General features: G+C 43.3%; 1 protein-coding gene across 1 annotated transcript in view; it reads right to left on the bottom strand.

Moving 5' to 3' along the window:
- Window positions 1–141,696: 141,696 nt before the first annotated feature.
- LOC141132084 (uncharacterized) overlaps window positions 141,697–144,179 on the bottom strand; it is a 5,385-nt gene continuing 2,902 nt past the window's right edge. Inside the window, exon 2 of the mRNA XM_073620095.1 lies at window positions 141,697–144,179. This exon is cut by the window's right edge and continues 2,612 nt beyond it. Coding sequence (XP_073476196.1) covers window positions 141,721–144,179 — 2,459 coding nt within the window. The 3' untranslated portion in view covers window positions 141,697–141,720.

The following is a 144,179-nucleotide window of genomic DNA, read 5'->3' as shown; positions in this document are numbered from 1 at the left end:
AACGCGTTTCATCCATCAGGCCATGACTAAGCCTGACGGCTAAAATGCATTGGCTGTTTTACAGCTTTTATAAATGATTTTTTTTTAAAAAGGAAGACCGTTTGTTTCATGCCATTCCGAGTGCCGACTTTTCCTCTTGTGAATCATACTACAGTATAAAATATATAAATTACACTCTGTAATTTAAAGCAGAATGCCCATTTACTCACCATGTTCAGATGCAAGCGCAGGCCCCTGTCAGAACCAGGGTATGGGCTTCCACACCTGATAGCACTGCCTAATAGCACACAGCTTCTCTGGAAGGCTAAACTACTATGGGGAGCCCCTCCCCAATTGCCACCAGGGTTCTCCAGTTCCAGTGGGGTGGCATTTAGTCCTCAGGCTTTGGAACCCCTCCAGCTGTTTGCCTGTATTACCAGAGCTGCCCTGGACTTCATGGTGAGAGACACTGTTTATGAGGACAATTTCAAGTAGCTGTGTTCTGAACTGTTTTACTGAATTATTGATTCTCAGTTAGATTCTGTTATATTCTTATAGAGACTATGCTATGCAGCCACACGGTACCCTGATTGAGTCACAGAGACATTGCTGTGAAAAGCTTCCATAATTTAGCGCTTTTTTCTTTTGCCATCCTGAACCTGCTTTGCATTAGTGTTGCTAACATTGCACCTGTTATGTAAAAACCTGGTTACATTTACTCCCTGTTTGATCATTTGGCAAATCACCTTTCCTGGGCCACCTCACGTCAGCACATAACGGGTTAACACCTCCTTTGGAGCCCCACATGACCACATGTTCCAAGCTGAATAAAAGACAGCCCCTCCCCCAACTAAGATGTTCTTTTTTTGGTCAGCTCCAGGCCACATGTTGATTGCAATTGGTAAGTAATTTGTTTGCTGCATCCCCCCCGCCGAACCTACCCCTCCATGCTCAGCCTCTCATGGAGTTGGAAGACTCTGAATGCTAGAGGTGAATCCTTCTAAGAACTGGGTGCCTTTTTATGCCAAGGCCGCGGGCAAAATGATGCTTAAACAGCATTAACATTGTACAGGTGTGGTATTATAAGAGCTCTGCAATGTCATCATTGCCTCTCCCTTTGAGTTTTTTCCTGTCTTTTTATATGCAGTGCACCGCACTGCTCTCCTGGATTTATTGTCAGTCTGAGAGCGGCTGTGAATGGTGTCACAGAGTGCGGGGAGATAGGCAGCACAAGAACCCCGTGGCAAATTTTTTTTTAAAAATGGCTTGGGGTCCCCCCCAAAAATCCATATCAGACACTTATCCGAGCACGCAACCTGGCAGGCCGCAGAAAAAGAGGGGGGGACGAGAGAGCGCCCCCCTCCTGAACCGTACCAGGCCACATGCCCTCAACATTGGATGTGTGCTTTGAGATAGCCCCCAAAGCACCTTGTCCCCATGTTGATGGGGAGGAGGGCCTCATCCCCACAATCCTTGCCCGGTGGTTGTGGGGGTCTGCGGGCGGGGGGCTTATCAGAATCTGGAAGCCCCCTTTAACAAGGGGACCCCCAGATCCCAGCCCCCCCTGTGTGAAATGGTAACGGGGTACAAATGTACCCCTACCATTTCACAAAAAATGTGTGAAAATGGTAAAAAAACACAATACACGCCTTGGGACAAGTCCTTTATTAAAAAATGTAAAAAATAAAACTGTCCCACAGAGTCTTCTTCTTCTCGCACTCCAACAGACCGAAAAAAAAATAAGTCGCACGTCGCCTACAATCTGCCTCCATGGGAGGCACCCGCCGTAATGACCGGCTGCTCTCAGGTGACAGCTCTTTTATAACTGAGGGCGGGGCCACACGATGATGTCGTCCCATAACCCTGCCCCCTCTGATGCACGGGGACATTGCTATGGCTTTCCCGCCACGTCAGAGGGGGGCGGGACCACCCGGTCCACCCCCTCTGACGCACGGGGACATCCCTATGGCTTCCCCGTAGCGTCAGAGGGGGGCGGGGTCACTCAGTTACATAACTGGGTGGCCCCGCCCCCTCTGACACTACGGGGAAGCCATAGGGATGTCCCCGTGCGCCAGAGGGGGGCGGGGTCACCCGGGGACGTCATCGTGTCGCCCCACCCTCAGTTATAAAAGAGCTGTCATCTGAGAGCGGACAGTCATTACAGCGGGTGCCTCCCATGGAGGCAGATTGTAGGCAACGTGCGGCTTTTTTTTTTTTTTTTTCGGTCCGTCGGAGTGCGAGAAGAAGAAGAAGAAGACTCTATGGGACAGTTTTATTTTTTAATGTTTTTAATAAAGGACTTGTCCCAAGGCATGTATTGTGTTTTTTTTACCATTTTCATACATTTTTTGTGAAATGGTAGGGTTACATTTGTACCCCGTTACCATTTCACACAGGGGGGTGGGATCTGGGAGTCCCCTTGTTAAAGGGGGATTCCAGGTTCCGATAAGCCCCCCGCCCGCAGGCCCCCATAACCACCGGGCAAGGGTTGTGGGGATGAGGCCCTTCTCCCCATCAACATGGAGACAAAGTGCTTTGGGGACTACCCCAAAGCACCCTCCCAATGTTAAGGGCATGTGGCCTTGTACGGTTCAGGAGGGGGGGCGATCTCTCGCCCCCCTCTTTTCCTGCAGCCTGCCAGGTTGCGTGCTCAGATAAGGGTCTGGTATGGATTTTTGGGGGGACCCCACGCCCTTTTTTTTTTACATTTTGGCGCGGGGTTCCCCTTAAAATCCAAACCAGATCTGGAGGGTCTGGTATGGATTTTGAGGGGGACCCCCACGCAATTTTTAAAAAAATTTTGGCGCGGAGTTCCCTTTAATATCCACACCAGACCTGAAGGTTATGGAATTTTGGGGGCCCTCACGCATTTTTTTGGGACCGATAATTCATTATAGCCACAAGTACTTTTAAATGACTTTTTTTCCTTTAGAAATGTCATTTTGCTCTCGGACTGTTGTAAACACGGGAAACATGCGCCACTTTACAGGCATACTATAGACACCCCCAGGTACGAAATTTAAAGGAATATTACACTTTTATTGTTTCACTTTAAGCATTATTAAAATCACTGCTCCCAAAAAAAGTCCGTTTTTAAAACTTTTTTTTGCATTGATACATGTCCCCTGGGGCAGGACCTGGGTCCCCAAACAATTTTTAAGACAATACCATGCATATAAGTCTTTAAAATTAGCACTTTTGATTTTTCATGTTCGTGTCCCCTAGACTTTAATGGTGTTCGCGTGTTTGAACAAATTTTTTGCCTGTTCGCATGTTCTGGTGCTAACCGAACCGGGGGGGTGTTCGGCCCATCCCTACCTGCCAACAATCATTTTACCCTGACTAGGACGATGACACCTAACAGATTGTGACATTCATTAAGCATGTGGTCAATACACTCTAAAGGAATCGTTTCCACTTACCCTGTGAAAGGACAGGATCCAGGAAATTGGCACATGTGTTTATGCCAGCATGATAGAAAATACCTCACCAAGCTCAGGGTGCATTTTGGGCCTGAATGCAGTTTGCAGTGGCAGAAAAATGAAATTGCACAGGTTTCCTCATAAGGATGTGGTTTGTGCAAAATTCTAAGTTCTATTATCGTGGCTATAGCAGAAAGTATGCTGCAAATATCCATGCCACAAGCAACACCCATAATGATAGAGCGTAAATTGCTCATTGATGAAGGATGGCCTTTTCCCACAGCGAAAGAGCGTAAATCGCTAGTTGATGGAGGATGGTGTTTTCCCACAATGATAGATCGTAAAGCGCTCGTTGATGAAGGATGGTCTTTTCCCACAACGATGGAGCGTAAAGCGCTCGTTGATGGAGGATGGTCTTTTCTCACAACGATAGAGCGTAAAGCGCTCGTTGATGGAGGATGGTCTTTTCCCACAATGATAGAGCGTAAAGCGCTCGTTGATGGAGGATGGTCTTTTCCCACAACGATAGAGCGTAAAGCGCTCGTTGATGGAGGATGGTCTTTTCCCACAACTATGGAGCTTAAAGAGCTTGTTGATGGAGGATGGTCTTTTCCCACAACGATAGAGCGTAAAGCCCTGGTTGATGGAGGATAGTCTTTTCCCACAACGATAGAGCGTAAAGCGCTCGTTGATGGAGGATGGTCTTTTTCCACAACGATAGAGTGTAAAGCGCTCGTTGATGGAGGATGGTCTTTTCCCACAACGATAGAGCGTAAACCGCTCATTGATGGAGGATGGTCTTTTCCCACAACGATAGAGCGTAAAGCGCTTGTTGATGGAGGATGGTCTTTTCCCACAACGATAGAGCGTAAAGTGCTCGTTGATGGAGGATGGTCTTTTCCCCACAACGATAGAGTGTAAAGTGCTCATGGATGAAGGATGGTCTTTTCACACAACGATAGAGCGTAAAGTGCTCATGGGTGAAGGATGGTCTTTTCCCATATCTATAGAGCATAAATCACTCGTTGAAGGATGACAGAGACCTTGTCAGAAGACCAATTTACAGTAACAGGTTCTCTAAGCTTTATCCTCTATAAGATGGCTGATGTATGTTTATGCACTGCACTTCCAGGGGTGGATGCTGCCTTCTAGTGTCTGCTGCAGCAAGTGTCTTTGCCTCTTTATAACTCGATTGCCTTAAGAAATTCTATGGATGAGAAAGTGGACTTGTTCACACCAGATGCAGTCCAGTGCGTTCTTATTCTGCATCAAGAACGCATGGACAGTGTTTAACTTTGATTCCAATTACCTAGTTCACACCAGTATAGCACATTCTAGTGCAGTCAACAAAAGTAGAATGTTGCATTGTTCCTGTAGGGAACACATCTGTAAAGTGTCAAAACGCATAGAGAATGCATCAAAAACACTCATGCAGAAACACATCTGGAACACAGAAATTGTGGTGATCTGGCCATCAGGCTTGCACAGAATCTATACAGTGACAGATTTTGCCTGCCAACCAGCAATAGAGTTAAGTTCGCTATATAAACTTTAGAAATGGCATTACATTCAACATTGGAAACTGCAAGAACTGGCACAGTTTCTGGAAAGAGTGGAACCTGGTAACTGACTTTTGGTTGATGATTTTGATAGACCTAGTACAAGCGCTGATGCACTGTCACTGCTATGAAAGCATTGTGGTTACACCACTGGAGGTCAGGCGGAACTTCTACACAAGCCTTTGACATTTCCTATAATGGGAAGTTATTGTTTGGCCAAACGCTGACCAACACAATTAAGCAAATGACAGGAAGAAAAGTCTGGACTGTGGCTACAGACTAGTAAGAGGAAGCCGCCATCCTTCATTCAAACCCACTGAACTTCAGAGTGTGCAGGAGGCTGAATCTTATAGGACAGGCTGCAGATTTAATAGATCACAGTGGATGTGTCTCAAAGTTACTTTTGACATGAAATCAAGTCCAGAGCAAGCTGCTAAGATGGCTGGAAAGTCTCTTTTGAAGGTGCGTCCAACCAGTCTCTTCCAGTTGGGGCCAGGGGGCCTGACTGAGGTTGATGATTGTAGCCTCCTTCTAGAGGGTTTGGACGACAATCATCAAAGACCAGTGGGTCCAGAAGACAGGTAAGAGTACAATGCAGAATTCCAAAGCTGACCACTGAATCCATTTAATTTATGTCCAACAGATCTCAGAAGAGAAAATGTTTGCAAGGTTTTTATACTGCTACAAGGCCATCATGCCAGTGATGCCGAAAACATAGAATCATCTGGGAGCCTTTATCCCCAGTTTTTCTACTACCTAAGGCAGGAGCCTTCTGGCCTGTTTCAGTTTGAAGGAATCAAATGTGTTCACATACATCAAGAGGTTCAAGATGGAGTCCATACAGACAGTCACAGGGACAGTTCAGCAGGAGGACCAGTTGGTATCAATCGACCGGCCGACTCATATTTCCATGTATCGATCAATGCCAAGCACCAGAGGCATGTGAGTATTGCGGTGGACAGATGTCACTTCCGGTTCAGGTGTCTGCCTTTTACAGAATTGGCACAGCCCCAGAAATCTTTTTGAAGATCTTGTTGGCAGTGGTGGTACCTTGGGCCAAGTGGCACATGGGGGCGTTTCAGTTTGCCTTCTTCAGCCTATGAGCTGGACTGTCTATGAATCAGAAAATCTTTGTGCCTTTACAAATTCAACAAGAACTGGAATTTTGGACATCTTGAATGCAAGGACGCTTTTTTCTAGCATTGCAAGCCTTTCAGGATCTTCAAGGGGACCTGAGTAAGGTTGACAACAAGATAGTAGTAGCCTACATTGCCTGACAGGGGGACACCAAAAGTCTTTTCTTCTTACATCTTGCAAATAAACTTTTTGTGGGGCAGAGAACCACTTACAGTCAGTTAAGGTTGGTCCTCTTGCCAGGAAAGCAAATCCAATTATTGGTTCGGTTAGGCAGAATATTTTTTCAACAAGTGCCTCATACCAATATTGGCCCTATGGGGCGTTCCAGCAGTACATCTCAGGGAGACTTCTCTGAACATGCAGCTTCTGATATTTGCAACAGGATACCAATGCAAAGACTCCGTCATACAAGGTTCACAGTGCCATGGAATTTTCTGTTTGATCTTTGCCTCTGGTCAAGTTAAATCTTTTATGGCAAGGTCAGTAACAGCACCTTAATCCAATGAGACTACTTTTAATAGCCTGGCTATGGAATAGGCTACACTAGAGGTGCAGGGATTCTCATCTGTGGTTGTTCAGACCTTGGTGACCAGAAGATCATCCATGAACGCTACATAGGAGAGGATATGAAAGAAGTCTGTTTTGTCTGCTCAGCAAAAGCTTTCTCTTCTGTGTTCCCTGCTCTAGCCAATATCCTTGACATTTTACTGTCAGCGCTAGAGGTTGGTCTGGCATACAACTCCATTTAAGGTACAGATCTCTACTTTATCTTTTCACAGGCGTCAGATGGGTGCAAAAGCCAGTGACCAGATGCTTCTTCCAAATGACAATCCATATGACCTTGAGGGAAATCCTTGTTCCCTCTGTGGGACTTAGGCTTCGATCTGGGAGCACCCTTTGCTCCAATTGGTTTAATTTCCTTTGAAGTACCTCACGGTAAAACTAGTTATCCTGACAACAACTACTTCAGACAGAAGGATGTTGACGATTGCAACACTTCCCTGCAAGGGCCCTTTGGTGTCTTTTTTTTCTTTTCCTTTTTATCAGAGTTAGGGATACCACATCTATCTCCAAAGTTCAATTTTAAAGTGGTATCCAGTTTCCAGAAAAACTGGGAAGTAGTCCCTCTGAGTTTTCACACGAGAGGCACTGAGTGCACAACAGGAAGACTTCAGTTTTCTTACACACAGTCGAGTTACTAACTGTACACTTTCCTCCTTTGACCAAGTGCACTATCTTTTCATTTAGCCATCAGGCCCTCAAGAGTCATCCAATCTTGGGTTACCAGGATGATTAGATTGGCATGCAGGAAGTAGGCCTTTCTGCTCTGAAACAATTGCAAGCCTGTTTGACTAGAGGGGTGGCAGCCTTTGGGGCAGTTATGCCAGGATTGCTTGGCAGATATAGGTAAGGACTAGCTTAAAGGTCTGTGCAGCCTTCATTCAACCTTGCAAAATAAATATGCAACTAGCAAGTTTGGGACAAGAGAGATCAATTTTTTCTGGCTTTAGCAGCTTTTCTTTGATTGTCAGTGTCTCTTTTCATTTGTTCTCTCCGCCCTATATTAGCTTTGGTATATTCCGTTATGTGCTGATGTGAGGTGGGCCAAGAAAATGGAAAATTGTTATCACTTACTGTAATTTTCCTTTCCTGGCCCATCCTCACGTCAGCATAGGACTCCCTCCCTAGTGGATTCCAACAATTTTTGGGACAGCGTGACATTGTTTGTCGTATTTGCCTATATGAGGAGAATGGAGAGCAAGAAAAAGCAGATTGTGGCTAGGAGACGTCGATTTTGGACCCACCCCATGCTAATGAAGCGGCCTTCTGAAGGTTTTGTGGCTTTACACTACACTCATCTCCGACAGTATCCCACTAAGTTTTTCAACCTCACCAGGATAACCATAGCCACATTCGACTACTTACTGGACCAGCTGCACCCACGGCTGCAGCGGAGACATACCAACATGAGAAGATGCGTACCTGCAGATGAACGTCTCCTAGTGACCTTGAGGTAAGAAGTCATTAATTTATCAAGTGTCAGGTTGCCTACCCCTGGTCTACTGTGTGTGTGTATATACAGTATGTATAGATAATAAATATTGTATCCATTTATGTGCCAGTAGAATGTTGTATTACTTAAAAAGCTAAAGCTAAAAAGATGTTTCATTTTTTCTAGGTTTCTTGCAACTGGCCAGTCCTATACCTCTTTAAACCATTATTTTTTACTGGGCATTTCAACTGTTTCAGAGATGGTGCATGATACTTGCTTAGCCATATGGGAAGAGCTGTGTCCAGCAGTGATGCCATTACCAGATAGAAACATGTAGCGAAGAATAGCAGAAGGATTTTGGAATTGAGCAAACTTTCCAAATTGTATCGGAGCTCTCTATGGAAAGCATATCCGTATCCAAAAGCCTCCACATTCCCGGGTCTAGATTTCATAACTACAAGAAATATTTTTCATTGGTTCTCATGGCTATCTGTGATAGTAATTATAAATTTATCACTGTGGACATTGGGGCATATGGCAGCAGTTTTGATTCCACAGTGATCCGTGAGTCTGTAAAGGGTCGAAGACTGCGAGAAGGGCGATTCAATATATCATTTGATCAGCCTTGACCTGCCTTTCGTGCTTGTTGCAGATGAGGCCTTCACACTTTCACAATATCTTCTTGGGCCGTATGCCAGAAGTAATTTTGGACAGCAAGAAGAGGATCTTTAATTATCAGCAGAGCCGCGCAAGATGCCTCATTGAATGTACATTTGGCATATTGTCCAGTAAATGGCTTGTTTTCCAAACACCCTTGCAACTCAGTCTTGAGAATTCTGAGTTAGTAATTCAGGCCTGCTGCATTCTGCATAATATTGTCCGGGAGAAGGAGGGCATCCACGTTGAGGAAGAGGAAGAGTTCCACCTGCCCTCCGTACAGTACAGCAGAGTACGTGCAGGGAGATCCTGCCATGCGTAAACAATTTGCCGACTACTTTCTATCTCCATCAGGAGAAGTTCCATGGCAGTACCAATATATATAAATAATACATAGTTTGCATATAATAGTGCAAATTTAAATGTATTTATTAATTAATTTGGTTATTTCATTGTGTTTTGATAGCATAAAAAAACACAAAAGCACATGATATGTTCAAAACGGTTTTAGTTTTATTATTCTGCATAACCCGTTTAAAATAAATGTTTTTTCACTTAACTGTTTTTTTTATTTATCAAAGTATGAAAAAAGCATAAAGTATGCAAAATTTTAAAAAATCGTAGTTTAACATAAAAACCAGGTTACAAATCCTGATAAAAAGAGGTGGGGGATGGGGAATAGGAAGTAGAATTTTGGGAAGAAGAACCAGAGCTGGTTTGACTATTAGCTTGAGAAACATCAGCAGAATTTGAGCTAGTGTTTACACTCTGAGGATATGTTCCCTGTGAGGAATGAGCAGGAGAGAAAGCATAAGAAGGCCTCTGGGTATTGTGCATTGAGAAGTATGCACGCATAGGGGTCTGTAGATAGGGTGGTAGATATGGCTGGGCAGGAAGACATGGGGACTCATAGGAATATTGACGGTAGCCAGGGGGTTCATACTGGCTAATAGTGGGCAATGGTGTTCCTGACTCGGCAGCTCTAATACATCCCCCCACATAATTAAATATACCCATATGTATCTTCATCCGCCTCTCTGCTGATGCTTTTTGAAGTGTATGATAAATTGTCCTCAGGAAGGACGCATTTGAGTTATTTGGATCACAGAATGGATCTTTATTCTCCTGTCTTTTAAAGGAGGTCATATCATCCATGAAGGACTTCGTGGCTTTGTCCATCTCTGGATTTTCAGGCTTTTTGCCACCCTGCGAGGATCGTGATGTTGTTGGCCTGTCATGACTAACCTGTAGAGAATAATATACCGATTGAGAAATGCAATGATGCTTTGGTGTACATCAGATAAAGTATAGTAATCAATAGTATGCTTACATGTACGGATCTTTGTGAAGAGCTTGGACGTGCACTTGGACATGCTGTCTCATCCACAGACTGGGACTGGCCTTCTCCCTCTTGTGTGGCTTGCTCACCCTCCTGCACTGCTTCTGTCTCATTATTGTCAGTGTCCTCCTCACACTCTGAGATGTTTGATGATGTACTACATTAAAAAGGAGGAACATTTGGTCACCAAACCTTACTATATAGAGACCTACTTTTTTTGACTTTCTAGATGGAACATCCAAACATCACTTACGGTCTAACGTCCATGACTTTTCTTAGGAAGGACAACATTTCAAAGTAGACAGATTTTTTCTTTGTGGCATCCGGGAACCGCCTGCACACTCTGCCTCATCATGCAAATCTCTGCGAAAACGGTCTCTCAGAGAACGCCACCTTCTGTTAATTTCGAATCCTGTAAACACACATTGAGAAAGAATTTGAGTAAAGATTTTGACATTTAGATTATGGAAACATGTGAGTAATGTTTTATAATTATTTATTATTATACAGGATTTATATAGTGCCGACAGTTTACGCAGCGCTTTACAACATTAGGGTAGACAGTACAATTACAATACAATTCAATACAGGGGGGAATCAGAGAGCCCTGCTCGTTAGAGCTTACAATCTAGGAGGGAGGGTCAAGTTATACAAAAGGGTAATAGCTGTGGGGGATGAGCTAATGGAGAAAATAGTGCAGTTTTTAGATGAAGGCAGGATAGGCTTCTCTGAATAGGAAAGTTTTCAGGAATCGCCTAAAAGTGGATAAATTTGGAGACAGTCTGACAGATTGGGGTAGCGAATTCCAGAGGATGGGCGAGGCTCGGGAGAAGTCCTGGAGGTGGATATGGGAGGAGGTGATGAGGGAGCTAGAGAGCAGGAGGTCTTGGGAGGAACGAAGAGGGCGATTAGGTTGGTATTTTGAGACTAGGCTAGTGATGTAGCTGGGGGCAGAGTTGTGGATGGCTTTGTAACTTATTGTTAGTATTTTGAATTTAATTTGTTGGGCAAGTGGCAGCCAATGGAGGGATTGGCAGAGAGGGGTAGAAGACACTGTGCGGTTTGTAAGGTGGATGAGTCTGGCAGCAGCATTCATGATGGACTGAAGGGGGATAGTCTATTTAAAGGTAAGCCAATGAGGCTTACGTTTAATGTACTTTTAATGTACTGTTCAGTCTCTTGCTGCAGCAGAGCCAAACCATGTGGCACTCTGCTCTGTATGCATTGTTTTTTAACGTTTGTAGTAGGGATGAACCAATACCATTTTTGTTACGAGTATGAGTACCGATACTTTTTTTTTTAGTACTCGCTGATACCAATTACTGATACATACCGCAACTGTTTTGTTTGCACTTCAGCTGTCAGCAATGGTACAAAGCATTGAAAAGTCATTTAAAAATAAAATAAATTGATTTTGTTTTTTAAGTTTGCGCTTTTTTAATGTGAAATTTGTAAATATGTTAATATATATGTGTGAAAATATTCACTAACAAAGCAAACGAAAAAAAAGTTTTAATTGTTTATCGTTTATAAAATAGATGTGAACAAAAAAAAAAAGCAGGAAAATAATAATTAAATGGAGGAGGTATTTAAGGCTGATTAGAGTAAATTAAGGGTTAATAAGGGGTTAAACAGAGGAACATTTGTTCATCCCCACTGACAGCTCAAAGAACCGAGCCTGAAAGTATCAGTTCCAGGTATCAGTGTATTTGCACGAGTATCGATACTTGTGCAAATACTCGGTATCGGCTCCTGATACTAGTATCAAGTGCAACCCTAGTTTGCAGTAATGCATGTGAATCTTTGCATCAACCATGCCCTCTCTGCTGAACATTTCATTAAAAAAAATGTTTGTTAGAGTGTTTGCAACATTTTTATAATAGAGACATAGAGAATACTGAAATAAAGTTTGCTAAAATGCTAACAATAACCCTGATTTATTTACAACCAAACCATAATCTAATGATTACATAAAAACACTGACAAGAGAGCAAGCTGCAGTTGGGCAACACTTACCACGTTGATCACGCTGTTTGGGAGTCATGGAGGACCAATTTGGTGTTACAAGTTGAGAGATTTCATCCCATAGTTGCTGTGTTCTTACTCTGTCACTGTGGTCCAGACAGGTTGAGTCCCACAAGCGTGGCCTTTCGTGCACCAGGTTTATAAGCTCCTCATGGGAGACATCTCTTGTCATGTTTCTCCTTCGGCATGTACTGGGGATGTACTTCCTATGTCCAACTACTGCCTGGGTCATAAGTTGAGTTCACAGATAAACAAAAAAAAAAATTATTTCTTCAAAATGGATCTTAACTGATCGGACGTTGATGGACAATGTCCGTTAACGTCAGTTAATATCCGTTTTCACGGATCTGGATGTAGCCTTGTACGTTTAAAAAAAACGGATAAAGTCGGAAGCGGAGGTTAACGGATGTTAACGGATGGCCATCCATTTGCCCATAGGAATGCATTATCGTCCGTTGACGGATGGAAGAAAAATGGATAGACAGTCCGTCCGTGTGAAAGGGGCTTAAGGGTTTCAATTTTTTTTTTTTTTTTTTTTTTTTTAGAAAAATACAATATAGTAACATATCTACAATAATGCAACTACCACAAACAGGATTTTATATTTTTATTGAATAAGGCAGTGTGTCTTGAGCTATGGGTCATGACCCAGATTGGGTCGTAGATGAATTTGTGATGGGTTGTGACTTGACTGTATAGCCTAAGTTGTCCAAATGTGAAATGAATGGATCAGTGGATAGTGATATAGCAGAATGACTGTGATTGACAGCACAGACACATATGGGGAACTGGAGTGTGTGTGAGGTAAGGGCAGAGGGAATTACACAGACAAAATCTGATCTCTGCTGTACAGGGACTGCAAAAGGCTAAAACTAGGTCAAATTCAGGTATAATACTGCTTGCATTAAAAACAACCCTAGTGTTTTACACTTCAAAATTGCATTGATTTATTATTATTATTTACATGGAGATCTGCTTTAATAAGTTTTTGTATGTGAATCAGCATGTACATGAGAATGACACTCAGGAATCTGTTCTCTTTTGAATCATAATTATTGTTTTAATAATAACATGTTAACTTTTTACTTTTCTTCATTATAAATGGGGAAATAATAAGACCTATATTTCAACAGAAAGAAATGTGGGTTTTTTTTTGTTGTTTTTTTTTTTTTCCTTTCAAATATCATGTTACAATATTTTTATTGAAGATTTTGAAAGAATAAAGGTGTATACATACAGGAGGAAGGAGGCATACTGAAAAACAAGACAAAGTAAATACAGGGGTTCCCCGACTTACAAACGCCAGACTTACGAACGACTCCTACTTACGAACGGGCCTCAATGCCGGCTGCTTGTGCTCCCTCGATGGTCCTGGATACCTCCGAGCAGCTATCTTGCCTCATTCCACACATTCCACACTGCAGTACTTAATGTACTGCATGGCCAGAAGAGCCCCAGAAGCTCTCGGAACATGCCACATTCCTGCACAGGCGGAAGCCGGAACATCTCACATCCCTGCACAGGCGGAAGTTACACTTACAAGCAGTGTTCCGACTTGCGAACAGATTTCACTTACGAACAAACCTACAGTCCTTTTTGCGTTCATAAGTCGGGGACCCCCTGTACAAGTTGTCTTAACAATTTTGAAATTAATCTTATAATGTGATAAATGTTTATAAATATGTTACCAGATATTACTGTTTCAGAAATTGGAACTATGGAAGTGTGCATTTCTATGTATATGAAATTTAATGTATGTAAACATGTATCTATGTTCTATTGAATACTTTACTATCCACCATTCTATTCATTAATTTGTTACCATGAGTTTCATACAAAGTCCCACCCTTTTTGTTGCATTTTTGCTGCTTTCGCTGCTGCATTTTTGCTCCTTTTCCTCTTAATGATAGTGATGGAGGCACATGACCATACACGGCCATGGCTTCATTCAAAGTCCCAAATTCCCCAATTTCCCCCTTTTCTATGATTTATCAATTTAGGGATTGAAACTCATGGGAGCATCTAACTGGTTTAACCTTTTCAATAACTAGTCCTGCGCTTGGTAACAATGGCCCTATGATAGCTTTCCCCAGACAATCTGCTTGCCCTTTTAACTAAGTATTATCTCTAATTCTATTCTACTCTGGTGATCGATTTCTACATATTTACTAGGTATTATGCTATCATTGTGCATATGGCAACATGTGTGTTGAACTGTGGTGTTGCCCGGATTCCATTCAGTTCGGGAGCTACGATGCGCACTGCGAACGTTCCTCTCCCCACCCCTCCTTGACACTCGGGGGGCGGACGTGCCATCACTGCGCATTGACGTCACACCAACGCGCCGGACGTGCGGCGTCCTCGTGGCGCTGTCTCGCCGGCGGGTCTTTTTAATCTCCACGAGCACCTGGGTGAGGCTATGATGGCGCCAACTGCCAGGCGAGTCGCCGTCCAGGTGTCAGCACCCCTCCCCTTGCCATGCTCGTGTGTGTGACGTTGGGGGTTGGTCTGCAGTGGCGTGCATTTATAGGCAGCCGCCCTGGTAGGGTCTGGGTTGCTCTGAGCTCTCTTGCACATTGGCCTTCACGTTCTGCATTGGACTGGTTTCCCTCCTCCCCTCAAGTACCGGGTATTTATCAGACCCTCACGAGCCACCCCCTCCCCTTGTCCCCCCCACTTTCCCCTCCTCTGCAATTGGGTGTTTTGGTGGCAACTTTCTATTATGGTCTTCCACCTCCACTCCTGTTTAGTCACAATAATATTAGTTTTCATTTTTGCACAAAGTATCTTTACTATCCAGCGCACCCTCACTATTAATTATTAATTCACTCACATAGAGCCAATATTGGTTCACTTGATCGACTCACTCATCACTGATGCTTCCCATGTTTACACCAGGAGTGCTCAGTATGCCTGGATCCACCTGGGGCGTTGTCTGTGATGGGTGCCGCCGCGGAACATGCCCCCTCAGCTCCAGATACTGATGCCCTCGGGTGGCTCACGGTCCATGACATTGTGCCATTAAGGGCACATATACTTGTAAGTGATCTTGTTTAAAATAGAAGGGGGGTGTTTTCTATCTATCTTCCCCTATATTGATACAAGCTAGTTTACTTAGTTAATTTATTCTCCCTTTGCAGATGCATCACATGTCTGCTCCTGAAGAGTGGCTTAAAGCCGCAAAACGCGTCGAGCTACCAGATGTCATGTACTTCAATTACATGCCCATTAAGATATGTGCTCATATATACAATTTTAATTGTGACAGGGATCAGAAAGACCATAGACCGTGCAGGCGCTATCTTGCAATATGTGTATATCCAATTATGAATGTTGGTGGATTCCTTAATCTTATCATGTGATTAATGTTTATAAAAATGTTATTACCAGATATTACTGTTTCCGAAATTGGCACTATGGAAGTGTGCATTTCTATGTGTATGAAATTTAATGTATGTAAACATGTACTATGTTTCATTAAATACTTTACTATCCACCATTCTATTCATTTTGTTACCATGAGCTTCATACAAAGTCCCACCCTTTTTGTTTGCTTTTCCTGCTGCATTTTTACTCATTTTCCTCTTAATGATAGAGATGGAGGCATATGACCATACTCGGCCATGGCTTCATTCAAATTCCAAAACTCCCCAATTCCCCCCTTTTTATGATTGACAAGAAGGAAGGGAAAAAAAAGAAAGAGGGGTTGGGGGTCAGAGGGGGGGGGGATAGTACCTTAAAAAGTCACAAAGGGGCTAGGGAGCACTCTCAGGTACCCATTATAGTGGTTGTATATTTCACAGAGTTGTTGTAATTTATCCAGGATGCCCATGTAGTTCTAAAGTTTTCTTCAGAGTCAGAGAAATAATTTTAGGGCCATAATTTACAGTTAATTCTAAACTGATAATCTGTATAGGCTTTTAAAGTGTTGCCTGTGGCCAATTTTGGGCTTTATATTTTTTCACCATTTAACCACTTCCTTACCGGGCCATAATAAAAAGACACCGGCGGAACACTCTCTCCCTCCGGGAGGGCGTCATATGATGTCCGCCCCTTCTCGGCGCACAGCCTGGGATGAAGTGTGTCCCTTGCGTCCCTTGTGCAAAAAGGTCCTGTAGACGCTATAACTTTTGCGCAAACCAATCAATATACGCTTAATGGGATTTTTTTTTACCAAAAACATGTAGCAGAATACATATTCGTATAAACTGATGAAGAAATTAGTTTTTTTACATTTTTTTTTTATTGGGTATGTTTTATAACAGAAAGTAAAAAATATTGTAATTTTTTTTCAAAATTGTCAGTCTTTTTTTGTTTATGGCGCAAAAAATAAAAACCGCAGAGGTGATCAAATACCACCAAAAGAAAGCTCTATTTGTGAGAAGGATGTCAATTTTATTTGGGTACAGAGTCACACAACTGCGCAATTGGCAGTTAAAGCAACGCAGTGCCGTATCGCAAAAAAAATGGCCTGTTCAGGAAGGGGGTAAAACATTCTGGAGCTGATGTGGTTAAAGTATGTGTAAACCCTCACGTTGTAAAACAACCCATTCCGTTTCAAATAAAAATGAAAGGCAAAACATTTGTGTATTGATATAAAAAATAATTTTTCTTTTTTTTTTTTTTTTTTACAAGTGATCACATTCCCACTGTTCTCAGGTGCATAAGAGCTCAGAGTGTTGGGGAGGAGAAGCAGCGGTACACTGAGCTTTCCAGTGAAAGGCTATGCAAGGGGGTGTGTGTCAGGGCAAGTCTGCTCATTGGAGGGGAGCAGACTGAGTTCCCAGCACAGCTAGAGATCTGACCACAGTGTGTTCTCCTGCTTAGTGTGGTCAAGTTTTAATAGGAAAGCAGAGGGACTGGCAGGAACACCAGGGATTTTACACAAAGGAAGCAATACAAATAAGAAATATTGGGTAACATATTCTTTAAAGGGAGAAAGTTGATCAGATGGGGAGGAGAACACTAATATGGTCATATAAGTTGGTCAGATAAGGAGGTCCACTAATACGGCTACAATCGTATAGCCTAAGTTTAGTCCCAAAATATTTCTCCTATTCAGGCCCCCGTTGATTAGGCAACCCTCGTGAAGAATTGCAAAGTTTAGGTCCCACTATGCCACTAAAATGTGATACTTTATGAGCTGCACAAGGAAAGAAGCCGCAATATTTTGGAGATATAATGCATATGTCAAGATTGATAAAAAGACAGCTTCTTACTTCTTTTTGGCATCAGTAAAATATGTTTTTTAAATATTCCAAATGGTATCAAAGGTGACATGTCAAATGTTTTGAATTATGGAATGCTGGTACATAAGCATTACAATATTTACGGAAGGTTGAGATTGCTAATTTCTTCTGTGGGATTACCTGCAGATATTTTCAATTAGTTGTTCTCTCAATTATGTGACATAAACAGGCAATGATTTTACTAAGGTCAGAATTCTATTTAGGTCTGAGGCACCATAAGCTCGATAACCTAGAAATGCATTCAGCAGAAATATCCTTAAGGTAACTGAACTGACTCTATTGTTGGAGATGACTTTTGTATTTATAAATATGCCTTTTAACATTTTTTGGCATTTATATTTCAGTTTTTTCGAAACTGAGGCAAAATGAATGAAAAGACAATAATGCCTCCTAGCATTCTTTCCCAAAGAAGAAATCAACATTGCAGCATGAAATTGGAAAGAAATACAATATTTTTCCATTTTGTATCATTCATTGTTAGTGTACAAAGATTTCTGATGAAGCAAAGAAATTATATTAGCAGCTATTGACTTGCACAGAATGATTAATGATTCTTAATTGGTGCAATTACAATACCAAATATAATATGCAAATACTTAATTTGGGGGGAAAAATACTTCCAAACAATGTAAATTATTATAACCCAGTGAGCAGAGATAATTCTAAATTCTTCTTTCTCTAATTTTGCTCATTGTGCTCAAGTTGTTTGCAATGACACTTTTGTCAAAAATGGTAATTGTAATTATAAAAAAAGTTAGAATTATACTCACAGAAGTTGATTTGTAAAAATTAGAGAAAGGAAATAAGTGGTATTATCCATAGCAACCAATCAGAGATAACAGTTTATTTTTCCTCTGTAGGTGCAATAACATAAAGCTGGAATTTGGCTGCAGTGGCTAACAACGATAGTTTTGCTTCCATTTCTTTCAATGCATCAATAATGGACATGTTTTCATCAACCAAAGACATTAAGTTTTGTTGGCTATCTGATATATAATTGCTTCCCCAATATTAAAGGTTTTTCCATTTAAACCAAATGTGAACCACTGGTTTAAGCTTCTCTATGTACTGTCTTTGAGTCCCCCCCCCCCCCATTGCCATATCCCCCTACTTTTCATAAGGCCAGGGCCCACTATATTAGATTTCACCTACATAATTGACTACATTCCACTGTGACCAAGTTGCACTCAATTGCAGCGATATTTGTCCAGCAACAATTGTGGCAGAATCACACTACATTGTTAGGTGCCATTGAATAGCACCTGAACAAGCTGATGGGCTATTTGAAATTTTAACAGCACATTTTAAATTTGCGGGCAGAATGATGTGAATGGGGGCCTTTAAACAATACTGAAGAACTTTCCATTTAGCTGAATTTACATTTGCTTAAAGCTGAACTCTAGGCAGATATAAAAGACAAATTAAAGGAGAAGTCCAGCCAAAGCTCTTTCGGCTGTACTTCTCCTATGGATCACAGGAGTGCAACCAGTTTTGCAATCCTATGACCCGTTTTCAGCAGAGAGTGGGCTGAAGTCCACTCTCTGCTGACATCACCAATGTCAGTCCAGGCACCGCGTCATCCCGACCACAGAGTCTGGATCCGCCAGGTACCTGGACTGACACCAGCTCAGCCTCTCAGCAAGCCGCTGAGAGCCTGAGCTGGCCGCTCCGCCCCCTCCACAGCCCAGCGCTCCAATGAGCGAGAAGGGGAAGAGCAGAGAGCTGTGACTGACAGTGTGCATCTCTCTGCTCACGGAACTCTGAAAACCGAGTGATCAGCAGTGTATGGTCGCTCAGTTCGCAGTGTAGAGGCGCCAGGGGATATATGCAGCATCAGACCGATGCTGCATCCACCTAGGTGAGTATAAATAGGGGGAAAAAAAAACCTTTACTTCTCTTTTAATGAAGTTCTACAACAATAATACATCATTATATGTATTTTTTAAATGCAGGCTGGTATCAGCCTCTTGATAACAGAGTGTAAGAGGAAGAAGCAGTACAAGGAGCCAATCAGAAGCATGCTGATAGGAAAAGAAAGCAGAGTGGCAAAGGGATGAGCTCATCTCTGTGCTGTTTCTACTTTCACTGTCCAGTCACAGGTTGAGGTGTGTCCAGGACAAATGAGATTCAGACTAAGGACACCTAATGGCAGAAAAGGTACTGTGGAGGAAAATCTGTGGATTAAAGGTAAACAATGCTAAGCGATTCATTTTAATTTTGCTTTTTAGCTGGAATTCTTCTTTAAACATTTAATAAGTAGTATTTTTTAAGAGACCTACCAGTTTCTTATTAAAATGATTAGATCATCTCTCCAATGATGAAAGAGACCATTTGTATTCTTCCCTTACAAATCTTTCATTTCTAGCAAGGTCCAGGAAACTAGAAACAAAATTCTGCCCCGGTGGGACATAGTTCACATTCCCTTAAACAAAATCTACCCCTCTGTCTCTGTCTCACCTCTATCATTTCCTGTGCTGGAGATGTGACTGCTCTAGGAGAACCCAACGATACTCATTTCGCTGACCCCGAGTATGATTCTGATGTGTGACTTTGTCTCATTATAGAATATCAATATAGCAGTACTACCTCGTATGAAATGCCCCTGAAGAAAGGACTCTACACAGGTCCAGAAACGCGTCGGGCTTAACATTGAAAGATTTGCTTTTTTTATATTTGTGATGTGATTTGGTCTATATGCAATTTATTGTTGGTGTTTTATGCACCACTTATTTTATATTAAAAAAAATTCTATATTTTCTTTCTAATAATTTGCTTACTATTTGCCTAAGTCCCTAGTTTAATGTCCACAGCCCCCTATTGTAATGTCTACAGTTCCCCCACTGTAACGTCCACATCTCCCCAAAGTGATGTCCACAGCCTCCCCACTGTAATGTTCACAGCTCCCCCACTGTAATATCTGCAGCTCCCCCACTGTATTGTCCACAGCTCCCCACTGTAATGTCCGCAGCTCCCCACTGTAATGTCCAGAGCCCCCCCACTGTAATGTCCACATCTCCCCACTGTAATGTCCACATCTTCCCACTGTAATTCCCCCACTGTAATGTCCACATCTCCCCACTGTAATGTCCACATCTCCCCCATACATCACAGTCCACAGCCCACCACATCACAGCCCTCAACAACTACACTTCAATGTCCTCAGAGAGTCAACACACACTTTCCTCATTTTTTCAGCTTTTCATACTAGTGTCCTCATTGCCTGTAACTTCGCCCCCTCCCTCACTTACCTTGCACAGAGCAAAGATCGGAGGGAGGCACAGCATGTCTCGGATGGAGGGCGGGTGTTGCAAGATGGTGATCGGTTGCTAAGACGGACCTTCATCTTAGCAGCCAATCACCTGCTTGTTAACCTCCGGCAGCTCCGCCCTCCATCCAAAACTGTCCCACCTCCCACTGTCAGTTTTGTGAGGATTACAGAGACGGCAGGGGGAAGAAAAGGCTGCTAAATGGCGGTGCCGTGGCGGGCCGCATAGGAGAGTGAGGTGGTCCGCATTTGGCCTGCGGTCTGCCATTTAGTGATGCCAGCTTTATAGGCTTGTAGATTTCTGTACTTAATAAGATCTACCATATGGAAGTTCTTACTGCCTCAGGGGAAAACAAATTTCACTACATTCCAGTAGAATCATTTCTGATTTAAGCCAGAATATCGAGAACATGTAACAACCCAATCCAAGATTATTTTTGAAACTTTACCAGATGATCACAGGAATTCCTGTGAATTCTACACATTGACAGACTGGCCTTGGGGAATGGGGAAGAGCAGGAGGAGGCGCTCCCCTTTAGCGACTTTTTCTCTTTCTTGTTAGTTGTCACCTCTGGACAAGCCCTCTTTTATTTTTTGCTTACCATCCACTTCTTACTTACCACCTTTTCTATGTTCTGTTCAATAGCAAAATCCCATATACATTGACAATACTTAGGCCTCTTTCACACGGGTGGCTGTTCTGCCGCTGTTAAAAGCATGTTTTGTTATTTTGAAATTCCAAGACTCCAGGCACAACGATCACTTGCAGTTGTACATTGTGATTAGCTGCGTTTACATGTGGCTGCATTTAGCTGTGTTGGAACATTCTTGCCATTTCTGATGTGCTTTCTGTTGATTTTCTTTCCTTCTTGCTGCTGCTATCCACAGGAGAAATAGTACACTGTGATTATCTGCAGTTATGTGCAGATAGCTGCAATAAATCGGTCCTGGACGCAGTCAAATTTTTTTTTTAACCGCATAAAACCCCACGTAACAAAACTGTTGCTAAATGCAGTGTGTGAATGGGGTCATAGGAAAGCATTGTCTGAGTTTAGCTGCGGTAGATAACTTGATCTATCCGCAGCTAAAAGCTGAATTCTATCCGCCCGTGTGAAAGAGGTCTAAGAGGCCACATGGAAACCACTCTGTAAAAACTGTATGTTCTTGCTTTTTATTTCATGGAAAATATTTTATCTTGTTAAACGTGGAAAGTCTAAGTAATAGAATTGTAAAAAATACTAGATAATCTAGAGGGTTGTCTTAAAACAAAACTCACCAATATCCAGTATTTCCTATGGCCTTGCCAGGTGGTGCATAATGGTACTGTTTATTGAAGCAACCTAGGAGCTGTTCTGTATTTGTTAATGTTAAGCTGGCCATAGACAGTTCAAATCTCAGTGGGTTCAGCATGGACCGGCCAAGATTTGAACCATGTCTGGGCAGGCTGATTGTACCCAAATTAAAGGGTAACTCCACTTTCGGGGGGGAAAAAAATAGCAAATAAAGAAAAAATAATATAGCGCATATAATTGTGACACTAATCATATTGTAATTGAATGTTATTAAAAATTACCTTTCCTTTTCAATCTGAAGCTCTGTAATTTTCTGAGAATGCATTGCAATATGGCTATCTGGGGTTGTTCTGTACACAGAGTGTGTACTAACCACTCCCCAGAAACATCATTTCCTGCTTGTGTTATTGGCTCACCAATTTTCCCAGAAATCTGCACTAAGATGCAAGTCAGATTTCAGACATCCCCTGCAACAAAATCATTTTTGGAGAGATACATTCAATAGGAACCTGTCTAAAGGGATGCAGGCCCAGCAGATTTCCTCATTAGTGCCCTGCTGCTGCCACACCTGACAGTTAATCATGAAACCACTTTCATTAAACCCACTCAGTACAGAGGCAGAGATAAACACAGAGGGATTTCTTCAGAATAACAAAAGGTAGGAATCTGCAACAAAGGTTGTTATACTCCTTGCAATATACATAGATCACCTACAGGGGATTTTTTTTTTCTCAACAAAAGTGGAGTTACACTTTAATTGATTGATCAACTTGGGTGCAACCAGCCTGTCAAATGTTTTATGTTCTCCTGGCTGAGATGGCTTCCCCCACTGGGAGAACACTCACTCTCCCTCATCAACACAGTCAAGGTGGTTGCAGGAAAGAAAATGCACCATCTATGGTCGGCTTTACTCTGACATGTAAAAAATAGGGAAAGAACCCTCACATCTCCGAAGAGGGAGATTGGAGTAGGGGGATGTAAGATTGTTAGAGAACACACAAAAATTATATAGTATGATAAACTTAATACATCTTTATTTGTACATGAAATAATTTTCTTGTTAAAAATTGGTCCAGATCAACATGATGAAAATACACAAAATACATAGATGTATTTTTTAAAGGAATATATCATAACACAGAGTGGTACTGTGGATACATGGAAATATAAAAATGTGCCACATCCTGTAATTGATAATTCAAAAAAAGAAATAGAGGGACTTTTTAGGACTTTGTAGGCACAGTCACACCAATTTTCTTATAAAAAAAAAAATAGTTTATTGAAAAAACACATAATTATACATTAATTGTTAAAAAGACCACAAACATTTAAGGTACAACAAATATTCTATATATAAATGTTGCTATACAACAACCACCTCTACATACATGGAACCTCGGATATACAAGGATAACTTATCCAAAAGTTGAGTAGATATCCAAGGGCGTGGCTGGACAGCAATTGAACAACAAATAACTTCATATCAGGAAAATGCTCAGAAATTGCTCTACATGTTCCGCGTGTCTAGACGCTTCTTCAGGAGCAGAGTCAGTTGTGGCTAACAAATTGGATAAAATTGATGTAATTAATATACAGTAATTGATAATAATGCATAAAAGTGAAACAGGTAATGTGGATGGTTCAAAAACCTCAAACAGCCCGACAGCCAAGACAAGGGGGCGACGAAAAGACACCACCGGGGCGTGCAAAATATAATTTGATTGTTTGAATAAAGAAGTAAGAAAGGAGGACGTGATAAATAAAGATCCAATTGAAAGATGGACCTACAAGTATCTAAAAGTAGGGAACAGAAAAAAGGGGGGGGGGGGGGCAAAGGGGGGAGGGTTCCTTAAGGTACTTGCTGCAATGTTTGAAAGTAAAAATATAGAGTGTGCAACTGCATGGTCCAGATTGTATAGATTCACTTTACCTATAAAGAGTGTATATAGAAAGAGTATTTAATAGTCGATAGTAAAGGTAATCCAAAAAGCTCCTCCATGATTAAACACTCACCGGCATAAGGAATTTGTTTTGGGATACTGAATATACTGGATAGTATGAGGATTGAGTCAATTCCTATGGAGGTTGCTGGTTAGCAGATGTCCATGAGTGAAGAGGGATCCAAAAGGAGCCTAAGCCTTATATACGGATTGTCCAACACCATTCAATCCAAATATATTTTTGCAGTGGGATATAGTCTGCCTAAAGTATAAGAGTGTATACACCGGTAAGGGGAGGACCAAGGACTAATAACTTGTAAGACCAAGAGACAAATAGTCTACATAAATAGGGAAAATAAATAAGGATGTGATCCTAACAAGAGGATCAAACAGTACTTGGACCATGCGGGAGCGTTCCAGCCAAGCCGTCAGTAATATCAGCTGTGCACCATACAGGACATAGGTCCTATTTAAATGCACGTCCTGTCCGTAGTCAACAAATCGCCGCCGCCGACGTGACGTCATCCGGACCGGCTGAACATGTTCCAGTGCGCATGCCCGCTGTCCGGGCGAGAGCGCCAGCAGGCAGAGTGTCGATCACATCCAGGGATGAGCGTGCGCGCAACGTGGAGCGACGTTGGCTAGAGAGGAGAGAAGGGAAACTCCCCCATCAGCCAAAGTATGCGTCACACTCAAGGGATGGAAAAGCGGTGTGACGCTGGGCGGCCGCGTGGTGGCTAAAAATTCACCACAAGAGGGCGTCCATCCCAGCCGAACAATCAGGCAACTAGAGGAAACATGAACCATTCAGAATTGTAACATAATAGCGGAATACAATTTAATCATTATATCTCAAACAGTATATGTAAACATCAAATAGTTCTCCAGAAATTGGAGTCTATAGTGTCTAATACATAGACCTCACAAGGTGGGTCCAAAGGGAATTTATTTAGCCTCTTTGTATAAAGGCATGTATGTATATAATATGTAATATAGAACATAGAGCTTAGACTGTGGTATAGGGTCAGGAGCATGGGCCCTAAATAGCACAGATAAATGAATCATATCTGTGTGTATGGGAGTCAATGCATAGTATAACATTAAGATTGTTATAATCAAAGACAAGGATAGAAAAGGCTATAAGTGAATCAAGGCAATAGGCATTACAGAAAGGACTTGTATGATTGAGCTTCATTTATTCCGGGGGGATGGATGGCATTCAAGCGCTCTATCCAAAGTGTTTCTCTTTGGAGTATTTGCTTGTCCCAGTTTCCACCACGTGGATTTTGAGGGATCACTGCCAGGGCAATAAAGGATATCACTGAAGTGTCAAATTTATGATATAGATCTAGATGTCTACTTACTGAGGTAACCATCCCCCCCCCCCAGAATAATAAATGTGGTCTTTTATGCGAGAGCGAAATCACCTAATAGTTTTCCCTACATAAAAGGCTTTACATTGGCATGTCATTAGGTACACTATGCCTTGAGTCTCACAGTCAGCATAAAAGGAGGGGGTAAACATCTCCCCATTGGGTAATACAAAACGGGTGCCTGTTCGAATCCAAGGGCAATAGGCGCACCTACCACACCTAGCAATACCATTAGAGTGATGATGAGATGTTGTGTTGTTAAGATAGTGACTGGACGTCAGTTTGTCCTGGGAGGATCTAGACTGACGAAAAGTAATGTTAGGGGTGGGACTAACGTATTTGGCCAAAATAGGGTCCTCCCGCAATAAAAGCCAGTTTGTTGTCAGGACATCACGTAGTTCAGCATGATGCTGAGAGTATCAGGTGATATATCTGACAACCTGGTTAGGTTTAGGGGTCTTGGTTTTATATAACAGAGAGTTGCGTGGTTGGCGCAAGGCTCTGTTATATGCACGGCGTAAAAGAGATCATCCCCATCATGCGCACTGGAACATGTTCGGCCGGTCCGGATGACGTCACGTCGGCGGCGCCGATTTGTTGACTACGGATGGGAAGTGCATTTAAATAGGACCTATGTCCTGTATGGTGCACAGCTGATATTACTGACGGCTTGGCTGGAACACTCCCGCATGGTCCAGGTACTGTTTGATCCCCTTGTTAGGATCACATCCTTATTTATTTTCCCTATTTATGTAGACTATTTGTCTCTTGGTCTTACAAGTTAGTAGTCCTTGGTCCTCCCCTTACTGGTGTATACACTCTTATACTTTAGGCAGACTATATCCCACTGCAAAAATATATTTGGATTGAATGGTGTTGGACGATCCGTATATAAGGCTTAGGCTCCTTTTGGATCCCTCTTCACTCACGGACATCTACTAACCAGCAACGTCCATAGGAATTGACTCAATCCTCATACTATCCATTATATTCAGTATCCCAAAACAAATTCCTTATGCCGGTGAGTGTTTAATCATGGAGGAGCTTTTTGGATTACCTTTACTATCGATTATTAAATACTCTTTCTATATACACTCTTTATAGGTAATGTGAATCTATACAATCTGGACCATAGATTACGCATGCTACCTAGTTCAGTTCCACCGTCGTTTTCATTAATGTAGGTGTGCAGTTCCACACTCTATATTTTTACTTTCAAACATTGCAGTAAGTACCTTAAGGAACCCCCCCCTTTGCCACCCCCCCTTTTTTCTGTTCCCTACTTTTAGATACTTGTAGGTCCATCTTTCAATTGGATCTTTATTTATCACGTCCTCCTTTCTTACTTCTTTATTCAAACGATCATATTATATTTTGCACGCCCCCGTGGTGTCTTTTCGTCGCCCCCGTTTGGGCTTTTCACCCCTTGTCTTGGCTGTCGGGCTGTTTTAGGTTCTTGAACCATCCACATTACCTGTTTCACTTTTATGTATTATTATCAATTACTGTATATTAATTACATCAATTTTATCCAATTTGTTAGCCACAACTGACTCTGTTCCTGAAGAAGCGTCTAGACACGCGGAACATGTAGAGCAATTTCTGAGCATTTTCCTGATATGAAGTTATTTGTTGTTCAATTGCTGTCCAGCCACGCCCTTGGATATCTACTCAACTTTTGGATAAGTTATCCTTGTATATCCGAGGTTCCATGTATGTAGAGGTGGTTGTTGTATAGTTTATATAGAATATTTGTTGTACCTTAAATGTTTGTGGTCTTTTTAACAATTAATGTATAATTATGTGTTTTTTCAATAAACTATTTTTTTATAAGAAAATTGGTGTGACTGTGCCTACAAAGTCCTAAAAAGTCCCTCTATTTCTTTTTTTGAATACATAGATGTATGTAGAGCCTAGTGGACCAACGTGTTTCGCATAGATCCTGTGCTTCTTCAGGATCCACAAGCTGTCAATATTAAGATATGGATACAATATCTACAATATCTAAGATATGGATACAATATTTTCCAATAAGTGGAAAATAATTACAAAATGGTACACATTATTACATATTACAATTGCCCATAAAAAAACACATTGTGGAGAGGTACCAGGCCATAGATGTAGAAAGGAGAGGAATTCTGCCCAAACCAATCATTATAAACTTTCACCACCATGTTTAGACACAGTTCCTCCTCCTACTTTACTCTGACATGTGTGCACTAAACGCTCAGTCATGCAATCCTGGTTAATATCTTCATTTGCTACTCGTGTGTAAGAAGCCCCTGTCTTCTCTCGGACTTGAGATATATGCTATAGTATAAGGAATCACAAATATGTCAATGTATTTTAAAATGTTGCTGGTATGTTATACGTGTCACAATTTTCTGGATGAATCTTTTCAAGCACTGGTTGTTGTAATATTTATACCAATGTACTTATTTTTTTTTTTTGCTTCTGTTATAATTTCTTTGGTGTTCTAATCCTGTATATGTTTAAGCCACACCTGCCAAATGTCATTGCTGTCTAACTCAATTTTTTCATAAAATGAACATTTACTACCACAGTTGAAAAAATATCAGACATTGCTTTTCAAGCTGACTTGACCTGTGTTGCCTTCAAACTGTTCACGGACCAAGAGCAATCTATTTTAAGTTCTGGATTAATAAACAATAGTTGACATTTTTACAGAAGAATTTTGGTCAGAGATTTGACAGTCTGCCACATTCGTGTGTCAGCTTGCCGAGACATTACTGAATCTATAACTCCATTTCATACCTGGAAGCATTTTATCAAACCAAGTTTAGGATGAACTTCTTAAAAAAAAGTCACTGATGTCAATGTATATTTATAACAGAGAAAGTGAAATAGACTGCATAGTACAGTGCATAAAAACACATTGCCATACCTGTGCATTTTTTGGTTAAGCTTTATATATTTAAAGGAAATATATAGTGTATTTTTACTGAGCACATATTTTGCAGTGCTTTTGTGAGTCACTTTTACATGGTTACTAATTCGTGTTTTGTTACTTCCTCACATATAATAATTGGTTGATTAGCGACTAGAATGAGCAAACGCTCAATTTCCTTTTACTCTGCCTCTCTTTTAAATAGCTGCCGAAGGAGGAGTTTTACTAAAACTGGGGCACACAGAATCTAGTGCAGCTGTTCATAGTAACCAATCAGCTTCTAACTTCAGCTTGTTCAATTAGGCTTTGATAACAAAACCTGGAAGTTGATTGGCTATTATGTACAGCTGCACCAGATTCTGTGTGCACCAGTTTTAGTAAAACTCCTCCTTTGCCAGTTATTTAAAAGAGAGGCCAAGTAAAAGGAAATAGAGAGTTTGCTCATCTCCACTAAAGTGTATCTAAAGTCTGCAATACTTGCCTGTGCTTCATTGGTCCAATTAATCTTTTCCCCTGGCTTCTTCCAGGTGCTGTTTTTCTGCCATATTGATTGGCCAGTGCAGGAAGACATCACTCCGTAGTGCACACAAGCACTGTCCTAGAATGTAAACTGAACTGCGCATGCACAGCTCAGTGTACAATCTACATAAGGCTGTGAGCAGGCTGGTAAGATTATTTTATTGCGGAGACTTTTTTTTTAGACTTTAGTTGTACTTTAAGATATCAGGCAGACAGGGAGTGCCTTGAATTTAGTGAGTCAGCCCATACACTTGCTTTGTACTCAGGCTTTGCTTTGTTTGTGCATGTACAGCAACGTTAATCACCTCCAGTCCTCATGTACCCCCAACAGGTCATGTTTTCAGGTTTTCCATTATTTTGCACAGGTGATTTGATCAGTTTCACTGCCTTAGTAATTACCACAGCTGTTTCAGCTGAGGGAAATCTTGGAAGCATGACATGTTGGGGGGGTACTTGAGGACTGGAGTTGAGAAACATTGATGTACGTAATAAGCAAATATTGGTGTTCCTCTCTATTTATATATTTTCAAATTTTACTTGGTTAATGTGGTAGTTGATAATATTATTTACTTTGAAGTGGAAGTCCACCCTAACACTTAAATTCTGACCCTACAGTCATTAATGTGAGCTAAGTTCAGCCTTTTGTCTCAAAATTTTAAAAATCCCAGTTTTTCTACCTTTATTTTGCAGAATCCAGTGCGGTCACATGACTTCAATTCTACTTCTTCTGAGACTAAAATCAGCCAGTGGGTGTGGTTACTAAAAGCTAGTGACATCACTTCCTGGGAGGAACACTGTTCCCGTGTAGCCAGTGGGCATATATAGGATGGGAAGAGCTGATCATAGGTTCCCGCCCAGTGTTCTCTCATTGTACATCCTAATTCATGAGAAAATAAAGAAATAAAAAGCCCCATCCACACAGGACTGGTGGGGGGAAGGTGCACATATACAGTACTGCTGTGCACAGGAGAAGGGAGCTGGACAGGGGGGGGGGGCTGTCAATGTAGCTTGTAGTGCTCTGGGGTCTCAGCTCGCAGTCTACAATGATCATAGTACAGGCATTTCCACTAGTACAACTTGTCATGTGAACAGCCCATTGATTTCAATGGCATCCATTCCCATCTTTGCGACTTTGAAAATCAGCGACTTTGAAAACCAGCGACTTTGAAATGGTACCTGCAATGCTTTGATGCGACTTTGATCCAGAGAGTGTAAAGTTGGATCAAAGCTGCACTCAAGTTGCATCAAAGTCACACTCTAAATTGTGCTACTTTGGGGTCGCAATAGTGGAAATGTAGACTAAGGCTCCGTTTCCACTAGTATGCATTGTCAATGCGGCTTTGGACACATAAAGTCGCATGACAAGTCACAGCCCATTGATTTTAATGGCACCCGTTCCCATCTATGTGACTTTAAAAATCAGTGACTTTGAAAAGGTACCTGCAATGCTTTTATGCGACTTTTGATGTGACTTTGAGTGCAGCTACACTCTCTGGATCAAAGTTGCATCGAAGTCACACTCCAAAGTCACACTCTAACCTTACGCTACGTTTCCACTAGTGCAACTCCAAAGCTGTGCGATTTAGAGTGCGACTTTGAGTGCAGCTTTGATCCAACTTTACACTGTGGATCAAAGTCGTATCAAAAGATGCATCAATGTAGTGCAGGCACCTTTTCAAGGTCGCTGATTTTCAAAGGCGCATAGATAGGAATGTTTGCATTGAAATCAATGGGCTGTGACTTGTCATGTGACTTTATGTGTCCAAAGTCGCAAGACAAGTTGCACTAGTGGAAATGGAGCCCTAAACTCATTACACACATGTAGCTCTCTCAGCTGGGCGTGTGCCACACCATGCAGAAACAACCATGCAATCTATACTACAGTTTCTAACAAACAATACATACTTCCAAAGCCTGCCCCCCCCCGGGAGAAACTGCTGGCCAAAATAATGCAATGAAGACAGGAGGAGATCTGTGAAGAAGAGGAGAGATGGGGGTGGGACTGGGCGGGTCTAGGCATGTCTGTCTAAAAAGAAAAGGCGGGATCTGGGCGGGGCTGGGCAAGAGAGGGGCGGTTAGAATGAACAGTAGACATGCCTGTGTACAAGAGAATGACAATGATTTCAGGAAGTGAGAGGCCCCCATGCAGAATTCAGAAATAAGGAAGTAAGGTTTTCCCTGAAGAACAGGAAGAACTTCAAACACTTTAAGCTGATCTTTTTAAAATTCATATCTGAAATACAATTGAAAAGAGTGACGTAAATAAAACATAAGAGTGATGAGGGGTTAAAATTTCATTGATCACCGTTTCTTGTACAGGCATCACATGGACAGGACGTGAGTGAAAAAGTTTCTGCATAAATGATACTTGCTTTTAGATCCATTTTAAATGCGTAAAAATTGTACTTTTTTTGAATACCAGAATGCATGGATGCAGATTGTTGGTGTAACGGATCTGAATGCAGTGCATGTCTACACACCTGTGTGAATATCTCCATTGAAAACAATACAGCTGTGTTCAGGTCTATAAAAAATGCTTGTGTAGCACTACTCCTTCTGGGGACACTGGATTTTGGGTCCCCCTTTGTGTGCACAGCCAGGCAACACACATTTTCAGCAGGCACACATAGTCAGAAAACGAGTCAAAAGGCTTTGTTTTTAATATATATTAGGGGTAAATAATTTGGATGGGGTTAAGTTAGTTATGGGATGCCCAGAACTATTTCAAAACTCTGTAAAACTCTGAGGACAACTTAAGTGATCACAGACTTCTTGCAAAAATCCCAGACTGTACTCCCTCCAGAATAACTGTACATCCTTGCTACATGTCCCAACTTGATTTCAAGTACTTTAGTCTGTCCTGCAAAATGCCAGCTCACCTGGCTCCAACTGAGAATTCCCCAAGCAAAGGTGGAGGATAACAATATGCTGTCCCTCTGAAAACTAGCTGAATATTGCATATAGCTGCAATCTCCCTTGTAGGCTTTGCTGGGTGAAAAGTGTAAAAGAACTTTGAGGACCACTGTGGCTACACTGTCTTCTTAATATAAAACTTCAGACTGTGTTCCCAGGGGAAAATACTTTCAACATGCAGGCAGAGCACTTCCAATACTAATCCCAGCAGTGGTCCATTAGCACAAGATTATCCAAAGCAGGGGTTGAGGGTTGGCAGTAGCTGTCCTTTCCAAATGGCTAGCTTGGTATTGCACCTGGCTGCCTCTCCCTTGTATGCTTTGGGTGGTGAAACAGGCAGAGGTTTCTCACTCAGTCCCTTAACCACTAGCAGACCAGCTCACGCAGATATACTGTGGCAGGTTGGCAGCGCTGCATGAATCGCCGTACCTGGTCGCTTTGGGGTCAGATTTGTCCTCCGCAATGTTGCAGTCCCTCTAACAACCGCAGATCGCCGCCATTACTAGTAAAAATAATAAAATAAAATCAAAGTCCCTAAAGCTATCCCATAGTTTGTAGACACGATAACTTTTGCGCAAACCAATCAATTTATGCCTATTGCGGGTTTTTTTTTTTTTTTTTTACCAAAAATATGTAGAAGAATATATATTGGCCTAAACTGATGAATAAATTAGTTTTTACAGGATATGTATTTATGTATTATAGCATAAAGTAAAAAAAATGTTTTTTCTTCAAAATTGTCGCTCTTTGTTTATAGTGCAAAAAATAAAAACCGCAGAGGTGATCAAATACCACCAAAAGAAAGCTCTATGTGTGGGAAAAAAAGGACGACCGCACAATTGTCAGTTAAAGCAGCGCAGTGTGGTATCGCAAATAATGGCCTAGTCATTAAGGGGGCATATCCTTCCAGGGCTGAAGTGGGTAAAGTCCTGCAGCAAAGATGGTAACTTTTGGTCTTTCCTTCTGCTTAACAGGTCCCACTTGCTTCCAGGGTGTCTCAGCACAGAAGCATGACATTTTTGTTGCAGGGGATACTCAAAATCTGATTTGTATCTTGGTGCAGACTTCTGGAAGAACCATTAAGCCAATCACGCAAACAGGAAATGACATTTCTGGGGGGGCGAACTATACACAATCTGTATACAGAATGCTTCCAGGCAGCCATATTGCATTGCATTTTACAGAAAATTGCAGCACTGCAGATTAAAAAGGAAAGGTCATTTTTATTAACATTCAATTACAATATGACTTGTATCGCAATTATATATGCTATATATATATTTTTTTACATTTGCTAATTGTTTTTTCCACAAAAGCGGAGTTACCCTTTAAAGCTGTTAGTCAGCAGTGGAGGAGCGCACAGAGGGCACAGTTGAAGCATTAAGAGGGTTTTCTTTAACCTCCAGATTTTTCAAACACAGGGGCTTGAAGCAATTGTTAGAAATACCTCCAAAGCTAGAGTTGAGATTTAAATGTTTAAAATTCTGCTAGTATAACTTCCTGAAATCTTTTTTCAAACTATCTCTCATGATCCCTAACACAGCAGAATTCATACTAAAATTGGGAGTGTATGGATTGTTAGCCAGTGAGGCTCTATTTTATTGTACACTGCTACCAAGCCAACAAGCTTTCCACAGTTTGGAGCTGGAGAGGAAGGTGTTTAGTCATCTTCAAAGAAAGAAAGAAAGTACCGGAAGGACCTTAGCAGGGCAAAGATATTAATTTGTATCCAACAAACAAGCAGATGGCAAAGGAACCTTTAAAAGTGCATAGCGGCGTCACCATCTTGGCTATTTGTAATCTAAAGTATTTAGACAGGAAAAAACAATTCAAATATTGTGCATGTATTTCAGTTGTGTACTTAGCCATTCTACTAAAAGTGCAAAGTTAAAACTTACAGAATACGTGTTCTATGTCATCATGGCTGGGTCAATAATTTTCAGTAGCTTTTAATATTCATTCATCTGGAACATTACTTTACTAGTATAATTCATAAATGTAGTGTATAATACTGCAGTTGGTACTGCAACCTTGCAAAAGGTACATTTTAACCATTTACAGTGCCTTAAAAAAGTCAATACCTAACCCTGCGTTAAACTTCTCCACAACTTTTTCCCTGACCTGTCTGATGTGTTCCTTGGCCTTCATGATGCTGTTTGTTCACTAAGGTTCTCTTACAAACCTTTGAGGGCTTCACAGAACAGCTGTATTTATACAGAGATTATTTTACACACAGGTGGACGCTATTTACTAATTAGGTGACTTCTGAAGGAAATTGGTTCCACTAGTTTTCAGTTAGGGGTATCAGAGTAAAGGGGGCTGAATACAAATGCATGTCACACTTTTCAAATATTTATTTGTAAAAAGTTTTGTAAACCATTTATCATTTTCCTTCCACTTCACAATTATGTGCCACTTTGTGTTGGTCTATCACATAAAATCCCAATAAATTACATTTATGTTTTTGGTTGTAACATGATAAAATGTGGAAAATTTCAAGCTTTATAAATACTTTTTAAAGGCATTGTATTCTTTCATTGGAATGTGTTTTGTTTTGGTATTTGTCTTTTAATATTTCAGGCTTTAAAGACACATGTAAAATGCTAGCTGTTCCAGTCATAGTAAATTCCTATCAATGTGTACTTAGCAATATGGGTCTGGACTACACTGTTAACAAAAAAATGTCAACATTGCATTGCCATACAGTTACCAAGAAGGTGGATTGATCCCTGAAATGATACTTACAAAGTTTTGGCACCATCATGATCCTAATTCCATGGAACCCAGTAACAGGACAAGCAGATAAGTAGCTACCGTCACCACTCAATGAATGATGCTACATCTGCACACCTCCAAAAAAAACCGATGCTGCATTCTCACACCAAAGACTGATGTTGTAGCCACAACCCATCAACAGACACTGTACTCACATACTTCTATACTGCACAACATGCCCCCCTATGGGTCACTTTAGAAGCACTTTCTTATTCTCCGATCTCTCCCCGCTCACTTCTATGGCTCCCCCAAAAATCTAGACCTGCACCTATTAGCCCCTTAATGTCCCATTCGCTTCAAGCATTGGACTCCACTAAATATTCCAGTGGCCCAATTTCCCCACATCTACTACTCCTTCCCATTATAGGCAACCCATTGTTTTCTCCAGGTTTGGAGTCTCCTAGTGCCTTCCATTGGTGGGTTTTTTTGTTACAAATTTCACTGCGTCCATTCATTCCTCACTGGTCATTCTGCCTATACAGAAATCAGAGACAAATATCAAGCCCCCCATACTGAACTTCTTATGCCCTGTACACACGATCGGACATTGATTGGACATACCGACGACAAAATCTATGGATTTTTTCCGACGGATGTTGGCTCAAACTTGTTTTGCAAACACATGGTCGCACAAAGTTGTTGGAAAATCCGATCATTCTGAACGCAGTGACGTAAAACACGTACGTCGGGACTATAAACAGGGCAGTAGCCAATAGCTTTCGTCTCTTAATTTATTCTGAGCATGTGTGGCACTTTGTGCGTCGGAATTGTCCACACGGTCGGAATTTATGCGAACGGATTTTGTTGTCGGAAGATTTTATAGCCTGCTCTTAAACTTTGTGTGTCGGAAATTCCGATGGAAAAAGTCCGATGGAGCCCACACACGGTCGGAATTTCCCACAACAAGCTCCGATCGCACATATTCCGTCGGAAAGTCCGACCGTGTGTACAGGGCATTAGATTTCTACAAATCAAACATTGGCTAACTTCAGTGCTTGCTAATAGAGACCCGATGACCCAACTGTCATTGTTTAAACACATTTGTCATTGGACGCCTCTCTTTCCCAAACTTATATCCACTCTTTACTCACAGTTGAATAACCACAAAAACCCTAACAACCATAGCCGCGCGCACAGGGTGCGACAGGTGTGCCCGGGAACACCCTAATCACCCCGTGTGGTGCATATTTCCAATGTTTATATTTCACCAAAGGGACCTTAAAAGGGACCTTAAAAGCACTAAAGACAGGGGAAGTTGGTCACTGTTCCATAAATATCCTTACAACTGAATCGGCTTTTAAAACAGTAAGATCCCTTTCACACCGAGGGTATTTTGCAGGCGCTATAGTATTAAAAATAGTGCCTGCAATCCACCCTCAAACAGCTGCAGCACTGTCTCCAGTGTGAAAGCCCGAGGGTTTTCATACCGGATCGCTGCGCTGGCAGGACGTCAGGAAAAGTCCTGCCAGCAGCTTCTTTGGAGCGGTGAAGGAGTGGTGTGTTTACCGCTCCTCCACCGCTGCTTCCCATTGAAATCAATGGGGCAGCGCTGGGATACCGCCGGCAAAACGCCGCTATTGCAGCGCATTGCGGGCGGTTTTAACGATTTCTCGGCTGCTAGCGGCAAACTTCTACAAGAATTAATGCTATGTCAGTGCACATATCCACTGCCCCACGCTACACTTGCTTTGCATTTCTCCACTGACTGACACTAAACTTGTGCACTTCACCAATGACTGACTGACTGCAGCTGCATGCTCCACTGACCAATACGGAGACTGTGGGGTTGATTTACTAAAACTGGAGAGTGCAAAATCCGGTGCAACTCTGCATAGAAACCAATCAGCATCCAAGTTTAGCTTTATTGAACAAGCTAAAGTTTGGAAGCAGATTGGCTACCATTCACAGCTGCACCAGATTCTGCACTCTGCAGTTTTAGTAAATCAACCCCTTAGCATTTCCTCACAGACCAACGTTGTGCTAATGTGCTTCTCCACTGAGCCATGTTGGATCTTCGTGCTTCTAAATTGACACACACTACGTTCATGCACTTCTGCACTAGCTAATGGTGCACCACGTACCTCCACCAATCAATGTTGCACTTCCACACTCCTCCACCTCCTGACAATGCACCTGTGTTCTCCTTTACCCACTGCTAATACTGCACTGCTGCATCTCTGTGCTTTTCCTTTGTGACTTTTTCCTTTGGCTTTTCCTTTGACTGATGCTGCACCTATTTGCTTCTCCACTGGCCTATGCTGAGCACATGCCCCAATGATCAACTCTGCATCTGCTTGCTTCTTCACTAATTGTCACTGAGGCATTGTGGTCCTTCACCAACCAAACCTGTTTCTGCACACTCATCCACCTACTGATAATGTGCCAGTGTGCTTCTTTCGCAACAATGTTGCACCTGCATGTTTCTACATTGACCAATGCTAGGTCCATGCACTGCCCCACTGACTAATTCTACGCCACTTACTTTTCCACCATATCATACTGAGCTTGCATGCTTTACTACTTACCAATGTTGCACCTACCCGCTCCTTCTCTGACCTTGGCTTTTCTTGTACCTGTCCTCTGACCGACCCTGTGCGTTCCCTACTGAAACGGCACTCCTTCATTTTTTAAGAATTTGTTAATTCATCTTATTTAATAAGTCAAGAGTTAGAAGTTCTGCCAAGAATTTATTGATGTCTTTATCCTTATTGGGGAGACCAGTAAACCTATTCCCCTTACATACCATCATAGGCGTGCGCACAGGGTGTGCCAGGTGTGCCTGGGCACACCCTAATCGCCTTGTGTGGTGCATATTCCCCCTTGTTTAGACCACTGATTTTTCATCCCCAAAACAAATTTTACAGAAGCAAATAATTTTTAGAAAAATAAAATAAACAAAATTACACTGTCCACTACCCTACTGACACCATCAGTACATATACACATGCATATGTATTTGAGGTTTGGGGTGCACACCCTAATGCAAGAGGCTGCGCACACCCATGCATACCATACTGATATTAACGTGGAAAAAATGATCGGCACTCCGGGTGTTGCTCTTAAAATGTCTTCATTTTATTGAATAGCCACAGTGAACAAACGCAGATGAAGTCAGTTAACTGACTTCATCTACATTTGTTCACTGTGGCTATTCAATAAAATGAAGACATTTTAAGAGCAACAACCAGAGTGCGGATCATTTTTTCCACATTACTCTACTCAGCCAGTGACTGTGGATCGAGCACCTGGGAGCTCTGCTATCTATGTGGTGTATGGGTAGTAGCACTGACTTTTCTGTTTGTATTGATATTAACCACAGTATGGGTGCTTTAGCCAATTATGGCTTTCGCAGCAGAGCGCGCTGTGATTGGTCAAAGCAAGCAGGTAAGTGCATGCTTTGGCCAATCAGTAGACGTCAATGCACTGCGATCTCGCAGTGCATTATGCGGCATTCCACAGCGCACAAATTTCCAGTGAATGGTCCATATGCGAGCAAACAAACACCCAATGTTCGAGTCGAACATAAGTTCGATTCGAAACACGGACTCATCCCTAGTTGGAATGTTAAATGAAAATAGTTTTGAGGCATGTCTGTAATCTTTTTTTTTTTTTCTTTTTTTACACATTAAACAATTGAATGAACATTTTCCAAGAGTGGTGATTCCATACTTTTTGCCAGGGGTTGTATAAGACTTGTCCAACATGTGTTCTTCAAAAGCAAAATGCTTTACTGTACTATGTATCCTATTTATCGCTCAGCTGATGTAGATTTGTTCTGAAATTTGCCCAATGTTCGCCAATTTTTTGCCTAGCACAATATTCAAACCATTTCCTGGTTTAAAGTGGGAAATGTAACAAATAATATCATTAACATACACAGCGCATGAGAAATAACTTTCAAATTCAAACTGTGCATATAAAATCTACATAAGAAAAGAGTAATGCCCCGTACACACGGTCGGACTTTGTTCGGACATTCCGACAACAAAATCCTAGGATTTTTTCCGACGGATGTTGGCTCAAACTTGTTTTGCCTACACACGGTCGCACAAAGTTGTTGGAATTTCCGATCGCCAACAACGCGGTGACGTACACCACGTACGACGAGACTAGAAAAGGCCGGTTCAGAACCAAGCGCGGCACCCTTTGGGCTCCTTTTGCTAATCTCGTGTTAGTAAAAGTTTGGTGAGAGACGATTCGCGCTTTCAGATCGTTTTCTGCCGTTCAGTTTGTGCTTGTGGGTTTGTATCTGCTCTTCAGTGCGTGCAGACAGTTCGTATCGGAGTTTTCTGTGCGATCTTGCCCGCTCGTTGCTGTTTTTCAGGTCGCTCTTCACAGGCCTTGCTGTTCTTCAGTGCGTTCTGTTACTTCGTTCTGAGCAGCCGACCGTTTTCTAGCCATGGTTCGTATGCGTACTCCTCGTAGAGTTCGTGCTGTGCGGGGGCTTGGGGTCCTGACCTTGACACAAGTCCAGTCCATGAACAGGGTGGGGAGGAGTTCATGGACCAAGAATTGGTTGCTTCAGCGTGACCAGTTCTGTCATATGCCTTTGCTCCGTGAGATCCGTGAGAATAATCCTGATGATTTCAGGAACTTTCTCAGGATGACGGACCCCGTGTTTCACCGTTTGTTGGCTTTGCTGACCCCCTATATCAGCAGGCAGGATACCTGCATGAGGCAAGCCATCACTCCGGAGCAGAGGTTGGTCGCTACCTTGCGGTATTTGGCCCCAGGGAGAAGCCTGCAGGACCTCAAGTTCTCGACAGGCATCTCCCCCCAGGCTCTTCTTTGTGGACATTTACTGCTTGTGTTTGTTTGAGCTGACACAGACAGAAATGTGTGGAGTCCAGAAAATGTCGTGATTGTGTAACCTTATACAAAGCACTGTTGGCTGTTATTTACTAAATGCAAAGACACTTTTCACTACAAGTGCACTTGCAACTGCACTGGAACTGCACTTGTAGTGCAAAGAGGATTTGCCCTTAGGAAATTACCCCCATTTTCTCATAAAACAACAATTACATCACCCCAAAAGTGTTGTAGCGTTGAGACAATAATCCACACATTCTTGATGAGCAATCTTTTTAATACCTGCACAATCACATGTGCATTTACCAAAGGTTTTTCTGACAAACCAACATGTTTGTTGTATAACAATTTTTGTGGTGGCATTATCCAAAATCAAAATGTGCATTTTAGAGAAAACAGGCCTGTGTAAAACCCACAAGAAAGACACAAATCTTGATCTTACAAAGTTCACATTTGGTAGAACTTGAAGGCAATATCAGACATGAGTATTTAGGAACTGTGTTTGATATTGCGTTCAGATGGGGTGAAATCACCCCTAGAAAAGCCAAATTTGGAAGATGCACACAAATTTCACAATGTCAACATGTGCTATCTGCCATCACGGGGGATCAAGGGACGTGTTTTGGGGGAGAAAGTCCTTCCTCACCGCTACTTTATTATTGAGGAAGGGGTTGCACCCCCAAAACGCGTCCATTGATCTCCCGTGATGGCAGATAGCACATGTTGACACACTGTGTGCATCCTCCAAATTTGGCTTTGAGAAAAATCACAAAAACATTTCTCACATTGTAGCAGACAAAAGAAGAAAGTGATTTGGAGGGGCTTTAAACTCGCCCCAAAACATCAATGATGTTTTTATATTTTGGAATAACATCATTGATGTTTTGCTTGATGATTTCCAATTGTAAATTACACCCCATGATCTCCCCGATCACGATCTGGGCACTTTCTGATGTGAAAGGATCTTCATCCACAACCTCACGATCACCTAAAAAGAGAGGAACCCAAAATAAATTAGGTCTAAAAAAAATGCCGCCATCCATCTCTTATCGGAGCCTGTGGTCGCAGACACTCACCTGTTGTGGTGACTAGTTCCACCACGTCTTCTTCCTCCTACTCATCTTGTGTTGGGGGGATTTCCCCTTCTTCCAAAGGGGGGGGGGGGTCTCTGGTCTCCTCAGATGAGGGGTGTCCTCCGAGTCTTTTCTCCCCTATGTAAAACAAAAATGGTATAATTAGCACACAGATATTTGATGGCAGAACTATAAAGATGAAACATTGCTTGGAAGTGGGGTACAATGATCTATTTTAGCCGAGTTCCAAGATGTAGCATTTTTAGTGTCCTTTGTCAATCTGCCATACTTTACCTGTTTAGTACAAGCTTCACAGATGTATCCCCCCCTATAGTATACACTGGAGCACCTGTGTGGCCCCCCTAATAAAAATGGTGTTCTGGGGTCCCACACTAGTGCTCCAGTGTCCAGATGTGAAAACAGCTGCTCAGTGTCCTCTCCTTACACAGAATCTAGTTTGCATTTCATTCTAGTAACAAAGCCATCTACACAACCCAATTCTTTGAAGACAAGTATAGGGCCTCAAAATGGTGGCCAAATGCATATGGCCTAAACAATGGTATTTTATAGTCCGAAATAAAAATGTGTGATCCGAACGAATAATGTGCCCATGAACATGAAAGTTGCCATTTTAAACTGTACAACAGTTCCTAAAAGCACATGGAGCAGCACGAACGTAATAAACACAAGAACAATAGGAACACAGCACAACTACTTACTTTTTTGCAGCACTCTCCGGATCTTTCTGTACTGCTCATGTTCTCGTAATTTCAGGTCCGACCACCGCTTCCTGAGCTGATCTTTCGATCGTCGTACCCTGAATTTCCGGTGCAGACTCCTGACCACTTTCGCCATGATCTTGGCCTTTCAGACATTGGGGTTGGGGTAAGGCCCATACTTTCCATCATAGTCGGCCTTCTTTAGGATGTCCACCATCTCCAACATCTCCTCAAAGGACATATTTGAGTCCTTTAATCTCCTTCTGGATTGGGACGTTTCAGGTTCCGGCCTTTCCTCCTCCTCCTCCTCGTTGCTGTACTTAGCACAATCCTGCTGTCTATCCGCCATGTGCTCTTCCTCCACTGCGCCGAACGAAAAGGGGCAGGGGAATAGAATAGAAAGAACGTCAGTGGCAGGCGGAGTTATACGCATGCGCAGTGTGTATAAATCGTAACGTGCGCGTCTTACGTACGATCTGTGAGCGGAGGAAGGAGCATCGGAGACGCCGATCGTGCTAACGAAGGTAGGATCTAAACTTGGGCCTATACTGCTTCGAAATTGAAGCCTATATTGTAACAAGATTAGGGGAGTTTGGCCTGACATTAGGGTTTGTCTTGTGTTGTGTCTTGCAGAGAAAATGGATGGGTTCAACGACCACAATTTCCTGCCCCTGTTCATAGACAAGTACAGGGAGCTGCCCTGTCTGTGGCAGGTGAGACACCCCCACTATAACCACAAACAAAAGAGGCAGGCAGCGCTGGAGAAACTGCTGGAGTTGGTGAAGCCGGTGGTCCCCACAGCAACCATCCCTTATTTAAAAGCTAAAATTGGTGGCCTGAGGAGCACTTATCTTAGGGAGCGCAAGAAGGTCACGGATTCCCAGAGATCCGGAGCTGCAGCAGATGACGTTTATGTCCCCAGGCTATGGTACTACGAGAGACTGCAATTTCTGTCAGACCACACTGAAGTCAGGGAATCCCTCTCTACTCTTCCTTCCACTCTTCCTTCCATCCCAGCTGAGGCTTCTGATGTCCAACCTGGGCCTTCCAGCCAGGAAGAAGTGGAGGAGCCCAGCTGGAGTCAGGTATAGCATTCTTCTACAGATTTCTGGGCAATAAAGAAATGATGTTTACTAGATGTTATTATTGATCATTAATTGCTGATTAAAAAAAGTGTTTTACATATCAATAGACAGTAGTGGGCACCCAAAATTGGGACAAGAATGAAAAATGCTGGGCTCAGAAGGATAGTCTGTTATATTTGTTAACATTCAATTTGCAGCAGTCAGGAGGTGAAAATTGTGTGTGATTGATGTAAAAAAAACTAAAACTATGTCCCTTTTTCATACACAGGAAGACCTCAGCCAGGAGGAGGCTGTGGAATGTGGCAGTCAGGAGGAGGCGGGGATTAGTGTCAGCCAGGAGGAGGCGGGGATTAGTGTCAGCCAGGAGGAGGCGGGGCTAAGTGTCAGCCAAGAGAAGCCTGGGACAAGTCGCAGCCTGACTGAGTCTCAGGTTCCTCCCCTCCACCTGCCATACAAAAGGGCCAGGAAGGCCACTCCCAGTCCTGTGCAGGATTCAGCATACAGGCTGATCCAGGAGGCTTCTGCGTCCCTCAGAGCCTTCCCCAGTCCTGAAGAGGCCTTTGCCTGCATGGCTGCCACCAAATTGCAGGGCATGCAGGAGGGCCAACGCAAGATCTCTGAGGACCTGATTTATAAAGTCTTACGTAAGGGGGAGAGTGGGGAACTGACACACAAGACGGATGTCATTGAGATCGACGATGCTCCTCCTCCTCCTGCTGCCACAACTCCACCACCACAGCCAAAGGCTGGAAGGAAGCGTGGAAGGAAGACCAAAGAGTGATTGCCCTGGGTTCAGTCTGGTCTGACAAAAGCTGCAGTCTCTCGTATGACCACAGCCTGGGGACACAGATGTCATCTGCTGCTTTCCGGATCTCTGGGACTTCTGGACCAGACTGCCCTCCCTTAGATATGGACTCCTCAGGCCACCAATTTTGCTTTTAAATAATTGATGTCTGCCCTGGGGGTCCAAGGCTTCGCCCACTTCTGCAGTTTCTCCAGCGTTGCCTCCCTCTTTGTTTATAGTTGTGACCCCTTAATAAAATATTTTTAGGTAAATTCTACTCTCCTGTGTGTGTTTTCATCCAAAAAGGACAGTTTGTTGGTGAGGATTCAGGTACATTTCTAACATAAAATGTGAAATTAACAAGAGACAACAACAACAAACAATCTCCTACATATTAAACAGAACAACATATCAATGGTGTTGTGGGAACTTGTCACAAAAAACACACAAACATTTTCGGGAGTACAAATCAAAATCACCAAAAAAAAAATTAAAAAAGAGAAACACAAAAAAAGATTCTACATTAAAGTCAAAAAAATAAAAAAAATATGTTGTCAGATGTGAGAAATCAAAATATATTGAGGGAATCCCGATAAATAGTAACGAAAGAAGTTTGTGAGAAGTGTGTGTGAATATGAGCAGCAAAACGACTTAATTCTTGTCACATTATAAAGAAGAAGAGAGTGCGCTGTATTAAACCATTTTGAACATTGCAGCGTGACGAAAGTGCTGTATCCATTACGAACGCTAAGTTTACCAGAACGAGCTGTCTCGTGTCGGAATTTCTTCTGAGCATGCGTGGCACTTTGTGCGTCGGAACAGGCCACACACGGTCGGAATCGACGCGATCGGATTTTGTTGTCGGAAAATTTTATCTCCTGCTGTCCAACTTTGTATGTCGGAAAATCCAATGGAAAATGTCCGATGGAGCCCACACACGGTCGGAATTTCCGACAACACACTCCGATCGGACAATGTCCATCGGAAAATCCGACCGTGTGTACGGGGCATAACAGTTATCCAGGTGACCAGATATCCATGTGACCAGATCTTTAGTGCACTTATTTCTTTTGCAAATGCACCAAATAACACATACAATGTGTGAGAAATAAAATTAAAGTTCAAACTATCCATATAAAGTCTACAGAAGAAAAGAGCGACATATATTTACCCGATCAGACATTCTGTGCACTTCTTTCTGATTCAAATGCAAAAAAATAACATATACAATATGTGAGAAATAAAATTAAACTTTAAACCAATCATATGAAGTCCACATAAGACAAGAGTAACAGATATCCGCGTGGCCAGATATCCACGCAACCGGATCGTAAGTGCACTGCTTTCTAATTAGTGAACCACAACCACCAAGTGTGAATGCCTCTACCCTCATGCAGACGCAGTTGGATAGTACGCTTACCAGAAAAAAATGGCCATCTAGAAAAGATAGGTCAAAGCAAGCCTAATTGTATAGGTAGCCTCCTCTAGCAGCCAGGATCAGCCCAATCTTGAATTATTCCAAACTTTCCAAGGAAGGTGGAATATAGCCAAAATGCTCACTCCAATCAACTCAGCCCAAACAATCCGATGTTATATACAGGGGTACAAAGCACAAGAGACATCTCCACATGCAAAACCACATTACAAACTCATCCTTATATTTTGAATTGCACTTACAATGATTCTCAGTGTCAAACAGTGTTGTATTGGGATATATTTGTAGTTCTACACTTTCTATATTTATTATTTTATATCTTGTATCAAGATATAGGGGTTGATTTACTAAAGGCCAATCCACTTTGCACTACGACAGCCCGTCCGACAGACTTTCGACAGACTTTCGACAGACTTTCGACAGACTTTCGACAGACTTTTGGCAGACTTTCAACAGACTTTCTAATGACCGGACTTGCCTACACACGATCACACCAAAGTCCGACGGATTCGTATGTGATGACGTACACCAGACTAAAATAAGGAAGTTGATAGCCAGTAGCCAATAGCTGCCCTAGCGTGTGTTTTTGTCCGTCGGACTAGCATACAGACGAGCGGATTTCTGGGTCCGGCGGAGTTATGAAGTAAAGATTTGAAGCATGTTCCAAATCTAAAGTCCGTCAGATTTGTGACTGGAAAAGTCCGCTGAAGGTCCGGTGAAGCCCACACACAATCGATTGTCCGCCGGATTTGGTCCGTCGGCGTCCGTCGGACAAGTCCGGTCTAAAGGTCCGACCGTGTGTACGCGGCATAAGTTCACTTGGAAGTGCAGTCGCCCCCTCAGTAGATCTGCGGGGAAGATCTGAAATGAGGGGAAGCTCTGCTGATTTGTATCATCCAATCATGTACAAACAAAAATGCTGTTTTTTATTCTCCTTGCATGCCCCCCGCAGATCTACAGCGACCGCACTTCCAAGTGCACTTCCATTGCACTTGCAGTGCACTTGTAGTGCAAAGTGGATTTGCCTTTAGTAAATAAACTCCATAGTGTTAGCAGCTTCACTTTTCCGTGATTTAATATTTTCTCCTAAGCACAAATTCTTTTTGTTTTACCTAAAGTGGGGAATGTGTATTTTAAAGTGCTTTTTTGTGGAGCTGTGGATGTTTAGCTTTTGGGGAGTGCTGAATCTGCATGTAGGCTAGAATCAACATAGCAGTAGGGACTACAAGCTTGGTTTGCTGCTCCCTTGGTATGGGTATACCATCTGCATACGTGATGCTGGATCCTTGGTGGAGGGGGATATACCTTTTTAACCACTTGCCTACTGCTGTATTGTAATATGACGGCTGCAGGAACCCTTCGTCCCTCCAGGCGGCCATTATATGACGTCCTCGGCTTCCAGGCATTGTGGGGAGCACGCGTTCGCCGCATCACTGGGGACCCGATGCACGTGCCCGGCAGCCGCGATGTCCGCTGGGCATCACAGAGCAGGGACATGGATCTGTGTGTGATCTACGTCCTGTCAGGGGAGAGGAGAACTGATCGTATGTTCCTTGTATATAGGAACTCCGATCAGTCTCCTCCTCTCATCAGTCCCCTCCCCCCACAGTTAGAATCACTCCCTAGGACACACATTTAACCCCTTGATCGCCCCCTAGTGTTAACCCTTTTCCTGCCAGTGACATTTATACAGTAATCAGTGCATTTTATAGCACTGATCGCTTTATAAATGTCAGTGGTCCCAAAATAGTGTCAAAAGTATCCGATATGTCCGCCGCAATGTCACAGTCACGATAAAAATGGCAGATTGCCGTCATTAGTAGTAAAAAAAAAATAATAATAAAAATGACATAAATCTATCCCCTATTTTGTAGACGCTATAACTTTTGCGCAAACCAATCAATAGATGCTTATTGCAATTTTTTTTTACCAAAAATATGTAGAAGAATATATATCGGCCTAAACTGAGGAAAAAAATAGTTTTTTTTTTTTTTAAATGGGGATATTTATTATAGCAAAAAGTAAAAAATATTGTGTTTTTTTCAAAATTGTTGCTCTTTTTTTGTTTATAACGCAAAAAATAAAAAACGCAGAGGTGATCAAATATCAACACCAAAAGAAAGCTCTATTTGTGGGGGAAAAAAATGATCAAAATTTAATTTGGGTACAACTTCGCATGACCGCACAATTGTCATTCAAAATGTGACAGCACTGAAAGCTGAAAATTGGCCTGGGCAGGAAGGGGGTGAAAATGCCCTGTATTGAAGTGGTTAATTTTTTAAAGATTTTTCATAAAAAAACTACATTAACCTTCCTAGTAGTAAAACTGCATATAAACTCAGTTTTAACACTAAGGAAATCATGTAAGCAAATGAATGAAAGTTGATTCCTGTTATTTACGAAGATTCCCTCAAAACATTTATGCAAACATTTATCCAAAAGGTGGGCAAATTTAACATTTTTTTCACTGGGTGAATTTCACAAGTGAATCTTTGCTAAATACACCCCTTGCTGTACTTGTCAGGGAGATTTCCTTCACTTCCTGTCCTGTGACACCAGGATAAAAATGTGGGGAAGAGTGAGCTGGGCTTAAGAGAGAGACAACTTGAATGACTGCAGTGCCTCTGCAACTACAGAGCTAAAGACTTGGTCTAAAGCCTATATTAAATTTGTTAAGAATATGTATATCTTTGAATGACCATAGAATGGCCACAGCTACACTTAAAAAATTGTGTTGTACTACTCTCCAAGTTAATTTAAGAAGAGATATTAACACCTACTTAGATAAAACTTTTACTAATCAGAACAGATATTATAAAAAATGAAATTAAAGCCACGTACACTTGAGCGGAATGTCCGACAGAAAAAGTCAGACGGAAGCTTTTCATCATCTATTCCGATCGTCTGTAGGCCTCATCGGACTTCTTTTTTCGAAAATTCTGACAGACCTAGAAATGGAACATGCTCTAAATATTTCCAACGGAACCAATTCCTATCAGGAAAGCCGCTCGTCTGTATGCTGTTCCGACAGACCAAAAACAACGCATGCTCTGAAGCAAGTACGAGACGGAAGCTATTGGCTAATGGCTATTGAACTTCCTTTTTCTAGTCCCGTCGTAAGTTTTGTACGTCACCGCGTTCTGCACGATCGGACTTTGGGTTGACCGTGTGTAGGCAAGAACGTTTGAATGGAATTCCGTCGGAGTTCCATCGGAGAAACCTTTGGAGTTTATTCCGACGGCAAAACTGGTCATGTGTACGCGGCATAAGGAAAAATAAGGATAAAATATAACATTCCATAAAATAAAATTAAGGAAACATAAAATATGTGTTAAGCATTTTAAAAAGAATTTAAATCGTTTAAACATATGAGCCTGTAAATGTTGAAGCATTCAAAACGGATAATTTACACCAGCATTGCGCCAGTTCACATCAGTGTAGGAAATTTTGCATTGGGGCATATTTCAGTTTTTTAAGTACATACATTTTGCTTTTGGTTTGTATGCAGTTCTAGTTAGAATGCATTCTGTATGCAGGGCCACTGAAAACATAGTATAAAAAGAAACTGTATCATTGTGGTGCATAGACCCTGATTTATTAAAAGGAGTAAGGGCTCGTTCACACGGACGTGTCCGTGTACAGAGCCCGCTCTGCTCAGCGGGGGATCGCTCCGTGGATCCCCCCTGAGCAGGCAGATGACAGGTCCATCGCTGCACACTGTGCAGCGACGGACCTGTCAGAGCGACGCTCTCCCCTATGGGGGATCGAATGATGACAGACCGTAGAGTCCGTCGTCATCCGATCCGATCCGAAAACGGATGGAAAAGTAGGTTTTTCCTCCATTACACTTTTTCGGATTGGAGCGGGTCGGATGTCAGCGGACATGTCACCGCAGACATCCGACGCTCCATAGAGGTCTATGGAGGGTCCATTCAGGTCCGCCTAAAAAAACTGACAGGTGGACCTGAACGGATTGTCAGTGTGAAAGAGGCCTTAAGCATGTTCACTAAACTAAGGAAAAATTCACTTTGCAAAAGGAAAATTCACTTAGCTTAAGAATGTGAGCATGTTGTGTTGATTCCGTTTTCCTTGCATATGATTAGATATTTTGTACAACTTACATTTTCACTTTGAAAGTAAACATGCTCATCTGCTTTAATAAATAAAACCCATAGAGAGTAGAAATGAGCTCTTAAAGCAAATCCAGTTTTTAAACATCTTACGGAGTTTAATAAATACTTATTTACTATATTTTAGTAAACATTGTTTTTCTTGATCATGGCTATAGAAAGTGGGGAAAGTTTTAAATGTTCTTCTACAGAGTTTAATATTGGGAAACTACCAAAATAGCAAGTCTAATGGACTTAGGCTCAAGCTTTAATTGTTAAAAATGTTTTAATAGCCAACCATACATTTTATATTATTGAATGCCAATTAAAAAAAAAAAATACAATCATTCTCTCTCCTAGCCAGTATTTTTGGAATGCTTACGAGCTGTAGATGAATGACTTTTTAGACAAAGTATAATTGGAATCAATTGGCACTTTTGTTGTTTGGGTTACATGTCAGAAAAATCATTTTTAATTTAAGTTTATTTTCATGAACATTCAGATTATTAATTTGTGCAGCACATGTTTTTAATAATAGACAAAAAGTGATGGCAGCAAAGCAAAATTAACACACAGCTATGGGAAAAGTTATGTAATTAATGGTATTGCAATCAAGTTTAAGAAAACAAAACATGTTAAAAATAAAGAAATACAAACATAATTATTTTATAGCATAGTAACAGAAAAATCAAAGCCCAGAATCTTCTCTGTTCTGAAAAATAACTCATAACTCAGTGTTCAAAGCAATCCATAAATGGGTTGGCAACTTTTGGCAATATTACAGTACTAGCTCTGCTTATTCAATAGTTCTATGTATATCTAAGAAATACATTTCATACTAAGTGACATCAAGGAAGAAAGCATCCTACTCATGTATATTTATTATATTCTCTTACATGTGATCTTCACTTTAAATTACATTTATATCCTTGCCAGCAGCAGGAATAAAAGATTAATTACTCTATCTGGACAATTCATCATTTTTATCTTCAACATTTATAGCCATCAAGAACTTGATGTAACGGAAAAGTAAATTATTGTCCATGAAACAAAAACTAGAGACTACTGTGATTGTTTTCTGCCTTCCCTGACTTTATACAGCACAGTGTAAAACATTGAACAGTCTCTCTAATTAAACCATAGGCATCCATTTCTCTAATATATTTTCCAACCTGGACAGCATAATAGCCATTTTTACTTTCCAATATCTTTTCCTCCTTTCTGTCTCAACAGTCTCAGTCAAGCCCTGGACCCTGTGACTGAATGACTCCCTCTTACAAGACCCAGTAATTTTAGGTAACATTAACCACTTAAGCCCCAGAAGAATTTACCCCCTTTCTGACCAGAGAACTTTTTGCGATTCGGCACTGCATCGCTTTAACTGACAATTGCGCGGTCGTGCGACGTTGCACTCAAACAAAATTGACGTCCTTCTTTTCCCACAAATAGAGCTTTCTTTTGGTGGTATTTTGAATTTTGAAAAAAACACAATATTTTGTACTTTTTGCTATAATAAATATCCCCATTTTTCTTTTTAAAAAAGCAAATTTTTTCTCAGTTTAGGCCGATATGTATTCTTCTACATATTTTTGGTAAAAAAAAACAAAAAAAACGTAATAAGCGTATGTTGATTGGTTTGCACAAAAGTTATAGCGTCTACAAAATAGGGGATAGATTTATAGCATTTTTATAATTATTATTATTTTTTTACTAGTAATGGTGGCGATCTGCGATTTTTATCATGACTGCGACATTATGGCGGACACATCGCACAATTTTGACACATTTTTGGGACCATTGCCATTAATACAGCGATCAATGCTATAAAATGCATTGATTACTGTAGGACCGTAAGTGGCAGTGAAGGGGTTAACACTAGGGGGCGATCAAGGGGTTAATTGTGTTCCCTGGGAGGCGATTCTAACTGAAAGGGGAGGGGACTGACTAGATGAAGTGATGGATCGTGGTTCCTAGCTAATAGGAACACACGATCTGTCACTCCTCTCAGAACAGAACAGGGAAGTGTGTGTTTACACACACTCGTCCCTTTTCTGTGTCTCCTGCTCACGATTACTCGTGGCCGGCGGTCATCACGACCATCGCCATGAGCATCGGCGCCCCCGCTGTGCAGCTCAGGTGGGAGAATCTGTCCACAGGACGACTATTAGTCGTGCACTCCACAATTCTGGCCTTTATGGAAGAGTGGCAAGAAGAAAGCCATTGTTGAAAGAAAGCCATAAGAAGTCCCATTTGCAGTTTGCGAGAAGCCATGCGGGGGACACAGCAAACATGTGAAAGAAGGTGCTCTGGCCAGATGAGACCAAAATGGAATTTTTAGCCTAAAAGGAAAACAATATGTGTGGCGGAAAACGAACACTGCACATCACCCTGAACACACCATCCCCACCGTGAAACATGGTGGTGGCAGCATCCTGTTGTGGGTATGCTTTTCTGCAGTAGGGACAGAGAAGCTGGTTAGAATTGATGGGAAGATGGATGCAGCCAAATACAGGGTAATCTTAGAAGAAAAACTGTTATGCTCTGTACACACGGGCGGACTTTTCGGCAACAAAGGTCCGACAGTCTTTCCGACGGACTTTCAACTGACTTTTGACGGACTTTCTACGTGATGACGTACGACCGGACTAAAATAAGGAAGTTCATAGCCAGTAGCCAATAGCTGCTCTAGCATCAGTTTTCATCCACCTGGCTAGTATACAGACAAGCGGATTTCTCAACAGGAACTGGGTCCGGCAGAGTTCCGATGTAAAGATTTGAAACATGTTCCAAATCTAAAGTCCGTCAGATTTTCGACAGAAACAGTCCGCTGAAGGTCCGATGAAGCCCACACACGGTCGGATTGTCCGCCGGATTCGGTCAGCCCGCTCGTGTGTACAGGGCATTAGAGTCTGCAAAAGACTTGACTGCGGCGAAGGTTCACTTTCCAGCAGGACAACAACCCTAAACATACAGCCATAGCTACAATGGAATGGTTTAGATCAAAGCATATTCATATGTTAGAATGGCCCAGTCAAAGTCCAGACCTAAATCCAATTGAGAATCTGTGGCAAGACTTGAAAATTGCTGTTCACAGGTGCTCTCCATCCAATCTGACGGAGCTTGAGCTATTTTGAAAAGAATTATGGGCAAAAATGTCACTCTCTAGATGTGCAAATCTGGTAGTGACATCCCCAAAAAGATTTGCAGCTGTAATTGCAGCGAAAGGTGGTTCTACAAAGTATTGACTCAGGAGGGCTGAATACAAATGCACGCCATGTCTTTCACATATTTATTTGTAACAAATTTTGAAAACCATTTATCATTTTCCTTTCACTTCACAATTATGTGCAACTTTGCATTGGTCTATCACATAAAATTCCAATAAAATACATTAACGTTTTTGGTTGTAACATGACAAAATGTGGAAAATTTCAAGAGGTATGAATACATTTTCAAGTCAATGTATGGTCCTGTCTTTAGACGCATAAAAAGGGCTACGAATTGATAGAATCAACTTGACCTTTAACCGCTTGGCATCCGCGCTATAGCCGAATGACGGCTACAGCGCGGACCTACATTCCCGGGAGGACGTCATATGACGTCCTCCCCTGTGCACGCTCCCTGCGCGCGCCCTACAGGGCGCGCGCCGGGCGCGTTGTGATCACCGAGTCACTGAGACTCGGCTGATCACCGATCTGTGTAAGGGGCCGGTCCCGGCCCCTTACCATGTGATCAGCTGTCAGCCAATGACAGCTGATCACATGATGTAAACAAAAGATCGGTAATCGTTTTTTTTTTTTACTCACGCTGACAGCGCGAGTAGAAAAAAAAGCCGATCACTGGATCGGATGTGAGGGACATCGGTCCCCAAGTGGAAGAGGCACATCTGCCTCATCAGTGCCCAATAAAAGTGCCACCTAATAGTGCCCACAGTGCCACCTAATAGTGCCCACAGTGCCACCTAACAGTGCCCACAGTGCCACCTAACAGTGCCCACAAGTACCACCTATCAGTGCCCACAAGTACCACCTATCAATGCCCACCTGTAGTGCCAATCAGTGCCACCTGCCAGTGCTGCCCATCACTGCCACCCATCAGTGCCCATCACTGCCGCCTATCAGTGCCCATCACTGCCGCCTCATCAGCGTACATCAATGAAGGAGAAAAATTACCCGTTTAAAATTTTTTAAAACAAAATATAAAAAAATAAACTTTTTTTAAAAAAAAAATTCAGTTTTTTACATTTTTTTAATAAAAAGTAAAAACCGCAGAGGTGATCAAATACCACCAAAAGAAAGCTCTATTTGTGGTGAAAAAATGATAAAAATTTCATTTGGGTACAGTGTTGTATGACCACGCAATTGTCATTCAAAGTGCGTCAGCGCCGAAAGCTGAAAATTGGTCTGGATAGGAGGGGGGTTTAAGTGCCCGGTAAGCAAGTGGTTAAAGACCAAACTTTGCAAAGACCATGACTAGGGAAAAAATATTGGCCTGAATCTCAACATTGTATAGCTGACCAACAGCTAAAGTGAAAGTTAATAATTTTCTTTAGGAGTTACATCACAAACAGGATAAGGCAGGGCTGTCCCCTATCCCCATTATTATTCATTCTAATTAGGGATGGTCTGGATGTGTTTGACTCGAACATCCACTTTTTATGGCAATAATCTGCATATAAGCCTTTAAAATGAGCACTTTTGATTTTTCATATTCTTGTCCCATAGACTTTATGAGGGTTTGCATGTTCGCTCAAACTTTTTGCCTATTCGCATGTTCTGGTGCAAACCGAATCAGGGGGGTGTTCAGCCCATCCCTAATCCTAATGATGGATCAGACAGAGCCCAGACATCTCAGGGTTAACGGTTACTCACTATATATATATATATATATATATATATATATATATATATATATATATATATATATATATGTATGTATATATATATTTTTTTTCCTCATTAATGTACACACAGCACCCCATATTGACAGAAAAACACAGAATTGTTGACATTTTTGCAGATTTATTAAAAAAGAAAAACTGAAATATCACATGGTCCTAAGTATTCAGACCCTTTGCTCAGTATTTAGTAGAAGCACTTTTTTGATCTAATACAGCCATGAGTCTTTTGGGGAAAGATGCAACAAGTTTTTCACACCTGGATTTGGGGATCCTCTGCTATTCCTCCTTGCAGATCCTATCCAGTTCTGTCAGGTTGGATGGTAAACGTTGGTGTACAGCCATTTTTAGGTCTCTCCAGACATGCTCAATTGGGTTTAAGTCAGGGCTCTGGCTGGGCCATTCAAGAACAGTCACAGAGTTGTTGTGAAGCCACTCCTTGGTTATTTTAGCTGTGTGCTTATGGTCATTGTCTTGTTGGAAGGTAAACCTTCAGCCCAGTCTGAGGTCCTAAGCACTTTGGAGAAAGTGCATGATGCTGCCACCACCATGCTTCACTGTTGGGACTGTATTGGACAGGTGATGAGCAGTGCCTGGTTTTCTCCACACATACCGCTTAGAATTAAGGCCAAAAAGTTCTATCTTGGTCTCTTCAGACCAGAGAATCTTATTTCTCACCATCTTGGAGTCCTTCAGGTGTTTTTTAGCAAACTCCATGCGGGCTTTCATGTGTCTTGCATGAGGAGAGGCTTCCGTCGGGCCACTCTGCCATAAAGCCCCGACTGGTGGAGGGCTGCAGTGATGGTTGACTTTCTACAACGTTCTCCCATCTCCCGACTGCATCTCTGGAGCTCAGCCACAGTGATCTTTGGGTTCTTCTTTACATCTCTCACCAAGGCTCTTCTCCCCTGATAGCTCAGTTTGGCCGGAGGGCCAGCTCTAGGAAGGGTTTTGGTTGTTCCAAACGTCATCCATTTAAGGATTATGAGGCCACTGTGCTCTTAGGAACCTTAAGTGCAGCAGAATTTTTTTTTAACCCTGGCCCTTTTTTTTAACTTTAACCTCTGTGCCTTGCCACAATTCTGTCTCTGAGCTCTTCAGGCAGTTCCTTTGACCTCATGATTCTCATTTGCTCTGACATGCACTGTGAGCTGTAAGGTCTTATATAGACAGGTGTGTGGCTTTCCTAATCAAGTCCAATCAGTATAATCAAACACAGCTGGTCTCAAATGAGGGTGTAGAACCAGCTCAAGGATGATCAGAAGAAATGGACAGCACCTGAGTTAAATATATGAGTGTCACAGCAAAGGGTCTGAATACTTAGGACCGTGTGATATTTCAGTTTTTCTCTTTTAACCACTTGAGCCCCGGACCATTATGCTGCCTAAGGACCAGAGGTCTTTTTCCAATTTGGCACTGCGTCGCTTTAACTGCTAATTGCGCGGTTATGCAATGCTGTACCCAAACGAAATTTGCGTCCTTTTCTTCCCACAAATAGAGCTTTCTTTTGATGGTATTTGATCACTTCTGCAGTTTTTATTTTTTGCGCTATAAACGGAAAAAGACCGAAAATTTTGAAAAAAAATGATATTTTCTACTTTTTGTTATAAAAAAAATCCAATAAACTCAATTTTAGTCATACATTTAGGCCAAAATGTATTCGGCCACATGTCTTTGGTAAAAAAAATGTCAATAAGCGTATATTTATTGGTTTGCGCAAAAGTTATAGCGTCTACAAACTAGGGTACATTTTCTGAAATTTACACAGCTTTTAGTTTATGACTGCCTATGTCATTTCTTGAGGTGCTAAAATGGCAGGGCAGTACAAAACCCCCCCAAATGACCCCATTTTGGAAAGTAGACACCCCAAGGAAATTGCTGATAGGCATGTTGAACCCATTGAATATTTATTTTTTTTGTCCCAAGTGATTGAATAATGACAAAAAAAAAAAAAAAAAAAATATTTACAAAAAGTTGTCACTAAATGATATATTGCTCACACAGGCCATGGGCCTATGTGGAATTGCACCCCAAAATATATTCAGCTACTTCTCCTGAGTACGGGGATACCACATGTGTGGGACTTTTTGGGAGCCTAGCCGCGTATGGGACCCCGAAAACCAATCACCGCCTTCAGGATTTCTAAGGGTGTAACTTTTTGATTTCACTCTTCACTGCCTATCACAGTTTCGGAGGCCATGGAATGCCCAGGTGGCACAACCCCCCCCCAAATGACCCCATTTTGGAAAGTAGACACCCCAAGCTATTTGCTGAGAGGCATATTGAGTCCATGGAATATTTTATATTTTGACACAAGTTGCGGGAAAGTGACACTTTTTTTTTTTTTTTTTTTTTTTTTGCACAAAGTTGTCACTAAATGATATATTGCTCACACAGGCCATGGGCCTATGTGGAATTGCACCCCAAAATACATTTAGCTGCTTCTCCTGAGTATGGGGATACCACATGTGTGGGACTTTTTGGGAGCCTAGCCGCGTACGGGGCCCCGAAAACCAATCACCGCCTTCAGCGTTTTTAAGGGCGTGAATTTTTGATTTTACTCTTCACTGCCTAACACCGTTTCGGAGGCCATGGAATGCCCAGGTGGCACAAACCCCCCCCAAATGACCCCATTTTGGAAAGTAGACACCCCAAGCTATTTGCTGAGAGGCATGGTGAGTATTTTGCAGCTCTCATTTGTTTTTGAAAATGAAGAAAGACAAGAAAAAACTTTTTTTTTTTCTTTTTTCAAATTTCAAAACTTTGTGACAAAAAGTGAGGTCTGCAAAATACTCACTATACCTCTCAGCAAATAGCTTGGGGTGTCTACTTTCCAAAATGGGGTCATTTGGGGGGGTTTTGTGCCACCTGGGCATTCCATGGCCTCCGAAACTGTGATAGGCAGTGAAGAGTGAAATCAAAAATTCACGCCCCTTAGAAAGCCTGAAGGCGGTGCTTGGTTTTCGGGGTCCCGTACACGGCTAGGCTCCCAAAAAGTCTCACACATGTGGTATCCCCGTACTCAGGAGAAGCAGCAGAATGTATTTTGGGGTGTAATTTCACATATTCCCATGGCATGTTTGAGCAATATATCATTTAGTGACAACTTTGTGCAAAAAAAAAAAAAAAAAAAAAAAAATTTGTCTCTTTCCCGCAACTTGTGTCGCAATATAAAATATTCCATGGACTCGACATGCCTCTCAGCAAATAGCTTGGGGTGTCTACTTTCCAAAATGGGGTCATTTGGGGGGGTTTTGAACTGTCCTGGCATTTTATGCACAACATTTAGAAGCTTATGTCACACATCACCCACTCTTCTAACCACTTGAAGACAAAGCCCTTTCTGACACTTATTTTTTACATGAAAAAGTTTTTTTTTTTTTGCAAGAAAATTACTTTGAACCCCCAAACATTATATATTTTTTTAAAGCAAATGCCCTACAGATTAAAATGGTGGGTGTTTCATTTTTTTTTTTCACACAGTATTTGCGCAGCGATTTTTCAAACGCATTTTTTGGGGAAAAAACACACTTTTTTAAATTTTAATGCACTAAAACACACTATATTGCCCAAATGTTTGATGAAATAAAAAAGATGATCTTAGACCGAGTACATGGATACCAAACATGACATGCTTTACAATTGCGCACAAACGTGCAGTGGCAACAAAATAAATACATTTTTAAAAGCCTTTAAAAGCCTTTACAGGTTACCACTTTAGATCTACAGAGGAGGTCTACTGCAAAAATTACTGCCCTCGATCTGACCTTCGCGGCGATACCTCACATGCATGGTGCAATTGCTGTTTACGTTTGACGACAGACCGCCGCTTGCGTTCGCCTTAGCGCAAGAGCAGGGGGCGACAGGGGTGCTTTTTTTTTTTTTTTTTTTTTTCTTTATTATTTTTTTGCTTTTTTATCTTATTTTTAAACTGTTCCTTTCATTTTTTTTTTTTTTAAATCATTTTTATTGTTATCTCGGGGAATGTAAATATCCCCTATGATAGCAATAGGTAGTGACAGGTACTCTTTTTTGAAAAAATTGGGGTCTATTAGACCCTAGATCTCTCCTCTGCCCTCAAAGCATCTGACCACACCAAGATCGGTGTGATAAAATGCTTCCCCAATTTCCCAATGGCGCTATTTACATCCGGCGAAATCTAAGTCATAAAATGCTCGTAGCTTCCGGTTTCTTAGGCCATAGAGATGTTTGGAGCCACTCTTGTCTCTGATCAGCTCTATGGTCAGCTGGCTGAATCACCGGCTGCATTCTCAGGTTCCCTGTTGAGACAGGAGAGCCAGAGAAAAACACGGAAGACGGTGGGGGGGGGGGGGGGGCATTCCCTCCCACGGCTTGTAAAGGCAGTCTAGAGGCTAATTAGCCGCTAGGATTGCTTTTACATGAAAGCCGACCGCTGGCTGAAAAGAATGATACCAAGATGATACCTAAACCTGCAGGCATCATTCTGGTATAACCACTCAAAGTTGTGAATGGCGTACCTGAAGACAAAAAAATGGTTAACAATAAAGCACAGTAAACAATAAAGTATAAATAATTACATACCTGAAAAACAAACATGATAAAACATAATAACAATAACAATAACAATAACAATAAAACACTGCAGAATAGAATACAGTAAAAAAAGAGCAGAACAATAGAGAGAGAGAATAGAGAGAGAGAACAATAAAACGACAACTATTTTTTTTTATTTTATATATATTTTTTTTTTTTTTACACTTTTTTTGTAACTAACTTTTATAACTGTAACCGGTTCCAGGTTCGGGTCTCTCAAAATGCGATGGCATCTTGGGAGACCCTGTGAAAGTGTGCCTAGTCTGTGCAATGCTGTACCCTACGCTAATACTCAACTAGTGTATGGTAGCGTTCAAAACATTCACCAATGCAAAGACCAGGATTGTCAGGACAGAAGGGACAATAATAGCGGGTGTCACGCCTATATCCGTGTTTGCTGCAGACACAACATCTTTTTGGGGGGGGTTCGTTGGGTAGGGGTACTCGGGAGCACATAAAAATGCCTCTCATGCAGCCGACTGCATTTGGTTGGGGATGTGAATGGGGGAAGTACGGGCGCTGCAGAAGTGGTGGGTTCCCAATTAGGATTGGCGAATGCAGCAGGAAGGGCACTATGGGCACGACGGGCCTGTGTTTGTCTTTTTGGTGGCAGCGGGACACTACTTGTGCTTGCCACCTCACCAGCTTGAACTGCACTTATGGGACTCGCCACGTCACCAAGTGTTACTGCAGTGCTGGTTTGACTACGACCGGGGTGTACTAGGCCGCTGGTGCTTGCCAGTTCAATAAAAAGCTTCCAAAAAAACTGTTAGCGATCGCAGGGATCAGGCCTGACTCTGCGAACGCTGCAGTTATGCGTTTAGTGTTTTGTAAGTGACAGTGATCGATCGATACTGCACTTGGGTGGGCTGGGCCGGGCGGAGGGGAAAAACGCAGGTGCTAGCAGGTATCTGGGTTGATCCCGCTAACACTGCGTTTTTGGGAACCCTAAACTGCTGGGGACGCTAGTATAGATCTGATCTGATCGGATCAGATATTGATCCGTTCAGATACTATACCACTAAAGGAGGCGTATGCTGCGTGCGTGGGTGTTAGCGGTACTGGCGCTAACCTGACGCTGCCTGGGGCCGGTGCTTGCTAGTTCACCAAAATGCTACCAAAAAAACTGTTAGCGATCGCAGGGATCAGGCCTGACTCTGCGAACGCTGCAGTTATGCGTTTAGTGCCTTGTAAGTGTCAGTGATCGATCGATACTGCACTTGGGTGGGCTGGGCTGGGCCGGGCGGAGGGGCACAACGCAGGTGCTAGCAGGTATCTGGGCTGATCCCGCTAACACTGCGTTTTTGGGAACCCTAAACTGCTGGGGACGCTAGTATAGATCTGATCGGATCAGATATTGATCCGATCAGATACTATACCACTAAGGGAGGTGTACGGTGCGTGCGTGGGTGTTAGCGGTACTGGCGCTAACCTGACGCTGCCTGGTGCTTGCTTGCCAGTTCACCAAAATGCTACCAAAAAAACTGTTAGCGATCGCAGGGATCAGGCCTGACTCTGCGAACGCTGCAGTTATGCGTTTAGTGTTTTGTAAGTGACAGTGATCGATCGATACTGCACTTGGGTGGGCTGGGCGGAGGGGCAAAATGCAGGTGCTAGCAGGTATCTGGGCTGATCCCGTTAACACTGTGTTTTTGGGAACCCTAAACTGCTGGGGACGCTAGTATAGATCTGATCAGATCAGATATTGATCCGATCAGATACTATACCACTAAGGGAGGCGCATGCTGCGTGCGTGGGTGTTAGCGGTACTGGCGCTAATCTGACGCTGCCTGGGGCGACGCATATCACCGCCGGGCGATCAGGGGGCTAAACCTTTATTAGGTAATAAACGGCGGGTGCCCTGACACTATAAAAAATAAACGAACTAACCTGCGTCACCCGTAACGGTTATACGGTGATCAGTGGTGAAAGGGTTAACTAGGGGGCAATCAAGGGGTTAAAACATTTATTAGGTAGTATATGGGGGTCCCTGTCACTATAAAACGCTGACGGCGAACCTAAATATTTACCTCACTAACTAGCGTCACCAGCGACACTAATACAGCGATCAGAAAAATGATCGCTTAGCAACACTGGTGACAGGGGGTGATCAAGGGGTTAAAACTTTATTAGGGGGGGTTAGGGGGGTACCCTAGACCTAAAGGGGGCTAATACTAACTGTCCCAACACTGTAACTGTCACAAACTGACACCATGCAGTAATCAGAAAAAAAAAAAAAAAAAAAAAAAAAAAACCTGCTGGTGTCAGTTTGTGACAGGGGGGGGGGGGTGATTGGGGGGGGATCGGGGGGCGATCGGGGGGGGGATCGGGGTGTTTTGTGTGCCTGGCATGTTCTACTGTGTGTGTAGTGTGTTGTGCACTCACATTGATGTCTTCTCCCCTCGGCGCTGGAACGGAAAATACCGAGCCGAGGGGAGATGACATCATTTCCTTTGCTGCTGTTTAGCATACAGCAGCAAAGGAGTGTTCCCATTGGCCGGCGGCGATCGCGAGGGGGGGGCCACGAACGGATGGCCTCCCCCTCATCTCGGATCGCCGGGGAACAGAACGGGACCGCTTCGGGCACCGGGGGGGGGTCCGATCGGACCCCCCACCCGCGAGAGGCAAATCACGTACATGTACGTGATTTTGCCTGCCCGTGCCGCCTTGCCGACGTAAATCGGCGTTAGGCGGTCCTTAAGTGGTTAATAAATCTGCAAAAATGTCAACAATCCTGTGTTTTTCTGTCAATATGGGGTGCTGTGTGTACAATAATGAGGAAAAAAAAAAAAGAACTTAAATGATTTTAGCAAATGGCTGAAATATAACTGAGTGAAAAATTTAAGGTTGTGTGTATGTATGTGTATATATATATATATATATATATATATATATATATATATATATATATATATATATATATATATATATATATATATATATATATATATACACAGTATCTCACAAAAGTGTGTTAACCCCTCACATTTTTGTAAATATTTTATTCTATCTTTTCATGTGGCAACACTGAAGAAATGACACTTTTCTACAATGTAAAGTAGTGAGTGTACACCTTGTATAACAGTGTAAATTGCTGTCCCTTCAAAGTAACTCAACACACAGTCATTAATGTCTAAACCGCTGGCAATAAAAGTGAGTACACCCCTAAGTGAAAATGTCGAAATAGGGTCCAATGTGTCACTATTTTGTGTGGCAACCATTATTTTCCAGCACAGCCTTAACCCTCTTGGGCATGGAGTTCACCATAGCTTCACAGATTGCCACTGGAGTCCTCTTCCATTGCTCCATGACGACATCACGGAGCTGGTGGATGGTAGAGACCTTGCACTCCTCCACCTTTCATTTGAGGATGCCCCACAATTGCTCAATGGGGTTTAGGTCTGGAGACATGCTTGGCCAGTCCATCACCTTTACCCTCAGCTTCTTTAGCAAGGCAGTGGTCATCTTGGAGGTGTGTTTGGGGTCATTATGTTGGAATACTGCCCTGCGGCCCTTTCTCTGGAGGGAGGGGATCATGCTCTACTTCAGTATGTCACAGTACATGTTGGCATTCATGGTTCCCTCAATGAACTGTAGCTCCCCAGTGCCGACAGCACTCATGCAGCCCCCGACCATGACACTCCCACCACCATGCTTGACTGTAGGTAAGACTCACTTGTCTTTGTACTCCTCACCTGGTTGCTGCCACACACGCTTGACACCATCTGAACCAAATAAATTTATCTTGGTCTCATTAGACCACAGGACATGGTTCCAGTAATCCATGTCCTTAGTCTGCTTCTCATTAACAAATTTTTTGCGGCATTCTTGTACATCATCTTTAGAAGAGGCTTCCTTCTGGGACGACAACCATGCAGACCAATTTGATGCAGTGTGCGGTGTATGGTCTGAGTACTGACAGGCTGACCCCCCCCTTCAACCTCTGCAGCAATGCTGGCAGCATTCATACGTCCATTTCCCAAAGATAACCTCTGGATATGACGCTGAGCATGTGCACTCAACTTCTTTGGTGGACCATAGAGAGGCCTGTTCTGAGCGGAACCTGTCCTGTTAAACCACTGTATGGTCTTGGCCACCGTGCTGCAGCTCAGTTACAGGGTCTTGGCAATCTCCTTATAGCCTAGGCCATCTTTATGTAGAGCAATAATTATTTTTTTCTGATCCTCAGAGAGTTCTTTGTCATGAGGCACCTTGTTGAACTTGCAGTGACTAGTATGATAGAGTGAGAGCGATAACACCAAATTTAACACGCCTGCTCCCCATTCACACCTGAGACCTTGTAACACTAACAAGTCACACCGGGGAGGGAAAATGGCTAATTGGACCCAATTTGGACATTTTCACTCACTTTTGTTGCCAGCGGTTTAGACATAAATGGCTGTGTGTTGAGTTATTTTATATGTTATATAGTTATGTTATACAAGCTGTACACTCACGACTTTACATTGTAGCAAAGTGTAATTTCTTCAGTGTTGTCACATGAAAAGATATAACAAAATATTTCCAAAAAATGTGAGGGGTGTACTCACTTTTGTGAGATACTGTATAGTTACGCTATATTGTCCAAAGTATTGGGAAGCCTGCTACATGCACATGATCTTTAATGGCATCCCAGTTTTAGTCCGTAGGGTTCAATATTGAGTTGGCCCACTCTTTGCAGCTATAACAGCTTCAACTATTCTGAAAAGGCTGTCCACAAAGTTTAGGAGTGCGCCTATGGCAATGGCCTGTTTCAGCAGGATAATGCACCCCACCACACTGCAAAAACTATTCAAGAATGGTTTACATAACAAAACAAAGAGTTGGAGGTGTTAACTTGGCCCCTGATTTATCCAGATCTCAATCTATTGAGCAATTGTGGAATGTGCTAGAAAAACAAGTCCAATCCATGAAGGAACCACCACACAACTTATGTTTAGACCAGACTACTAGGTTGTACTGTAAAGGATTTGCTACTGACGGTTTGGTGCGTGATACCAAAGCATACCTAGCATACCTTCAAAGGCCTAGCAGTGTACATGCCTTGATGAGTCAGGGCTGTTTTGGTGACAAACTGGGAACTTATTTACTATTAGCTGAGTCATCATAATGTTATAACTAATCACTGTATAACTCAGTCATGGAGAAAGCAAGAATAGGCCAATACATGATGCTGCTAATGATGTCAAGAGAGTAAGGAGACTTCTGTTCTAATGAGGTTTCCTTGTCAGTTGCACTGGAGCTATGCTGGCACAGGCGGCAGATCAATATGCAGCAAAGTAGTGCTCACAATTATGGAAGAATACTTTATTGCTGTTTCACTTAGTTCTAGCAACATCAGTACATTTAATTATTACATCATAATGAAAGATGGAAAAACAAAAGTCAAAATGAGAGTTCACTCATAAGATTATGTAAATTATAATTACCACCATAATGAACAGTATTGTAAAGGGAAATTACAGCAAGAGGTATTCATCAATTAATACACATTTCTTGTGGTTAATTAATGTGTGCATAGGTGTGTGAGCGCATGTGTGTGTGCTTATTCCGTATAATGTGATTTATTACAGATACATAATTTCTTTTTTTTGTTTTAAAATTACATTTTGAGACACAGGCAGTTACATTTTGAGTACATCAGTAATTTGTAGGAGACAAAATTAAATGTCATTCACAAGCTAATAATGCACTACTGAAATTCTGTCAACTTGATGAACACTACACATTGGGAAAATAACAATAGATGGCAGTAAAATCAGTTGAGTGAAATTGTTTTAGACAACTGTGGTGAAAGCAGAAAAGAGACTAACAAATCTTTTATTCAGCCTTAAAGCTCTCAATACAATTAAATAGTCAATGAGTTAAAGAAAAAAAGAAAAAAAAACTGAACTCGGGTTTACAATGAGCACGGAAAGCTGATGTTAAAAATTCAATGAAAGTCCAAATTATATAACAGACATGTCTTTTCTCATGTCTTGACAAAATTATTTAACAAACATGTCTTGATTCCAGAACCCATTTTTTGTGCTCAGAAATTGCTTTGCACTCTTCTTGCCTGATTCTGGCAGTCAGGCTCTCACTCTGTTCCCTAATTTCAGGGACAGGGTCTTAAATATGTTGACTTACACCCAATTTTTTGCATGATGCTGGAATTGGTGCTCCCATACTGTTGCCTGATCCTGGTGGCAGGGCATTCAATCATTTATCTGGATGTAACTCCCACTTTATTGCTAGGCACCTCACTTTATTGCTAGCCACAGTTACTTAGTCTGTTGCCAGATGGTCATGGATGGTAACCTTTAATTCCTGTGGTCACCAGTGGATGCCTTCCAGCAATCAGTAGTCTTGTGTCTTTAGTCAGCACCCATGCCTTTCTCTTAGAAGACTATTTAACTCTACTTCATGATAAATATGTGGAATTGAATATTGGATGTGAGTTATAGCAGAAAACCAGCATTGCCTTCCTATATGCTTCTGCTTTTGGTATTTGGTGTAAAAACTGTGTTAATATTTAATATTCTGCCCCTCCCCATTGTGTATCTCTGGATTTTCATAGACGAGTATTGCAGCAGGCACAGTTCCTGCTTGTGAAGACCCAGCCTCCCACAAGACCCACTGAACATCCTAGACTCCCAAAATACAAGCTGTGTCAGTCACACACGCCGGTGCACACAACTTCTATACAAAAACTTTCAGCTGGTTAAGAACATGTTAACTGCAGAGCCTGCGTAAGTGGACACCAAGTCCTGAGACTTAGGAACTCCTCTGAAGCAGTTGGTATATTGCTCAGACTAAGTTCTGCATACTGTACATCTCAACCATCCCAGATTCCGTGGGACTTTAACAAACTCCTGGTGTCACATGGATCCAGGTCTGCACTTTCACTGAATGTCACATGGATAGCCACTGCAGGTCCCATAAAATGACTGTGAGCAATGACCACACTGTGCTGGCTTGCACTTATCTCAGGTAGTGCAAGTATATACCCACTTCCCTGCAAGTCACCAATCACCATTTTGCACTAGTGCCAATCGTCACTTATTGTAAAGCTGCTAAAGGACAGTGCGAGTCCGGACAAGTTGGTGCTGCAGCTGCTCTGGCAGCCCAATTCTGATCTCCAAGGAGCTGTGGCTGGACAGGTTGGTGCTCAGTCCCTAGAATGTGAGCAGAAAGTGGAGACAGCATTCTGCAACAGGTGGCAATATACCTTGCCTGGGTGAACAATAATCAGTGCAATGTCCCAGTTACTAGATGTCTCATTAAGTGGAATATTGTGTGCAGGAGATTACAGCATTCTGCAACAGGTGGCAATATACCTTGCCTGGGTGAACAATAATCAGTGCAATGTCCCAGTTACTAGATGTCTCATTAAGTGGAATGTTGTGTGTGAGAGATTACGATGTGTGCAGGGAGAGGGAAAGCTTGAACATGGAGGGGGGCAGTGTGTACAGGGAGGGGGGTGATGTATGCAGGAAGATGGGCAGTATGTACAGGGAGGGGCACAGTGTGTACAGGGAAGAGGACAGTGTGTACAATGGGAGGGCAGTGTGTACAAGGAGGGGGCAGGATATACAGAGGGAATGCATACAGGGAGGAAGACTATGCATGCAAGGATTGGGACAGTGTGTACAGAGAGGGGGACAATGTGTGCAGGAAGATGGCCAGTGTGTACCGAGTGGGGCACAGTAGGTACAGGGAAGAGGACAGTGTGAACAAAGAGGGGGCAGTGTATACAGAGAAGAGGGCAGTGTGTACAAGTAGGGTGGCAGTATGTATACGGGGATGTATACAGGGAGGGGGACAATGTGTGTAGGGAGGGTGGCAGTGTGTAGGGGGGGGCAATATGTACAGAGAGGAGAACAATGTGTCCAGGGAGGGGAAGGAGTAAGTACAGAGGGAGGGGAATGCATACAGAGAAGGGGGCAGTGTGTACAGGGAGAGGGACAATGTGTACAGGGGGTATGTCAACAGCAGTGTCAGATACCAGCAGCTGCTACCAATATGTAAGAACCAGCTGGCAAGATCTTACCACGCTGCCACCAATACATGATACTCTCAGCCTCAACCTGCACAGAGATTTTCCAGGTCTCGGGACCACAATCTAGGTGCCAGCAGACTGAGAGCGATCATTTTAGGTCATGCTCTTGTGTTCTTGATATTAGCTTCATGTTGAAAATACTGTATTTCTGAACCTTACTCACACCCCTATATTTTTTATGTATTTAAACATTTCAGTCGTGTCTCCCCTTTCCCTTCTTTTTTCAAGACTGTACATTATAAGTTACTGAAGTCTCTCCTGATATGTTTTATCCCCTAGACTTTTCACTATTTTTGTTGCTCGTCTCTGGAATAGTTTTACAATATCAATATCTTTTTGTAAGCAAGCTCTTTACAGAATATGATATAAGAAGAAGTTAGGGGGAGGTGAGGATTTTGAACAGGCATGTGGTGGGACAAAGGACAGAGTTGCTTTTGAAGATGAAGAGGCAAGATGTGTGCTGGAAGACTTCAGAGGAAGATGTTTAGTGTTGGACTCCAGACGATTACTTCATCATAAAGAAGTTGAGTAACTGTTTAGTTTACTTATTGCATACATATTGTACATTCTTATTTTGCTAGAAAGGAAAATTGGCTTGTGCATGTTATAGCATATTTTGTAATTATGAACTGTGTTTTGTGAAGTTGTATGTGGGGCTTTTCTGTTTAGTAAAAGCATTAATACACTACAGAAGTCGAAACTTCCTTGGCTTTTACCTTTATTAGACACCAAGCAAAACATTTGTGGGCTCATCTGGGATTGCGCTAAGCCCTAAGCCTGTAAACAGAAGTAGGACATGTGCCACTGTTACTTCCCATAAACAGGAAGCTGGGAATCTGATCAGCTCAAATAGATATGGCTGAGTTGAGTCAGATATAAGGAAGGCAAGGTCTATGGTTTCCAGGAGACACACGTGGACTGATTTATTCAAGGTGGGAGTCCCTGGAGAGGAAATAGATAGGATTCTTACGCCAGCATTGCTTAAGAGGTGAAAGCAAGTGGCTGGGAATGGTAGATTCAGTCACATTAGGTGTTTTTATTGTCATAGACTGGGGCATTTTGCTAGAATGTGTGATGCTGTGAAGACTGGACAACAGCACATTCTTAATACTTTTTTTTTTTTTTAAAGAATTTTTATTGCGCACACATCAGAATAAGCATACATGACAGTAGTTGGGATTACAATATCCAACAAAAAAAAAATAGAAATTGCATATCCAGCACATTATTATCACATATATATTCATCTTTTCTACATGTGTCACGTAGATTTCTATTTCCACTCTACTTTTGCAATATATATGTGCATTTTTTTTTTTTTAAAGAAACAAAAAAGAAAACCCCCCCAAAAAAACGAAACAGAAGAGGAAAACCTCCCATAACATTAAAACAAGACCCATTTCCCCCCTGAGATGTCCGCACTCGGTGTCCCAAGCACTAATCAAGAGACTCTATGCTCTAACTCCGTAAGAGGAGAGAAAAAAAAACCAGCAAACTCCCCCTATCCTCTCTTCATTATCAAATTGAGAACAAAAGCCACAGCCCTTACTGTCCAACATTCAGTGGCTCTTCCTCGTCCAGCGTGTTTTTCGAATCCACCCATCTAAACCAAACCTTCCTAAATTTCTTGGGAGCTCCTCTAGCTTCATAGGTCATCCTGTACATCAGCACATCCGCATTAACTATTTTTATCCACATGCCTAGTGTCAACTGTTCTTCATGAATCCAGCGTCTGGCAATGAGTTTTCGCACCTCAAAGTATAGGATCCTAAGAAACAGTTTGGTACATGTATTCATCTCCTCCTGGTCAAAGACCCCTAGGAGACAGCGTAAGGGTGAGCAAATGTTAGGTAAGGCGAATTTATCAGAAATAAATTCAGTTGCCTGTGACCACAGTGGCCTCACCTTCTTGCACTCCCACACCATGTGTATGAAAGTGCCATCCTCCTCCCTACATTTATGACAGAGAGCTGTTTCTTTTCTTTGCATTTTGTAAAGTCTAACAGGAGTGTAATACTGTTGAAGGAGATACCTAAACTGAATCATTTTGTCCGTAGATGAAATAACAGTCACCACATACGTATTCAGTACCTCCTGCCACTGCTCCTCCGACAACTCCGGGACAGCCTCTACCCACCGCTGCTTAGCTCTAGACGTTATTATCTTTATCCCTGGTCCCACTGCCCGTAATATCTAGAGATTCGCCCAGATGGTTCGGGATCTATCAGAGCCTTCTTCAAATCTGTATTCTGGACCAGAATTGTATCCCCTCCAAACTGCACCTTCGCTGCGTGCTTCAACTGCATATACCAAAACAGCCATATCTTGGGTACGTTAAACTGAGTCCTCAATTGATCAAAGGTGGCCAGTCGATCGTTCTGACAAATCTGGTGCAGGTACTTAATACCATATTGCGCCCAGGTCTTTTGCCCATCCGGCAATTTCAAAAATTCCCCCAGTGACCCATTGTACCATAGCGGACTGTTCGGGGACAGTGCCAGTGACGTATCCTTTCGCCATTGGGAGCACAGGTGAAATACTTTTCCAGGAAGTGCCAGAACTGATCCCATCTTCCTCCCCGGAATCCCCTTCCTATACAGTATATTTTGGAGGGTTTCTTGAGAGGTAGCTAGTGCCGCCTCAAACAAGGTAGTGTCATTGGGTTCCTGCGGGAAAAGTCGCCAGTGCAAAAAAACTAATTGGGAAGCCATATAATACGAGCGGAGATCTGGAAGTGCCAAACCTCCCCTTGTAACTGGTCGTTTCAATTTCGCCAGGGACACTCTAGGAGCTTTGGCTCCCCAGAGTAACCCTACAACAACGGAATCAATGTACTTAAATATTCGCAACGGCACAAAAACAGGGGAGTTCGAGAGAATGTAAAGAAATTTAGGGAGGAAAATAATTTTAAATAAATTTATCCTGCCCAGCAAACTGAGCGGCAAGTTCCTCCACCTCTGTACCTTCTCCTGAAAATTTCCCACAATGGGCGACAGGTTGTTCTCCAGGTATTTAGAGATGGGAAGCTGAACCTCAACCCCCAAGTACCTGAAGGAGGTGGATAAGGGGATAGGACAATCTGATGGAACAACCACCTCTTTATCAATAGGGAAAAGAGAGGATTTCTTCCAGTTTATACGGAATCCAGAGTAATCCCCGAAGTCCTGAATCAATTGAAAGGCTGTAGAGAGTGAGGGTCCTGGGTCTTGTAAGTACAACAGCATGTCATCTGCATAGAGTGACACTCTTTCCTCAAATTCCCCAATCCTCAGGCCAGTTAAAGCCGAGGTAGATCTTAATTTAACTGCTAAAGGCTCAATTGCCAGGGCAAAGAGGAGAGGCGAAAGAGGACACCCCTGCCTGGTGCCCCGGAATATTGGGAAAGGATCTGAGATAATACCATTGACCCTCAGTCTAATCAAGGGATCCGTATACAGGAGCCGTACCCATGAAATGAAAATAGGGCCAAAGCCAAATGACTCCAAGAGGTGAAACAAATAAGACCACTCCATGGAGTCAAAGGCCTTCTTAGTGTCTAAAGCAGCCACCATTCTAGTCCCAGAGTTGTCGTGAGTCGCCTGGAGATTTAAAAAGTCTTCTAATGTTCATTTGCGCACAGTGACCCTGTATGAATCCTGTTTGATCCGCATCAACCAGCTTCGAGATGACTGTTTGTAATCTACTTGCAAGTATTTTGGCCAGAATCTTTGTGTCAACATTCATCAACAAAATCGGGCGGTAGGAGTCACATTCTCGGGGGTCCTTTCCCTCTTTGGGGATCAGGACAACCAAGGCCTCCCGCATTGACGGAGGTAGCCTACCGTCCGACTTCGCCGCATCAAACACCTTAAGTAAACGAGGGGCTAAACCATATCTTAAAGTGTAGTACCACTCCGATGGGAGACCGTCCAAACCAGGGGACTTCCTTGGCGGAAAGGAGGCAATTGCCTTCTCCACCTCTTCAACCGTAATACCAGTTTCCAATGTTTTGCTATCTTCCATTGTCAGCTTAGGGAGATCAATGTAATTTATGTAAGTAAGTAAATCCTCAGTCCCCAGAGGAGTACAAGATTTGTATAATTCAGTGTAGAATTGGACAAAGGTTTTTAAAATGTTGGCCGAATCACATACTTCCAGCCTGCAGTTATCATAAATTGATTTAATATATACCGGCACATACTCCGGTCGCGCCAAGTATGCCAGAAGCCTGCCATTCTTGTTGCCAAATTCAAATAGACGCCTGCGTTGAGCCAGGCTAAGTTTTGTGGTACGTTCCGTAAGGAGCGTCTTGTATTCCCTGGTTCTCATGCGTGAAGTCAACAACCTCTCACTAGTGGGGTCTCTAATATATTCTGCATCCGCTAAGGTCACCTCAATTTCCTTACTCTGTATTGTGGAAGCTAATTGCTTCTTAAACCCATGGACCTCCGCTATGAACACTCCCCTTAGTGTGGCTTTAAAAGCCTCCCACTGAAGAGGAGGAGTCCCAAAATTACCATTTTCTACCCAAAACTGTTTAATGGCCTCCGTGCACTTAATTGTTATGTAATCCTCCTGAAGCCAGCTCGCCTCCATCCTCCAGAGGCGTATACCCTGTTTTGGTCCTAAGTTAAGTTCCAATAACATCGGAGAGTGGTCAGATATTGCTCTGGGTAAATAGGAAACCATACCATACTGATTCCCTCCCCCTCCGACAGGATAGTGTCTATTCTGGAAAGAATCTTGTGCGTTTCCAAATAACAGGAATACTCCCTCACATCAGGATAATGGAACCGCCAGACATCTCTAAGTCCATGAGTAGACTTCCACCCTGCAAGGGGAGTTGGAGTGTCAGCTATGCCCCCCAACCTATCCAAAGTTGGTACAGATACAGAATTGAAATCCCCCAAGAGAAATATTTTTCCCTCTGCCACCTCATAAGTAGCTTGTATCATGTCGTCTAAATGAACTACCGAAAAGGGAGGAGGGACATACACATTTACAATTGTTAGTAATGTATTCATCACCTTTAGCACCAGAATAACATACCTCCCCTTAATGTCAGTGCATACAGCATGAATGGTTATGGGGAGAGCTTTAGTTACTAAAGTGGATACCCCCCTCGCAAATGAGGAGTAACTGGCATGATAAGCTCCAGCTATGTGAGCCCTTTTAAGAGAAAGAAGTCTGGAGCCCTGAAGATGTGTTTCTTGAAACAATATTAAATGAGGTTTATACTTTTTAATATAGTCAAAAACTAGCGAGCGTTTAAATTTTGCATTTTGGCCCCTGACATTCCAGGCCAAAATGTTAACCTTTACCTCCATAGTGTAAAAAACATAAAAAGACTGGGGGTCATTCCTCTTCTGAAATATAGGTCACAGAGAAGACAGCAGGGCTCCAAACTCCCCCCCCCCACAAATATAGAGCACAATATTCATGACTAAATTCACCGAATGCAGATCATCCCAGGCAGATGCAGACATCACTTCCCCAACAAACAAAGAACCTCCCCTCACCCCCCACCCCCCTCCCTGTACCCAGCCCCAACCCGCTAGCCACTTTTTTCCCATAACCTGAGTCCAAAATGGGCAGCAGAGATGCGACTTAAAACTTTCGCATAAACCAGTTCCTTTACCGGAGCTCTGGATGAAAAAAAAACAGTTCTCCTTACAAAAAACGGAGGAAAAAAAAGAATAAAAAAGAAAAAACACTTTGATACCTGATATTCGGACAGAAAAAAAAAAACTCTTTCTGTTTCCAATATATCTTCCCTCAGAGCTGTCCACAGACTCATCATCCAACAGAGGCACAGAGCAGCATCAAGCAATTCAACACCAAAACTTCTCCATGGCAGTATCTTCATGTCGAGGGCTGCTTGACAGGAGAACTGTAAGAATAGTTGTTCAGACAGAGTAACTTCAATCAGCCACAGGGCTCTCCCAAAAGGTTCAGTCACATTAGAGGGAAGATAAGAAAAAAAACCCCCAAAGTACAAGGATTATTCACATCAATGGTATGGTAATCCAGAGAGGTAATCAGAAATGTCATCCCTGACACATCTTTCCTGTCGCCTACCCCCTGTTCTCTCCGGCGGGGGGACCTCATTATGGCGAGCGAGAAGCGGATTTACCCCTTTGACGTCCACGTGTATCTAGCCACTCCGAGGCTTCAGTGGGGTTAGTAAAGAAATAAGTTTTCCCATTTTCTACTATGCGCAGCTTAGCAGGATACAGCATACTGTAGATCAGGTTGAGGTTCCTCAATCTTTTCTTTACAGGCTGAAAAGAGGCCCTTTGCTTCTGAGTAACCACAGAGAAGTCAGTATAGATCGATATTCGATAGCCATCAAACGACAGTTCAGGGCCAGTCCTGGCCGCACGCAGTATATTCTCTCGGTCTCGGAAGTGCAGTACTTTTGCTATCATGGATCTAGGAGGGGCTCCCTTCGGTGGCGCCCGGCCTGGAATACGGTGTGCCCTTTCAATGGCGAATAATTTCGTGAAAGTGCCAGGTTCCATGTGGTCAGTCAGCCAATTCTCTAGAAATTCTTCTGCTCGCCTCCCCTCCGCACCCTCAGGGAACCCCACCAACCTTATGTTGTTTCTTCTCATGCGGTCTTCCATGTCTGCCATCTTCAAAGTGTGCTCAGACAGGATCTTTTTTGTCACCTGCGCAGCTGTATCTAAAGGCCTGACAATGTCCTCTAGAGAAGCAATGCGGCGATCTGTAACTTGTGCTTTCTCCCGCAGCTTCTGCATATCATGCTTTAGAAAGGAAAACTCCATCTTGAGCCCCTCAAAATGATCGATCAGCTTAGTTTGGCAGCCCTGTATTGCATCCATAATCTGGGTCAGGGATGGCTCATCTTCCCTCTCCACCTCTGTAGCTGGTCTGCCCCTAAGATCCTGCAGCCTGTCTAAAGATCTCCCCCTTCTCAGCGTTCCACCTCTTTGGGGTTTAGGACTCACCCTGACCGGGGGGGAAGGTGCCTGATGCGGGCTCTCCTCAGTCCTCTGTAGCAGCGGCCATTCCTCCTCCTCCTGTGAGCCGGCGTCATTTTGGGATCCCCAGGCATATCGCGCCAGTCTTTCTCCTGCCGTTTTGGGCCGAGGGGCCGTATTTTACCATCCCCGAAGGTTCCCGAGGGGTCCCTGCACACATCCCCAGAGAGTCTGCACAGAATTGGGGTGCCTCTGCTCCAGGATCACAACAGGATCGTAGATCTGTGAACGGAGCTCAGAGCTTTCACTCCTCACATGCCGCGCGCTGGCTCCGCCCCCCTCACATTCTTAATACTTAAGACCGGCCAGTGTTCCCAGGACAGCACAGAGAGAGATGCAGGTTTATTATTCCCGCTGGAAATTTTTGCCTTTTACGAGAAAGTGTTACAAGGCAACAGTGGGCACCCTATAATAGTTTTCAGTTTATAATGGGCAGATAGAGAAATGTGAGCAGTGAGCTATCTTTTTTGGCACAGTTGAAAGGAACATATAATCTGCTTGATCTCTTACTCTTTTAAGGTACTGAGCATCGAGAGGTGGAGCAGGCAGAGCAGATGACCAGGCCAGATGGGAGGGTGCAGACCAGAAGATCAGACGAGAGCCTGAGGAAGATGCGGATGATTTCTTGATGGTGGCTGAACTGGGGTGGACTTTCATCTAAGCATTCCCTTATGACCAGGAGGACAAGGAAAGAGGACAAGGGCCTGCATCATCTGGAACTTTCTTTCCACAGACTGCCAAGGACATTGCTAACCTTGCTCAAAGGAATGTTGTAGATTTCCAGGGACAAAGGTCTGATCACCTAGAACATACAGGGATCGAAAGGGAATTTTTTCCTCCCATTTAAACTATGGGGGGTTTATTTTGCCCTTTCCTGGACAAAGGCTCTTGAGAATTGTTAAGTTTAAATTTTTCAAATATCAAGCCATAAAATTAAGAGGTGGAATGCGGTTGCTATGGATATTTAGGTGATTTTATACCATAATTATTTGTAAATTGTTAGATTTTAAGACCATGTGCTATTTTAAGAAGCTAGGGCTCCCCCTATTAATATGCAAATGAACAAGTCAGACCATGTTTATGAGCTAAGCAGAGCAAACTCTTTACAGGATATGATGTAAGAGGAAGTTAGGGGGAGGTGAGGATTTTCAACAGGCATGTGGTAGGACAAAGGACAGAGTTGCTTTCGAAGACAAGGAGGCAAGATGTGTGCTGGAAGACTTCAGAGGAAGATGTTTAGTGTTGGACTCCAGGAGATTACTCCATCATAAAGAAGTTGAGTAATGCCGCGTACGCAGGATTGGAATTTTGGTAGGAAGAAGCTCTGATGGTTTTTCCGACGGAATTCCGATGGGATTTCGCTCAAGCTGTCTTGCATACACACGGTCACACCAAATTCGTCAAGAACGCGGTGACGTACAACACGTACCACGGGACTAGAAAAAGGAAGTTCAATCTCGTGTTAGTAGAAGTTTGGTGAGAGACGATTTGTGCTTTTCAGACTCGTGCTTATTTCCGATCGTTTTACTGCTGTTCAGTTTGTGCTTGTGTGTGTATCTGGTTTTCAGTGTATGTAGTCAGTTCGTATCTGTTTTTCTCAGTGCGTTCTTGTCCACTCGTTTCTGATTTTCAGCTCGCTCTTCACAGGCCTTTCTGTTCTTCAGTGCGTTTTGTTAGTTTGCTCTGACCAGCCGACCGTTTCGAAGCCATTTTTTGCGGTTACGTACTCGTCGTAGAGTTCCTGCTGTGCGGGGGCTTGGTGTTGGGGTCCTTACTTTGACCCAAGCCCAGTCCATGAACAGGGTGGGGAGGAGTTTATGGACCAAGAATTGGTTACTCCAGCGTGACCAATTCTCTCATATGCCTCTGCTGCGTGAGATCCAGGAGAATAACCCTGATGATTTCAGGAATTTTCTCCGGATGACGGACCCCATTTTTCATTGTTTGTTGGCTCACCCCTTATATTAGCAGGCAGGACACCTAGCAGAGGCTAGTCACCACCTTGCGGTACTTGGCGACGGGGAGAAGTCTACAGGACCTCAAGTTCTCTACAGGCATCTCCCCCCAGGCTCTGGGGATCATTATTCCAGAGACCCGTTCTGCCATCATTCAGGTCCTGCAGAAGGACAATATTAGGGTAAGTTTTATCCTTTAACATCACATTATATGTATTTAAAGAGGAGTTCCACCCAGGGGGGCCATCAAAAAAAAAAAAAAAATTAAAAGTCAGCAGCTACAAATACTGCAGCTGCTGACTTTTAATTGGACACTTACCTGTCCCTGGGTCCAGCGATGCGGGGGATCGAAGCCCCGCTCATCCCCCCCCTCCGCTCGTCGGCGCCGGCATTTCAACTGTGGGCGCCGGGCTGTGGCTTCACAGCCTGGCACCCACTGCGCATGCGCGAGCGGCGCCGCGCGCCGTGATTGGCCGCTCAATCACCTGGGACCTGTAATGGGTCCCAGATGATTGACAGGAGGGAGGGAGCAGAGCGGAGCCCTTCCTGTGCCGAGGGGGAAGTGATGTCACCAGCCCAGGCAAAGGAACAGGCAGACTACGAGGGACCACCTAGCAACAGGCATTTAGAGGTAAGTGAAAAAAAAAATATCCAAATGTTTTTTTTTTTAGAATTTTTCCAGGTATTTTTGTTTTTTGGGTGGAACCCCACTTTAATGTATGCTAATGTTTTGTATTTCTTTCATCATTCCATAATTACACTGATTGTAATATGCTGTGAATGTCCCCTTTGTCTTCATGCATTTTGAATCTTTTAATGCTCCTTTTTTGGCCTACAAGCATATTTGCCTTCGCTAACCTCCCCGGCATGCTATCCTGGGCCCATACACACCTAGCCTAGTCACTTAAACAATGTATTTTGTCAGCTCCATTGTACTGCTTTACCCTAAACACCCCCTAAAATGTGTACAAATGTTATTGTTGTCCTTAAATCCATGTCAGAGCCTTTTTTGGGCTCACAAACTCATTTAGAACCCCCCATAAAATTATGACAATGGGCCATCAGAGGGGGTGAGGAATCTGATGTGAAATCAGGCTTTTTTTGGGCTCACAAACTCATTTAGAACCCCCCCTAAAATTATGACAATGGGCCATCAGAGGGGGTGAGGAATCTGAAGTGGACCTTATTTTTTTGTCTTTAAATACACATTAAAATCAATGTTATACTGATGTTGACCAAGAACGTTTGTGTCTAATCTGCTTGCAATGTTTATGTGCAAAATTACTATTTTCTTTTGTTTGGACTCAACGGTTTCCTTCAATGCCACAGGAATGGCAGACTGTGGCCTCCCTTTTTGCCCATCGTTGGGACTTTCCCAAATGCGGAGGGGCAATGAATGGGAAGCATGTCCACATCGTCCCACCACCCCATTCGGGGTCATACTATTTTAACTATAAGGGGTTTCATAGTATCGTGTTGATGGCAAGGGTGTCGGTGACATAAAAGTTTCTCTATGTGGACGTGGGGAAGAATGGTCAGATGTCGGATGGTGGAGTCTTTGCCCAGACCGAGTCCTACGGATGTCTCCAGATCGGTGGCTTGGGATTTCCACCTGCGGAAGAGAACGTTGAAGGACTTCCGTTTGTTTTTATTGCTGATCAAGCATTTGATCTGGCCAATCACTTGATGAGGCCATTCCCCCAGAGAAGAGAGGTTTTAATTACTGGCTGGCCAGAGCCCGAAGAGTCGTGGAGAATACCTTTGGGATAATGGCCAGTCGGTTCCGCCTATTTCTAAGGGCAATCAACCTGGCTGAGTACAAACTTAACCATATTGTTTTCTGCTGCTGCATCCTGCACAACTTTTTAAAAATAAATTATATAGCCTCAGTTGGGCCTGAGGCCGGACTTCGGGCCATTGGTATGCCAGCTAATTTGTAAATATTTTTTAAATAAACAAAAAATTCATATGATAAAATCTTGATTTGGATTTACTGCTTGTGTTTGTTTTATCTGTCTCCTAGGTTCTCCTAGAGCACTTGTCGTGCCAAGTGGTTTTCACATTATTTAAATAACACCCATTGTCACTGTAAACACCAGCTTAATACAAAAAGTGTTATTGAGCAAAAAACACATCTTTTTTTTTCAAAGTTTTACCTTGAAATTTTTGAAAAAATACAGAAACAGGCCTGTTTCCAAACATAACATACACAACTCTGGAACTTACAAAGTTCAACATTGCAAAAAAGAAGGCAATATCAGACATTTTATAGTGTGAAAAAGGTCCTGATCTTGCCTTCATCAGATGGGGTGAAGTCACCCCTGTAAAAGCCAAATTTAGAAGATGCACACAAATTGTGAGTTAAAATGGGGATTTCCTTTCTGATCCCATACCTAATGTCAACATGTACTATCTCCCATCCTGGGGGATAAATGGATGTGTATTGGAGGTGCAACCACTTCCTCTCACCTACTAGAGTTGGGAGGAAGGGGTTGCACCCACAAAACGCGTACATTGAAATCCCCTGATGGCAGATAGCACATGTTGACACACTGTGTGCATCTTCCAAATTTAGCTTTTAAACTGTATTAAAACTTTAGATAAAATTCTTAGAAAAAAAAAAAATAAAAATCCAGGAATCTTTTTAGGATTTAGATTCTCCCTAGTACATCAATCGTGTTCTTCAGTCTTTGTTCAATCTCCTTGGTTTTTTCCTTGATAAGGTCCAAATCACGACTACAAAACATGATTACTTGGATAAGCCATTGTGCACTGTCATTGGTGAAATGACTCGATTTTGGTACCACAACCTGAACATCACCTAAAATAAAAATACACACCATGTATTAAAAATATGTAGACATACATCTATTACCTACATCTGTGGTGTCCGACACTGACCTGTTGTGGTGCCAAATTCAAGCACTTCTTCCACCTCATCCTCTACATCCTGAGGTACCAGAATACTCTGCTCCCCTTCTTCATGAGGTGTGGTGTTGCTGGTGTCCTCCAACGGAGCAAGTCTTTTCTCCCCTATGAGAATGAAACAAAAGGTATACTTAGCACATAGATATTTGTGGACAGAAATATGAATGTGAAACATTGCTTGGAAGTGGTGTACAATTGTCTGTTTGGGCAGAGTTCCAAGTTGAAGACATGATTAATTCCCTTAACCAAGCTGGAATACTTACCTTTTTTGGACAAGTTTCACACATGGAGACACCCCAAGTATCCACTGGAGCAACTGTGTGGGTCACCCTAAAAAATGTGCTCTGGTGTCCCACACTAGTGCTCCTGAGTCCAGATGTGTAAACAGCTGCTGTGTGTCCTTACATTCCACTGAATAGAGTTTGCAATTCATTCTAGTTTGAGACATCTAGACAACAATGTCCTAAACTTCTTTTTATACAAATTATCATGACCAAATGTAGTTAACCCTGTATCTGGAAAAAACATTGTATTTAGTTGTCAAATGAACAATGTTTACTACGACCGATTACTGTGCCCACAAACATGAAAGTAGCCATTTTAAACTGTACAACAGTAAAGAAAAGCACATGGAGCAGCATGCAAGTAATAATGAGAATAGAAACACATGACAACTACTTACTTTTTAGAAGTGTACTGATCCTGTGTACTGATCCTGCTCCCTTAATTTGAGGTCTGACCAGCTTTTCCTCAATTGTTCCTTGGATCGTCGTACACCAAAATGCTGGCGCAGGCTCTTCACAACTTTAGTCATGATCTTTTTGGGTTTAGGTAAGGTCCATACATAGTCGGCCCTCTTCAATATGTCCACAATCTCCACCATCTCTTCAAAGGACATATTTGAGGCCTTAAATCTCCTCCTCCGGGATCGGGACATTTCTGGCTCCGGGCTTTCCTCCTCGTTACTGCTATTAAGCACCTGCTGTGTCTCCACCATGTTCCTCTCCCACTGCGAGGAAAGAGACGGGCCGGGGAATATTCTAGAAAGAACGTCAGGGGCGGGCGACGTGGGCGGAGTTTCACGCATGCGCAGTGTATATAAAGCGTAACACGCGTGCATCGTAGTACAATCTGTGAGCGGAGGAAGGTGTAGCGGAAGCGCCAATCGTTATAACGAAGGTACAATTTTAAGTTGGTGCATCAGTGGCCTATACTGCTTATAGATTGAGGCCTATATTGGGTCAAGATTAGGAGAGTTTAGCCTGACATTAGGGTTTGTCTTGTGTTGTGTCTTGCAGAGAAAATGGATCTATTCAATGACGAGGACTTAATGCCCATATTCATTGATATGTACAGGGAGCTGCCCTGTCTGTGGCAGGTAAACCACCCCTTTTATAACAATAAACCAAAGAGGAAGGCAGCGCTGGATCAATTGGTGGAATTTGTGAAGCCGGTGCTCCCCACGGCAGACATCCCTTAATTGGTGGCATTAGGAGCACTTATAATAGGGAGCTCAAGAAGGTCCAGGATTCCCTGAGATCAGGTGCTGCAGCAGCTGACATTTATGTACCCAGGCTGTGGTACTATGACAGACTGCATTTTCTGGCAGGCCAGAATGAACCCAGGCCAGCACTCTCCAGTCTTCCTTCCACACTTCCTTCCCCCACAGCTGAGGCTTCTGACATCCAACCTGGGCCTTCCAGGCAGCAACATGTGGAGGACCCCAGCTTGAGCCAGGTATAGCATTCTTCAAAATATTCCTGGTTGTCAAATTAATGATGTTAAATATATGCTAATTTTGATCACTAATTTCTGATTTCAGAAAGTGTTTTACATATCAATAGACAGTAGTGGCCACAAATGATTGGGACAAGAATGAAAAATGCTGGGGTCTGAATGATAATCTTTTCTATTTATTAACATTAAATTTGCAACAGTCATGAGATGAAAATTGTGTGTGATTGATGAACCAAAAACTAAAACGATGTCCCTTTTTCATACATAGGAAAGCCTCAGCCAGGCCGTGGAAAGTGGCAGCCAGGAGGTGGCCGGACCCAGTAGCCTGCCAGAATCGCAGGTCCCTCCCCTCCGCCTTCCATCAAAAAGTGCCAGGAAGAGGAGTAACGTGAAGGAGGCAGCAACTGGCCTATTTCTGAAGGCTACTGTGGCCCTCAGAACCCCCCACAGTGTTCAAGAGGACTTTGCGTACATTACAGCCTGCAAAATTCTGGAAATGGAGGAGGACCAATGCCTCTTATGTGAGGAAGTACTGTTACAAGTCCTAAATAAGGGGTTGAGGGGCCAACTCAAAAGTCAAAGCCACATTTGTGAGTTGAACCATGGTCCACCTCCTCCAGGTCCTCCTCCTCCACCTCCTGCCACACCTCCAACACCACAGCCACAGCCTGAAAGGAAGCGTCTAAGGAAGACCAGAGAGTGATGGCCTGGGTTCAGTCTGGTCTGGCAAAAGATGCAGGCTGTTGTATGACCACAGCCTAGGGACAGATATGTCATCTGCTGCTGTTCCTGACCTCTAATGCCCTGTACCGACTGAAAAAGTGCGATCGGATTGTGTTGTCGGAAATTCCGATCGTGTGTGGGCTCCATCTGACTTTTTCCGTTGGAATTTCTGACACACAAAGTTTGAGAGCAGGCTATAAAATTTTCCAGATAAAAGAGAAGAGAAGCAGCGCCAACCTAAGTGCAGTATTGAAACATACACATTTTATTACAAATTGAAATGCACTCACTCAGAGTACGATAGATACAGGCACACCAGATAAAAATCCGTCCAGGTAGGCTGTGTGATGGGCAGCAGGGCTCCACAGGGGGCGATCCTATGTGCTGGAGTGTTATTCTTGTCTCTTGTCCCGTCTGGCGGCGCCGGTGGTAACCAGTGTCACAAGCTGGGTTGAGGGAGGCACAGCGTGGATCGTCTGTTTTGTTTTTCCCGGGTTCCAGTGAAGCTATGGGCGTGTCCCAATCATTTGTGGCCACTACTGTCTATTGATATGTAAAACACTTTCTAAAAATGAAAAGTCAGCTGAAGAACAGGAGCAGTCGTTGCCGAAGGTGTAAGAAGGTGTAAGAACCTCTAAAGAAAGTACCCCATGGGATGGTATAAAATTTCTACCCCGAACAGGAAACAGGAGAGATACAAAACTTTATGAAACCAGAGCAGCAAACTTCGTTTCATCCGTAACATGAAGAAACAGGAAGCAAGGAGTAAAAAAAGGATCCAAAAACAAAAAACTGTACAGAAGATTCAAGGTGGTTGTTTGGAGGAGCATGGACGTTGAGGTATAGATAGGTGCTTCTTGGATTTACCCCGAACGGGTGTCCAGATGCGGCTAGGGGTATTTGGTGGCAGACGGACCTGGGCGGCAGGAGGGATCAAATCTTCTTCCGGAAGAGGAGGCAGGCCGAGATTTTTCAGGAAGGCCTCACCTTCTTGCAAGTCAGGGTGTACTGGGTACATTCCTTAGACACAGCAAGGCAAAAAGGGAAACCCCAGTATGATGTTACAGATGGGAGGTGATTGGACGCAGATTCCTTCGTTTAGCAAGTGTGATGGGAGAGAGGTCGCTAAAAATCTGCAATTTCACACCCTTGTACATAATTTGGGATTTATTGCGTGTGGCCAAGGTCAGTGCCTCTTTGCTTTCAAAAAAGTGAAACTTCACTATAACATCCCTGGGCCTAGCTCCAGCCTGAGGTTTTGGACCCAAGGACCTGTGTGCCCTGTCCAGGCGCCAGTCTATATCCACCACTGTGGGGGCCAGGGTGTTAAAAAGACCCAAGAGATATGCACGTAGGTCAGGGTCTCCTACCGTCTCGGGAATTCCTCTGAATCGCAGATTTTGTCTCTTCTCTCTTGTTGTAGTTGTAACTGAGAAACTGAGAGACGCAGGTTATGATTTTCCTCCTCAATAGCCTGTAAATAGCTTATCATCTCATCAAATTTATTTTTGAGGGTATCCGTACGTTCCCCAATTTGGTTTATTTCCCCTCTTGTTCGTTTGCCAATTTGCTTACCTCTGCTGAGACGTTAAACGTGATTTGTTGAAGCAAAAGCTGTAGTTTAGCGTCCAGGATATCAGGGGTGAGATACTTATGTGGGGATGATGGATTGAGAACTTGACTTTGGGAATTAGCTAGTTGAGGATTCTCTGTATCTTCCGTATCTAGGGATGGATCCATCGTGGTGAATGGGTTCGCGGAGGGATTCAAGGTTGTGGCTTGTGGCCTGGTAACAAAGCGTTCCATATTTAATCCCTCACGTGGCCCAAACTGAGGCTTATAATAACGCTGCTGCTGGCCAACTTTGCCCATGAGGTGCTCGAGAAGTGTAATGGTCAGGCTAAATGTACCTAACATAACATGTCGGAGGTCTTGGAGAGCAGACAAGGGCCCAGGAGTCACTTAGACAGCAACTGACATAATAAGGAGAAGGACTCTGTTAAACTTGGCGGGGCCATTGGTCAATAGCCCTGTGGACCCCTATAATATTTGTGAGGGGGTGGTTATTTAGGGCAGGTAGTCCTCAAAGCTCCGTGGAATGATGACTAGCTGAGTATCAGGAGAGAAATCCGCCTGGCAGTCCTTGGAGTACCAAGATGGCCGCCGTCCTCCAGGTGTAGGCCGAAGCCGCGGACTGAGATCTGCTCCGCTGAGGCCTAAAACCACCAGCCGAGGACAGGTAATGTCTCGTAGGAGAGCGGGCACCTTAAGGGGTGTCGGCTGTGGGGGGATGTTACTCACTGTGGCCCAGACAGAGATCCGAGGCCGAGTCCGGAGGCCTCAACAGAATGGCCAGCCGCGATGCAGACGAGGTCAGTGATGGGAGGTTTCTCTCACCTCCCTCTGGCTGGAATGCTGCCCAATGTCCTCCGGAGGCAGGCTGGTCTACTGTCAAGGCCGAGGGACGCGTTCTGTCCGTGGATCGCGGTCGTAAAGTGTAAGAAGCACCGGACGGTCTGTAGGCCCCAAGATGGCGGGGGCCGCCGCGATGTATAGTCGGCCGTAAATCCAGGCCCAGCCAGCCACGAACCACAAAAGTCCCCTGTACCAAGGTAAGAGATGTACAGACACTAGATGAGGTGATCTGGGGTTTCACCAGTACAAGGTGGGCGGTGGATGGTGGCGGATTGGTGCTGGGTATGGAGAGATCAGTATCTGCACGTCTTCCGAGCTTCACGTCCAGGGCACGCCCTCAGGCCACCAATTTTGACTATAAAATTATCTGCCCTGGGGTACAAAGGCTTGGCAAATTTCACCAGTTTCTCCAGCGTTGCCTTCCTCTTTATTTTGTTATGACCCAGAATAAATGGATATTTTGTTTTCAGAAATACTTGCTTATGTGTTTTACTTCAAAAAGGACAGTTTGTTTGTGAGTAGGCAGGTACATTTAAAAAATACAATTTCAAATTAACAAGAATGAAAGAAAATGGGAAAAAAGTAATTAAAGAACTTGCCTAAAAGATCTACCTATTGTTCTCTGAAGGAGTTTCATTACCAAAGATATATAAAAAGGTAAGAATAGATCGATCCCAACTCCAGGCATGAGCATAATCAATTTACCGTGTCAGGTATTCAACAACTTATATATAAAATATACTACAGTATATAATTTAGTATACATTAAAATATTTATTCATGACACTGTTAACTCTGTTTACTTTCTTGGAAGTGTAAAGCAGGCCATTTCCCCTCTGTTCTGCTTGGTGGTTGTGAAAACATGAATAATTGATGTACTTTCCCTTTTAGTAACAGTACTTACCTATGAGGCTTTCACAAATGTATGTGTAGCAATAAGCTAGTAAGATTAGAGATGCTAATACTTAACCACTTCAATACCTGGCACTTACACCCCTTCCTGCCCAGGACAATTTTCAGCTTTCAGAGCTGTCGCACTTTGAATGACAATTGCACGGTCATGCTACACTGTGCCCAAACTAAATTTTTATCATTTTCTTCCCACAAATAGAGCTTTCTTTTGGTGGTATTTGATCACCACTGGGGTTTTTATTTTTTGCTAAACAAACTAAAAAAGACTGAAATTTTTGAAAAAAAAACAAACTGATGAGCACTGATAGGCGGCACTGATAGGCAGCAATGATGAAGGGCTACTGACAAGCATTACTGAGTGGCATCTGAAGGGCTCTGACAGGCATTACTCATGGGACAGTGATTGGCACTTTTATGGGCACTGATTGGCACATTTATGGGCACTGACAGGCGCTTTTCATGGGGCACAGGCTGGCAGCTGATGGGCAGTGATTTGCAGCTGATGGGCACATCTGATGGGGCTGTGCTGATAATCAATGTGCTGATTATCAGCACAGACCCCCCCCTCTGACAGGGAGAGCCACCGATCGGCTCTCCCTGTCAGCGTGAACCGAGGAAAGCCATTTACCGGCACTTCCTGGTTCACGTGTGATTGGTCGTACCTGGTCACATGGTAAGAAGCCTCCATCAGAGGCTCCATACCACAATCGGAGTTGCGGTATGTCAGACTGACACACAGCACCTCCGATCGCCGCTCTGCGTGCCCCTGCGTGCCCCTGCGGGCCCCTGCGGGTGCACGCTGGCCTGTTACCCTGATCACGTCATATGACGTCTGATCAGGATAACTAAACCACTTTGCCGACATCATATTGCTATATGGCGGGCGGTAAGAGGTAAAAGCAGACCTTCAGTCATTTTTTCAACTTTCCATCTATTAAATCCTCTGCCCTTGTTGTTTTAACTTTGGATAGCAAAACATTTTATTTCTGCCAGTGAATACCTTATACAGCCCACTTCCTGTTTCTTGTCTGGTAAAAAGCCTGGACTTATGACATCATGCACAGCTCTCTCTCTCACTCTCATGAGAGTTTGCCTGTATATCCCTTATTATTATAACTCAAGCCCTCTGCAATGATTTCTGTCTATTTTTATATGCTAGAATATGTTGCATTTCGGCTCCTACTTCTGTATGACCAGATTGTCAGATGCTCTTGTTTTTTTTGTTTTCTTTTCTTCTGTTTGTGCTTTTTTTTTATGTTCGTTGGTTTGTTTTAAACCTAAACCTAATAAAAAATATCTTTAAAAAAAAAAAAAAATTAGATCTGAGGTCTTTGACCCCAGATCTCATATTTAAGAGGTCCTGTCATGCTTTTTTTCTATTACAAGGGATGTTTCCTTGTAATAGGAATAAAAGTGACACAATTTAAAAAAAAAAAAAAAAAAGAACAGTGTAAAAATAAAAAATAAAACATAAAATAAAATAGAATTTTTTTTTTAACACGCCCCGTCCCGCTGAGCTCGCGTGCAGAAGCGAACGCATATGTGAGTAGCGTCCGCATATGCAAACGGTATTCAAACCACACATGTGAGGTATTGCCACAATTGTTAGAGCGAGAGCAATAATTCTAGCCCTAGACCTCCTCTGTAACTCAAAACATGTAACCTGTAGATTTTTTTAAACATAGCTTATGGAGATTTTTAAGGGTTAAAGTTTGTTGTCATTCCACGAGCGGGCACAATTTTGAAGCGTAACATGTTGGGTATCAATTTACTTGGCGTAACATTATCTTTCACAATATAAAAAAAATTGGGCTAACTTTACTGTTGTCTTATTTTTTAATTAAAAAAAGTAAGTGCGCTTGTAAGACTGCTGTGCAAATACGGTGTTATAGAAAGTATTGCAACGACCACCATTTAATTCTCTAGAGTGTTAGAAAAATATATATATAATGTTTGGGGGTTCTATGTAATTTTCTAGCAAAAAAAATGTTTTTAACTTGTAAACACCAAATCTCAGAAAGAGGCTCGGTCCTTAAGTGGTTAAAACATAAACAAAGTCCAAATGTGAAGAAACTATTTGGCGACATCACCAGGCCCCACCCACCACGTTTCGTCATACGTCATGTGACTTTAAAGTCAGGCGGGGCCCGGTGACGTCAGCGCACACACATAGGAAGATTGTACCCTGTTTGCTGGCTGATACAACATCCAAATGATCCTTAAGGGGGCTGCACACCCTGAATGTGCTATGCATGTTGTCTGAGTGCACCAGAGACAATGCTCTGTAAAATGTGAGTTGTTACTTTTTAATGCTTTTTATTAAAGTGTTTTTAAATGATTCAGCACTATGTCAGTTTTCTGATTCCTTTACGAGCACCACCGCTTAGGGTTGTCATAGGACACAGTGGATGTATTAAATAAGGGTCTATCTACCCACCAGTGGATTTGTAGTCCCTTAAAGGGAAGGCACATGTTGACCTGCAGAAGGTCAAAAGTGGAGGTGAGCACATCATTTGGAAGGTGGAGGGCACTGAGGGTGTTTGGCGAACCTCTGCACGAAATTCACGAAATAGTTTGTTCACATTTGGACTTTGTTTATTATGTTTTAAAAGTGTATATAACCAGTGGATGTGGAATCAGTGGATGTGCATATTATTGTCATTCGAATCACAGTGGTGTTATGTTTTAATGCAATTTTTAATTTATTGTATATATTTATGATTTACTTATATGGCGCAATTTATATCAACTTGTTTAGTGATATATAGTGCCTCACATATAGTGTGTTTGTAGTGTGGCAGTCAGGGCTGGACTGGGAAAAAAATTTGGCCCCGGACTTCCTCATGACTGGCCCACTTTAATTTTGAGTGTCCCCAAGAGCGTCCCCCTTACATCAGAGTGTCCCCAACAGCGTTCCCCTTACATCAGAGTGTCCCCAACAGCATCCCCCTTACATCAGAGTGTCCCAAACAGCATCCCCCTTACATCAGAGTGTCCCCAACAGCGTCCCCCTTACATCAGAGTGTCCCCAACAGCGTCCCCCTTACATCAGAGTGTGCCCAACAGCATCCCCCTCACATCAGAGTGTCCCCAACAGCATCCCCCTTACATCAGAGTGTTCCCAACAGCATCCCCCTTACATCAGAGTGTCCCCAACAGCGTCCCCTTATATCAGAGTGTCCCCAACAGCGTCCCCCTTACATCAGAGTGTCCCCAACAGCACCCCTCTTACATCAGAGTGTCCCCAACAGCGTCCCCCTTACATCAGAGCGTCCCCAATAGCGTCCCCCTTACATCAGAGTGTCCCCAACAGCGTCCCCCTTACATCAGAGTGTCCCCAACAGCATCCCCCTTACCTCAGAGAGTCCCAATCAGCAGCTCCCTTCACAGAGAGTCCCAATCAGCAGCCCCCTTCACATCAGTGTGTCCCCATCAGAGAGAGTCCCCATCAGAAGCCCCCTTCACATCTGAGTCCCCACCAGCATCCCCCTTCCATCAGTGTGTCCCCATCAGAAGCCCCCTTCACATCAGTGTGTCCCCATCAGAAGCCCCTTCACATCAGAGTCCCCACCAGCAGCCCCCGTCACATTAGAGTCCCCATCAGCAGCCCCCTTCACATCAGAGTCCCCACCAGCAGCCCCCTTCACATTAGAATCCCCATCAGCAGCCCCCTTCACATCAGAGTCCCCACCAGCAGCCCCCTTCATATCAGTGTGTCCCCATCAGCAGCCCCCTTCACATCAGTGTGTCCCCATCAGCAGCCCCCTTCACATCAGTGTGTCCCCACCAGCAACCCCCTTCACATCAGAGTCCCCATCAGAGAGTCCCCACCAGCAGCCCACTTCATATCAGAGTCCCCATCAGAGAGTCCCCACCAGCAGCCCACTTCACATCAGAGTCCCCACCAGCAGCCCACATCACATCAGAGTCCCCACCAGCAGCCCACTTCACATTAGCGTCCCCACCAGCAGCCCACTTCACATCAGCGTCCCCACCAGCAGCCCACTTCACATCAGAGTCCCCACCAGCAGCCCACTTCACATCAGAGTCCCCCCCAGCAGCCCACTTCACATCAGAGTCCCCATCAGAGAGTCCCCACCAGCAGCCCACTTCACATCAGAGTCCCCATCAGAGAGTCCCCACCAGCAGCTCCCTTCACATCAGTGTGTCCCCATCAGAAGCCCTTCACATCAGGGAGCCCCCATCAGCAGCCCCCTTCACATCAGAATGTCCTCCCCCTCCCACATGTACTCACAGTTTTGAAGGCAGCTTCTCGTTCCTCTCTCCAGTCATGTGATAACATGTGATAGGGGAGAGAGGAAGGAAAGTCTACCGTTGGTCTATCTCCCCCTGCAGGCTGGAGGGAGCAGAAAGCCTAATGCTCTCTCCAGCATATGACGGAAGCAGCTCCTCCTGACAGGAGTGAAATTGCGATCACTCACTATCAGAGAGGAGCGGCACCTGACTGGCCCACTGAGCCATCGGCCCACCGGGAATCTCCCGGTAGTCCCGATGGCCAGTAGATGCCTGGTGGCAGTTCACTGTAAAAGTTATAGGGGAGTGCTGTACCACATTTCTACTCTTCACAGCTTACACTAATTAAGAACACCATTAGGTATATAGCGGCAGACCCTAATACTGATATTGGTCACGGTAGTTTAGGTTTATATATTTAAAAAAATTTATTAGCACATTCTTTCTTTGTGCACATAGTAGTGCAGGGGATCAGGCACTTTTATAACCGTTCTGCCTATACTTCGGTGCTCCTGGCCCTTGCCTCCTGTCGAGTGCCCCCAAAGCAAGCAGCTTGCAATGGGGGCACCGAGTTGAGCCACAGCTCCGTGTATCCATTCAGACACAGAGCCGCGGTTTGGCCCTCTGTCCCGATTGGCTAACTGATTTTGATGGACAGCAGTGGGAACCAATGGTGCCGCTGCTGTGTCTCAGCCAAACAGGAGGGAGAGTCCCGGATGTCCGAGGCACTCCTGCACATCGCTGTGATAGAGATGGGGCTCAGGTAAGTATTTGGGGGGCTGAAGGGGGACTGCTACACACAGAAGGATTTTTTATCATAATGCATAGAATGCCTTTACAACCACTTTAATGCAGCCTAGATGGGATAAATGAGAACATTTTCTATAAAAATTAAATCTAGAGGTCTGAAAATAACTTACAGTATTGTCCATGATTTGAGAGTAATAAAAAAAATTATACATGCTGACAGATCTATCGTACCCTGTCCACATACCCTATTAGGACAGACACCACCTGCAAACAGCTATTTCACAGTTTTTGATCTGGTTAATGATTTTTATGTTTCTTTACATCCAAATTGTTGGTACTTTTTTGTTTTTACTTTTCAATCCAAGCAGTATGTGCAAGGATGTACCTCCTCAGTTCCTGAGTACAGTGGTAAGTTCAAGAAAACTTTAGATATATGGATGTCTCAGCATGACCATATGGTGTTTTAATATTTCATGTCGTGACATCAGGAAAATATGTAAGATTGAAACTAGGGGCTTGCTGTGTTATCTAGCTAAAACTAATAACAGAGCAAGCAAAGAGAAATTATAATGTAGTGTAACGGTCACAGCCAAATAATCAGACCAGTGGTGATGTGCAATCTTTATTTTACTTAACAGTGAACTTCAACACAAATTGTACTGGAAATCATGTGAAACTGGGTATACAGTACAGAACATTAATATGAACCGTAAAGGAAGAGGATATAACAATTTCACTGCCTTTCAGCTAATGTCCACAAGGTGGCAGCAGCGTGTTCTGAGTCCAATCTACAGATAGAAATGAAAACTTAAGAATCTCAAGTGTTCCAACATAGTAATCGTTCATTCCACAGACTGTGAGCTGAGTGGACCTCCTGCTGACACAAACTTCACGCTGGCACTGCTTTCTACTTGCTTTGGTCAGGGGGTTCTGGTGGCTGGAGATAGGGCCAACTCACTTCATGGACAGCTTCCACCAATGGACTGTAACAGAGTCCTCTCCAGTGACTGGGGCTTGGAAAGATACTGCGTGCTCTTATGCTCACTGCTGGTGGCCCGCACACCAGACTTAACAGGGGAGGACCCAGCACCTGGGAACAGCTCACTTGCCCAGTCACTGCTGTCCCATCAGGCAGGATCTCTCTGAGCACAGGAAACTGGGTGGAGCTGACTTTTATATCCCCCGGGCGTGTCCAGGAGATCAGAGGATTGTGGGGAGATGAGTTAAAGGGACCTGCACCAGAATCTGGACAAAAGGGCATCCCACTACACTCCACCCCGCTTGAACTTGCGATTCTAGGCAAGTTTACCGACCAGACAAAGTCCTCCTGTGCAAAACGTTCAGGTGGTTTCCCAAAGTTGTGTCTCTGAGAGCATCTCAAGGGTTGAGGTTCAGGCTCCTCTTCAGGAGCAGGCAAAGGTACATCTTCACTTTCAGGCAGCTCAGTGAACAGTGGGTCAGAGGGCTCCACAGCAGGAGTAGGAATCCGAGCTGGGCAATCATTGGGCTGCCTGGCATTGTCTGTATCTGTAATCTCTCCTTGGAGATTTGGAGGCAACAGTGAAGGGACAGGGAGTAACCACCACTGATTCTCTGCTGGGACTGCTACGGGTGGCTTGGAAACCTGTTCCTCCGGCTCTCTAGATAAGCTTTCAGGCACCTCTACGTAATTTCTAATAGGTTTGAGGAGCCGGCGGTGTAGCCTCCTTGGCCTATATTGTGTATTTTCCTTCAGGACGTCATAGACTGGCACTCCTGGAATTGGTTGCTGTAGCACCACTCCGGGCACTTCCTCCCATGGAGTTTGTAGCTTGCCCTGCTGATGTGCACCTTTGCGCCTGATCAAGACCCTGTCTCCCGGCTTCAGGTCATAGACCTCCGTTCCTGACTCTTCTTGTTCCACCCAAGTTCGCTCCTTTACAAACTGTTGGACTTCTGACAGGCATCGCCTCCACTCTCGAATCCAGGTTGCTGGAGTATACTCCAGATCTTCAGTGGGGACAGCACCCCATAGACCTATGGGTCCCCCAAGAGTACGGCCAAACATCACGTGGTAAGGAGACCGAGCTGTTGCTGAGTGCACAGTATGATTATACTTCCAAACCACTTCGGCCAAGTAATGGGTCCATCTGGTTCGTTTCTCATGGGCCAGCCCTCGCAACAGTTGTATCAGGGTACAGTTAAACCTCTCGCAGGCTCCGTTACCCTGTGGGTGATATGGGGTTGTATCCGTCTTCTTGACACCTAAGGAGCGACACCACTCCTGGATGAACTCACTTTCAAAGCAGGGCCCTTGATCTGAATGTATCTTCTGAGGGCAACCATAAGGGAGACAGAAGTGCTTCCACACTGCTTGAGCTGCAGTCTTTGCAGTTTGGTCACGAGTTGGTACAGCTACTGCAAACTTGCTAAAGTGGTCCACCATGACAAGGACATGGTGATGTCCATCTTCCGACATGTTGAGGGTGAGGAAGTCAACTGTCAATACTTCCAATGGGGCAGACGTGTTCCAAGTCATGGGAGGCACCAGGACCTCAGCCCCTTGGTCACAGAGCATACTGCACATTGCCGACATATCTGATCAATCAACTGGAACAGCCCCACACACATGGCTTGCCTTTTGAACCAGGCGAATGTCTTGTGGACACCCCAATGTCCTCCTTCCACATGGATCCTTTCTGCCACTGGTCGAGCTCTGGCCCGGGACAGTACGACCTGCCAGGTTACCGAAGAGTCATGGGGGAACATTATTCTGCGATACAATATGCCATTTCTCAAGAGGAGGCGTGACCATTCGTTCAGCAGTTTTTGTGTTTCTGGTAGCAGTTGTGATCTTTCAATTCTACTGGGCCAGTGCCGTAACTGCATTGCCTCTATGACTGGGGCAATCACAGGGTCATCCTTCTGCATTTCTGCCCAGTTACAATCTTCCAATACCTGGATGAGGTCCACCCGTGGTCTACTCTTAGGTCTAGCCCCCATTAGGGTGGGATTTCTTCGTCTTCGGCCTCTTCATCCGCATCTCGCTGTGGTTGGGCTGAAGGGTACCATGATAGGGCATCAGCCATGTGATTCCCCTTTCCTGGGTGGTAATGCAGGGAAAAGTCAAACTTTGCCAGACGTGCTGCCCATCTTTGTTCCAGAGCGCCAAGTTTGGATGTCTGGAGATGTACTAAGGGGTTATTGTCCGTCCAGACTTCGAACTGTGAGATACTCGGTGAAACGTTCTGTGACGGCCCACACCAGCGCTAACAGTTCCAACTTGAAGGAGCTGTAGTTTGCAGAGTTTTTCTCGGTTGGGTGAAGGCTGCGGCTGGCATAAGCAATAACCCGTTCCTTACCATCTTGCATTTGTGAGAGCACGGCCCCCAGGCCCTGGTTACTGGCATCAGTTTGTAACCTAAAGGGAAGGGAGAAATCAGCAAAGGCCAATACAGGGGCTGACACCAACCGTTGCTTTAAGAAGTCAAATGCCTCTTGCTGTTCCAGTCTCCATTCTACCCTCTTGTGACCTCCTTTCTGGTCTGCTCCATGTAGTAACTTCTGGATTGGAGCAGCATGATGGGCGTAGTGCTTGATGAAGCGTCAATAGTGCCCCGCTAACACTAGGAAGGCTCTAACCTCAGTCACGGTTGATGGTGCCTTCCATTCTTGTATTACCTTGATTTTCTCTGGGTTGGGGAGCACACCCTGTTTTGAAATGACATGCCCCAAATATTCAGTCTCACTTTTGAACAGGTGGCATTTTTTTGGCTTAAGCTTCAGCCCATACTGATGTAGCCTGGCTAGAACAGCATCGGGGTGGTTGAGGTGTTCCTCGAAGGTGGCAGAGAACACCATGATATCATCAAGATAAATCAAGATGCTATCCAGGTTCATATCCCCAAGACAATGCTCCATTGTCCTCTGGAAGGTAACAGGTGCATTGTTCAGTCCGAAAGGCATTCTCTTGAACTGCCATAGTCCCATAGGGGTGATGAAAGCAGTTTTTGGTCGATCGGATTTGGCCACAAGGATCTGCCAATACCCACTGGCGAGATCAAGCGTGGAAAAGAACTTTGCTTTCCCTAGAGCTGTTAGGGACTCTTCAATCCACGGCAAGGGATAGGCGTCTCTTGTAGTGACAGCATTCAACTGTCTATAATCTACACAGAAGCGGAGGGTGCCATCCTTTTTCCGCACTAATACAACGGGAACTGCCCATGGGCTCTTGCTGTCTTCAATTATGCCTTGTTGCATCATCTGTTCCAAAATCTGCTTGACTTCCTGATAAAGGTGAGGGGGTATGTAGGGGGTTTCTGTAGCGATCCCGGATAGGTGGATTTCCTCCTGTTGAGATCTCATGTTCAATTCCATTGCTACAGCCCAGGTCAGAATCCCCCTGGGAAAACGCCTCTGACCCCTTATCCACCAGTTGCCTTACTGCTTCTATATGGGTGGGTGTGAGTTCCTCAGTGGACAGCTGTAGAAGTGGAAGTATCTGTTCTCCTACCCATACTGGGTCTGCTCCTGCTGAACATTTGGCAACATTCACTTTAGCTACATAACGTCTTCCGGGAAATTTCTGGAGCTCTATGTGGTCCACTTTGGGAGAAATCACACCTGAAATCAGGGCCAGTTCCGCCACTGGTGTCCCTGGGGGCAAGTGAAGTGGGATCGTCTTGCTGTTCCGCATCCTAACTAGCACGGTGCCTTGACGAACTACTGTGAGAGTTCTAGCAACAAACGGGGCCATATCTGAGGGTAAGGGTTCCACTAGCACTGGGACGCCCTGCAGTCTATGGCATGATCCAACATTCATGGGGAGTACAAGTTCTTTGCAGGGAGGTATTACAACCTCTGTCCCAAAAGGAACCCTCACGACACCAGCCTTTTCATTAATGTTTGCGATACTTGCGTCAGAGCCCTTTAGTGCTGCCAAGGTAAGGAGCAGCTTTCTAACTTCTTTAGGTGGTCCCAGGTGTGTAGGACACCGTTTTAACAGCTCAGGCCTCAGCCCCTGGATGATATTCATGCCCAATATCACCTGCGGTCGACCTTTTCCAGATGCTCGTGTAACCACAACACCTTTTTGGCCAAGGACCTGTCCCCACAGTTCTACTTTCATCCAGGTAATCCCGACCACTTCTATACAAAGTTTGTTGGCAGCTGTCAGTGAGATCCAGGGGGTATCCTGACTCATTTTCTTCTTTGGGAAGTATCGCTGGAACAAGGGTTCTGGTAGAATGGTGACTTGGGACCCAGTGTCGAAAAGACATTGCACCTCTTGGCCATCGAAGTACCCGTGTACCACAGGGCAATCGACCACCACGCCCTCCGTGTGTAACGGGGGAGTCGTTTTGCTGGGCCGCCCCACTGCTTGACTCCTAGCGGCGGGGCACTCTGAGTTTAATGGCTCCCTCGGTATTCGATCAGGACAGTCCCTCAAGCGATGTCCCTTTTGTCGACAGCCCCAACATGGAGAGGGTGACCTCTCCCATCTTGGTCGTCTGCGGGGAGGTGATCGGTTTCTCCATAAAGGGGTGTGTTCCCTTGGCCCCCTTGGATTGTCTTGCTCACGTCTCAGCGTGGCAAGTTCTGTCTGGAGCTGGGCCATTCCTCCTGTCAGCTTGTGGATGGCCACCTCCCACGGAGCTGTGTGTCCAGTTTGTGGCGGTTTACATGGTTTATCACCTGTGCTGGCCATGAGGACGTCCGTACTGGCACGTCTGGGTTCTGAATATAGTATAGCTGCTTCCAGAATTTCGTGGAATTTTAAGTTTGGGTTACTTCTGCCCTTCTCTTGTAACTTTTCCCTGACTTTGTCAGACAGAAGCCCATCCACAAACTGATCCTTCAGCCACCCATCTGTATCACTCCAGCCAACACGTCCTGCTCGCCTCCTCTCCTCGCGGCGGATCTCGGCTGCTATATCCTGCAGTTCCAGGGCATACTGCGGAATGGATTCTCTCACTCTTTGCCTTCTACTGATAAAACGTGCTCTAAGATCCCCTAATGTAACCGTCTGGGTGTACACTGCCTCCAAGCGGCTGATTATCTTGTCTAGGGAGTCCTGGTCCTCTGCTGGAAGATGTAGGATCAACTTCCTTGCTTACCCTTCAAGGGCATTAATGGCCAGGTCTGCCTGCTGTGCAGGTGGGACCCCATATGACCGGATCAAGCCCCGCAACCTCCTAATCCAATCATCTAAGTCCTGATCCGGTCCTGTATACTTAGGCAGCTGTTGTGGTAGCAATCCTGCCAGCAGTAGAGAAGCTATGGCAGACTGTTTAACTCCCTCAGTGCCGCTGTGGACTGGCTCTGCCCTTGTGCTGTTCTCCTCATCACTGTCTGACATGGCTGTATCCTGTTCATGACGCCAAGTGTAGTGTAACGGTCACAGCCAAATAATCAGACCAGTGGTGATGTGCAATCTCTATTTTACTTAACAGTGAACTTCAACATAAATTGTACCGGAAATCGTGTGAAACTGGGTATACAGTACAGAACATTAATATGAACCGTAAAGGAAGAGGATATAACAATTTCACTGCCTTTCAACTAATGTCCACAAGGTGGCAACAGCGTGTTCTGAGTCCAATCTACAGATAGAAATGAAAACTTAAGAATCTCACGTGTTCCAACATAGTAATCGTTCATTCCACAGACTGTGAGCTGAGTGGACCTCCTGCTGACGCAAACTTCACGCTGGCACTGCTTTCCTGCACCCTTATAGGACAGTCAAAGTAGATTGAAAACTCCTTATTCTTCTCCTCCTTCCAAGCCTTAACCAGACACTCATAGAAGTCATAAGACTGCTATATACTGCTGATGAGAAAAGGTATTTAGCAGTTTATATTTACTAAAATAATTGCATTTCCATGTTCTGTGTACTGTGGGAGACCCAATATAGTGATGCAGGGTCCTGGGTTTAGTAACGTTTTAATGGTCTCACATTAAGTGCAGGAATTATTGCAAAGAGCCCAAACAAAATATTTGTCTAATACAAGGTCCACATAATAAGAATTTTCATTGTTATTATATACAAATCTAACAATAAAACGGTGAACAATTGAACCCAGCCACCTGTATTAGAGGAGGCTGGAGACAAAGAAGAGTCACATGTGTTGAATTGATGATGTAGGAATCAGCTGCTGTAAGCCTAGTGCAGAACACACCCCTTGAAGACTAAGATTTTTTTTTTTTTTAATGAATCACAGTTTTATACCGAGGATGGTAAGACCCATACTCAGTGGCGGCTGGTGCTCCATCACTTGGGAGGGCAGCAGATGGACCTGATCACAACGGATTCCCCCCATGGCACTCCAGCCCGCCACCACGCCAACACCCCCCTATCACTGACTCTATTACCGTGTGGTGTCTAGGGATGCCAGCTTGATGAGGTCTGTGGCAGGGGGGATCAATGTCGGAGAGGTGTGCGCGGTGTGCACTGACAGGGGGGCGTTCCATGGAGGAGCTGACAGCACTCAGCATGGAGGGGCCAGAGAATCAGACTTGGTGGCTGGTGGGTCGGTCGGTCCTTGGCATCACGGCGGCCATGCATCTCCTCCCTTCTCCTCCTAGGCCAATCGAATCGCTTCTCCTTTCGACCAATCGGGAAACGGTTCTCACAACCCGCTGGTCCAAATCATTTGGTGGAGGGGTGGAGGGGATTATGGTGTGGTGTTGTTTTTCAGGGGTTGGACATGGCCCCTTAGTTCCAGTGAAGGGAACTTTAAGGCATTAGCATACCAAGACATTTTGGACAATTTCATGCTGCCAACTTTGTGGGAACAGTTTGGGGATGTCCCCTTCCTGTTCCAAAATGACTGTGCACCAGTTCACAAAGCAAGGTCCATCAAGACATGGATGAGCGAGTTTTGGGTGAAGGAACATGACTGGCCTGCACAGAGTCCTGACTTCAACCTGATAGAAAGCCTTTGGGATGAATTAGAGCTGTGACAGGCCTTCTCATCCAACATCAGTGCCTGGCCTCACAAATGCTTCTCTGGAAGAATGGTCAAACATTCCCATAGACACACTCCTAAACCTTGTGGACAGCCTTCCCAGAAGAGTTAAAGCTGTTATAACTGCAAAGGGTGGGCCAACTCAATATTGAACCCTACGGACTAAGACTGGGATTCCATTAAAGTTCATGTGCGGGTAAAGGTAGGTGTCCCAATAATTTTGACAATATACACTGTGTGCACAATTATTAGACAAGTTGTATTTTTGAGGATTAATTTCATTATAGAACAACTACAGTACTCTCAGTCAATCCAAAATGTTAATAAACCTCAAACCTGAATATTTAAGAAAGTAAAAGTGCGGTTTTGGCTTTCTTAGGAGAATAATTATGTGTGCACAACTATTGGGAAACTATTAGTGTGCAGAATTATTATGCAACTAAATGAAAACTGAAGGTTTTCCCATCTCACTTGTTTATTTCCATCTGTTAAAGTGAGTATAATAAACAAACAACTTAAAATTTACAAATAAACATTTTACATTTCCAAAAAAAAATCACTGACCAATATAGCCCCCCTTCTTTCCAATAACAGTCATAAACCTTTCATTCATGGAGTCTGTAACTTTCTTGATCTATTGATGATCGACTTTTTGTGCAGCAGCAACCACAGCCTCCCGGACGCTATTCAGAGAGGTGTACTGTTTTCCTTCACCGTAAATCTCTCATTAAAGAAGGGCCCACGAGTTCTCAATAGGGTTTAGGTCAAGTGAGGAAGGGGGCCATGTCATTATTCTTTCATCATTAAGGCCTTTACCGGCTAGCTACGCAGTAGAGTACTTTGATGCATGTGATGGAGCATTGTTCTGCATAAATAATATGGTCTTCTTGAAAGATGCATACTTTTTCCTGTAGCACTGCTTGAAGAAAGTGTCTTCTCAAAACTGCATGCAATGCAGGTTTGGGAGTTGATTTTGAGTCCATCTTCAATCTGAAAAAGTCCTACTAGCTCATCTTTAATAAAACCAGTACCTGACCTCTACCTTGCCGATGTCTGAGTCAAGTGGAGCTCTGTGCCCGTTACTGATCCAGCCATAGGCCCATCCATCTGGTCCGTCAAGAGTCACTCTCATCTCATCAGTCCATAAAACCTTTGAAAAATCTGTCTTCAGGTATTTCTTAGCCCAGTCTTGACGTTCCAACTTTTTGTATGTGCCTTGTTCAGTGGTGGTCGGGTTTCAGCCCTCCGTACCTGGGCCATGTCTCTGAGCATTCAATTCTCGGCACTTCAGGTAGGTTGCAGTTCTGAAATAGAACAGCACTGGAGGACAATGGGTTCCTGGTAGTTCCACGCTTGATTCTTCTCAAATCTTTGGCAGTTAATTTGCATGTTTTTTTCTCAACACGTTTCTTGCGACCCTGTTGACTGTTTGCAACAAAACGTTTGATGGTTCTGTGATCATGCCCCAATAGCTTAGCAATTTCAAGAGTGCTGCATCCCTTTGAAAGACTTATTACAATTTTTGACTTTTCAGAGTTAGGTAAATCTCTTTTTTGGCCCATTTTGCCTGGGGGAAAAGAAGCTCCCTAATAATTATGTACACCTTGATATAGGGTATTGATCTCTTTAGGCCACACCCTCTATGATTACACAAATACACATCACCTGATATACTTAAATCCAATAAGCATTCACGTGTATACAGCTTGGAGTTGGACAATATGCATAAAAATGGTGATTTGGTCAAAATATTTACTTCACTATATATATAATGTAACTTTAAATGGTTGTAAAGACTCAAGGTAAAAAACCTTCTCTGTGACACAGCCCTCCAGCCCCCTCGCCAATATTTACCTGAGCCTGAACTTTCTCCAATGCTGTGCACGGGAGCCTCGGTTCTGCTGGGTCTCTTCCTTCCTTTGAGAAGGGGCGGGGCTGAGCCAAGACAAGCAGAACAGTGGCTCGGGAATGCACCTGCTTGGGTGCACCCATTGCAAGCTGCTTGCTCTGGGGGCACACAGCAGGAGGTAGGGGCCAGGAGCACCAGTGAGTTACCTGAGAAGAGGAGGTAAGTATGAAATGTTTGTTATTTTTTTAAAAATGTTTTGCCTTTATTATCACAATAAACAGCAGTTTAGCCAAGTTACAATTTCAGACCATAATGCAATCGGCTATTAGCCATAAACTTGGTATATATTGTTTTTTAGCCAGTGATTCTGTTTCACATAAAAAGCGATTCTGAGCGGCTGGATTGCTTTTAGAAGCAGCGGGAGGGAACGTCCTCCCCCCTCTTGTCAATCACCGATGCTTCTCTGGCTTACCGCTCTTACTGGCGAGCCTGGGAAATGATCCGATGGTTTGCGCAGTTGGCCATAGAGGTGAACAGAGAACAGATCATCTCTGATCACCTCTATAATCTAGGGCAGAAGCAAACTATTTTTTTAACCAGTTGCCGACCGCCGCACGAACATATACGTCCTCAGAGCGGCACGGGCAGGCAAAAGGACTTACAGGTACGTCCTTGCCTGTCCGCGGGTAGGGGGTCCGATCGGACCCCCCCCCCCGGTGCCTGCGGCGGTCGGCAAATCCTCCCCGGCGATCGGTGGTGAGGGGGAGGCCATCCATTCGTGGCCCCCCCCTCGCGATCGCTCCCAGCCAATGGGATAATTTCCCTGCCTCTGTATTGTACACAGAGGCAGAGGAAATGATGTCATCTCTCCTTGGCTCGGTATTTTCCGTTCCGGCGCCGAGGAGAGAAGACTGTAATGTGAGTGCACAACACACACACACACACACACAGTAGAACATGCCAGGCACACAAAACACCCCGATCCCCCCCCCGATCGCCCCCCGATCCCCCCCCCCGTCACAAACTGACACCAAGCAGGTTTTTTTTTTTTTTTTTTTCTGATTACTGTATTGGTGTCAGTTTGTGACAGTTACAGTGTTAGGTCAGTTAGGGTTAGCCCCCTTTAGGTCTAGGGTACCCCCCTAACCCCCCCTAATAAAGTTTTAACCCCTTGATCACCCCCTGTCACCAGTGTCGCTAAGCGATCATTTTTCTGATCGCTGTATTAGTGTCGCTGGTGACGATAGTTAGGGAAGTAAATATTTAGGTTCGCCGTCAGCGTTTTATAGCGACAGGGACCCCCATATACTACCTAATAAATGTTTTAACCCCTTGATTGCCCCCTAGTTAACCCTTTCACCACTGATCACCGTATAACCGTTGCGGGTGACGCTGGTTAGTTCGTTTATTTTTTTATAGTGTCAGGGCACCCGTCGTTTATTACCGAATAAAGGTTTAGCCCCCTGATTGCCCGGTGGTGATATGCGTCGCCCCAGGCAGCGTCAGATTAGCGCCAGTACCGCTAACACCCACGCACGCAGCATACGCCTCCCTTAGTGGTATAGTATCTGAACGCATCAATATCTGATCCGATCAGATCTATACCAGCGTCCCCAGCAGTTTAGGGTTCCCAAAAACGCAGTGTTAGCGGGATCAGCCCAGATACCTGCTAGCACCTGCGTTTTGCCCCTCCGCCCGGCCCAGCCCAGCCCACCCAAGTGCAGTATCGATCGATCACTGTTACTTACAAAACACTAAACACATAACTGCAGCGTTCGCAGAGTCAGGCCTGATCCCTGCGATCGCTAACAGTTTTTTTGGCAGCATTTTGGTGAACTGGCAAGCACCAGCCCCAGGCAGCGTCAGATTAGCGCCAGTACCGCTAACACCCACGCACGCATCGTACGCCTCCCTTAGTGGTATAGTATCTGAACGGATCAATATCTGATCCGATCAGATCTATACTAGCGTCCCCAGCAGTTTAGGGTTCCCAAAAATGCAGTGTTGGCGGGATCAGCCCAGATACCTGCTAGCACCTGCGTTTTGCCCCTCCGCCCGGCCCAGCCCAGCCCACCCAAGTGCAGTATCGATCGATCACTGTCACTTACAAAACACTAAACGCATAACTGCAGCGTTCGCAGAGTCAGGCCTGATCCCTGCGATCGCTAACAGTTTTTTTGGTAGCGTTTTGGTGAACTGGCAAGCACCAGCGGCCTTGTACACCCCGGTCGTGGTCAAACCAGCACTGCAGTAACACTTGGTGACGTGGCGAGTCCCATAAGTGCAGTTCAAGCTGGTGAGGTGGCAAGCACAAGTAGTGTCCTGCTGCCACCAAGAAGAAGACAAACACAGGCCTGTCGTGCCCATAATGCCCTTCCTGCTGCATTCGCCAATCCTAATTGGGAACCCACCACTTTCTGCAGCGCCCGTACTTCCCCCATTCACATCCCCAACCAAATGCAGTCGGCTGCATGAGAGGCATTTTCTTTATGTCCTCCCAAGTACCCCTACCCAACGAACCCCCCCAAAAAAGATGTCGTGTCTGCAGTAAGCGCGGATGTAGGCGTGATACCCGCTATTATTGTCCCTCCTGTCCTGACAATCCTGGTTTTTGCATTGGTGAATGTTTTGAACGCTACTATTCACTAGTTGAGTATTAGCGTAGGGTACAGCATTGCACAGACTAGTCACAGGGTCTCCCAAGATGCCATCGCATTTTGAGGGACCCGAACCTGGAACCGGTTACAGTTATAAAAGTTACAGTTACAAAAAAAGTGTAAAAAAAAAAAAAAAACACAAACAAAAATATAAAATAAAAAATAATAGTTGTCGTTTTATTGTTCTCTCTCTCTCTCTCTCTATTCTCTCTATTGTTCTGCTCTTTTTTACTGTATTCTATTCTGCAATGTTTTATTGTTATTATGTTTTATCATGTTTGCTTTTCAGGTATGCAATTTTTTATACTTTACCATTTACTGTGCTTTATTGTTAACCATTTTTTTGTCTTCAGGTACGCCATTCACGACTTTGAGTGGTTATACCAGAATGATGCTTGCAGGTTTAGGTATCATCTTGGTATCATTCTTTTCAGCCAGCGGTCGGCTTTCATGTAACAGCAATCCTAGCGGCTAAATTAGCCTCTAGACTGCTTTTACAAGCAGTGGGAGAGAATGACCCCCCCACCGTCTTCCGTGTTTTTCTCTGGCTCTCCTGTCTCAACAGGGAACCTGAGAATGCAGCCGGTGATTCAGCCAGCTGACCATAGAGCTGATCAGAGACCAGAGTGGCTCCAAACATCTCTATGGCCTAAGAAACCGGAAGCTACGAGCATTTTATGACTTAGATTTCGCCGGGTGTAAATAGCGCCATTGGGAAATTGGGGAAGCATTTTATCACACAGATAACAATAAAAATGATTAAAAAAAAAAAAAAATGAAAGGAACAGTTTAAAAATAAGATAAAAAAGCAAAAAAATAATAAAGAAAAAAAAAAAAAAAAAAAGCACCCCTGTCCCCCCTGCTCTCGCGCTAAGGCGAACGCAAGCATCGGTCTGGCGTCAAATGTAAACAGCAATTGCACCATGCATGTGAGGTATCACCGCGACGGTCAGATCGAGGGCAGTAATTTTAGCAGTAGACCTCCTCTGTAAATCTAAAGTGGTAACCTGTAAAGGCTTTTAAAGGCTTTTAAAATGTATTTATTTTGTTGCCACTGCACGTTTGTGCGCAATTTTAAAGCATGTCATGTTTGGTATCCATGTACTCGGCCTAAGATCATCTTTTTTATTTCATCAAACATTTGGGCAATATAGTGTGTTTTAGTGCATTAAAATTTAAAAAAGTGTGTTTTTTCCTCAAAAAATGCGTTTGAAAAATCGCTGCGCAAATACTGTGTGAAAAAAAAAAAATGAAACACCCACCATTTTAATCTGTAGGGCATTTGCTTTAAAAAAATATATAATGTTTGGGGGTTCAAAGTAATTTTCTTGCAAAAAAAAATAATTTTTTCATGTAATCAAAAAGTGTCAGAAAGGGCTTTGTCTTCAAGTGGTTAGAAGAGTGGGTGATGTGTGACATAAGCTTCTAAATGTTGTGCATAAAATGCCAGGACAGTTCAAAACCCCCCCAAATGACCCCATTTTGGAAAGTAGACACCCCAAGCTATTTGCTGAGAGGCATGTCGAGTCCATGGAATATTTTATATTGTGACACAAGTTGCGGGAAAGAGACAAATTTTTTTTTTTTTTTGCACAAAGTTGTCACTAAATGATATATTGCTCAAACATGCCATGGGGATATGTGAAATTACACCCCAAAATACATTCTATTGCTTCTCCTGAGTATGGGGATACCACATGTGTGGGACTTTTTGGGAGCCTAGCCGCGCACGGGACCCCGAAAACCAAGCACCGCCTTCAGGCTTTCTAAGGGCGTAAATTTTTGATTTCACTCTTCACTGCCTATCACAGTTTCGGAGGCCATGGAATGCCCAGGTGGCACAAACCCCCCCAAATGACCCCATTTTGGAAAGTAGACACCCCAAGCTATTTGCTGAGCGGTATAGTGAGTATTTTGCAGACCTCACTTTTTGTCACAAAGTTTTGAAAATTAAAAAAAGGAAAAAAACATTTTTTTCTTGTTTTTCTTCATTTTCAAAAACAAATGAGAGCTGCAAAATACTCACCATGCCTCTCAGCAAATAGCTTGGGGTGTCTACTTTCCAAAATGGGGTCATTTGGGGGGGGGGTTGTGCCACCTGGGCATTCCATGGCCTCCGAAACTGTGATAGGCAGTGAAGAGTGAAATCAAAAATTTACACCCTTAGAAATCCTGAAGGCGGTGATTGGTTTTCGGGGCCCCGTATGCGGCTAGGCTCCTAAAAAGTCCCACACATGTGGTATCCCCATACTCAGGAGAAGCAGCTAAATGTATTTTGGGGTGCAATTCCACATATGCCCATGGCCTGTGTGAGCAATATATCATTTAGTGACAACTTTGTGCAAAAAAAAAAAAAAAAAAATTGTCACTTTCCCGCAACTTGTGTCAAAATATAAAATATTCCATGGACTCAACATGCCTCTCAGCAAATAGCTTGGGGTGTCTACTTTCCAAAATGGGGTCATTTGGGGGGGTTTTGTGCCATCTGGGCATTTTATGGCCTTCAAAACTGTGATAGGTAGTGAGGAGTAAAATCAAAAATGTACGCCCTTAGAAATCCTGAAGGCAGTGATTGGTTTTCGGGGCCCCGTACGCGGCTAGGCTCCCAAAAAGTCCCACACATGTGGTATCCCCATACTCAGGAGAAGCAGCTAAATGTATTTTGGGGTGCAATTCCACATATGCCCATGGCCTGTGTGAGCAATATATCATTTAGTGACAGCTTTTTGTAATTTTTTTTTTTTGTCATTATTCAATCACTTGGGACAAAAAAAATGAATATTCAATGGGCTCAACATGCCTCTCAGCAATTTCCTTGGGGTGTCTACTTTCCAAAATGGGGTCATTTGTGGGGGTTTTGTACTGCCCTGCCATTTTAGCACCTCAAGAAACGACATAGGCAGTCATAAATTAAAGGCTGTGTAAATTCCAGAAAATGTACCCTAGTTTGTAGGCGCTATAACTTTTGCACAAACCAATAAATATATACTTATTGACATTTTTTTTTACCAAAGACATGTGGCCGAATACATTTTGGCCTAAATGTATGACTAAAATTGAGTTTATTGGATTTTTTTTAGAACAAAAAGTAGAAAATATCATTTTTTTTCAAAATTTTCGGTCTTTTTCCGTGTATATCGCAAAAAATAAAAACGGCAGAGGTGATCAAATACCATCAAAAGAAAGCTCTATTTGTGGGAAGAAATTTCCCACAAATTTCCCACAGCATTGCATGACCGCGCAATTAGCAGTTAAAGCGACGCAGTGCCAAATTGTAAAAAAGTGCTCTGGTCAGGAAGGGGGTAAATCCTTCCAGGGCTGAAGTGGTTAAAGCAAAAGATCATTTTTATTTTTTTTTGCTTCAAAGGTAAATAAGAGATTTGTAGTCTTATAGACCCCAGATTTTTCCATAAAGAGGGCCTTAATTCTATTACAAGGGATGTTTACATTTCTTAAAATATGAATAAAAGTGATAAAAATAAATAAAGGGACAGTGTAAAAATAAAAAATAAAATAAAAAGAGAATTTTTTTTTTAACCACTTGCCGACTGCTGCACGCCGATATACGTCGGCACAATGGCAGAGGTGGGAAAATGGGCGTACCTGTACGTCCCCTTTAAGAGCCGGGGATAGCAGGTGCACCCACGCTGCCAGAGTACAGTGTAACCATGCCCGTGGGACCAGTGGACTCGATGTCCGCCGGTCTCACGGGGATCGTGACATGGAGCCTCAGAACGGGGAAGTGCCTATGTAAACAAGGCATTTCCCCATTCTGGCTTGTGCCATGACAGAGATCACCGATCCCTGTCATCAGGAGCGGTGATCACTGTCATGTGACTAGTAGCCAAACCCCCCCACAGTTGGAATCACTCCCTAGAACACACTTAACCCCTTCATCGCCCCTTGTGGTTAACACCTTCACTGCCAGTGTCATTTACACAGTAATCAGTGCATTTTTAGAGCACTGATCGCTGTATAAATGATAATGGTCCCAAAATAGCGTCAAAAGTGTCCGACGTGTCCGCCATAATGTCGCAGTCCCGATAAAACTCGCAGATCGCCGCCATTACTAATAAAAAATAATTAAAAATAAAAATGCCATAAAACTATCCCCTATTTTGTAGACGCTATAACTTTTGCGCAAACCAATTAATATACACTTATTGTGATTTTTTTTACCAAAAATATGTAGAAGAATACATATCGGCCTAAACTGAGGAAAACATTTTTTTTTTACATATTTTTGGGGGATATTTATTATAGCAAAAAGTTAAAAAAAATGCGTTTTTTTAAAAATTGTCGCTCGTTTTTTTGTTTATAGCGCAAACAATAAAAACAGCAGAGGTGATCAAATGTGGGTGATCATTTGTGGGAAAAAAAGGACGTCAATTTTGTTTGGGTGCAACGTCGCACGACCGCGCAATTGTCAGTTAAATCGATGCAGTGCCGAATCGCAAAAAGTGCCCTGGTCAGGAAGGGGGTAAAATCTTCCAGGGCTGAAGCAGTTAAAGTGCCCCTATCCCTCCATGCTCGTGCGCAGAAGCGAACACATACGTACAGTAAGTTGTGCGCACATATGTAAATGGTGTTAGCACCACACATGTGAGGATTACCAGATGCAAATAAAGGAAAAAAAGGAAAACTACTGCAGCCATCACGCCTAAGAATTGGTAAGCTGCAATATATTAAATGTTTGCTTTTGGGTTTGTTTAGTAACTTTTAACGGGAACTTCATTTGGAAAGGTTGAGAGGTACCCATTGGTTGATTACAAGTCCCGCTGAAGTTTATGGAAAGAGAGAACAAGGAGATGTTGGCACTGTTTTGCACTATGTATGCCACCTATAAGTTTTTTAAGTAAAGCATCTGAAATGGCTGACCATGTGAACAATTGTTTATTTGAAGCAATCTCAGAGAGTTCTTGAAGAGAGCCTCAGGCCAGGAGCATTTGAGTAATCAAGATGATGGAGTCCCTCCATAAAACAGGTGTATATACCCCATCTTGTTCTTGTTGCAAGAGGAAGGTGGGAGGTGACCTTGTCCAGCATGGCCATTACTGATGGCGAATCAGGGCCCTGCTTACACATGTGCAGCAATGTATATGTTCTTGGTTGTGTGGTTGTCACACATACCTCAGCTCTAATAACACAGCCCCTGACATCCAAAAAAAAAAAGAAGAATATTGTCAGTCTGAGTGAACACTGGGAAAGGGGAGACTTATGCCGCGTACACACGGTCGGACTTTTCGTCTACAAAAGTCCGACAGCCTGTCCGACAGACTTCCTGCGGACTTTCGGCGGACTTGCAGCAGACTTTCTAACGAACGGACTTGCCTACACACGACCACACAAAAGTCCGACGGATTCGTACGTGATGACGTACACCGGACTAAAATAAGGAAGTTCATAGCCAGTAGCCAATAGCTGCCCTAGCATGGGTTTTTGTCCGTCGGACTAGCACACAGACGAGCGGATTTCGGGGTCCGTCGTAGTTACGACGTAAAGATTTGAAGCATGTTTCAAATCTAAAGTCCGTCGGATTTGAGGCTGAAAAAGTCTGCTGAAAGTCCGGAGAAGCCCACACACGATCGGATTACCAGCCAGCTTTAGTCCGTCGGCGTCCGTTGGACTTTTGTAGACGAAAAGTCCGACCGTGTGTACGCGGCATTAGGAAATGTTTTCTCTCACATGCATCAGACATTATTTCTTTTTTTTTATGATGACTTTTCAGCTTTTTTTGGACCTCATTTCTAAGATGGTTGGGACCAGATATATTCTGCTTTTTGGCTAAGCCACCAGCATCAGTGACATAAATCAAGTAATCTATCATCTACCTTTTAGTGGGTTCTGTGTGGTAATACCGTCTATGCTAAATCTACTTAGCTGAAAAGTTAAGCATAGTCCACTAAAGAAGTTCAGAGCTTGCTTAAAAGCCGAAAGTTTTTACTGACAACTAACCAAGACTATAAAGTAGCTGAAATGTTTTATATTGCATTAACATAATTTGATGGCCACAGCGAAAGCATGATCTCATTTTTGCTAGTTCTCGGGATGAAGTTTTAGCAGACAAGTTTATTTTTCAATTTAAGTGTTTGTAAACCCTAATAAGGAAATTCACAAAATTAATTCATCATCTGCCCATAATGACTCTTATCTTTATCTAAATGTAACACATATATAGTAACTCTTATGTATTCCTAAGTCTGAAAATGACCTGGTGATCCTGGCAGTTTCGTTGGTTTCTCCAGCATTCTGAAAATGCCAAGCCTGAAAGCAGATCTATGATAGTGCGGTCACTTTGTGTCCCTCAGGACCTAATTGCTGTTACAGGTTGTCTCATGATAAGCCAGGTTGACATGCTCAGCCCTGCTCATTTTGAATGACAGTGGCTCTTAGAAGGCACCTCCCCAACATCGACAGCCTGTAGCAGTGTCGGTGACATTGTGGAACGCTTCACTGGCAGACATGGAAGGAAGTTCTCTGCCAACTCTGTACCTCATGCTGTGGACAGCCCTTAGGCAATTCTGCTATGCCCCCCAAACATAGTAAAACCTGGAAAGGAAAGCCTATGTGATCATGTGACTGGAATAAAGGTAGCTTTTACAGGAAATGCAATTTTGAATTTACATATTTATAGCAATTCTACTTCATGGGAGATTAGGAATGTTTTTTAAGCTGCCTGGTATGATTTAAAAATCAGTGACTTCACATAAGCTTTAGGTATATAAATTTCCTACTGTGGAGCCAAGAAAATGAACATACTTCTGTGAAGTTTTGGTTCTTGGAAACTGAAGCAAAGTGATCATCTTCTATTCAAGTGAACCACAAATAAAATGATGATGAATACTCGAGAAAATGAAGTTTTTTAATATGAAAAGGGAAATCTGTGATTATGATTTGTATTCAGCAAAGTATATAAAAATCCTTGTTCCGGTTGAATTGAAATAGTTTCCAAATGTATTCTGGAAGAAAGCATTTGCTATTTTCACTGCCCAAACAGTAAGAAGAAATGCTTGATGGATCAAATCCGTTGAAGTAAATGAAAACACATTATTTTTTAAACTGTCTTCATGCTCTAAATTCTCCCTCTCAGATACTGCTATAGTTCTAAAATTATCCACTAAATTATCACTGAGAAACAAAGGAACCAGAAGCAGAAAATGAGTTTTGTCTGGCATTGAGGCTTCCAATACTAAAATATCACATTTATGGATTACACTTTTTAAATAAGGTTGAAGGGTGAGTCTTCCTTTATGACTACTAAGATGTGTCAAATATTTTTAGATAATACCATTAAATAATTTAGTTAGCACATTAACCTTTTACTGTCTCTTGTATATGATAAATGTATGGGTCATTTGTGTGACTAAAAGGTATATAAACCCCATATCACCACAAGGTCCTAAGAAAAGATCAGCCTTGTAAAAAAGTGGTACTATACTTTTCTGATGGTCTGTGTCGCTGCTTAACTGCTTTCCACGCACTTCCAGGTGTGTGAATACCTGTTTCCACCGCCATACGTGGTGGTTTGTCACACCACTACAGGAACCATTTCATGCGGCAGTGAGAGTAGGTATTTGACCCATCTGACTGGTCAAATACATGCATTGTCTGAAGACCAGTGAAGTGGTAGCAAGGAGCAATTTGCTGCTCTATTATCTGCAGTGGAGGGCAGTGGAGACATCAGAGGTCTAATAGACATTGATATCTCAATAAAGAGAACCAGTTTTTACCATTTGCCATCACATAGGGAGCTATTGGTAAAAAGTTAAAAAAAATAAAGCACTACCCCCGAAGGAGCTGCAAGTTAAGATGGGTCCTCTGTTGTTGGCCTCGACGTCCTCAAAGACCTCAGCCCCTCTGACACACCAGGCTGAGTACACAAATAAACACACTTTTAAAGAGAAATCACTGACGGTGACATTAAAACCCAGCTAATATGCTATTTTAATCACTTCAGCCCCAAACCTTTTTTACACTCGTTGTTTACAAGTTAAAATCTTTTTTTTTTTTTTTGCTAGAAAATTACTTATAACCCCCAAATATTATATATATATTTTTCTAACACCCTAAAGAATAAATTTGTGGTCGCAATACTTTGTCACACCGTATTTGCCCAGCGGTCTTACAAGCGCACTTTTTTTGTAAAAAATACCGTTTTTTTAATTAAAAAATAAGACAACAGTAAAGTTAGCCCAATTTTTTTTATACTGTGAAAGATAATGTTACATCGAGTAAATTGATACCCAACATATCATGCTTCAAAATTGCGCCCGCTCGTGAAAATGGGGAAAAAAGGTTTACCCTTAAAAATCTCCATAGGCGATGTCTAAAAACTTCTACAGGTTACCAGTTTTGAGTTAGAGGAGGTCTAGGGCTGGAATTATTGCTCTCGCTCTAACAATCGTGGCGATACCTCACATGGGCGCTATTCACATATGTGTTCGCTTCAGCACGCAAGCTCGTTGGGACGGAGCGCTTTAAAAATTATTTTATTTTTTTCTTATTTTACTTTTAATTTTTTATTTTGACACTGTTTTTTTTTTTTCTTTTTAATTTTGGGTCACTTTTATTCCTATTAGAAGGAATGTAAACATCCCTTGTAATAGAAAGAAAGCCTGACAGGACCTCTTAAATATGAGATCTGGGGCCAAAAATTCCTCAGATCTCATATTTACACTAAAATGCAATAAAAAAAAGTCACTTCTCCTTTAAGAGCTATGAGCGGAAGTGACGTTTGACGTCACTTCCGCCCTCCCATGCCGTGGAGCCAAGCAGGGGCCATCTTCCCCTCAGTTGGCAGCCAGGCATCCACAGGACAGGACGCGATCGTCTCCACTGCAATCTGGTAAGCGACGGAGGCAACTGGAGCTTGGCGAAAATGCCGGGGTTATGGCAGCTAGGTGCTGCCATAACCCCGGTATTTAGCGTTTTGCATGAAGTGGTTAAATAATGCAAGCACCAGACTGCTTAGTAAGACAAACTTAATATACTTCATAAAAAACAGTTCAGCGCTCAACTCTCATGTGTAAAGAAAAAAATATATATATAAAAGGAAAAATATATATTAATATAAATATTATAGATATATAAGTGTATCTGACTATAGTGCTTAAAACTTTTGGACGTACAACAACATGTAATGTAAAGTACTGTGAACTATATGCTGTATGCATTATACTTATCTATGCAGCAGGTGGTGCTTTAGTATTATAGTGTTATAGTATGTATTCTATGATATAATATGATGTATTGTCTATCTATGCTCAATACACTTTTTTTTTCTCTTCCTGTCCCATGTTAAAGATATCCTCCATGAAAGTAAAGCATATTGCTGTATACAAGAAGCTTCCAGCACATTATATCAATACTCTGCATAACAGGTAAATGGGTCCAGGCACCCCCACAGCACCAAGCAGTTACCCAGGCATCCAGGCACTGGAAATAATTCTACAGTGAGTACTGTATACAAGCTATTGAAATATGGCAAGCAGTCCAGATGTGAAGTTTGCAATAGCAAAGCTGAACAATGCCAGTTACCAGCTGTGGAAGTTTAAACTAGAAATGTTTCTTAGCAAGGATGACTTGTGGCAAGTGCTGAACAGACGGACCCACAAACAGGGAGACAGAGGATTGGGACAGGAAAGATAGACAGGCAAAAGCAACTATAAGCTTATTAGTGGAAGGTGACCAGCTTATCCACATAAGAACAGAGCAAACGGCCAAAGGTATATGGACTTCATTACAAAAACTGCATGAGCGTTCAAGCCTCAACAGTAAGTTGTTTCTACTAAGAAAGTTGTATAAGATGAGACTAGAAGGCGGCATGTGTGTGACCATGTGAAAGCTATGCTAGAAATTATAGAGCAGCAACGCGCCATCAGAGAGGACATCAAAGATAACCATATTGTTGCCCTGCTCCTCTGCAGCCTTCCAGAGACATATACTGCTCTTATTAATGTTTTAGAAACCAGACCCAAGCAGGAGCTAATGCTAGCATATGTCAAAGGCAAATTAATTGATGAATATGACAGAAGGAAAGAAAATATGCACTGTGATGACAAAGGGTCTTAAGATGTACAAAAGCACAAGGAACAACAAAAAAAGCAGAGCCTGTTTTTGCTGTAAAAGGACCAGTCACTTAAAAAAACAAAGCCGAGCAGCGAAAGCTAGAGTCATCCACAAAATAAAGAGTCAAAGCAGCCACAAAGGAAACTGCAGACACACCATGGAGTGGCACCTTTAAAGTGACACAGATCGGCAAGCCACGTGGCTGGTGCATAGACGCAGGTGCAACAAGCCACATGACTAGCGATGAGACTTTCTTCACAAACATTGATTACAGTGCAGAAGACAAAGTTTTCCTAGCAAACGGTAAAAGCATCACCTCCAAAGGAAAAAGATCAGGGCTTCCTGAACTGCATTACACCACAAGGAGGTCACCATAGTATCCTTGTAAAGAAAGTGCTGTATGTTCCAGAACTAGAAGACAGCCTTCTATCAGTGAAAAGTCTGGCAAACAATGGTCTCACAGTTAAGTTCCAGAGTGATGAATGCACAATTCACAATAATAAGCGATTCCTCACAAAAAGGAAAACTGGATGATCACCTATACAGGTTCATCACCACAGACCAGCAAGCCAATATAGTGACCTACACTAATATGACCTACACGGCAAATGTATTCACTTATGGCACAGGCGGCTGGGGCACAGAAGTCCAGAAGCTATACAGGACATTATAAAGAGAGGCTTATCAGAAGATTTGAGAATAGTGCCTTGCAAAGTGCTCATGAAATGCAAGTGCTGTACAGAAGCAAAAGCTACACGTGCTCCCCTTCCACAGGCGTCTGAAAGAAAAACTACTCACCCCCTGCAGCTCATACACTGTGACGTATGCGGTCCAATAAAAACTCCCACGTCAGGCGGGAACAGATATCTACTGACTTTCATTAATGATTATTCCAGGTACACAACTACTTATCTGATGAAACACAAGAGTGAAACATTAGTTCATTGCCATGTCTAGCAACAAATTCCAAACCAGGAATAATACACATCGACAATGGGGGAGAATACATAAGCAAAGAAGTGGCCTCATACCTGAAGAGACAAGGAATAGTACATCAGACACCAGACAATGTACCATATACTCCTGAACAAAAAGGTATATCAGAAAGGAAAAATCACATTCTTATAGAAATGGCCAGGTGCATGTTGTTGGATACCAACCTACCTCACAAGTACTGGGGAGAAGCAGTCATGACTGCTACCTACCTACAGAACATATTACCCTCAAGAGCCATTAAAAATACTCCATTCAAAATGTGGCATGGATCAAAACCTAGCATAGGGCACATCAGAGTGTTTGGATGTAAAGCATATGCCTAGTAGGGATGAGCCGAACACCCTCCGGTTCATGCGAACAGGCAAAAATTTAGTTCGAACACGTGAACATCGTCAAAGTCTATGGGACACGAACGTGAAAAATCAAAAGTGCTAATTTTAAGGGTTAATATGCAAGTTATTTTCATAAAAAGTGTTTGGGGACCTGGGGCCTGCCCCAGAGGACATGTATCAATGCAAAAAAAAGATTTAAAAACGGACGTTTTTTCAGGAGCAGTGATTTTAATAATGCTTACAGTGAAACAATAAAAGTGAAATATTCCTTTAAATGGGGGGTGTCTATAGTAAAGTTCCTGTAAAGTGGCGCATTTTTCCCGTGTTTAGAACAGTCCCTGCACAAAATGACATTTCTAAAGGAAAAAAAGTAATTTAAAACTACTCGCGGCTATAATGAATTGTCGGGTCTCGGCAATACAGATAAAAGTCATTGAAAAAAACGTCATTGGGGTCCCCCCAAAAACCCATACCAGGCCCTTTAAGTCTGGTATGGATATTAAGGGGAACCCTGCGCCAATAAAAAAAAAAAATGGCGTAGGGGTCCCCCTCAAAATCCATACCAGACCCTTATCCGAGCACGCAACCTGGCAGGCCGCAGGAAAAGAGGGGGGACGAGAGAGCGCCCCCCCTCCTGAACCGTACAAGGCCTCATGCCCTCAACATGGGGAGGGTGCTTTGGTGTAGCCCCCCAAAGCACCTTGTCCCCATTTTGATGGGGACAAGGGCCTCATACCCACAACCCTTGCCCAGTGGTTGGGGGGTCTGCGGGCAGGGGGCTTATCGGAATCTGGAAGCCACCTTTAACAAGGGGACCCCCAGATCCCAGCACCCCCCAGTTTGAAATGGTAACAGGTACATTGTACCCCTACCATTTCACAAAAAAAAAATAAAAAAATAAAAATGTCCCATTCATCTTCTACTCTTGCTCCGCCGATGGACCAAAAAAAAAGACCCCGCATGCCACCACCGATCCGCCTCCATGGGAGGGACCCGCCGTAATAACTGTCCTCTCAGGTGACAGTTCTTTTATAACTGAGGGCGGGGCCACATGGTGACGTGCCCGGGTGACCCCGCCCCCTCTGACGCACAGGGACTTCCCAATGGCAAGCCATTGGAAGCCATTGGGAAGTCCCCATGCGTCAGAGGGGGCGGGGTCACCTGGGTACATCACCGTGTAAAACCTGGACACTCACAGAGCTCCCTCCTAACTGCAAAACTATAGGAAGTAAGTGAACTTTCAAAGTAAAGTCAGATGCAGAAGGGAATATCCACAAGTACAAAGCAAGACTAGTTGCCATGGGTTACTCCCAGAAATTTGGTGAAGATTATGACGATACATTCGCTCCTGTCGTAACACTCTACCATCAGATCGCTTCTTATCGTTGCAGTAGGGAAGGGCATACAAGTCAAACACCTAGACATTAAAACTGATTTCCTATATGGAGACATTAAGAAAGATCTCTACATGGAGCAACCACCAGGGTTTGAGCGAGGAGTTAACATTGTGTGTAAACTTCAAATCAGCATCTACGGTCTTAAGCAATTTGCAAGGATGTGGAATGAGAAAGTAAATTAAGTACTTACTAGAGAGGGATTCTCTAAAAGTAAAGCAGACCCCGGTCTCTACTCCAGGAATCAAGAAGACAGATGGATATACATCCTTATCTCTGTTGATGACATAACCTGTTTTGAACAAGAAGGGGATTACAACCACAACACTGTAAGCGCACACAGTTACTCTTGTTGGGCGCAGGAAAGGGTCCTGCATCAAAATATTATATAAATAATTGTAATTACATGCCCCTGTTAGACAGGTGGCAGAAAAATTGGGCCTTGGGTGGTGGTGGTGGTGCCACAACACTGTAACCCCTTACATATACTCTTGTTGGTGTAGAAACGGGCCCTCCTGTGAAGTATTATATCAAAAATTGTAATTACATGCCCCTGTTAAACAGGGGCAGGAAAATTGGGCCTTGGGTGGTGGTGGTAGTGGTGCCACAACATTGTAAGCCCTCACAGTTACTCTTGTTGGGCGCAGGAACAGGCCCTACTATGAAATATTATATCAAAAATTTTAATTACATGCCCCTGTCAAACAAGGGGCAGAAAATTGGGCCTTGGGGGGTGGTGGCGGTGCTGCCACAACACTGTAAGCCCTCTCAGTTACTCTTGTTGGGTACAGGAACGAGCTCTGCATTGAATTATTATATCAAAAATTGTAATTACATTCCCCTGTTAAACAGGGGCAAAAAAATTGGGCCTTGGGTGGTTGTGGTGGTGCCACAACACTGTAAGCACTCACAGTTACTCTTGTTGGGCGCAGGAACGGGCCCTGTGTCAAAATATTATATAAAAATTTGTAATTACATGCCCCTGTTAGACAGGGGCAGAAAAATTGGGCCTTGGGTGGTGGTGGTGGTGCCACAACACTGTAAGCACTCACAGTTACTCTTGTTGGGCGCAGGAACGGGCCCTGTTCTTAAGTATTATATCAAAAATTGTAATTACATGCCCCTCTGCTCTTGCCCCTAACTATTCCTGCACCATGTAATGCAGATGGTCGGTTTTAACCAAAAGAATTAATTAATCTGTGTAATGATCTTCCCCTTGCAAAAACATTTTAATTTATTTTTAATTAATCTTTTTCCTTTTTTTTCTAATAATTTTTTTCCTACGCCCTATCTCCTTGCTCCCCTTTTCCTCTAAACTCCTTGAACGCCTGGTTTGCAACCAACTGAGTGACCACCTCATTAAAAACAACCTTCTTGATCCCCTTCAATCTGGATTTCGCCCTCAACACTCCACAGAAACTGCTCTTTTAAAACTCACAAATGACCTACTAACTGCAAAACCAAAGGACACTATTCTGTACTCCCACTTCTAGATCTTTCAGCTGCCTTTGACACGGTTGACCACCCCCTCCTCCTCGAAAAACTTTACTCCCTTGGTCTCCGTGACTGTGCTCTTCAGTGGCTCTCCATCCTACCTATCCCAACGCACCTTCAGTGTCACTTACAATTCTACTTCCTCCACTCCTCTTCCCTTCTCTGTCGGGGTCCCCCAAGGTTCTGTTCTTGGACCTCTTTTATTTTCAATCTACACCTCTTCCCTGGGTCAGCTGATAGCCTCTCACGGCTTTCAATATAATTTCTATGCTGATGACACACAAATCTATCTCTCCACCCCTCAACTCACTCCATCAGTCTCCTCACGCATCACTAACTTACTAACCGACATATCTGTATGGATGTCACACCACTTCCTCAAACTCAACTTGTCCAAAACCGAGCTTATAATATTTCCTCCCCCACGTGCCTCTTCCCCTGACTTCTCTGTGAAGAGCAATGGCAAAACCATCCACCCGTCCCCACATGTCAGGGTGCTAGGTGTTATCCTAGATTCTGAACTCTCCTTTCAGCCCCACATCCAATCACTTTCCAAAGCTTGCCGCCTCAACCTCTGCAACATCTCTCAACTACGTCCCTTTCTAACCAGTGAAACCACAAAGCTCCTGATTCACTCCCTGGTTATCTCTCGCCTTGACTACTGCAACTCACTCCTCATTGGCTTACCTTTAAATAGACTATCCCCCCTTCAGTCCATCATGAATGCGGCTGCCAGACTCATCCACCTTACAAACCGCTCAGTGTCTGCTACCCCTCTCTGCCAATCCCTCCATTGGCTCCCACTCGCCCAACGAATTAAATTCAAAATACTAACAATAAGTTACAAAGCCATCCACAACTGTGCCCCCAGCTACATCACTAACCTAGTCTCAAAATACCAACCTAAACGCCATCTCCGTTCCTCCCAAGATCTCCTGCTCTCTAGCTTTCTCATCACCTCCTCCCATATCCGCCTCCAGGACTTCTCCCGAGCCTTGCCCATCCTCTGGAATTCCCTACCCCAATCTGTCAGACTGTCTCCAAATTTATCCACTTTTAGGCGATCCCTGAAAACTTTCCTCTTCAGAGAAGCCTATCCTGCCTCCATCTAACAACTGCACTATTTTCTCCATTAGCTCATCCCCCACAGCTATTACCCTTTTGTATAACTTGACCCTCCCTCCTAGATTGTAAGCTCTAACGAGCAGGGCCCTCTGATTCCTCCTGTATTGAATTGTATTGTACTTGTACTGTCTGCCCTAATGTTGTAAAGCGCTGCGTAAACTGTCGGCACTATATAAATCCTGTATAATAATAAAATAATAATAATTAATCTTTTTCCTTTTTTTTCTAATATTTTTTTTCTACATATTTTTACACATTATCCATAATTTTAAATTAATAAAATTTTTTTTATATATATATCATCTTAGATTTCTTAATATTTTAAAAGAATCAGCTTTACTTAGTGTGGTGCCCGCAATTATTATAATGGGCCGTTTTTTTATTATTTTTTATTATTTTTTTATTTTTTTTTTATTTTTATTTATTTATTTTTTTTATTTATTTTTCTTTATTGGTTAGTCAGTAATATACTGGATTTTTAGCTTACAGTCCATCAGTCCATTTTTACTTGGGTTATACATTGTATGGTCTATGGCAATAAACACCGCTTGCAAGTGTATTTGCAGCCGTGCTATTGCTTAGATAACCAAAAAAATGGCCGCCCCCAACACTCTCCCGGAAAATGGCCGCTATGGCGTTTTCCCATTTAGCTACAAAAAAATGGCTGCCGTATACTGTATTAGACCATTACTACTTAAGGACAACACTCAATGCCCTCTAGTATCCCCTGATGAAGTCACGAGGCGTAGGGACAGGAGAGGCACATCCCATTGACGGACGCATATGAGCTCACCGCTCGTCGGTAATATGTTATATTGCTGTGTTTTTATGTGAGTACCTTTGCTTAAATAAACTTCGGCTGTTTACAATTTAAATACTACACTATGTGGCATCCCCTTCTTTCTATTTATGGCCACTACACCTCTGGAGGGACCTAGAGTCTGGAGAACAGAGCCGGGTCCAGGTTTATGAAAAGGAGCCAGTATCAGCTTTGCTGTTTACGCTGTTACCTCAGTAAGATGTGGTAAGGGGCCATTACTTACTAGTGCAGGATTCTTGTCATGAAGAGGAGTCACTGTGTTGTTGTTCCCTGGTTGATACACCTTTTGGCACACACTCACTATATGCCCTGTGAAGAATCATCTTGCTTGGTGTGAAGTCACTGGATGTTTTATTAACACGCTATGGACTAATACCTCTGTCACTTATTTTATTTTATTTATTTCACTAGGCACTATATTGTGTACCTTTCTATGTGTATACAATGTATTTGGCATCTATGTAGAATATTTGTCACTGTGTGTATTTTCACATTAGACACGCTGAGATCACAGTGTACCCCTATGTGTGCATCATACACATGATTGCAGCACTTTTGCACTGTATCGTATTGCATTTTTTCACCAGCTGCATTTATATTTATCTATGAACATACCACTACTTAATATTGTATCTATGTTTTTATGTTTTTGAGCATTTTAGTTTATCCCTTTCATGACTAAGCCTATTTTTGAAATTTGGTGTTTACAAGTTAAAATCCATATTTTTTGCTAGAAAATTACTTAGAACCCCCAAACATTATATATATTTTTTAGCAGAGAATCTAGAGAATAAAATGACGATTGTTGCAATATTTTTTATCACACGGTATTTGTGCAGCGGTGTTTTAAACGCAAATTTTTGGAAAAGTGACACTTTCATGAATTTTAAAAAATCCAAACAGTAAAGTTACCCCAATTTTTTTGTATAATGTGAAAGATGATGTTACGCCGAGTAAATAGATACCAAACATGTCACCCTTTATATATATGAAACCCTGCGAGCCACTTACGGATAAATGCCTACAAAATAATAAGTGAACAGTGGAGACCAGCTGCAAACACTCAGTCACGTTCCATATTCGTGCAAAGTATTAAAATAAAAAAACAATGTGTCTGCGCTAGAAAAAATCGCTGCACTCAAAGTGCAGTACCCCTAGGTGCTAAAGTATAAAGTGCACAGTGCTATGTGAAACACAGCAAGTGAGTGATCAAACAAAACAACATATCCATTAAAATATCAAAATAAAATACAAGGGGATATAACAAACAGTGAATAAATGAAGTCCAAAAACGTGTATATCCAATGATATAAAAGTGCCCAAATAAATTAGTCCAAAAATTTGGTGAATTTCACATATCCTATCTTCCAAACTGTGCCACCAAAAAACATGCTATGGTGTCTTCCAGCCGCCCCCACAGGTGTATATGCTCACCTTCCTGTGTGTGACACAGCGATTAGACTATGTCAAACAAAGCCTTGGAGCCACTCCTGTGCTCATTAGGAACCAGCTGTGCAGACTTCCAATGTTCTCAAGTGGAGATGGTTTATGCAAGAGAAAAAAACTCCATAGCGCAATATGTAGGTATAAAGGATTTTAAAATAATCAGCTCCCCTCACATATATGTGCATGCGTAAAACTACCCCTAAGTGCTAAAGTATAAAGTGCACAGTGCTATGTGAAACACAGCAAGTGAGTGATCAAACAAAACAACATATCAATTAAAATATCAAAATAAAATACAAGAGGATATAACAAACAGTGAATAAATGAAGTCCAAAAACGTGTATATCCAATGATATAAAAGTGCCCAAATAAATTAGTCCAAAAATTTGGTGAATTTCACATATCCTATCTTCCAAACTGTGCCACCAAAAAACATGCTGTGGTGTCTTCCAGCCGCCCCCACAGGTGTATATGCTCACCTTCCTGTGTGTGACACAGCGATTAGACTATGTCAAACAAAGCCTTGGAGCCACTCCTGTGCTCATTAGGAACCAGCTGTGCAGACTTCCAATGTTCTCAAGTGGAGATGGTTTATGCAAGAGAAAAAAACTCCATAGCGCAATATGTAGGTATAAAGGATTTTAATCAAATAATCAGCTCCCCTCACTGGGGTACTCACATATTGTGGGTGCGTGAGTGCACCATCCTTAACAAGCATAAAACGGTCAATCTCTCGGTGTGGTGTGCGGTGCGGCGTGTGTAACGAAAATCTCCTGCTCTCTCTCTGCTGACAGCTCCGTCCAGGCCCCTCCCCTACGCGTGTTCGGCACCGGGACCACGTGCCTTCTTCAGGGGGAATCAAAGGTCCATTCAGCTTCCTTTCTGATAGACCAGCAAGCTGAATGGACCTTTGATTCCCCCTGAAGAAGGCACGTGGTCCCGGTGCCGAACACGCGTAGGGGAGGGGCCTGGACGGAGCTGTCAGCAGAGAGAGAGCAGGAGATTTTCGTTACACACGCCGCACCGCACACCACACCGAGAGATTGACCGTTTTATGCTTGTTAAGGATGGTGCACTCACGCACCCACAATATGTGAGTACCCCAGTGAGGGGAGCTGATTATTTGATTAAAATCCTTTATACCTACATATTGCGCTATGGAGTTTTTTTCTCTTGCATAAACCATCTCCACTTGAGAACATTGGAAGTCTGCACAGCTGGTTCCTAATGAGCACAGGAGTGGCTCCAAGGCTTTGTTTGACATAGTCTAATCGCTGTGTCACACACAGGAAGGTGAGCATATACACCTGTGGGGGCGGCTGGAAGACACCACAGCATGTTTTTTGGTGGCACAGTTTGGAAGATAGGATATGTGAAATTCACCAAATTTTTGGACTAATTTATTTGGGCACTTTTATATCATTGGATATACACGTTTTTGGACTTCATTTATTCACTGTTTGTTATATCCTCTTGTATTTTATTTTGATATTTTAATTGATATGTTGTTTTGTTTGATCACTCACTTGCTGTGTTTCACATAGCACTGTGCACTTTATACTTTAGCACTTAGGGGTAGTTTTACGCATGCACATATATGTGAGGGGAGCTGATTATTTTAAAATCCTTTATACCTACATATTGCGCTATGGAGTTTTTTTCTCTTGCATAAACCATCTCCACTTGAGAACATTGGAAGTCTGCACAGCTGGTTCCTAATGAGCACAGGAGTGGCTCCAAGGCTTTGTTTGACATAGTCTAATCGCTGTGTCACACACAGGAAGGTGAGCATATACACCTGTGGGGGCGGCTGGAAGACACCATAGCATGTTTTTTGGTGGCACAGTTTGGAAGATAGGATATGTGAAATTCACCAAATTTTTGGACTAATTTATTTGGGCACTTTTATATCATTGGATATACACGTTTTTGGACTTCATTTATTCACTGTTTGTTATATCCCCTTGTATTTTATTTTGATATTTTAATGGATATGTTGTTTTGTTTGATCACTCACTTGCTGTGTTTCACATAGCACTGTGCACTTTATACTTTAGCACCTAGGGGTACTGCACTTTGAGTGCAGCGATTTTTTCTAGCGCAGACACATTGTTTTTTTATGTCACCCTTTATAATTGCACGCACTCGTGGAATGGCGACGAGCTACGGTACCTTTGAATTTCCATAGGCGACGCTTTAAAAAATGTTTACGGTTACCAGGTTTAAGCTACAGAGGAGGTCTAGGGCTAGAATTATTGCTCTTGCTCTGACGATCGCGGCGATACCTCACATGTGTGGTTTGAACACCGTTTACATATGCGGGCGCGACTTCCGTATGCGTTTTCTTCGCTGCGCGAGCTCGCGGGGACAGGGGCACTTTAAAAAATTTTTTTTCTTTTTTTATTTATTTTATTTATTTTTGTACTTTATAAATTGTGTTTAAAATTTTTTTTTTTTACTTTTATTGCTGTCACAAGCAATGTAAACATCCCTTGTGACAGTAATATGTGGTGACAGGTACTCTTTATGGAGGGATGGGGGGTCTAAAAGACCCCCCATCCCTCCTTTACACTTCAAAGTATTCAGATCGCCGAAAACGGCGATTCTGAATACTGTGTACTTTTTTAAATTCGGCGCCATTGGCAGCCGAGTAAACGGGAAGTGACGTCATGACGTCGCTTCCGCGTTTACAGCAAGAAGGCTGGAACGAAGCCGCTCGCAGCTTCGTTCCAGTCCGCCCCCAGCCGCCGAAGGCAGCGGAACGGACACCGGGCCTCCCGATCGCACGGGAGGCCCGGTAACAGCGGCGGGAGGCGGCGGGAGGGGGGGGATGTCCCCTCCCGCTCCTCCGGTATAACAACCGAGCGGCTTTTAGCCGCATCGGTTGTTATACTCGGGTAGCCGATCGCCCGCTGAAAACAACGGTACCGGGATGATGCCTGCAGCTGCGGGCATCATCCCGGTATAACCCCGGAAAGCCGAGTACGCATATAAGCCGAGTACGCATATATAGTGCCCTATTAGGGCACTATATTTGTTTGCACCGAAGTGTTTGGCACCGTGTCACCTGTTTGAACACTATTTACATTAGTAGCAAGTCTATTTTTACTGTATTATTCACGCACTTGGCACTTTATTTTTTGCTCCACATTGTGATACTAAATTAGTACACGTACTTACCCATACACGTACTTTCTTTGCGGTGCAAGCAGCTTTTCCATACTTGTAGACACGCATACATGAAAGCGCGGGATTAACTATCTACATTTCCAGATGCTGGTGATGGTTGCTTGAACCGATCAGGCCTTGGTGCTGAGGACTGAAAAATTGTTTAAAGGCATTGGTCAGACAGCCACCTTCTCCACCACTCTTCCTCTGACTGAACGAAGCCTCAGCAACACATTGTCGAGCACCAGGAAATGGTAACCTCCCAGGGTCTGGAAATGCGTTACACAAACCTTTTTTCAAGGCCTCCTGAAGATGTTCCATCCTCTGCTCCATCTGCAAAGGCAGGATGAGTTCTGCAACCTTACCCTTGTAACATGGATCAAGAAGTGTTGCCAGACAGTAATGATCCCTCTCCTTGATACCACGAATCCTAGGGTTCTTTCGCAGGCTTTGAAGAATCAGGGAGGCCATGCAGCGTAAGTTTGCAGAGGCATTCGATTCTGAGTCCTCTGGGTCACTAAGGATCCCATGATCCGTAACTATCTCCTCCCAGCCACGTACAAATCCTTGGGTTTGTGGGGACTGAAAACTATCCCTTGAAGACTGCTACTGAGTGTTATCCACTACATCCATGCTGACACAATCCTTCTCCTCTTCTTCCTGTGTGTTTGGCAGGCCCGCAGGAATGTTATCTGGATAAAGGGGGCCTTGAGAGGAAAGGAAGTTCTCCTCTTCCTCCCGCTGTTCTGCCCTGTCCATGATTCCACAAAGCATGTGCTCCAGCAGGAAGACTAGAGGGACAGTGTCACTGATGCATGTGCCTTGTCGCAGCTCACCATCCTTGTGGCCTCCTCAAATGGTAACAGGACAGTGCATGCATCCTTGATCAGTAGCCACTGGCGTGGTGAAAAGAAGCCAAGCTCCCCTGACCCTCTCCTGGTGCCATACTTGCACAGGTACTCATTAATGGCCTTCTGCTGTGTGTGCAGCTGCTGCAGCATTTCCAATGTTGAGTTTCACCTGGTGGGCATGTCACAAATGAGGCGGTTGGTGGGCAGGTTGCATTCCCTTTGAATGTCAGCCAGCCGAGCACCGGCATTGTATGACCGGCGGAAATTACCACAGACTTTTCTGGCCTCCCTTGTAGATCTTGTAAGCCTGGGTACCTGCTCAAGAACCGCTGCACCACCAAATTCAGGGCTTGTGCCAAACATGGAACATGGGTCAAGTGTCCCTGTCGGAGGGCGGAGTGAAGGTTAGTGCCATTGTCGCATACAACCATTCCTGGCTGAGTCTGGCGTGGCGTCAACCACCTCTGAGCCTGCCCCTGCAGAGCTGACAGAATCCCTGCCCCAGTGTGGCTTATGTCCCCTAGGCAAACCAACTCAAGCACTGCATGGCATCTTTTAGCATGACTGCTTGCATAGCCCCTTGAACGCTTACGGAGCACCACTGGTTCAGAGGACATGTCTGCAGAAGAGGCCATAGAGGAAGAAGAGGAGGGGGTGGAGGAGAGAGCTGTGGCAGAATCACCACTAGCACTTTGGAGGCGTGGTGGCAGAACAAGCTCCAACAACACTTAACCCTGTCCTGCATCCTTCCCAGCTGCCAGCAGAGTTACCCAGTGCACTGTGAATTAAAGTTAACGTGCCTGCTGGACCATGAGTCAGCGGTAATATGAATTTAACTGCTGACCGCCCTGTCCAACGATACCAAAACATTGCCTTCCACATGCCGGTAGAGAGCCAGAATGGCCTTCCGTGAAAAAAATGGTGTTTTGGAACCTGCCACTGAGGTACAGCACATTCCACAAATTCACGAAAGGGGGCAGAGTCTACCAGCTGAAAAGGCAGCAGTTACAGTGCTAGCAATTTGGCCAAGCTAACATTTGGACGCTGAGCATGTGGATGGCTGGGACCGAATTTCTTTTTATGGTTCAGCAACTGGGGTAAGAAAATTTCCTTGCTAAGATCAATTGGTGGTGTACTGCTAGCAGATTGGCTGCAAGTACTTGGGACACCTATTGCTATACCTTCATTCCTCTCAGTGCAGGTTTTTGAGAGGACTAGAGGTATAGTAGGTTTGGAGATCCCAGATGAGGAGCAAGGAGAAGTCTCTTTCTTTGGGTCTTTCAAGCTGTTGCCAACGGACTGCATGGCAGGTTGTCATATGTCTGGTCAAGCATGTGGTGCCCAAGTGGCTGCTGTTCTGGCCACGCTTGATCCGCTTCAGACATAAGTTGCAAACAGCAACATCTGCTGCACATGTGTCGAAAAAGGCCCACACCAAGGAACTTTTAAAAGTCAGCGGGGAATCAGCAGCTCCCTGCACTTGCGTAGCTCTGTGGTGTGATGCAATAGGGTGGCTGCCCTTAAACTGCCCCCTAGAGGACATCCAGCCTCGTTGGAGTTGCGCCTCCTCTTCCTCACTTTCCTTCTCTCAGGCACCCAAGTACAGTCAGTGATCGCCTCACCCCCTCCCTCCTCGTCACTAGAGCAAACTTGGCAGTATGCTGCAACTGGGGGAACATGACTGCCAGTTTCTTGTCCTTCTGTGGCACCCCCTCTCTCTAGGCTCACGTTACTCCTTTCCTCAACCTGGGAACCAACATCGAAGTCTTCAAACGCAGAACTTATGTTCGACCCGAACATCGAGCTCATACTATATACCATATAGAAGACCTTGCCTATTCTCACAGAGACAAAGTAGAAGTGTCCAATAAAACTTGGGCCTGCTGGTTCGCCTTTACATTGTCTTCTGAGTATGCAGAGATTATGTCCCAACCTACATAAACTCACGCACCATAATATATTTGTTGTGCTGGGTATTGGCTAAAGGCAGGATGTCCATCCCCCCCCCCCCTTTTTCTAGTCTTCACTTTTCTCCTGTCTTATTTTTCTTTATTGCATTCTTCTCCTGTTATGCCATGTACACACGGGCGGACTTTCCGACGGTCTTTCCGACAGACTTTCGACGGACTTCCGACGGACTTTCGAATGAACGGACTTGCACACACACGATCACACCAAAGTCCGACGGATTCGTTCGTGATGACGTACGACCGGACTAAAATAAGGAAGTTGATAGCCAGTAGCCAATAGCTGCCCTAGCGTCGGTTTTCATAGCATACAGACGAGCGGATTTTTCGACTGGACTCGAGTCCGTTGGAAAGATTTGAAACATGTTCCAAATCTAAAGTCCATCTTATTTTCGACCGAAAAAGTCCGCTGCAGGTCCAATGAAGCCCACACGCGGTCGGATTGTCCAACGGATTCGTCCCATCGGACCAATCCGGTCGAAAAGTCCGGCATTACTTTTTTTTTTTCTATGACATGTACTACCTCATGGGTAAAGGCCCTTGGCCCAATTTGTTGTGCTGGTTGGTGTCTACTGTTTGGCACTAAGCATGCAGTGTACTGTACATGGTCGAATGTAGCATTAGTAATATCTGTATCCTCTAATTGTTCAGTTTTTAGCTCATCTAACAGTTCATATTGCCTTTTTATTGTATACTGAATATTCCTTCTAATAAAAACTTATTGAACAAAAAATATGTGACTATTAAAAGCTCACAGTAAACAGTTTTTTGCATCAGGCTTTTTGCATATAATTGGAAGCAGTGGGTGTTTCAAATTCCAAAAAGGGATTAGGGTGTACAGGTATGGTACATAAATGCCTACATGAAAAAATGAAGTACTGAGCGAGTAAATGGTGCAACCTGTATGAATATTGAGACTTTATCTGCAATTTTGATTGGTCCTTTGTATAATTTTCCAGGTCAGCTTAAATACAGTAAAGAGTTCTGTGATTAACAGAAAAAACATTTAATATTCAAGCCTCCTAAATTAAGTAAGAATATCTCAGTATCCTGTTTGCAGAAAAGTGGTTTCTGTTCCTTCTTGTTATTCTGTCTAAATATAACTCACAATCTCAATATTGCCTTAAGAGTTCTAATTATATATTTTAACAATGCATTAAAATAAGCCATTTATCTCAACAAACACTGTGCATCATCAAATTCTGCGCAAATGGGGACCATAGCTGTCTAATGCCAAGAAGAACCGCTGTCTCATTTTATCATAGATAGTGATTTATAAATAAAAGCTTGTTTTTGGCTGCAAATCCATGCTTGGAATAGGCTGATAGCTTTGCATTTAATTTGGTTCATTCAGGATCTCCTGTTGTTGCCACGCACAATTAGATTCTGTTTAGTTTACAAGTCTCAGCGTGAATGCAAAACAGAAATGGGGACACACTGTACACAACAGACGTACCCTACCCTTTTCTGGTCCCTTAAGACAATCTAGGTTTAGTCAATAAAATGAACACATAAAACTTTCAAACCTCTCATGTACAATATGGGGAATTAAGTTCATTTTCATTTAAAGTGCTATTCATTACAGATCCTTATTGCAAAAAGACACTACACTGGTTTAAAGGACATTTGTACCTTTAGTACAGTTGCTCTTTGATCAAAATTTAGCCCACCTGGTCAAATACTTACCGTATTTATCGGCATATAACACGCACAGGTGTATAACACGCACCTTCATTTTAGGAGGGAGTTTCAGGAAAAAAACCTCAAATTTTAAATAAATAACTTTGAAGCAAAATAAGGGTCAGTGCCCATCAATGCAGCCTTACCATTGCCCATCTGCAGCCTGATCAATGCCATCTGCAGCCTCACAATTGCCCACCAATGCAGCTTGATCAATGCCCATCTGCAGCCTGATCAATGCCCATATGCAGCCTCACCACTGCCATGAATGCAGCCTGATCAATGCCCATCTGCAGCCTCACCTCAGATTACTGCTGCCTCGGAGGGAACAGGGAGGGGGCGGGATGAGCACCATCAGATTACATACAGCGAGAATCTCCTGATTTCTCGGCGGCCTCTTTAATACAAAGTCCCACCTCCTGGACCGGCTTCTATGATAGACAGAACACTGGTCCAATGCCAGCCCAGGAGACGGGACTTCCTGTTACAGAGGCCGCTGAGTAAACAGGAGATTCTCGCTGTATGTAATCTGACGGTGCTCGTCCGGCCCCCTTCCCAATCCCCCCTAGGCAGCCCAAATTGCATTATCGGCATATAACACGCACACACTATTTGCACCCTATTTTCAGGGTGAAAAAGTGCGTGTTATACGCCAATAAATACAGTACTTTTCTCCCTTTTCCAGCGATCATCACTCTGCCAACCTGCCTAATGCCTCATAGCCTTTGGAAGTAAAACACCCCAGCTGGTCCTCTTCTTACTGCACATGCCTGTGATGGCCCTAATAATTCCTATAGGTGAGTTGTATGTTGCTGGATGGCTAGAGAGGCCACCATAAGAACAGCTCATCTATGAAAAAATAAACGGGCCCTTGGAAAGCATGCACAGAAATAAAAAAATGTTTTTGTTACAAAGGCTGTGTAGCACCAGGTAGGGCTGCCTGGTTAAAATCACTGGACCAGGTGGGCTGCATTGAGGGGGTTGGGGGGAACCATTAACCACTTCAGCCCTGGAAGGATTTACCCCCTTCCTGACCAGAGCACTTTTTACAATTTGGCACTGTGTCGCTTTAACTGCTAATTGCGCGGTCATGCAATGCTGTACCCAAACGAAATTTGCATCCTTTTTTTCCCACAAATAGAGCTTTCTTTTGATGGTATTTGATCACCTTTGCGTTTTTTATTTTTTGCGCTATAAACGGAAAAAGACCAAAAATTTTTTTTTTTAAATTACGGTATATTTTCTACCTTTTGTTATAAATTAAATCCAATAAACTTAATTTTAGTCATACATTTAGGCCAAAATGTATTCGGCCATATGTTATAGCGTCTACAAACTAGGGTACATTTTCTGGAATTTACACAGCTTTTAGTTTATGACTGCCTATGTAATTTCTTGAGGTGCTAAAATGGCAGGGCAGTACAACCCCCCCCAAACGACCCCATTTTGGAAAGTAGACACCCCAAGGAAATTGCTGAGATGCATGTTGGGCCCATTAAATATTCTTTTTTTGTCCCAAGTGATTGAATAATGATAAAAAGAAAAAAAATTACTAAAAGTTGTCACTAAATGATATATTGCTCACACATGCCATGGTTATATGTGAAAAATACATTTAGCTGCTTCTCCTGAGTATGGGGATACCACATATGTGGGACTTTTTGGGAGCCTATCCGCGTACGGGGCCCCGAAAACCAAGCACCACCTTCAGGATTTCTAAGGGCGTAAATTTTTGATTTCACTCCTCACTACCTATCACAGTTTTGAAGGCCATAAAATGCCAAGATGGCACAAAACCCACCCAAATGACCCCATTTTGGAAAGTAGACGCCCCAAGCTATTTGCTGAGAGGCATGTTGAGTCCATGAAATATTTTATATTTTGCCACAAGTTGCAGGAAAATGACAAACTTTTTTTTTTGCACAAAGTTGTCACTAAATGATATATTGCTCACACAGGCCATGGGCATATGTGGAATTGCACCCCAAAATACATTCTGCTGATTCTCCTGAGTACGGGGATACCACATGTGTGGGACTTTTTGGGAACCTAGCCGCGTACGGGGCCCCGAAAACCAAACGCCGCCTTCAGGATTTCTAAGGGCGTAAATTTTTGATTTCACTCCTCACTACCTATCACAGTTTTGAAGGTCATAAAATGCCCAGATGGCACAACCCCCCCCCAAATGACCCCATTTTGGAAAGTAGACACCCCAAGCTATTTGCTGAGAGCCATGTTGAGTCCATGGAATATTTTATATTTTGACACAAGTTGCAGGAAAGTAACACATTTTTTTTTTTTGCACAAAGTTGTCACTAAATGATATATTGCTCAAACATGCCATGGGCATATGTGGAATTACACCCCAAAATACATTCTGCTGCTTCTCCTGAGTACAGGGATACCACATGTGTGGGACTTTTTTGGAGCCTAGCTTTAAATTTTAAAAAAATAAAAAAGATGATCTTAGGCCGAGTACATGGATACCAAACACGACATGCTTTAAAATTGCGCACAAACGTGCAGTGACGACAAACTAAATACATTTTTAAAAGCCTTTACAGGTTACCACTTTAGATTTACAGAGGATGTCTACTGCTAAAATTACTGCCCTCGATCTGACCTTCGCGGTGATACCTCACATGCATGGTGCAATTGCTGTTTACATTTGATGCCAGACTGACGCTTGCGTTCTCCTTTACGCAAGAGCAGGGGGGGACAGGGGTGCTTTTTTTTTTATTCTTTTTTTTTGCTTTTTTATTTTATTTTTAATCCTTTCCTTTCATTTTTTTTAAATCATTTTTATTGTTATCTCAGGGAATGTAAATATCCCCTATGATAGAAATAGGTAGTGACAGGTACTTTTTTTTTAAAAAATTGGGTATTAGACCCTAGATCTCTCCTCTGCCCTCAAAGCATCTGACCACACCAAGATCGGTGTGATAAAATGCTTTCCCAATTTCCTGATGGCGCTGTTTACATCCGGCGAAATCTAAGTCATGAAATGCTCGTAGCTTCCGGTTTCTTAGGCCATAGAGATGTTTGGAGCCATTCTGGTCTCTGATCAGCTCTATGGTCAGCTGGCTGAATCACCGGCTGCATTCTCAGGTTCCCTGTTGGGACAGGAGAGCCAGAGAAATACATGGAAGACGGTGGAGGGGGGGGGGTCATTCCCTCCCACTGCTTGTAAAAGCAGTCTAGAGGCTAATTAGCCACTAGGATTGCTTTTACATGAAAACCGACCGCTGGCTGAAAAGAATGACACCAAGATGATACCTAAACCTGCAGGCATCATTCTGGTATAACCACTCAAAGTCCAGCAACATACCAGTACGTTGCTGGTTCTTGTTGGGCATATATTGTAAACTTTTTTTTCATGCAGCCTGTGGGCTGAACGAAAAAAAGAGATTGATCGGTGGGTATGCCCACCATTAGAATACCCTTCAACCACCCACTTCTAATGATGGGCATACATGCACCGTTTTTATATGCCGAAGCATGGGGGCATCCACCCCAAAAGGTAGGAGCAAATCGCTCCTCCGCCCCTGCTGCCCCCATGCTTCGGCATATATGCTCTTTTTTTTAACTGTGGTGGTGAAATCACCTCCTACAGCGCTGGAGTCACGGCTTTATGTATCGTGGGAGCAAACGCTGTTGCTGTCAAGATAAATAAATCTGCGCTGCAACTGAATGGCTCACCTGCTAAGCAAATGATGGTTAACAATTAAAACAAAGTAACATTACAGTATAACAGTAAGACTTACCATACCTGCAAAGCAAATACAAAAAAAAATAGTAAAAAATAAAACATTTTTTAAGGCAACCTGTGCCTAAAATATATATATGCCGAAGCATGGGGGCATCCACCCGCAAAAGGTAAGAGCAAACCCTGCTGCCCCCACGCTTCTGCATATATGCTCTTTTTTTTTAACTGTGGTGGTGACATCACCTCCGACAGCGCTGGAGTCACGGCTTTATGTATCGTTGGAGCAAACGCTGTTGCTGTCAAGATAAATAAATCTGCGCTGCAACTGAATGGCTCACCTGCTAAGCAAATGATGGTTAACAATTAAAACAAAGTAACATTACAGTATAACAGTAAGACTTACCATACCTGCAAAGCAAATACAAAAAAAAATAGTAAAAAATAAAACATTTTTTAAGGCAACCTGTGCCTAAAATATATATATGCCGAAGCATGGGGGCATCCACCCGCAAAAGGTAAGAGCAAACCCTGCTGCCCCCACGCTTCTGCATATATGCTCTTTTTTTTTTAACTATGGTGGTGACATCACCTCCGACAGCGCTGGAGTCACGGCTTTATGTATTGTGGGAGCAAACGCTGTTGCTGTCAAGATAAATAAATCCGCTCTGCAGCTGAATGGCATACCTGAAAACAAAAAAATGGTTAACAATAAAACACAGTAAACAGTAAAGTATAAAAAAAATTGCATACCTATAAAGCAAACATGATAAAACATAATAACAATAAAACATTGCAGAATAGAATACAGTAAAAAAGAGCAGAACAATAGAGAGATAATAGAGAGAGAACAATAAAACAACAACTATTTTTGTTTTTTTTTTTTTTTTACTTTTTTTTATTTTTTACACTTATTTTGTAACTGTAACTTTTGTAACTCTAACCGGTTCCAGGTTCAGGTCTCTCAAAATGTGATGGCATCTTGGGAGACCCTATGAATGTGTGCCTAGTCTGTGCAGTGCTGTACCCTACGCTAATACTCAACTAGTGTATGGTAGCGTTCAAAACATTCACCAATGCAAAGACCAGGATTGTAAAGACAGGAGGGACAATAATAGCGGGTGTCACGCCTATATCCGCGCTTGCTGCAGACACGATATCTTTTTTGAGGGGCTCGTTGGGTAGGGGTACTCGGGAGGACATAAAGAAAATGCCTCTCATGCAGCTGTGTTGCGTTTGTTACAATATGATTTTTTTTTATTAATCAGACTTACGATACATGGGACATAACATTACACAATAGTGGTTGGTCATAGAGATATTGTCAGTTTTTGGCTTGAGTAGATTTCTCAAACAAATGTTGTTTTATACAATGGGGGTAAATATCATTGTTGTATTCAACTGACAGTTCAATTAACAGTCTATTGTCTCTATAGCTACAGTAAACAACTAAGAAATGTACTTTTCTGAGGTTCTTTCAGCTCTCAAACTGAAAGAATGACTGTTAGATTACTGTCAGATGTTGGCTTGATTAGACAAAGGGTACGTAGATACAGTTCTCAACAGTCCATTGTTTCTACAGCTAAACTAAACAGGCATGTTTTCTGTTGTTTGGTAACTATGGCAAACAGCCTGACACATAAAAGGGATGAGTAGGGACACACACACCATCAAGCTGTAACATCTGATGCCACTCATGATAGAAGAACAGTGCCTGATGCTCCCGAAAAATCGTTGCCAATGGAGATCACGAACATACAGTAACAGAAGATAAGTAACCTTAAAGTGTATTTGTGCTGTTAGACCATAGGCTGTTCATTTGCTAGGCATTTTTTGCTTGTTATAGATATCTGTCAGTCTTGCATTGTATTCCTAATATTGTAATAGTTTTGTATGTACAGCATCTTTGTATAGTAAAGCACATTTACACACTGCAGAAATCTCAGCTTCCTTGCTTATACCACAGAGTAACCTTGCTAGATAGACGCAAGCAAAACATTTGGGGGCTTGTGCCGCGATCTGTGCTATAATTCGACTGAAGTAGACCTGTTTTTCTGTAGTGTGTTGTGTAGCTTGTGCTAGGTAAAATTCTGCGTAAGTTGTTTAGGAAAAGCAAGGCTGTAGAGGGTTCTGGTGGCCAGAAGGAGGTGTGCAGCTTACCTATCTGGGCCAGAGACAATGAGTGGGAGCCTCTTGCTAAAGAATTTGTGAAATATGCTTCTCCCTTGAAGCTGACTTGGGGTGATAAAGTCTCAGATCATTTTGTAGATTTTAGCCTTAAGGGGTTAGATTTAAGTAAAAAAGAGAAGAGGACAGTGTCCACAGTGGGCTGGTATTTTCTTAATGCTATTTACACTAAATCACAGAGAAGGGAGAAGGCAGAGGCAGAAGTTAAGGTATTAAAAGACCAGCTAGCAGTTGCTTCAGAGTGTGTGCGTTCAACTGCTAGTCGGACTGATGATTTGCAAGAGTGGTGTGCAGCCCTCATGACCAAATCAATTAATGCCTTAAGAAAAATGAAGGGCCGTAAACCTGTTAGTAAAGCCAGGGTACATGCCATTGTCACATCCCAAAATTGGGATTGTGAGGATGTGCTCTCCTCAAATCATAGTGAGGATGAGGAGATAGAGTTTAATATTTTGCATGATGATCTGCTAGTGCGAAAGAAAAAGTATGCCAGACCTCTCATTACTAAGCATAGGAAACGGCAACATGATAGAGAGGATATGGCAGATGGGGAGGTGCATTATCGCAACCCCAGAGATGTTGAATTTGAAGAAGTACAGGAGTTTACACAAACTGAACTCCATGAGCTGGCAAAACAATACAAACAAAGGTCTGGGGAGCCCCTATTGACCTGGCTCCTACGCTTATGGGATGAAGGGGAGGACAGTGTTGTTTTATCAGGTAAGGAAGCAGTGACTATGGGAGTGTTAACCCATGATCCACAATTGCGTCAGGCAATGCGAAAAGCCCGAGAGTTTAGCGTGAATTTTTCACTGTTAGACCTCGTGAGAGATGGAATAGTCCGAGTATACGCAAGTCCTACTGACCTGGAAAATACCTACTCCTGGAGATCAATAGGAGAGGGTATTTCCAGGTTACATGAGATGGGTTGTATAACCGGATTAAATACGTTTCCAGAATGGATGGGTCCAGATATGGAACCCTTTACGTCTACTCTGCGCTCTAAGCTGATGAAGTCTGTGCCATTTAATCTCAGGGCTCCATTATTGTCCTTGTTGGGAGGCCTGGGATTAAACAGCAAGATTCATGAAGCCACAACCCTTTTAAGCCAGTTGAGGGAGCTAGAGGAGACTAAAACAAAACTTGTCAGGGCAGTAGATAAGGTCAAGGCCAGACAGGAAGAATACAAGCAGAAAAGAACAGAGAAGAAAGGGAATGGGGTAGAGAAGACAGGAGGTGCAGAGAAAACCAGGCTAGTTATTTCTAGGAAACAAATGTGGGTGGACCTATTAAAGGCAGGAGTACCTAAAGATGAGATAGATGGGATTTCTACTGCAGAAATGCTGAAGAGGTGGAAACATTTAGTAGAGAAAACTGTCAGGGTAAGAAATACTACTCCTAGTGAAGATAACATCAGCCTAGACTTAGAGGAAACAGAACAGACCCCTCCTGTTAGCCTCAAACCAATTCCCAAAACTGAACATGAACCCAAAGCCAAATCCATTTATCCTGGGGAGGAATTAGAGAGAATCAGAAAAGGGGATTGGGAGGTTCCTTATCCTTTATGAAGGGAAGGTGAGTCTCCTGTAATAGCCGTGAGGGCAGTGACAGCAGGAGACCGACGGCCATATGCACCTGTCACTGTATGGTGGGGGAAGTCATCTTCTCCTACACATGTAATGGCTTTAGTTGATAGCGGAGCTGAAGTTACACTTTTGCAAGGAAATCCTTCCCATCACAAAGGAGAATTGATTTATGTAGAAGGTTTGGGAGGGCAAACCACACCAGCAGTTAGGATACGGGTGAAATTGGCTATTGGCAAGGGATCAGGATTTATGACAAATGTTTTGGTATCAGAGTTACCCGAAAATATTCTTGGGATGGATGTACTTCAAGGTCAGTCAATTCAGACTGAAAGAGGTACATTCACATTCGGGTATCCTGATAAAGCGTATCTGGTTAGGGCGGTGAAGGCTGTGGTAAGAGGTCATGCGAAATGGACCCCTGTCTACATTCCTCCACCAGAGAAGCCAATCTGTCTCAAGTAGTACAGACTTCCTGTACTGCTGAGAGTAGGAATCCTTAGACCTGCTGTAAGTCCTTTCTCGTCTCCGGTGTTCCCAGTAAAAAAACCTGATGGGACATATAGAATGACTGTGGATTACAGAGGTCTAAACAAAATGGCACCTCCATTGAAGTCAGCTGTACCAGATATGATCTCAGTTGTTGAGAAAATTGCTAAAGATGCAGGAGAATATCATGCTGTGATAGACCTGGCTAATGCTTTCTTTTCAATTTTGATAGACCCAGAGTGTCAAGACCAGTTTGCTATGGTGTGGGACGGCCGCCAGTACACTTTCACTGTGCTTCCTGAAGACTATGTTCATTCTCCAGCGATTTGTCAGGAACTGATTGCCCGAGATTTAAATACCCTGAGTTTGAAAGTTGCTGTGTTCCACTACATTGATGACACCATGATCTCTGGAACAAAAGAAGATATAACTGAAGCTCTGCACCTGCTGATAGAGCACTTGGAGAACAAAGGGTGGGCTATCAACAGAGACAAAGTCCAAGGACCTGCCACAGAAGTGAAATTCATGGGAATATGTGGACTGGGCCTGCAGAGGAAAATTCCAGAGACAGTCGTGCAAACTATCCAGGCTCTGTCGCCCCCCTACCACCAAAGAGGAGGCACAGAAGTTCATTGGAGTTGTGGGGTTCTGGAGATTGTTCATCCCACAACTTGGACTGATTCTGAGGCCTATATATAATGTCATCAGAAAAAAAACTGGTAACTATGGCAAACAGCCTGACACATAAAAGGGATGAGTAGGGACACACACACACCATCATGCTGTAACATCTGACGCCACTCATGATAGAAGAACAGTGCCTGATGCTCCCGAAAAATCGTTGCCAATGGAGATCACGAACATACAGTAACAGAAGATAAGTAACCTTTAAGTGTATTTGTACTGTTAGACCATAGGCTGTTCATTTGCTAGGCATTTTTTGCTTGTTATAGATATCTGTCAGTCTTGTATTGTATTCCTAATATTGTAATAGTTTTGTATGTACAGCATCTTTGTATAGTAAAGCACATTTACACACTGCAGAAATCTCAGTTTCCTTGCTTATACCACAGAGTAACCTTGCTAGATAGACGCAAGCAAAACAGCAGCCGGCTTACTGCATTTGGTTGGGGAAGGTGAGGTGGAGCACCGTCTGGAAACAGAAGGGCTCTGACCATCTCTTCCTGGAATTTAAGGAAGGATCCAGTCCATCCTGAAGCTCTGTATAGCACATAAGCGTTCAGCAAAGCCAATTGAAATAAATTCTGGCCTTATGGGCAATTAGGTATGGTGCCAACAACTGGTCGTTGAGGTCCACCCCTTCCATATTTTGGTTATATTTGTGGACACAGAGGGGTTTCTCCACAACACCAGTCGCCGTAGTAATTTGGACCGTCATGTCTGCATGAAGGGAGGTAAGAACGAAAGCATTCTTATTATCCCTCCACTTCATAGCGAGCAAATTATTACACTGCAAGCAGGCTCTCTCCCCCAGCCTAAGACGGAAATCTACAAGCCAATGGGGAAAGCCCCGGCGATTAGGTCGCACAGTACCACATGCTCCAATCTGCTGATCAAACAAGTGATTAAAAAGTGGCACGCTCGTGTAATAATTGTCCACATATAAGTGGTACCCCTTTCCGAATAAGGGTGACACCAAGTCCCACACAATCTTGCCAGTGCTTCCTATGTAGTCAGGGCAGTTTGTCAGCTCTACGTGACTATCTTTTCCCTTTTAAACCATAAAACTCAGAGCTTATACATCTTGACCCCATATCTGGCATGCTTGCTGGGAAGGTACTGTTTGAATGACAAGCGGCCAGAAAACTTAATCAGGGACTCATCAATGCAGACAACTTGATGGGGAGTAAACAAGTCTGCAAAATGTTGGTTGAAGTGGTTTACGAGGGGCCGAATTTTGTAGAGCCGATCGTATCCAGGGTCTCCATGAGGACGACAGAGTTCATTGCCATTGAAGTGCATGAACCGCAAGATCTGCTCGTATCGTGCCCTGGTCATGGAGGCAGAGAACAAGGGCATATGGTGAATTGGGTCAGTGGACCAATATGACCGCAACTCACTCTTTTTAGTTATGCCCATGTTGAGGGAAAGGCCCAGGAAGAGCGTAAATTCGGAAACCGTAATTGGTCTCCAATCTCTGGCAAGGGAGGACTGGGGAACAGTGGCGATGTGTTGACCAGCATACAAATTGCTTTGGTCCACAATAGATCTATAGAGATCTTTGGTAAAAAACAGCGAATAAAAATCAAGTGATGTAAAATCAACTGTTTCCACCTGAATGCCGGGTTGGCCAGTGAATGGGGGAAGTACGGGTGCTGCAGAAGTGGTAGGTTGCCAATTAGGATTGGCGATTGCAGCAGGAAGGGCATTATGGGCATGACGGGCCTGTGTTTGTCTTATTGGTGGCAGCGGGACACTACTTGTGCTTGCCACCTCACCAGCTTGAACTGCACTTATGGGACTTGCCACGTCACCACGTGTTACTGCAGTGCTGGATGTACGACAAGGGTGTACTAGGCCGCTGGTGCTTGCCAGTTCACCAGAAGGAATAGTGGCGCTAGTACTGCTCTGCTCTATATGAGGGACCTGCGGTTCCTGCACATCAACGACAGAAGAAGAAGTTCGGGGTCTGGTACGCCTGACCTTGGCAGGGACCACAACTCTGTTGTCAGAGCTATCTGTCATGGAGCCGCTGTCGTCTAGAGGATCGTATTCTGAGCCTGAATCTGACAGATGAGTGACTTCCTCTTCACTATCTGTCATGCTCAGAAATGTGTAGGCCTCTTCACTAGTGTACCTTCGATTTGCCATTTTTCTCTAAATTTAGTGGAACACTAGTGAGACTCACAGGTAAAAAATCTCCTGTCTGTTAGCGACTGTATCAAAACGCTACCAAAAAAACTGTTAGCGATCGCAGGGATCAGGCCTGACTCTGCGAACGCTACAGTTATGTGTGCTTAGTGTTTTGTAAGTGAGAGTGATCGATCTATACTGCACTTGGGTGGGCTGGGCAGGGCTGGGCCGAGGGGCAAAACGCAGGTGCTAGCAGGTGTCTGGGCTGATCCCGCTAACACTGCGTTTTTGGAAACCCTAAACTGCTGGGGACGCTAGTATAGATCTGATCAGATCAGATATTGATCCATTCAGATACTATACCACTAAGGGAGGTGTATGCTGCGTGCGTGTTAGCGGTTCTGGCGCTAACCTGACGCTGCCTGGGGCGATGCAGACCCTATCTTACCCTAAAACCTAACTTATATCACCACTGGGCGATCAAGGGGTTAAACCTTTATTAGGTAATAAACGGCGGGTGCCCTGAAACTATAAAAAACAAACTAACTAACCAGCGTCACCCGTAACAGTTATACGGTGATCACTGGTGAAAGGGTTAACTAGGGGGCAATCAGGGGGTTAAAACCTTTTATTAGGTAGTATATGGGGGTCCCTGACGCTATAAAACGCTGACGGCAAACCTAAATACTTACCTCCCTAACTAGCGTCACCTGTGACACTAATACAGTGATCAGAAAAACGAGGTCGGTCTTGTCGGTCAATGCACTTACCTCAACCTCGGGCGGCTTCCCCGGCTCTCCTCCGCGGGCATCATGAACAGGCATCTCCTTCCCTTGTTCAGCGGCTTCCATCTCCTCCCTCCTCCTCAGCGGCCAATCAGAACGCTTCTCCTTTTGGCCAATTGGGTAACGCTTCTCACACCCGCGCTTCCTGATTTGCAGGGAGGTGATTCAGTGTTAGAATAGCGAATAATAATTTGCTATTCTAACACACCTGGGTGGGCTCCCAAAGTAATGCTCTGCATCCGGAGCCCACCTTATTTTTGAAGCCTATTAGAGCCTCCGGCTCTAATCAGGTGCTTTAAAAAAAAAAAAAAAAACCCCGCCGCTGTAATACATGTGCCCGGCATCCTGAAAGGGGCCGGATGCATGAATAGGGGTTGGGGACGGCAATGGAAAGGGGAAGCAGTGCCCGTGCGCCCTTAATGGATGGGCTACCACTGTGTGCAGGTGTTTGACCATCATGACAGATGAAGCTTTGGCTTATTTGTATACACAGTTTAGCTGCTCATAAGTGCCAAAGTCTTTATATTAGGTTGCTGTTAAGAACCATTGTCTCCACCAATATAGTTCATGGTTGACTTCAAGGTTGGTGTTAGACTGTTCATCCAACATTTGTTAACTACCAGTGCCCACATAGAACAATGGATATTTCTGCAGAGGCAAATCTATGTTTACAAGGGACATGGCCTAAAAGGAAAGAATAGAGTTCTTAGTAAACACTGTAAATATACTATGGTTACATTTATATTACCCATTAAGTATTACCTGAACTCTACACTATTCTGATTCTATATACAGTAAAAAACTGTTTCAAACTTTAGGCACAAGTTGGCATTAAAATATCTACAGTTATGTGAAAAAGTAAGTACAAGCCAAAGGAATTGTTGACCCCAATCAGCATTATTTCCTTTGCTTGTTTCAGTTCATCTATGATTATTATTGTCTTTAGTGCATCATAATGAACCACTGCTGGTTTGAATGGGCCTTAGTGAGTTTTTTTTTTTTTTTGTGGACTTATTATCAGAAGTCTAAACAAACCCCTAATGTTTCACCTTTGACCTAGACCCCTAGAAATAGCCTCTGCTAAGCACCTGAAAACCGCCTCTCATTCATTCCCGTGTGCCTTTTCATACTGGGGCGGAGTGCCCCAGTAATGCAAACACTAAATATACACAGCGTTACAGTACAATATGTAATGTAACACTGTGTATATTTGTATTTGCATTACTGTATCGTGGAATATGCATTGTATCCTATGGCCAGAGCTTATATTTTAATTGTAACATGACATTGGACTATTTCAAAGTAAATAATTTTATATTTATCCCCCTTTTTTTTTACTCTAGTGCATTGCTGCTAAAAAAAAAACCCTTGGGGGAATTTTTCCATTTTGTCTGTTTCGGGGTGTGCAGCCTATACATCTCTCCTAGATGTGTCTTACCCATATTCTATGTCTTTCTAATATACCTACCTACACCCCTCACATTTTTGTAAACATATTATTATATCTTTTCATGTGACAGCACTGAAGAAATTACACTTTGCTACAATGTAAAGTAGTGATTTTACAGCTTGTATAACAGTGTAAATTTGCTGTCCCATCAAAATAATTCAACACACAGCCATTAATGTTTAAACTGCTGGAAACAAAAGTGAGTACACCCCTAAGTGAAAATGTCCAAATTGGGCCCAATTAGCCATTTTCCCTCCCCGGTGTCATGTGACTCGTTAGTGTTACAAGGTCTCAGGTGTAAATGGGGAGCAGGTGTGTTAAATTTGGTGTTATTGCTCTCACTCTCTCATACTGGTCACTTGAAGTTCAACATGGCACCTCATGGCAAAGAACTCTCTAAGGATCTGAAAAACAGAATTGTTGTTCTACATAAAGATGGCCTAGGCTATAAGAAGATTGCCAAAACCCTGAAACTGAGCTGCAGCACGGTGGCCAAGACCATACAGTGGTTTAACAAGACAGGTTCCACTCAGAACAGGTCTCGCCATGGTCGACCAAAAAAGGTTGAGTGCACGTGCTCAGCGTCATATCCAAAGGTTGTCTTTGGGAAATAGATGTATGAGTGCTGCCAGCATTGCTGTAGTGATTGAAGGGGTGGGGGGTCAGCCTGTCAGTGCTCAGACCATATGCCGCACACTGCATCAAATTGGTCTGCATGGCTGTGGTCCCAGAAGAAAGCCTCTTCTAAAGAGGATGCACAAGAAAGCCAGCAAACAGTTTCCTGAAGACAAGCAGACTAAGGACACGGATTACTGGAACCATGACCTGTGGGCTGATGAGACCAAGATAAACTTATTTGGTTCAGATGGTGTCAAGCACGTGTGGCGGCAACCAGGTGAGGAGTACAAAGACAAATGTGTCTTGCCTACAGTCAAGCACGGTGGTGAGAGAGTCATTGTCTGGGGCTGTATGAGTGCTGCCGGCACTGGGGAGCTACAGTTCACTGAGGGAACCATGAATGCCAACATGTACTGTGACATACTGAAGCAGAGCATGATGCCCTCCGTTCGGAGACTGGGCCGCAGGGCAGTATTCCAACATAACAACCCCAAACACACCTCCAGGACAATCACTGCCTTGCTAAAGAAGTTGAGGGTAAAGGCGATGGACTGGCCAAGCATGTCTCCAGACCTAAACCCTATCTAGCATCTGTAGGGTATCCTCAAATGAAAGGTGGAGGTCTCTAACATCCACCAGCTCCATGATGTCGTCATGGAGGAGTGGAAGAGGACTCCAGTGGCAACATTGTGAAGCTCTGGTGAACTCCATGCCCAAGAGGTTTAAGACAGTGCTGGAAAATAATGATGGCCACACAAAATATTGACAATTTGGGCCCATTTTGGACATTTTCACTTAGGTGTGTACTCACTTATGTTGCCACTGGTTTAGACATTAAGGGCTTTGTGTTGCGTTATTTTGAGAAGACAGCAAATTTACACTGAACAAGCTGTACACTCACTACTTTACATTGTAGCAAAGTGTCATTTCTTTAGTGTTGTTACATGAAAAGATATAATAAAATATTTACAAAAATGTATTGGTGTACTCACTTTTGTGAGATACTATATACTGTTAGCTACTAAAGAGGAATTAATTGGAGTTGTACAGAGGAATCAATTGAAGCTGTATATAGGGAGGAAGTTTTCCCTGGTTTTGTCACTATCAAGCTGGGCATCCCATAATTCCTATCCCCATCCAAATTATTACCCCTAATAAAAACACAAAGAAAACACAATGACTGTTCCCTGTGTTTAGGTTAAAGCTGAACATGTTTTGTGCCTGGCTGCGCAGCTGTTATGCCCCTCACTACACGTGACTGAGGTGTATTCGGGCACACTGTTAACTCCTCTCATACCAATGCATTCCAGTAGGCGCAGAATCCTTTTGAACTTTTATTGATACAAGATAGAGTAAAACTGTAACAGATACAGACAAAATGCAATTAACAAAGATCATACAATTAGTGCCATCCTATCTATCTATCTAGCTGAAGATACAATTAGTAAACATACCGAAGATGGATCCGGATGGCTAACGTAGAGCTTAGCAGCAGATGTGTATGCTTCCATGGTAAGAAAAGATGAAAATGGTGGAGGAAGCTGATGCAAGGCCTGATGGGATTGAAAGTACGGAGGCTTTCATGTACCAAATCTAACCAGCTATACTAAATGACTACATGAAATAGATATAGCGCAGTTATGCAAAATGGTCACTAGATGGCAGCATAGAGCAATCTAATTAAATCAAAGAGTCAATAGGAAAATCACAAGCCTTATTAAAGAAGGCATGACACTCCCCGCTTGGTTTCCCACGGATACAACACATCATGGCACTCCGGAGGAGAGTAACAAAATAAGTTCAGAAACAGGTCTGAGGAAAAGTTTAGGCTGGCCTTGCCTAATGACTTTGAGCTCAACTTTCCTGACGTTTCCATCTTCACTGGGAAACACTTGGGTTATCAGACCCAAAGGCCACTCGTTTCTCCTCAATTGAGAGTCTTTCATGAGAACGATGACGCCAGGCTGTAAGTTGGGTTTGCTGTCTTGCCACTTGTTCCTGGTCTGTAGATTAGACAAGTATTGTTTCTTCCACTTGTTCCAAAAGGTGTCAGCTAACACTTGTACTCTTTTCCATTGACATCTGTATAAGTCCTTTGTGTCTAGATTGACTGGAGGAGCTGTGATCACCTCAACTTTCTGAGTGAGCAAAGTGGAAGGTGTAAGCAAGAAAGGATCATCAGGATCATTAGGTATAGATGTCAAAGGTCTGGTATTCATTACAGCTGATACTTCAGCCATGAAGGTTGTCAGAGTCTCATGTGTGAGTTTTGAAGCAGTAGCTCTTTGTAAGGACTTCCAAGTGGAGAATTTGTGGAAGCGCTTGGATCCCAACAGTTGGTTAGAAATTGTTGTATGTAGTGTGGAAACCTGAGGACGGATTTCTGAGTCAGATTCAGGTTCCAGCAGTACATATGTCTCCCTTACTGGAGTGGTAGGCACTGACTTGTACAGGAAGGGTGGTCTTGTGAGCCATGTAGTGTCTTTGAGACATGATGCTGGTACAGACCTTGTAGCATGATCTGCTGGGTTATGATCAGTTGAGACATAACGCCACTGGGTGGGCTGTGTCGACTTCCTGATTCTTAGGACTCTGTTGTGTACATAGACATAGAATCTCCTACTTTCGTTGTAAATGTAACCCAACACTACTTTGCTGTCTGTGTAAAACTCTGTGTCCTCGAGTTCTAGATCCATCTCAGATGTAATAAGTTTTGCTATTTCTACTGCTAGTACAGCAGCACACAGTTCCAATCTTGGAATGGTGGTTTCAGGACATGGTGCTAGCTTGGCTTTGCCCATAACAAACCCAATATGAACTTGGCCCTTGATGTCTACTGACTTGAGGTAGGTTACTGCTCCTATTGCTTTAACTGAAGCATCGCAGAATACACATAACTTTGTAGACTGAACCCTTGTGGGAGGAAAGTGGGTGTATGGTCTATGTACGTGTAGGTTGGATAAAGTCTTTAAAGAATCTCTCCATGTTACCCATAATGTCTCTTTCTCAGGAGGTAGTGGAGAATCCCAATCACATGTGTCTGCAGTAAGCTCTCTAAGCAGAATCTTACCTTGGATGGTAATTGGTGCTGCAAACCCGAGTGGATCATACAGGCTGTTGATGGTGGATAAGACACCTCGCCGTGTGAAGGGCTTTGTCTCTTGGTCAACCTGAAAGGTAAGGGTGTCAGACTTGAGGTCCCAGTTGAGTCCTAGGCTGCGTTGCATAGGAAGGGAGTCTGTAGCTAAGTCCAGATCTTTGAAGTCACTGGCATAATCTTGGGAAGGGAAGGCCTCCATGACGACCTTGCTGTTTGATGCTATCTTATGCAGTCTGAGATTTGAAGAGGCAAGCATGCTTTGAGTCCTCTTGAGTAGACTTATTGCAGCTTCAGGTGAAGAAAGTGATTTCAGACCATCATCTACATAAAAGTCTCTTTCAATAAACTGTGTAACGTCTTTCTCACCTTCTTGGGCAGATAGCTTAAGTCCATAGATGGCAACAGCAGGAGATGGACTGTTACCAAAAACGTGCACTTTCATGCGGTATTCTGTAATGTTTTTAGTAGGGTCATTGTCTTTGAACCATAGGAATCTCAAGAAGTTCCCATGTTCTTCCTTGACTTGGAAGCTGTGGAACATTTGCTGAATGTCTGCAACTATGGCAACTGCTTCTTTGCGGAATCTGATGAGAACACCAAGAAGTGTGTTGTTGAGATCTGGTCCCTTTAGGAGGACATCATTTAATGAGACCCCTTGATTCCGTGAGCTGGAGTCAAACACTACCCGGATTTTACCTGGCTTCTTGGGGTGGTAGACACCGAAGATTGGTAGGTACCAGCACTCTTCAATGTCTTTTAGAGGTGGGGCTATCTCAGCATGGTCATCCTCAGACATCTTACTCATGAATGAGAAGAAATGCCCTTTCATTTCTGTTTTTCTTTGAAAATTGGATCTGAGGGAAGAAAAGTGTTTCAAAGTTTGTTCTCTGTTGTTAGCAAGACGGGGTCTCTGCGCCTTGAAAGTCAGGGGTGCCAAAAAGCTGTTTTCGTTGGTTTTGTAGAATCCCTGTCTCATTATCTCCAAGAAGATATGATCTTCAATAGATGGGCCAATTTTGTGATCTTCTTTAGTCCTTTGGAAAACTGAGCACCCTAAATGATCTCTGTCTTCATGACAAAGAAGATTAGCGGTGTAAGGGCTGGAATGAATTACACTGGCAGGCT

Source organism: Aquarana catesbeiana, linkage group LG03 (assembly GCF_042186555.1).
Source record: "Aquarana catesbeiana isolate 2022-GZ linkage group LG03, ASM4218655v1, whole genome shotgun sequence".
Classification (NCBI taxonomy): Eukaryota; Metazoa; Chordata; class Amphibia; order Anura; family Ranidae; genus Aquarana; species Aquarana catesbeiana.
The sequence above is the reverse complement of the archived record's forward strand: the minus strand, read 5'-3'. Positions and strand labels throughout refer to the sequence as shown.